The following is a 121,896-nucleotide window of genomic DNA, read 5'->3' as shown; positions in this document are numbered from 1 at the left end:
AATACAAAGGCGGACCCTTTGTCCTGAAAGTTTGTGGACACCAGTGAATGGTCTCTGCATCCCAAAATATTTGATTTGATTGTGAATCAATGGGGTCTTCCCGATCTGGATCTCTTTGCCACGGCAGACAACTCCAAGGTGCCGAGGTTCATTTCATGCCTGCCTAACCCCCAGGCAGAAGCAATAGATGCTCTCTCGAGTCTGTGAGAACCTGGCTTCCCCCCCCCCCCAGCCTCTTATCTCGAAGTTCCTTTTGAGACTTCTGATGGAAGTCACAACAGTGATATCAGTCCTACCGTACTGGCCGAAACGTCCATGGTTTCCTGTAGGGGTGACTCTCAGTGTTCGCTCACCAATAAAAATCCCACTCATACCTTTTCTTCTGTGTCAGGATCAACAGACACATCCAAATCCTCACAAATTGAATCTTCACATATGGTTATTGAAATGCAGAGGTTCCAGGCCCTAGCATGTTCTTCGGAGGTTATTTCAACTCTACTCAAAGCCAGAAAACCCTCTATAATTAATATGTATGACAAGGTTTGGAACAAGTTTAAAGCCTTTTCAGCTAGCAGAAACTTCAATCCATATCTGCCCTCCACTTGTCAGATTTTTAGACAACAGACAAGATTCGCTTGTGGTCCAATTCTTCAAAGGCGTTGAGAAGCTATGTCCACCCATCAAAAGAGCCTTTCCCACCTGGGATCTGTCTGTAGTTCTAGAGGCTTTATCCAGCCAACCCTTTTCTCCATCTGAATCAGCCTCTTTGAGGAATCTGACTCTAAAAATGGCCTTTCTAATAGCAGTATCTGAGTGACAGAACTTCAAGCCCTAGGGGCGGAAGGGGACCACATTACTTTCTACCCAGACAGAGTGGAACTCAGAACACTGCGTGGATTCATTCCAAAGGTCTCTTCATTTTGCAATCTTTCAGAACCATGGGCATTTGCCAACCTTTTCAGACCCGGAATCGGGTACCCTCCATGAGCTCAACATTGCCAGTGTGTTAAGGTGTTATCATCAGTCTACAGCACCTTTCACGGATTCGTCTAATCTATTTGTCATCCCTTGGGGAAAAAACAAGGATAAGGAGGCTTTCATCAAGAACTATTGCTTCATGGATAGTCAAGTTAATTCATAAGGCGTACAGGGCCGGGGTTTGGAACCCCCCACCTCAATTAGGGTGCATTTGACCAGGTCTGTCTCTGCTTCATGGGCAGCCTGGGCAAATGTATCCATCAAGACCATCTGCAGAGCAGCTACGTGGTCATCCCAACACACATTTATGAGGCACTACAGAGTGAACCCAGGGGCTCTCTCATCTCTGGAGTTCGACAGACAAGCTATCAGGGCGGCCGTTGCCTGTTCAAAATTATAATCTTCCTACCTTTTGAATAAAACTTTTTTCTAAGCATGATCCCACCCATTTTATCTAGCTATTTATCACAGGTATGCTGCCATGGAGGCACCAGAAAAACAGAAAATTGTACCATACTTACCATAATTTTCCTTTCCTGGAGCCTATCCATGGCAGCATACAATCCCGCCCTCGATATTCTATATTACAGAGAATGCTGGGGGTACCTTAATCCTTTCTTTTTATATATTCACTGGTCCTGAGGGAGGAGTCTAAGGCAGAGCTTATCACAGGTATGCTGCCATGGATAGGCACCAGTAAAGGAAAATTACGGTAAGTATGGTACAATTTTCTGGGGTTTTTTTCACTTTGGATAAAGTAAGGGAGAGTTATAACCCCTGTTATTTTGTTTTGCTATCTGTGTCCCATAGGGGAGATTTCCCTTCACTTCCTATCCCATAGTGAAAACAGGAAGTGAAAAGTTAGGGAATCCCAGTGCGTTACCAGAACTAGTGCCCCTATTGGAAGATTTACCTTCTATTGTTCTGGTGTCAGCCCAAAATTTGGGATTTTGTTTTACTTTAAAGCCTAATGCACATTGCTAGTTTTTTCCTTTTTCGTTCAACCCAGCGGGCTGATAGAAAAAAAAACAAATTGATAGCTCAGGAGGAGCTGCTGTACTAACTATCTAATGTTAGTACATCAATCTCCCCCCCCCCCCCGTTGTGCTATCGTGTTCTGACAGGGGGGGTAGCAGACCTTTTTCGGTCATGCCCCTTTGATAGAAGCCGGCTGGCTTTTGTTGGACCCGCTGCCATACACATGGGCCAAATGTCAGCCAGTTTCTATTGAAGTGGCTGATGCCGCCTTACATTCAGCCTGTGTTTACTAGGCTTAACTTTCAATGATAATGGTAAACAGGACAAATAGAGAGAGATTCTCACTAATGGGGTACAGACATCAATAAAAACTGACAGGTGTTCTAATCCCTCTCCGCTCTATCCAAAACTACAAAAAAAAACATTTTGCCTTTAGTGACACTTTAAGCACTGAGCCACATTACAATGTAAGGTCTAATGAAAATAATTTAAAAAACTGATCATGTGAAAGCAGTGATATTCAATACGTTTTATTTATACATGATTTATTATTATAATAACATTAGGACACAGTACAATATAAGGCAAAGTTACTGGCCACAGATAACAGTATTCAGATTATATTTAAGAATAGAACAGTGCAATTATTTAAGGAGTCTGATTGCATATAGTGGCAATGGTATCTTTGAATGCTATCAAATACCCAGGTAGTACAAAGCAAAAAGAAGGGAGGGTGTACCACTGAGCTGGACCATAATGAGTTACAATGTTATGTTTTAGACAAGTGGGTAAGGCAGAAATAGAGAGGAGGAAAATTACTGTGGTAGGAAAAGGTAGCATTTAAAGGGTATGGGTTGGGGGCAATTCTAATGCTGGACTAGAGTATGAGGAGAGGATTAAAGAGGAGTAAAGAGGAAGGGAGGAGACCAATGAGTGTTAGAGAATTGAAGAGTAATAAGGGAAGGATAGGCCAGACATAGGGTAGCTGGGAAACCCACCTGAGGCAGGAGAAAAGGTAAAGAGATGGGAATATAGAAGAGCTAAAAAGTGGTGGTAGTGGGGAGTAAGCAAGTGTATGTATGCCCACATCATCTAATTTTCAGAAAAATATAGCTGATAATTATATGAAATCATAATATGAGAGAAAATATAGGGAAAATGTGTGTAGCCTGGAAGAATACTTGTGACATTCATCCTCCAAATGTTTTACAAATAGAGCCCTAAGCATTGGTCAGAAAAGGAACCACGCATCTTCCAGCCACATAAACAGCCTTGATGTTCCTGTCATCACCTGGAAAAAACAAACTTGGATGATGATACTTGTTAATGAAAAGCTTAAGAGAGATCATACCCCTTTCTCATATATATATTAGCAGATTAAGATTGGATGCTGCACAAGTGTAGCTTTGCCACAATAAGCTTGCGTAACATTCTTTCCTTCCACCACCTTTTTTGAGTCATCTCAAGCAGCCCCAAGAAATACCCAAGACTTCCAGGCATGTAGAAACACCTGATACTCCCTTGTGATTCTCATAAATCAGCACTCTGAATGACCGACCAATTCCAGTCTTAAACCTTTCTAAGTTTTTACTTTTTCTGGATGTGGAGATCTACACAGGAGTATCTGGGTTTGTGGCAGCAGGGGATCATATGGAAGATGTATACAGCACCTGCTATCAACTTAACCTCTTACTTTACCTACTGAGGGTAAAGTACTAAATTCACTTTAAACTGCCTCCAACCTTCTTCTGTGCTGTACAGTTTCAGTACTTCTATATAGGGTACTTGAGATTAGCTTTACTTCCTATTAATTTAACATTTAAGAATAAATGATTGCATTTTCAGTAAGTATTAATTTTGTGCTATGAAAACTAAGATGCTGATTTATCATGGAAAGCAGATATTGCTATCCGCTCTCACTTTTACACCACAGCATTGTGGACCATTCATAAAAAGCAGGCCACATTCTGAAATGGAGTTCTATCTGCCTACTGCAGCAAAGAGAAAGGGACCTCTGGAATTGGAGGACAGTCGGTCATGTGACTTTAACTGGTTTGGTGATCAGGATCCTCTCCCGGGAACCCTATTCACAACCCTATTCATTTCTGTTGCTCTCCGATGCTTTGGACTCCCAAATCCAATCGGACAATGCACATTTGTAAAGCTCATTGCTGTACTTTATAAATGTGTGTAGCTCTTTTGTTTCATTTGTTTTTTTTTAATGCAGTATGACCATATCTGTATTGTTTAAATGTATCTGTAAGTTCAAAAAATATTCCAAGTTTTGGCTGGATGCAAGTGGCCTAGCAGGAATTTTATATTACTCAGGTTATTCAGTTTTAAGAACTCTACCTTAATTCCCTGCCATCATTTTGAAGGCGTCTTAATCTGGGTACACACTATGAGGAGTTCACTGTACCAACTATGCAATGATCTACCTGCTGAGGATTTGTGTTCTGGGGGACTGCCCGCCCCACCACAACACACTGGTCAGCGCTCGCAGCCATTGGCTGTGAACGCTGACTGAATGCTGATCAGCAGATTTTTTTCCGGCATGCCTGTTCTACAGAAGATGGATGTTTGGGTGGCTTCTGTCGGACAGGCTGCTGTACACACGATTCAAATGTTGGCCGGTTTCTGTTGAACCACCCGTGTGTGTACTAGGCAATACTTTCTCTGCTCAGCTACTTTCTCAGCCAATATTTATTCACTAAATTTACATTACAACGTAAGTAACAATATAGGTGAGACAATGGCTTGGTTGTACGATTGATGCAGAAGTTACGAGATGCTGGCACTGAATTCCATGAGAAATATAAGTTACAGGGATGTTGAATTTATATCGCCCGACGCCCAGGACGTCTAGTTCCGGGCGCCGGGCAGGTAATTTTTTTCCCCACCTTTAGCCCTGCTGCAGGCAAGCAGCAGGGCTCACCTGTCAGGTGGAAGCATTCGGTTTGCTTCCACAGAGTGCCAGCGTCCGCCCCCTTTGTGTGAACCTGCCCCTGCCCACTGTCTCCCGGGCTCCGCTTGCCCATCTGCGGGCCCAGGACTGGATCACCAGTGTGGGCTAGAAGGCAGGGAAGAGAGCGGACACGTCCATTCCCCTCCCCTTCTTGTCCTGGCCCAGAAGTGACGTTATGATGTCACGTCCGGGTCCCCATTGAAAGATTTCCTGGCCATCAAGGCTGGGAAAAAATGTAATGCAGTGCGATGTGAACTGTATTATATTCAGGAGAGACATGCACGGTCTTTTAGACCTTAGATGTCTCAGTAAAGAGAATCTGTCACCAAAAGTCATCACATAGGGGACTTTGTCCCCTATGTGATGAGAAAAAAAAAATTTTTATTGTAAAAAAATAAAAGTTACACCGAAGTACATAACATCCCCCCCCCCCCAAAAGATAGAGGCCACCCCCACATATACGCACCTACAAATGTAAATACACACACTGTACACACTGAGGGGGGGCAAATAAGCGGAGCTTCCACTTTTGAGTGGAACTCTACTTTAAGTCGCCATAAAGCCTCTTTTGTGTTTAAAAGCCCCAGATATTCCTAACATCAAATACAGTTTTGGTTAAAAAAAAAATTTTTTTATCTGGACAAGTACCGGTAGATTGTCATGAGAGCAAGTAGATTGAGGCACCAATTTAGTCCCTGGACAAGTAGTTTTTAAAAAAAAATTCCACACCCCTGTAAGATGCAAGCGATTTAACCCATCCCAAACTGTCCAAGAAAACAAAAAAGAAAAAGTCCCATGGCATGATTAAAGAGTAAGCTGACCTAATAAACCACTATATTTGTCTTAACACAGAAATTTTAAGTGCTTTATTTTTCCTGACAGCTGATGGACCAAGTTGTGTCTTGCTGCCCCCTAGCCATTTTAATATGAACCATGATCTTCTCCATGGCTGGCTGTGTAAAACAACTTGGCTTGGCCACACATCCTATGCTGTTGGTGGACATAATCTAGGGTTATATACTCTGGCTATCCCCTCCAATAAAACCTCTGCCTACTTATTGGTGCAGTGCTGTTGTAATACATGCCCACAGATCAGCAATTTTTGGAATTGTGATACTGAATTGCACAATGTGACAGTAACTTTGAGAATGTAATTAAATCAGTAAAAAAAACTTCAAAGTCCAACTCTGGGATAAATTAAAAGTCCCCTTGGAGGTATAAAACAAAGTTCTGGTTGCAAAATGAATTTCCAATCCAGGGTCCTCAGGGGACTGTCCTATAATCTTTGCTTATTTAAGGTAGCACAGAGTTCAGCTTTACCTATTAATGAGACATTTACTAGAAAACTGTGTTGTAAAATCAGTTAGGACTTTTATCAATGTGAGTACATTTGTTCTACCATTGATTTAGTGAAAAAGAGATTGAGTTATGAGCAGTCTGGAAATAGTTGTAGCTGAGGAAATTAATCCTATCTGTGACTGCTGTAACCTGCTGACTTGCATCTCCTCTGAACCCTGACATTTGACACCCTGACTGTAATAGAGAGAGACAATCAGAACAGCCATTAAAGGAGCCAATGACAGGGACTTTCTCAAGCAGGAGGTGCAGCAGCAAAGCATTGTGGAATATGCAGTCTTGAACAGAAACGGCCTGATAGGCTTATATGAGGAATGGAACTACAGAGACCAGCATGCTTAGTGAGAGCACAGTGAAGGACTCCATCTTGTTTTCCCTGAGGGGAGGCAGTCTGCATGTAGCAGGGAGGCAGTCTGCATGTGGCAAAGAAGTTCTTAGGGTCCATTCACTGCATGTTTAGTTATCTGCATCAGTCAGGGGAACATCCATACTGAGAGGTGGGCCTACAGTACAGTTCCTACACCGACAGTGTGGAGCACTCATCGTGAGGTGACCAGAGGAGCCTGTCGTTTCCAGGACGATCGTTTGGGCCTTAGTCACAGGATCTGGTGAGGGGGATTTTGCCCACTGGCAGATGACAGGAACACTGCACACAGACAGAGACATTACACTTTGCCCATACTCACCAGGCACTGGGTTGTGTAGATGGCCCTGCTAAACAGACACAGTATTTGCTATGCTACAGTGAGGAACAGAAGTATTTGAACACCCTGCGATTTTGTAAGTTCTCCCACTTAGAAATCATGGAGGGGTCTGAAATTCACATTGTAGATGCATTCCCACTCTCAGATACAGAATTTAAAAAAAAAATCAGGAAATCACATTGTATGATTTTTAAAGAATTTATTTGTTTTGCACTGCTGAACATAAATATTTGAACACCTGAGAAAATCAGTGTTAATATTTGGTACAGAAGCCTTTGTTTGCAATTACAGAGGTCAAACGTTTCCTGTAGTTCTTGACCAGGTTTGCACACTGCAACAGGGATTTTGGCCCACTCCTCCACACAGATCTCCTCTAGATCTGTCAGGTTTCGGGGCTGTCGCTGAGCAACACGGAGTTTCAGCTCCCTCCAAAGATGTTCTATTGGATTTAGGTCTGGAGACTGGCTAGGCCACTACAGAACCTTGATATGCTTTTTACGGAGCCACTCCTTGGTTATCCTGGCTGTGTGCTTCAGGTCGTTGTCATGTTGGAAGACCCAGCCATGACCCATCTTCAATGCTCTGACTGAGGGAAGGGGGTTGTTGCTCAAAATCTTACAATAAATGGCCCCATTTATCCTCTCCTTAATACAGTGGAGTCGTCCTGTCCCCTTCGCAGCAAAGCACCCCCAAAGCATGATGTTACCACCCCCATGCTTCACAGTAGGGATGGTGTTCTTGGGATGCAACTCATCCTTCTTTTTCCTCCAAACACGACGAGTGAAGTTTAGACCAAAAAGTTCTACTTTGGTCTCATCTGACCGCATGACTTTCTCCCATGCCTCCTCTGGATCATCCAGATGGTCATTGGCAAACTTCAGATGGGCCTGGACATGTGATGACTTGAGCATGGGAACCTTCCGTGCAATGCATGATTTGAAACCATGACGGCATAGTGTTCTACCGACAGTGACCTTTGAAACTGTGGTCCCAGCTCTCTTCATGTCATTGACCAGCTCCTCCCTTGTAGTTCTGGGCTGATTCCTCACCTTTCTTATCATCAGTGATACCCCACGAGGTGAGATCTTGCATGGAGCCCCAGTCCGAGGGAGACTGACAGTCGTCTTTAGCCTCTTCCATTTTCTAACAATTGCTCCAACAGTTGATCTATTTTCACCAAGCTGCTTGGCAATTGCCCCATAGCCCTGTCCAGCCTTGTGGAGGTTTTAAATTCTGTCTCTCAGAGTGGGAATGCACCTTCAATGTGAATTTCAGACCCCTCCGTGATTTCTAAGTGGGAGAACTTACAAAATCGCAGGGTGTTCAAATACTTTTGTTCCTCACTGTATATAAATACTGCCACGGGATTACAATTATACTTTACCATAGGAGTTTAAGTGCACCAACGAAAGTGGCTAGCTGAAGATCCCAAGATTCATCCTGTTACCAAGAGACTGAAGTTACTGGTGCCATACGGGGACGCGCATGCGTATTCAGGCCTCTATATATATATATATATATATATATATATATATATATATATATATATACACAGTGAAGGAAATAAGTATTTGATCCCCTGCTGATTTTGAATGTTTGCCCACTCACAAACAACTGATCAGTATAAAAATCGAATGGTAGGTGTATTGTAACACTGAGAGACAAAATAGCAACACAAAATTAAAAAGAAATGCATGTCTAACAAATTATGCATTGATTTGCATGTTCATGAGGGAAATAAGTATTTGATCCCCTTCACAAAACATGTCTTAGTACTTGGTGACAAATCCCTTGTTGGCAGTCAAAGAGGTCAGACATTTCCTGTAGTTGGCCACCAGGTTTGCACACAGGAGGGATTTTGGCCCACTCCTCCTAGCAGATCCTGTCCAAGTCATTAAGGTTTGGTGGCTGACTTTTGGCAACTCGAACTTTCAGCTCCCTCCACAGACTTTCAATCGGATTAAGGTCTGGAGACTGGCTAGGCCAGAACAGCAACAAAAAATTCAAAAGAAATGCATGTCTAAGAAATTATGCACTGATTTGCATGTTCATGAGGGAAATAAGTTTTTGATCCCCTATCATTCAGCAGGATTTCTGGCTCCCAAGTGTCTTTCATACAGGTAACAAGCTGAGATCAGAAGCAGTCTCTTAAAGGGAGTGCTGCTAATCTCATTCTGTTACCTGTATAAAAGACACCTGTCCACAGGAACAATCAAACAATCAGATTCCAAACTCTCCACCATGGTAAAGACCAAAGAGCTGTCCAAGGATGTCAGGGACAAGATTGTAGACCTACACAAGGCTGGAATGGGCTACCAAACTATCGCCAAGCAGCTTGGTGAGAAGGTGACAACAGTTGGTGCAATAATTCGCAAATGGAAGAAACACAAAACAATTGTCAGTCTCCCTAGCTCTGGTGCGCCATGCAAGATCTCACCTCGTGGAGTGTCAATGATCATGAGAACAGAGAGGAATCATCCCAGAACTACACGTGAAGATCTTGTCAATGATCTTCAGGCAGCTGGGACCACAGTCACCAAGAAAACAATTGGTAACAGACTACACTGACAAGGATTGAAATCCTTCAGTGCCCGCAAGGTCCCTCTGCTCAAGAAAACACATGTCCAGGCCCGTCTGAAGTTTGCGACTGAACATCTGAATGATGCAGAGGACTGGTTGAAAGTGTTGTGGTCAGATGAGACCAACATCGAGCTCTTTGGCATCAAGTCAACTTGCTGTGTTTGGAGGAGGAGGAATGCTGCCTATGACCCCAAAAACACCATCCCAACTGTCAAACATGGTGGTGGAAACATTCTGCTTTGGGGGTGTTTTTCTGCTAAGGTGACAGGACAACTGCACCGCATCAAAGAGATGATGGATGGGGCAATGTACTGTCAAATCTTGGGTGAGAACCTTCTTCCCTCAGCCAGGGCATTGAAAATGGGTCGTGGATGGGTATTCCAGCATGACAATGACCCAAAACACACGGCCAAGGCAACAAAGGAGTGGCTCAAGAAGAAGAAAATTAAGGTCCTGGAGTGGCCAAGCCAGGCTCCAGACCTTAATCCGACTGAAAATCTGTGGAGGGAGCTGAAAGTTCGAGTTGCCAAATGTCAGCCACCAAACCTTAATGACTTGGAGAGGATCTACCAAGAGGAGTGGGCCAAAATCCCTCCTGAGATGTGTGCAAACCTGTAGCCAACTACAGGAAACGTCTGACTTCTGTGATTGCCACCAAGGGATTTGCCACCAAGTACTAAGTCATGTTTTGTGAAGGGGATCAAATACTTATTTCCCTCATGAACATGCAAATCAGTGCACAATTTGTTAGACATTCATTTCTTTTGAATTTTTTGTTGCTATTCTCTCTCCCATTCAATTTTTATACTGATCATTTGTTTGTGAGTGGGCAAACATTCAAAATCAGCAGGGGATCAAATACTTTTTTCCTTCGCTGTACATAGTGTGTGAGGGAATAGCTTTACCTTGGAAAGTAGCTATTAAGCATCAGTTGGGTACAGTGTCTGCCTATTGGGCTTGTGGTGTCAGGGGTTAGAAGGAAGAAGTCTGACACAACAGAGAGTCATTCTTCTGCTCTCCTCCTGCTTGGACATCATAGAGCCGAATTTATGTAAAGGGCTTTAGACCCACTTTGAGGTTGCCATTTAAGTGTTTGCCTCTGCTCTTGGGGTTATTCACGGTTGGAATCCCCTGAAAGCAGCCTGAGTGTAAAAGTGAGCTATATTGCTTTCGGTCACAGTATTTGTTGTTCTCTTGATTCACCTAACGTATACCTGTTGTTAATGTTTATTGCTTTCCATAGAGGTCTTACAGTAAAGCTGATCTCTGTGTTTTATTATAAAGTGTGTGCTTTTCATTGGTCCTTTCACTTACACTATTGCCAGGTGTGTCAGCTGGGGCTGAGACAGTTCTTGGGGTTGAGAGGCAGAGTGGCGGAGTGTACAAACTTAAGCAGCCCCTGCGGGGGTATCGCTTCATAGTATAGCTTTTTTATATTACTATTCTGCTTTAGTCTTTTTTTCTTTAAACACAAAGCATCTAATGTTGCTAAGACACCATATTTGCAAAAAAAACCTGAGCCATAAATAATACAGTTATTTAAATGATGCATACAATTATCTAGCATTGCAATACATACCTAGATAGAGGAATCTCTGGATCATTTCCTTAAAAAAAAAGAAATAAATTAACTAGAAAGTGTATTTGTATTCTTTAAATATATTAATTCAAGGCAAACAGCTGATATATTGTTGAAAAGCATGCAAGAGAACAGCCAGAATAACCTGCCTGAAGATTTGTATTTTTTTTCAGCTAGTCTTGTTGATCTAATAAGATACCTACCCACCTATGGCCAACTAGTGCTAGGGCTACATTGAGGAACACATTCTTCGCTAATGAGAGTTATAACTACCCGTTGGCAGTAGCTTAATTTGCAACACACAGACATTCATGTGCTGCTAAGAATATAAGTAGTAGCTAAATATCAGTACAAAGAGATAATCATCAATGTATTCCTAGCTTTAGAGCTGTGGAACTCTTGCTGCAGTGCATACAGGCTCCTTATGAGCCCCACTTAAAAGGTATAATAATATATGCTTTTGCCAATATGTATGCAGAATCAACAGCCAACTGGATACTCAGAACACTATATAGAAAAGCACAATGTCAGATAATATGAGGCAATGTTTCCCCACAGTAATCTTTAAAGTCCACAAAAAAAGTCATTCCAGACTTCCAAGCACATAAGAAGAGCAATTAGCTTCCAGGTAATTGGTGACAATATACTTAACCAGTTAAGGGCCTTGGATGTATCTCATATGTCCTGACTTTGAAAGGGACAAAACAACCAGACTACCCCCTCCCTGTGATTTCCAGACTCTCCCAATCCCCCCAGGAGCCTAGAACCATACTAAGCTATGTAAGGGTGGTTAGGGGAGGGACATTGAGGAACATCCATTCTTCAATGTCCTCTGCAGAGTGTAAACCCAGATGTGCTCATCTCAGAGTACTTCTGGGTTTAGAGCAGTCACAATTTAAGCTGCAAAGCAGGTAAACAGTGGATCAAGTACAGTCTGTGTTTTATTGGCTCAAGAAGAGGGCAAAAATGACATCAAGGGTCAAACAGACCTCTCCATAAACAGTACCTGTCACCTGCCAAGTGCTATGACATAGGGAGTTTATTAGAGCAGTAAAGGTAAGTGAAAAAAAGTATTAATTTGATTAAAAAAATGAAAATAAAAAAATTAAAAAGCACTTCTGTCTTCTACTGCACACACAGTCAAACACTCATATACATGAACAATATTGGGTATGGTTGCATGCCAGAGTGAGAGAAATAATGCAACATGCTCTGTGATTGGAAAAGATGTGGGTGATTGTTACAATCTTCCTCCTCCAATCACAGATGTCTATACATTAATTGAAAAGAATGCATGGCTTTTTATGAATGAACAAGGTGCCAAGCAAAAGACCCTCAGTGATCAGTATACTGAGTGTACTGCAACGGGAACTAGAAATCTCAGCATCAGATTATTATTATTATTATACAGTATTTATAAAGCGCCAATAGTTCGCTCAGCGCTGTACATTACAAAGGGGGACAGAACATGTGACAGAACAATAACAATACAATGCAAAACATGAGGGGATTGAGGGCCCTGCTCTTTCGAGCTTACAATCTAGGGGGGAGGAAATGGTGGCACAGGAGGAGATAGCTGTGGGGGATGGAGTGGTAGGAAGAGTGGAGGAGGTCGGCAAGTTAGCAGGGGGTGGGGTAGGCTTCCCTAAAGAGATGGGTTTTCAGGGTGCGCCTAAAGGAGAGGAGAGTAGGTGATAATCTGATGGGTTGGGGCAGGGAGTTCCAGAGGATGGGTGACACCCTGGAGAAGTCCTGGAGGCGGGCATGGGAGGAGGAGACCAGGGAACTAGAGAGAAGGAGGTCTTGTGAGGAGCGGAGTGTGCGTGCTGGGTGGTACTTGGATATTAGGTCAGTGATGTAGTTCGGGGCAGTGTGGTGGACGGCTTTGTATGTCAGTGTTAGGATTTTGAATTTGATCCATTGCGCAATCGGAAGCCAGTGGAGGGATTGGCAGAGGGGGGTGGCGGAGATGGAACGGTTGGAAAGGTGAATGAGTCTGGCTGCCGTATTCAGGATCGACTGAAGCGGGGATACCCAGCGGCGAGTCAGGCCAGTAAGGAGGGAGTTGCAGTAATTGAGTCGTGATATGATGAGGGAGTGGATGAGCTGTTTAGTGGTTTCTGGGGTTAGGAACGTGCGGATTTTGGCGATGTTGCGGAGGTGGAGTCTGCACGAGCTTGTTAAAGATTGGACTTGGGGCTGGAAGGATAGGTTGGAGTCCAGAATGACACCAAGTACTCTGGCCTGCGGGGTGGGTTTGATGGTGGCGTTGTTGGACATGATCGAGAAGTCAATGGGGGGTGGTGTGCGGGCTGGGGGGAACACAAGAAACTCGGTCTTGGAGAGGTTCAGTTTAAGGAAGTGGAGCGACATCCAGTCAGATATGTCGCTCAGTAGGTGTGTGATTTGGGCAGAGACTGAGGGGGTGAGGTGGGGGGTTGAGAGATAGATTTGTGTGTCGTCGGCATATAGGTGGTAGTTGAAGCCGTGAGAGTGTATGAGTTGGCCAAGGGAGGAGGTGTAGATAGAGAAGAGAAGGGGCCTGAGGACAGAGCCTTGAGGGACCCCAACAGAGAGGGGGAGTGAGGGGGAGGTGGTAGCATTATAGGTAACGCTGAAAGAGCATTGTGACAGGTAGGATGAGAGCCAGGAGAGAGCAGAATCTCTGAGGCCGAGGGAGTGTAGTTTTTTGAGGAGGAGGGGGTGGTCGACTGTGTCGAAGGCCGCAGAGAGGTCAAGGAGTAGGAGCACTGAATAGTGGCCATTAGCTTTGGCGTTTAACAGGTCATTGGAGAGTTTGAGTAAGGCAGTTTCGGTGGAGTGTAGGGGACGGAAGCCGGACTGTAGGGGGTCGAGGAGGTTGTTGTCATTGAGGTGAGAGCATAGGCAGGTGTAGACTAGGCGCTCGAGGAGTTTGGATGTAAATGGGAGCAGGGAAATGGGTCTGAGGTTGTTTGGGTCATTGGGGTCCAGGGAGGGCTTTTTAAGTATGGGGGTGATGTGTGCATGTTTCAGAGGGGAGGGGAAAGTGCCGGAGGAGAGGGAGAAATTAAAGATGTGGGTGAGGGAGCGTAGGATGGAGGGGGAGGGAGGTCGTAGGAGTTGTGAGGGGATAGGGTCGAGGGGGCAGGTGGTGAAATGGGCATCAGAGAGGATCTTGGAGACTTCCTCAATGGTAGTAAGATCAAAGGTGTGAAGTGTTGGGGGGGCTTCAGTATGAGGAATGAAAGGTGGGGTGGAAGTGGAGGTCAGAGCAGTGTGTGGGGCTGTGGGAGAGGGGTGATGAGGGGGTAGCTGAGTGAGGGGGAACAGGGTTGGAGGGAGTTTGAGCAGCGACGAAGTCCCTGCGGGTTATGTCGAGGGAGAGGGGGGATGAGGGGGTAGCTGTGTGAGAGGGGACAGGTTGAGAGGGCGTGTGAGTTGCGGCAATGTCCTTGCGAATTCAGTGCTGACAGGAGGCTGCAGCCTGAGTAAAAGTAAGATATATAACAAACGTTGCAGCAGCCAGAGATGGGGCACACATCATTACAGCTAACTTATTTGTACTGTGCAAATGCCAAAATAAATTTTTGCCCATATTTCATCTTTAATGTAAACAAGGTTGAAAATATACTGTAAGTCATTTCTTTCCTAAAAACATTACAAACAAATCCAATCTTGGTCAAATATTCTGAAATATGACTTTTGGTGAAAAATACCTCTACAGGGATATCAGAAAATACTTCAAAGGGACTCTCTATAGCTTCAGAGTCAATTAGCAATGCATCAAATTCCTTGCCAACTTCAAAGTTTCCAGTTATGTGGTCAATACTCAAAGCTGTGAAAAAATCAAGAAGATAACCTACTGTCACAAAAATCAAAATTATACAAATGTAATAGAGTTTTATAGAGTCTTAAGTCACATTAGCTCACTGCCTATTTGAAATGAAACCTCTGGATTAACTTCATCATAACAGTAGCATATCTTCTGTTAATGTTCTTAAATACTGGCTGCCAAAGTTGTGGACTGAGATGCATTTGTGTCTTTTGGTATATATTGCTCTGTCCTAAGTAAGGAGGTCAGAAAAAGTGTTCCATGTAGTAAAATATTCACACAGCCATACCACAGTTCACTGCCAAAACCAAAACTCAGCAAATTGGATTGGAATGGACACTGGATCTGAAAAGTTTTGATTCATGCTATTGTAGTCTTGTGCCATAAACATGGTTTTTAGGCTGCTTTTTTGGGCCATAGGTGACAATCAGCAGCTGAGGAACCTTGGATGAAAACTTGATGTGCAGTGGATAATATAGTGCCAAAAGAATAGATCACTCAAATGATCAGGTTTGGTAAAACCGTTCCTTATACGATAACCAATGCATTTTGGTGGATACACAAGTTACCCTTCTTTAGGGTTTTGGAGTGGCAACTGTCTAATGTTATTGTTGTCGTGAGTACCAGATAGGAAGTGCCAGCATAAAAAACCTTTTAATGGACTATATGGGGTGCATAGTGTGTCGTAGGAGCTTACCAGATGGGGACTTCAATACTGCCCATACACATTAACAGCAGCATTTATCTTTCCTTCAAATCTTTTTTTTATCTCCTGTATGTATATATTCAGCTTACTGAGAAAGAAAAAAACAAATCCTATATTCTTAAAAATAATTTATAGTCCCAGAGCTGCTTGGGTCATCAACAGTTTTCTGTATAAAACTGGTTGTACCTGTTCAGAATGTGTATGACAGCCCCGCAAATTGCCATTTATGTTAATTTTCTCACATGATGCTGTAATAATGCTGTTTAGATAGATATGTTTCTTTCTGCATAATTTGGCTGGATATGACTGTTATTTAAAATATTTTGATTTGTTGACAGTGGATCCCATTTAAATAAGTAAACCAAAAGTATGCGCATGTGCACATGGAGTATCATTTTTCATGGTAGTGTGAGATGTCTGTCTTTTAAGCTGAACACTGACCTTCACTTCCACCAAGAGTGGCAAGTCGGAATGCCTCTTTAATATTTAAAACATGATTAGCTGCCATTTCCATTATGCTATTTTTGCCATTTGAGTTGATCCAATTTGTGTCCATCTTCCCTTTCTGGAATGTGTCTATCGCATTGTTTTCCTTCTGTCCCTTTTGCCTCTCCATGAAAAGAATTTTGGAAGTTTCTATTGCTTTTCGGATGGCATCAAGCAGGGATATAGCATATCCTCCAGCAACATCTGTTAGAATACAAATTGTGGAATCATATTACATTTTGAAACAATGATTTTATGTTCCTTTACTTGTCATTCAGTTTCAGAGAGCTTACACAAGGGTGTGGACATTTTTGAAAAAAATACTTGTCCAGGACTAAATTGGGGCCCCAATCTACTTGTCCATCATGACAATCTACTTGTCCAGATTAAAAAAAAAAAAAATTAACCAAAATCGTATTTAAATCGGAGGTGATTTTAGGAAGGTCTGGGGCTTTTAAAAACAAAAGAGGCTTTGTGGAGACTTAAACGTATAATATTTTTAACATTGTGCTGTTTATCTCCTCCTCCCCTCCCGGCCTGTCTCCAGCACTGCACCCGGGGAATGGCAGGGAGCAGAGAGACCTTGCAATGTAATGAGCACCGATTGGCTGCTCTTCAGGAATGGGTTGGTCAGGGCTTATACTTTATCCCTTTCACTGCCAGAGCTGTTTTTGCGTTTTCGCTGCCAGAGCCGTTTTTGCGTTTTTTTGCACATGTTTAAAAAATAATTTTAGGCCTGAAGATTACATAAAACCCCCAAACATTATATATTTTCTCAAAGCAGAGACCCTAGAGCAGTGGTCGGCAAGCCGCGGCTCGCGAGCCACATGCGGCTCTTTACACGCTTTAATGCGGCTCTTGTGTGCCGGGCGCCCGCTCCCCCTCCCTCCTCTCGGGCGGCAGGGACTCTGCAGCGTGATCCAAAAAAAAAACAGCCAGGGCAGCGTGCTCAAATGCAATGATTGGCCAGTCTCGCTGCCACTCACATCCTGATAGCCAGTGATTGGCTGTCAGGATGTGTGTAGGCGGGGCAGCGTGACGAACGTGAGAGGAGCTAGGCTCCTCTCACAGTCCGCCCTGAAGACCGGAACGGCGCGGGAACGCGGCGAGAGGAACGCGCGGAGCAAAGGTAAGTGAATTGACACAGGGGGGACTTGGCTTACTACTTGCTACTTACTTACTACTACTATATAAGGGATGAATTAATATGGGGGATGAATTACTATGGGGGATGAATTACTATAGGGGGGATGAATTACTATAGGGGGGATGAATTACTATATGGGGGATGAATTACTATATGGGGGTGAATTACTATATGGGGGATGAATTACTATATGGGGGATGAATTACTATAAAAACTTATTGAAACTAAAAACAGTGTACCATCCTATGTATTTTCAGTTTTAAAAATGTGGCTCTCAAAATAAATTTCAATCGTGGTTTTCGCGAGATTTGGCTCAGTTGAAAAAAAAGGTTGCCCACCACTGCCCTAGAGAGTAAAAGAGTTGTAATTCCAATATTTTATGTCTCATGATATTACCGCAAAATTTTAGTAAAAAATACAAGTAAGCTAATTTTAGGGCACAAATAAGCAATAAATTGCCTTATTTTTTGTAAAATATAAAAGATGAGCTTGCAGTGAGTAAATAGATATCCAAATGTCAAATCTTAAATTTGTGTGTGCTCATGAAATGGCGATGAACTTCAGTACCCTATATTTTCTATAGGTTGACATTTTTCAAGCTCCCTATAGGTCACCAGTTTAGAGTTACGGAGGAGATCTGGTGCTAGAATTATTGCTCTCATTCTGGCATTCGCGGTGATGTGTATCGCAATCGACGTTTTTATATGTGAGGGTGGGGGCCTCAATATTTTTTTGTGGGGGAATGGTATGTGCTTGGGTGTAACATTCATTTTTTACAGTTAAAAAAAAAATTTTCTTTTTCATCACATAGGGGACAAAATCCCCTATTTGTTGATTTTTGGTGACAGGTTCTCTTTGAGACATGCATGTCTCCCCTCTGCTTCACTGGTGATTGCTTTTTCCTGGGGATTGCACTACAATCTTTCAACGGGGACCCAGAAGTGACATCATAACGTCACTTCTGAGTCAGCACTCCCCTCTAGCCGATGTTGAGACAGGCCAGCAGATGGGCAAGTGGAGCCCAGGAGACCTCACACCAGGAGAGAGGGTGGCACTGTGTGGAAGCAATCGGCAGCAGTGCTGCCGCCCAAATGCTTCCACCTGACAGGTGAGCCCTGCTGCTTGCCCACAGCAGGGCTAAAGGTAGAAATAAACTATCTACCTGGGGCCTGGAACTACATGTCCCGGGTGTCGGGTGATAGGAATCCAACATCCCTGTTACATAGAAGGTTTTTTTAAATATTAGGTGGAAGTCTAGCCAAACTCTTAAGTTATTGAAAGAGAGGAAACATTCAAGCTTTTGTCTGGTATTTCCCAAAGTTTATGTCACAGCAAAATAAAACATATTATCTCCTAGATTGTAAGCTCGAAAGAGCAGGGCCCTCAGTCCCCTCATGTTTTGCATTGTATTGGTATTGTTCTGTCACATGTTCTGTCCCCCTTTGTAATGTACAGCGCTGAGTGAACTATTGGGGCTTTATAAATACTGTATAATAATAATAATAATAATAATAATAATAATAATATTCAATACATCTCTACAATAAATGCACATTTCCCCATACATTGTTTCTTGTTGGTAGTATTGGTAGTATGATAAAATGCCTGTTGATCTGCCAGAAATCTAGTGAGCGTCTAATTTCTTGTTGATTGACAACACTGCCTGTTGCCCTGAAATCCCAAGCACTGTTGTCAACTAGACTACAAAACTCTTCCCTCTTATGTTATAGAGATGAAGAGAGGGGCAGAATTTCTGTAGTCCAACAGAGGAAAATTCAGAGTAGCAGAGGTGACTCGTCAGTTCAAATAGGAAATAAGGAGCTCACTGGATTTTTTCCAGATTTGCAGATATTTTTATAGTTGCAGTGTTTTTAAAGGGGTGAAATATGTAGAAACAGGCATGTAGTGCAGAGATTTAAAGATTGGGTGGTGAATAACAAGGTCATGAAAAAATCATTCTTGCACCATTCTTTTTGACATAAAAATGGAGCAGATGCCGATTAATATAAAAGGGGTGCAAGCGATTAGTTCTGTGCTCTGCTATGTCTGTGACAGGCAGCACAGAGAACAGGAGAGCTGGAGCTGCATGCCCTGATCTCTCTGCCATCCCTGCCCAGCTCATAGTGGGAGGGAGGAGGAGGGTTGTTAGCCCTGCAGGCTCTGCTTGTGTAGTGTGATCAGTGCATGGATAGAGTGTCAGGGCAGGGGCCGAGGAACGGACAGGCAGGCCTAACAATGTAACGCACTGGCTGACGACAACCACTACCCACAGACCGAAGTCCCTCAGGGCGCGGAGTCTAAGTCCCAGGCTGCCCTTCACCAGGGCCCCTGATTGTGGGGATGGACTTGACGCAGCCAGGAACCAGGTCGCGGCCCCCGAGACACCTCAGCTGCGGTAATGGCCGCCGCCAATGGCGTGTAGCTGGTGGAAGAGACAAAAGAGTAGTCAGACAAGCCGGGTCAACAACAACAGGACAAAACAGTACAGGACAGCAGACGAGAATCACAGGTCACGAGCCGGGTTCAGCAACAGAGGGTCAGATCAAGGGAGAATGCAAAGAATAGTCAAGTCACAAGCCGAATCAGATACCAGGAGAGTCACGAGAGTCAGAACAGAGTAATAGCAACACAAAGACACAAGACACAAGTGCAAAGAGCATGTGCGGACCACAGGCTTATATGTCATCAGCCACACCCCTCTGGGGGATGGACCACAGAGACCTGAAGGCATAAAAGGATTCCCATCATGCACAGCAGAATCCAAGATGGACGCCAGCACATGGAGTAACATAACCTCAGGGAAAAGGTAGGACCTTGACACAGAGAGAGGGATGTGAGCTGTTTATTGATAGCTCACATCTCATAAGACCAAGTCACACCTGGGGAATCTGTGGCAGTTTTCTCAGACAGAATATGTTTTAGGGGTAGACTTGTGCTAGTTTCTATTTCACTATGTCATAGAAACTGACATGCGTGGTGTAGATAAACCTACAACAGGTCTATCTGCTTAGTTCATGTGGAACATGCCACTTCTGGCTGCTTCAAAGTTGTGTTTTTTGCCTTTGGAACGGCTTACTGCCTTTACTGTATTGTTTTTTCTTCCTAGGGATGCAGAGAGTAATAAACACTCAAAATAGGTTCAAACCATTCCGTGCTCTATCTAAATCTGCCAAAAAAAAAAAAAAAAAGTTTGGTTGAAATTCAACTTTAAAAGGATTATATGACCAAGAAAACAGTTGGAATATGCAGCAATTCAACAAAGTTACGCATTTTCTCTGATTTGGCATGAGATTGGATTATTGTTCCAATATATTACAATATTCTCTGGGGTGCCACTATATTGAGAAACTGATATCCAGTGACAGAACGATGTCAAGGGTCCCCAGTTGTATAAAGCTTTCGGCTATGTTGAAAATGTATAAAATGCTATGGAAACCAACTAATCCTTGCTTGTTTTCAGTCTCCTCTACAACACTATGAGCTTGTGTCAATCAGTTGAACTGCAGTACTCATGTGCTAACAAAGTACATGCTAATAGGAGGAGAGAACAGAGTACCAGGTGGTTTTTCAGTCTGCTGCTTCTCCTTCACTGTCCAGCCACAAGCTGGGGGAGGGACATTCCCTTTAAGTATTACTAATGCAGGCCATAGATGGGGAGAAAAACGGCAGATTTTCGGCCGATTAACGAACTATCGGTCGGTCTAAAAAACTTACCTGACCACCAATTATTACGAAAATCGGCCGATTAATGAGTAACCTATAACGGGAAATGATGTCATTTTGTGGCCTTTGGGATCCTTTTTCGGAAAACGATCGTTCGTTTTTGACCATCAATGAGGATAAAGTCGGGCGTTTTTCGAAAATTTTCCAACATCACCGATAATCTGAAAGTCCAAAATACACGAAAAACGGCCGACAAAATCGTCCACTAACGATAAGATAATCGGCCGGTTTTATTTTCGGATGAAAAATCGGCCGTTTTTCTCCCCATCTATGGCCTGCATTAAAGTGATTCTAAAGGCTTATTTTTTTTAAGAAAAAATAACAAACATGTCTATATTTACCTGCTGTGTGCAGTGGTTTTGCACAGAGCAGCCCGGATCCTCCTCTTCTAGGGTCTCCCACAGGCTCCCCTGGCCCCTCCCTCCTGTTGGGTGCCCCCACAGCATGCAGATTTCTCTGGGGGCACCTGCTTCTCTGTGTGTCAATTCTCAGCCAATGAGAAGAGGGAATCCTGGGATAGCTGAGACTCCAGAGCACATCACTGGATCAAGAGGGGGCTTAGGTGAGTATTAGGGGGGGCTGCTGCACAGAGAAGGTTTTTACCTTCATACATAGAATACATGAAGGTAAAAACCTTGAGCCTTTACAACCACTTTAAATGAGGTAGAGTAAAATCAGCTCTCCTTCTCTGCTAGATGGAGTTGTGCTGATGGCAAAACTGTTTAAACGCAAGACTAGACTAACAGATATACAAAGCCTTTGACAGGTAAAACAGCTCTCACAGACGTATTTCATCTGTGTATTTAGTTGTTTGCCTGGACATATTTAGCTTTTATCTTGGTATGTTATCCTACTCACTTAATTAAAAAAAATCATAAAAAATGTTTTGCTTACCAGTCCCAAGTCCCAGTTTAACCTTATGCTTTAAAATGTTTTGGACATCAAGATGGCCACTGCAAAGGCTAAACAAAACAAGATGCACAAATGAATGTAATTTATACATAATAATTAACAATGAAAATTTTCTACAGAGGCCATACATTAACCTAACCCATGTTCTTGACAAAGTGTTTATTAATAAATCCAATAACAATTTTACAATATAGCATATAAAGTGAACTTTTTGATTAGTTTTGGGGTGTGGAGGGATTAGAAGTTCTGGCAGTTTTATATTGCCATTGCTCTGTCGAAGAAATTCTCTTCACCCCATGTCTCAGTGGCAGTGGTCACTAAGACATCATTCTAACATACTGCAGTATATAGATTTTTTTATACAGAAGGGAAAGGTTAGATCATTTTATTCATGGTTCCAATTCCTGTCTGCTTTCCTCCCTGTTTTTGTGCCAATTGCAGAGATCCTAAAGTGAGAAAAAAATATCCCCAACAGAGACCCAGGCAGCAGCAAAAACACGATAGAAGTGCCAACCTTTCCATTCTCTGTCCAAAACTAATGTCGTTTTACTGGGGAACTTTCAAGAGAAGGCTATTCAAATGTAGCATATTAAAAAAAACTGAATATAAGGTTATGTTCACTAAAAAACACGTTAGGATGATTTATAGAAACACAGCTACAGCCAAATGAAGTTATATACACTTTTCCAAGCTCATCTTTTGTAAAATTTGAACTTGGCCCCACCCACCTCTCAAGTCTCCCTATTAGCCCTTGAGGCTTCCCATCATTAGGCCAATCAATAAGAGGCTTGTTTTTCCACTTGGAGGCAGACTGGCCAAACAGAAGTTAGTTGGCCACAGAGACAACAGAGAGCTACAAGGAGTCTTGCATAGTCAGTATACCCTTTGGGAGAGCCCAGCATGGCGGCATGTATAGCAAAGATGACAGCTTTTAGAAGGGCCGGGAAAATAAAAGTATATGTGCTACAAACATGATTTATTAGGAAAAGTGATCTTAATGCCAGAACAATAAAAGTATATGTGCTACAAATATGGTTTATATGGAAAAATGTTCTTAATATATTCATTTTGTATTTGTATACTTCTAATACATATTGTGATATTCACTTACGAAATGTTTGAATTTGGGCAATGTGATATTGCAGCCCCTTTTTCTCTGAAAACAAGTAGCTCTTCATTGGAGAGGTAGCAGCCATGTGCCATTACTGTCTGAAAGCATACAAGCAAACACATGAACGCAAAGGTTTGGACAGCCCCATATGGTGGTTGGCAGTCTTAGCACAATCTGACTGCCTAGGGTGGGACAAACTTGCAAACTCTGCTTTAGAATTACAGAAAGGTGAACTGGCAGAAGGAAGGAGCTATAGAAAGATATCTTTGGTGTAGGATTATCTACAAAGGAACAGTAGCGATCAGATAAGGCTTTCAAACCTGTCTGGTTTATCGTAACCCCTACAGAATTAACTGCCTGTGCTACCTGCACATAAAATGGCTATTTGATGCAGCCACAGCTTTATTTCTGCATAGCTAGGTCTTAGTCTGGGGAGGCAGGGCTGTCAGTGTTTGCTCATGAACATCCATACCTTATGTTTCTGATCATCAGTGACACATTTCTATATATGAAAATGTATTCAAGATGGCTGCCCTATCTGCACTGTATACTTAAAGTTCATTCACTCTAAATCCATACAGCTGGAACTGAAAAGCTAATAGGGTAGGAAAGTGGTTACCCTACCCTAACAATCCCTAAAACCCTAGTTGTTTCTTTTAGATCTTTCAACCCAGCATGGGCAAACTATCTTTACATTGCCGCTGTAAAGACTTAGTATATACCCTCAGCCTTAGATAGATAGATAGATAGAGAGAGTTTTTTTCTGGCTGAATGTGCCAGAATGGTGTTCCGGTACCTCTGCCAGTCCAGAGACAAAGAGGGAGTGACTATTGTTTATCAGGGTGGCCGTGCTGATGCAGCTCACTTACTTCTGGCTGCAGCCTGAGAGAGCAGAGTCTGCACTCTGCCTCTCCCTGCAGAGTGTAAGCTGGTTTTGGTGCCATTCACAATTCAGCTGTGAGGAAGAGCTGCGGAGCATGTGGGAACCGGTAAGCCTGGCCTGACTGCTTAGTGCTGTGGACTGGAGACAAGACATTTTTGGTAAGTTGTTTGACACTGTTGCAGGGTGGGGCTGTCTGTTAATGCTGCTTGGATGTGGGCCTGTGTATGACTGTCTCTTTTCTGGATTGGGATGTCTCTTTGCTGGATTGGGGATGTCTCTTTGCTGGATTGGGGAGGTCTTTTTGAATATATGGGGATGAGTCTTTGCTGAATATTTTGAGATGTCTCTATTGGTTATGGATGGACTTTTGATCAAAGTCTGCTTCTGATCTGCTGCACTTTGTTTGAACTAAACTTTTTTCCTAAATAATGCTTGTTTTACCTACTCAGCTTGGATATTAGTTTTTATCTCCTGTCTGACTCCTGCCTTGAACTCCTGTCAAAATCTCCTAACATACTTATCTCTGCCTGCCCTGACCTCTGTTAACTCATTATTATTATTATTATACAGTATTTATAAAGCGCCAATACTTTGCTCAGCGCTGTACATTACAAAGGGGGACAGAGCATGTGACAGAACAATAACAATACAATGCAAAACATGAGGGGATTGAGGGCCCTGCTCTTTCGAGCTTACAATCTAGGAGGGAGGGGATGGTGGCACAGGAGGAGAAAGCTGTGGGGGACGGAGTGGTAGAAAGAGTGGAGGAGGTCGGCAAGTTAGCAGGGGGTGGGGTAGGCTTCCCTGAAGAGGTGGGTTTTCAGGGTGCTTTGGTAATCTACTTGGTGCTAAATGATTAATGCCAGAAAGGAAACTCTTGGGGCTGCAGACTGGGAGTTAATTTGCAGTCAAACCAAACCTCACCAAAATGGGCTTTGGTGAAGATTAGACACTTATAGAGCCTTTGCTTTGCCTGAGAACCTTTCACTTTACTATAGTTATGTAGCACTACCCCCAAGGATCCGCTAGAAGATGCTCAGGGTTCTTTTTCGCAACAGTTGCCCCACAACCAGGAACACAGTCACTCTTTGGCTCATTGAACAGTCCATGGGTATTCTTTTTGGTGTTTTTATTGTTTAGCTAACTTGGATCGGGTTAGGGAATTGAGTGGGATACTCCAAAACTATGTACAAATAGGAGGACACTTTTTCTTCTGTAGAACTATGAGCCAAAACCTTGATGGACTAAGTGTTGTTGCAGCAACTTGAGGAGATTATTGATCCTTTTTGGACAGTCCAAGCAAACTCCTTTCACTATGGATTAAATCCAGGACTCTGGACACTGTCCCATTTACACACATCTAACTCTGTAACACCAAGGGGGGGTGGCAACAGCACACAGTCTCTATGACCTCTCACAACTGTCTGTACTCACAAATGTCTTCAAACGATTGACTGTCTCCTTCCACCGTCTTCCAGACACTTTGTTTCTGTGATACCAGACTAGATCCACAGACGAGAGGCCCCTCGGTCAGCTCCGTCAACTTCCAGCAAAACCTAGTCCCTTAACTCGCCCAGCTGGGATTTCGATGATTGGGAAACACATGGCAGGTTGCCTAGGAGGCAATCATCCCCCCCGCCCCCAGGCTGTGATCTCCTCCTCAGGACAAGACAATTCTGTTCCAGGTCTATTTATACAGTTTTGCAGCAGCCATCTGTGCACTCTACAACAGAGATTGGCTGAGACAGTATAAATATTCATGCTGCTTATTTGCCTTACTTCACACAATTGCGTGGTAACACAAATTACTAATCTCGCCAATCACATGGCAGCAACTCAATGCATTTAGGCATCTAGACATGGTGAAAACGACTTGCTGATGTTCAAACCGTGCATCAGAATGGGGAAGAGAGGGGCATTAAGTGCCTTTGGATATGGCATGGTTGTTGGTGCCAAATGGGCTGGTCTGAATATTTCAAAAACTGATGATCTACTGGGATTTTGCACAACAATCTATAGGATTTACAGAGAATGGTCTGAAGCAGAGAAAATATCCAGTTAGTGGCAGTTGTGTGGACGAAAATGCCTTGTTGATGTCAGAGGTCAGAGGAGAATGGGCAGACTGGTTCAAGGTGATAGAAAGGCAACAGTAACTCAAATAACCACTCATTACAACCAAGATATGCATGCAGAATACCATTTCTGAATTAAGGCAGTTCTGAAGGCAAAAGGGGATCCAACCCAGTACTAGAAAGGTGTACTCTATAAAGTGGCTGGTGAGTGTATGTACCAGAACTATCCAGAGGGTTCTGGATTTTAGAAGGAGCAATCAAACCTGCAGCCTGCGAAACACAGAACAGACCTGAACAATCACAAACTGCCATACCGATTACAGTGAGCCAAACTATACTTACCTAACAACAAGATTGCAGCTCCACTAGATACAGTGAGGCAAAACTAAATTTACCTAATCCTAGCACCTGTCTAGAAGAGTGCTACACTTACACAGAGCATCCACAGAATACATTTTAAACAGTGACCCTGTTTGACCTTTTAGTGAGCACCTCCTCTGCAATTACAAAAAATAAATAAATAATCAGACTTCTCTGTGATTGCAGCAACACTGAAAATATGATCCCTATTTGCACCCTCAAGAAAATTTGTGGTGTGTAGGCTTTTAGGGGTTAAAACATGTGGTGAGGTTGTGACATATCACGTCCTTATCACCTTTCAAATGCCCCCTGAAAAGCAATATACCATGGATTGCTCTTCAGAGAGAAATTCATGTGTAAATGGGCTTGTGCCCCTTTAAAAACTGCAAATGCAGAAAAATACCTGACGATCTGCCAGAAATCCTGTGTGCTCCTAACTTCCTGTTTGTGCTGCAGTGCTTCTGCTTCGCTAAAATCTGAAAGCAAAACTGCACTATGTTTGAGCACCACAAACCAAAAATTCTACTTAATTCATTTCTAATATTCAAAGCAGACTCACCCCTCCATCCATGTCTCCATATTTTATTTGTCTGAGAAATCACTTTTAAAAGCACCCCCTAGAATGTGGCCATCTTGAGTAGGGGCAGATGATTTATGTAGCATTTACTTCCTGGAATACAATTTCTCTTAGCTCAGCCGTACAGGCAAGAGGGTGTACTTAGCTGAGAAAACCCTTCTTCCCCTCTTGAAGTCTCCTGGAATGTACTGTATAACATAACTTGCCTAGGCATGGAAACCAGGAAGTAACTGAAGAAATATATATATATTGTGGGAACTTGCTTCAAAGTGGTAGAGCTTTTAAATGCACACAGCTACTTGCTTTCTTTAAAGGGCCTTTTTGCCCACTTTTATTTAAACGAAAGTTCAAAACAGAAGTTTTCCCACACAGGGGTATCCACCAAACAAAACAATGATTCAGCCTCCTGGCTTACACTCAGCTTGATGTCTGTCTCCTGCAGACTTCTTCAAGAATTATGGCCACTAGCACACCGCTGGCCTCTAGCACACAGCTAGTCTCTAGCAGCCCCTTGCTGCTTTTGGCTTCCACCTCTCCTAGGTGAAGCCCACCTGACTTCCAGGCAGTGACCTCCTGTCTTCCAAGTGGAGCCCTCCTGACTCCTATCTGCCGGGGTGGAGCCCTGCTGACCCCTAGCTGCCAGGGTGGAGCCCAGAACCCTGGTCCTGACTCTCTCTAAAGGCCTGCACACACCTGTGCAATCAGTCTCCTGGCCATTCCCAAAACCTGGTCCCAGGATTGGAGATTTCATCCCTCCCAGATCTCTTTGAAATCTCCAGGCTCCAGATCCCAAAACAGACTTTACGAACAAAGGAGGAAAGTGAAAAGCCACTTTCCTCCATATCAAACCTTTACCCTGGAGCCCCTCAACCTGCCTTGTTGAGAATCCAGGGTGACAGATTGCCACACTGTCACAATATATATATATATATATATATATATATATATATATATAAAACGTTTTAAACAAGTGAAAATAATATACATTTATATCTATTTACGAATGCTAGCAGCATAAGGATTAAAAACAGTCAATGTTGAGACAGTGAGGTTTTGCTTTAAGCTCTGTTTTTAGCCTTGGTCAGTTATTCACTCCTGGACTACAAAACACCTCCTTCTCCCTTCATCTCTATAAGGGGAGGGGATGTTGTGCAGTCCTGCAGGGATTTGTACTTGTATTGCAGAGATGTAATGAATATGTGTTTTGTTTTCTATTAATTAAAGTGAATACAGTGTATCTTTAGGTGAGTGACGGCATATACGTACAATTCTAGCTTTAAAGTAATGCTGGACCAACTACTCAACTCACTTTGTCTGTTAGAAGCTTATTTCTGTTATATACATCAGTGTAGTTCTTGTAGCCTGGAAATCGGTTTAACACCTCTTCAATCTCTGCAATAGACTCACTGATATGGCTCTGAAAGGGAAAAAGGGAATAATGTAAAAGTATATACTGATAATGATGCTATAACTACATTTTATTTAAAACAACTCCTAAGAAAGTATACCAAACTGACATATTCATAACTGATATAAAATATCAGTTGCAGTAGAGGTTATTATATACAGTATGTGTGGTAGCTTGAAAGACTTTCTGTTTTTTGCTGATCATACTAATTCCATCAAATACCAGAGGCAAATGACATTGTGACAATAATTATATATTAAACAATAATAATATTGAAGTTCTTTGAGCCATATCAGTCATAGAGCACCGCTATAATTATGATGAAAAAAAAAGAGTACAGTGTCCTAAAAAATAATATTCATCTAGAATTTATAGGCGCAAGACAGATTTGTCTTGTGACTAATGCAACCACTGTATTGTTTTCTTTTTCTTTCCAGCTCTATTAATTATTATAATTAATAATAAAATATTAGACAAAAAAATTTGAAAAATTGCTTTTTAACATTTGTCTTTTTTTTTTTTTAAACAGTCAGCATGCGAAGCCCCGGGCCCTTTTATTGCTCTCTCCATCAAATATTCAGCCATGATCACATAATAATAAAAGCCTATTGTTTCCAGAGATCACTTGATCTAGGTGAAATTTACACACAGACTGCATTCAGTACATGACTTATCCCACATCCGACAAATCAGTATATTGACTCAGAGAGAGACAGCACTGTCTGAAAAGGAACTCTCTCCCCTGTGCTATATCTTTAGCTAACCCATGATGCTTTGTGAATCATTTGTCATTCATGCAACTTTTCTTTGCAAAACAAAAATATCTAAAACATAAAACTATCCAAAATAAATTAATAATAAGACTAAAACAATATTTACATTTTTAAATGACCTAAATACAAGGTCTTTTTTCTTCTGATTTTTTTTTGTAATACATACCTGTATATGCAGCTGGTGCTCCTCAGCTAATGTGCCAAGTTCATTCAGCAACTTTTCACTGCAGGTTACTGCGAACCTGGGAGTTACAATGGGTTTTACTCTGTCATACTGAGAAAGTCATCAATATCACAATGATTAGATGATTATACATGTAACAATGACAGTCTGCATAGAAAGAAATCTGAAAGGAAGACAATGAAGCAAGTATACCTAATTCTTCACTTAAGAAGTATCAAACAATCTACAACTCACTAATGCTGAAAATAAAAGCATATGAAACCAAAAAAATCACCCGTAAAGTGTATTTGACTATGTATAAACATTATGAAAAAAAAATATTTCCAAATGTAGACACTGTCAAATATTTGCAGAACAACACGCTAGGCAATTTATCCACTGAGCTGTTCTCTGTAATCAATCTATTTTTGGAAGACTGTACGTAATAAATGTAAATCTACTTTGCTGTATATACTCTCTTTTAAAGTGTTTTTCCTCATTAAAGTATTAGAGCACACTAACATTTCAACAGTAAAAAAAAAATGATGTTTGTACTTACATTAAAATCTTTTTCTGCCGCCTACAGGAGGTTGGAATACTGGCAAACATAAAAATGTTTAAGCCAGATCCTGTAAATACCACCTCTAACCATCATGCCTCAGCTTTGGGAGCAATACTGAGAGGCAGAACCTGTGTCCCTCAATAGACTTCAAGAAAATAATTTTACAATACAAACATCTTGTTTTCTTTATCATCCATTAAGGGACATAATACTTAATTTATTCTGAAGTGAGACTTCCAAAATCAGTCCAATTGAGGGGTAGGTAGCAGCCATGGAGAGGTCCAACAGATGTGGAGACCATTCACAACAGAGTATCTGAAGGAATTAACACCTGAATCAAGGCTACATAAAAAAGAGCCATGCCATGCAAAAACAGGGAATCTGGCATGACCAAAGGGAGGGCACCCAGGATCAACCTATTGATCTAGATCAGGCCAGAGAATTACCACTAAGGGGAAACTGATACCTGAGGAATGATGCACCCCAAACAGCAAAAATCATAGGACCAACCAACCATCTACCAAAAAAACGTGGAAACATGCTACCTGAACAGGAGAAAACTAATCTAACAGCTAATGCATACCATATCCATGTCCAAAAAGAAAGGGCAGCCGGTCAACAGCAGAAGTCTTAAGCTTGGCATTCATAATGCTTGACTTTACGGAGAAGAGGTTTGGACAGACATAGCATTTCTTAAAGAAAGAACAGCTGGTCAACAGCAGAAGGCTTAAACTTATCGCTTCTAACCCTGGATTTCAGGGAAAGAAACTGATCCCACATCCCCCCACCACCACGGCTACTCATCCCATCCTCCCACAACTGCCACTGCTGCCACTCATCCCATCCCCTCACCGCTGCCACTGATTCCATTCCCTCCAACCACTACTCCCACAGGGCTGCCTGGACAATGACAACATGGTTGGAGTTATGTTAATAGTAAACTCAACCCACATCCCTGAGACTGCCACGCCCTCCTGTTCCTGAGCCAGTCAATAGGAGGAGGAAAGAGGACCTGTCATAGGGAAGGGGATTAGAGACTAGTAACCCCACCCCCCATTACTGAGCCAGCTCCGTCCTCCTGTACCTGAGCCTTACACTGGCCAGTGGGAGGGAGAAAGAGGACCTGTCATAAGGGAAGGGGATCCAGAGAAGGCTAAACTACAAGTCCCAGAGAAGGAGGGGAAGGGGCAGAGGAGCCCATAATAGGCAACAAAGTTTCAATTGCACCCAACCACCTACTATCACTGACCTCTGAGGGCCCATAATATTCTGTATATGACAATAGAGTATTATATGTGACCAGGGGTATAACTACAGGGGTCACTACAGCCCAAAGCTCCAAGGGGGCTATGCCTTGCCTCTTTACACCTGGACAGGAAGAGCATCAGGGGTGAAATATACAGGAAAAAATCCCTTCCATTTTCCTCCTGTAGCCACTGAAAGCCATCTTCTCTTCCTATCCCTTCTTCAGGCATTTAGCAGCTGCAGGAGGAAAATGGAGGGGAATTATTCCTCTACATGCTGTCCCCGCCACACCTCCTATCCAGGTCCTGCTGACTCAGGCCCCAGGATCAGGGGGGCCCTTCATGATTTCCTGCACTGGGGCCATGAAGGTTCTAGATACGACTCTGGCTACCAATACTAGATATCTGGCAATTTGCATCTAGACAAGGTTTGCAGATAATTGGACTTTCAGCATGGCTTAAACTGCAGGAATCCAGGAAACTGACTCTCCTCAGGAAAGGTCTCCTGAACCAGTGTGAACCAAAGTGCACTATGCACTTGAGCAGACATCAGCCCCATGTGAGACACAAGCTTAGATCACAGCTAAAGAGTAGGACTACAGACATTTGTTCCAAATGCTCCATTAAACCCTAGAGATGGAGGTATCCACAGTATAACTTAATGTGAATCACAGGTGTTCCTACAGTGAGGAGAGACCACTGTACAATAAATTCCCTCACAAAGAGGAAAAGCTCTGCCCAGGGGCGGACTGACAACTCATGGGGCCCCCGGGCAATAGGGGATCATGGGGCCCCTGTGTCCTTGCCCAAACTCAAAAAAGCCTATGAAAAAGGTACCAGGGACATCTCATGGGGCCCCCTACTGACCCCGGGCCCTCGGGCAGGGCCCGTGTTTCCAAATGGTCAGTTCGCCCCTGGCTCTGCCACATTCTCAGCAGGTACCCACTATCGTACAAGGTGTTTTATGTGCACATAGAGAAATGTTTTAAACAGTGGGTGTAATGGGGCAGTCTTTGCAGCTGTAGATGCTCCAAAATGAAAAACTGTACCAACAAGAGCAGACTGATCCTCTAAATGTAGGGTAGTTTGTGTTATGGCAACTAAAGAAGGCACCCCTTGTAAATCTGAATCATCTGCAGATGGCACAAAAACAACCTTTGTAGGAGTATATTATGAGGACTCCTTACCACAGTTAAATCTGCAGTGCCAGGAAATTCAGAAGCTGCACAACAATAGTGACTGTGAGGTAGCTCTCACTGTTTCAGCCCAACTGGCCTTAATCACTAAGCGAGTCTTCAGATACAGGATAACAGTTGAGGCTGTGCCGCGATTCTGGACTCAGATAGCGCTCCGTGGCTAATTACACATTACAATAAGGTCTGAAAAGCACCACACTCCAGAGCCCAGTGCCCTGAGATCACATTGCAGGCTAGCCTTCCAATCCAGCAGGGTTTGAGTACAGACTCCAAAGCTGTTGTTTAGGATATGCCAAAATCCAGATGGTTGCTATGTAGAGACCAACTAGAACAGTGATATGGAAGTCTCGATTGTAGTAATACAGGGGTGCAATAATACAGGGGCTGGCTTCAACTTTTTTTTTGTTTCCCAGTGTCCCAAACTGTATACAGCAGTATAACCCAACTGTTTCAGAATTACCATGTCCATCAATGGACGATAATGGGCCCACCATGGGAATTAATTTAATTTTAATAAAAATTAAAATGTCATTGTCTAAACGTGACTCTTAAAAATAAAAAATCAACAAAATAAATATTTATATATATGTTTAAATCTTATACTCACTTTTTTCATTTTCATGACTTCAACAAATCTAGAAAACAATATACAAAATACACTTTGATCTATAGTTGTAAAATGTATTTTCAAACCAAAGGTAATCGGTAAATGTGGCTATTACTTATCAAAACTAAGATCCTAATACAGTCCATATTAAGGAACATATTATAGATATACAGTATAAATGTATTTGAAAGAATTAGGATTTATGTAGACGAGGGTGCGCATGCCCACTCAACAAAGCCCAAAGGATAGAGCCTAGATAGAACTACAGTATATTAGGACTTTATTACATAAATTCATTATTATATGTGCTGTTATTTACTTATAGGGAGAGGTAAAAAGGAAGAGGGTCCCCAAAAGCCTACACTCAATCTGAGAATAATTCTCACAAAAGAGTCATGGCAACCATATCATAAATTAAATAAGGTATAATTAAATGTCAAAATAACATTTCTTACCTATGTTTCCTATCTATATCTGGATACATCTCCAGGGGTGCAATCATCCCCAAAAAAACATGAATCAGTCATCCAGTCCTGTTGCTGCTCATTAAACCTCTGTGTGTGCCATTCAAAAACAAAAGGAGGTAACCATTGGGTACGCAAACCTACTCCCCAGCAAAACCATGTGTACCCAAACATTTTAAAAATAAAGTAGTGCACGAAAAAGAAGAAAATACCCTACGTTTTGGTGGGGAGTAGGTTTGCACACCCCATGATTACCCCCTTTAGTTTTTGAGTGGCACATACAGAGGTTTATTGAGCAGCAACAGGACTGGGATGGCAGAATAATGTTTTTTGGGGTGGTGATTTATTACTCCCACTAAACGCTATACCTGAATGTGAACATTGTATTTACAGTGTGCCCTAGCACTTCCACATCTGGAGATGTATCCAGATATATATGGGAACCATGAGTGTGAAGTGTTATTTTGACAATTAATGTATACTGTAGCTACAAGTGTCCAGTGGGAGTTTACTTCCACTTTAACGGCAGTTCAAAAAAACTGGCTTTGCTGTCTGGCAGAGCTTTATAGATCTCAGGAATGAACACATAAAAATACAAAACCTTTTGCAGGTATATCAGTTTCCACACATAATTCATCTGAATATTTATCTGCTTTCAACTTAACACAAAAACCCTTTACAGCAGTATTAAACCAAATGCCAACATTTATTTTATTGCAGCTTATCAATTCTTAGATGTGATGGCTGCATTAGGTTTCTTTTCTTTTTTCTTTCATTTATTTTCACCTGCTGATCCAGCCAGTAGGTCTGTTTTTTTAACAGAACAAGCTGCCTTGCAGATATAAACCAATCTAGCAGCACCCAAACTACCTATACCAATTACTACCACACCCTAAAAGAAAAGTCAATCACTTTCACCCTTGAAAGTAAACGTAAAAAATATATAACCTTTTCTCAAACAATTAACCTATATCAATAACCAATCATGAGTGTCCAAAATGTCCTCAATCACAATATATTCAAAAAATATAGATTCAGTCTCCATCTAATAAAGTTTTTCTTCCTCCAAAATAAATGTATGTCTTTACTTTATTCCCCGTGATATATCCAGATTTTCTTGTACCTAGACACGTAATAAGGTCCGGCAAAGTCTCGGATTATACCAGATGATGTACAGATTCCCATGTGACCAATGATCCTACTCTGCTCTGCCTACGCAAATGCTACTGTGGACACAATGCTAGCATAGGGGAAAAGACACAATGGGGGAGAGCTACCAGGTTCAGGTCTGGCTACTGACCCAACAATACAACAAACAAGAGATACCTGTGCTCCTTTTTTTTTGCCTTGCAGATATATCAGTTAGAAGGTTGAGACACATCATTTATCACTGGCAGGGGTGCTTACAATGGTCAGCTTTTATTTATGTATGTAACATTTGTATGTGTAACATCCATCTAACATTACTCGACTCCCAGGCTAACAATGCCGTCATCCAAAGGAGTTTCTGTTGCTCTTTCATCCAGAGTGGTGTCTCACTAATAGAGGAGGTGTGTTACTGGCCAGATCACCAGGTGGAAAAAGTGGAAAAAAGTATTGAAAAAGAAAACAAATGCAGCCACCACATATAATGATTGGTAAACTGCAATATGTTACATTTTTGGTTTTTGGTATAATACCACTTTAAAGTGCAATGGTTTAGACTGGTTTTGGTGTGTAATATACCTAAATTACCTTTTGGTTTCCCTTATAGACTCTTCAGTGGTTTCTTTATATTTGGGGTATGTGTTATTGCTATCCATGCAAACTTTCCCAATAAATGCTCTCTGACCATATTGACCTATAAAACAAAACCATATTGTGTTACCTATACATGAGGCACTATTTTTCTTTGTCAGAAATATATATATTCATACAGGAAACTCAATAATATTGTCAGTAATTTTGTTAGAAAGGACTTTTGTGTTGTTTACTAAATCAATAGATATAGGTCTGTGTAGTATGCATTTGTGTAGGTTTGTTAGGTGTAAGGGGTTTGAAGGCAATAACTGTGATTCAGACTGTTTGAAAATAAATGAATGCAATTACAATAACTGACAAATTATTTATACACTTGGCACTGTGAGCATGACATTATGTTTTACACACAGTCATGTCCAGAGGCGGACTGACCATTTGGAAACTCGGGCACTGCCCGAGGGCCCGGGGTCAGTAGGGGGCCCCATGAGATGCCCCTGGTACCTTTTTCATAGGCTTTTTTGAGTTTGGGCAAGGACACAGGGGTCCCATGATCCCCTATTGCCCGGGGGCCCCATAAGTTGTCAGTCCGCCCCTGGTCATGTCCCACAGATCCAGCATCACTAACCTAAGCACATAGTATATCATGAATTGGATGGACTGGTGTCTTTATTCAACCTTACCAGCTATGCAACTAATCTGTGTAATCATATATTGTCTTAGAATTTGTTGTGGCCTAGTTCTCTTTTCTGCTTTATCAAAATATACTGTAGCTGCATGTCAGTTAGGTGAGTCTAGCAAACTACAAAAAAAACAATCCAATATCCAAATCCAGAAAAAAAGTGATTGGCTTGACCTATACTTTAACCACTTTACCGCCACAAGATTTTACCCCCTTCATGGCCAGTGCATTTTTGCTATTCAGTACTGCGCTACTTTAACTGGCGATTGCACAGTCATGCGACACTATACGCAAAGTAAATTTATATAATTTTTTCACACAAATAGAGCTTTCTTTGGTGGTATTTGATCACCACTTGGTTGTTTATTTTTTCCAATATAAAAAAAAAATATTCTGCTTTCTTTTATAAAACATATCCAATAAAAAAAATAAAAAAATCTAATTTCTTCATAAATTTAGGGCAAAATGTATTCTGCTACATGTCTTTTGTAAAAATAAAAACCCAATAAGTGTATATTAACTGGTTTGTGTGAAAGTTCTAGCTTCTACAAACTTTGGTATAGATACTGGAATGGAATTTAAGCAGCTATGACACTATACTGGTAATGATGGTGACCAGCAAATTATAGTGGGACTGTGATAGTGTGGCAGACAATCTGGCACTAGCTGACTCTGGCTATGAGGTACACTAACTGACTAACTGACACTGACATCAATAGTAGCACTAATACAGTGATCAGAGCTAATACTGTATACTGTCATAGTACGAATGTCACTGGCTGGGAAGGGGTTAACATCTAGGGTTAACTGTGTACCTAACAATGTGTATTGTGTGTAATATGTGCTGCTTTACTGTGTTTTTTCCTCTCTGCTTTGCAGGGAGAAGAAACAGGCAGAGCACTGTTCACAGCACACAGAGTTCTACACCGTGTTCCAAATTATTATGCAAATTCTATTTAAGTGTCACAAAGATTAAATATTTAGTTTTTCAGTTTAACTCATGGATGGCATTGTGTCTCAGGGCTCTTTTGATCACTGAAAACAATCTCGGACACCTGTGATAATTAGATTGGCCGGTGAGCCCAATTTAAGGAAAAACTACTGAAGGACGGTGTTCCACATTATTAAGCAGAGCACCATTTTCAAGCAATATGGGGAAGAAAAAGGATCTTTCTGCTGCCGAAAAGAGTGAAATAGTTCAATTCCTTTGGACGAGGTATGAAAACATTATATATTTCATGAAAACTTAAGGGTGATCATCGCACAATTAAGAGATTTGTGGCTGATTCAGAGCACAGACGGGTTCGTGCAGATAAAGGTACATTGAAGAAGATTCCTTCCAGATCCATGCATCGGATCAAGAGAGCAGCTGCTAAAATACCATTACATAGCAGCAAACAGATATTTGAAGCTGCTAGTGCCTCTGGAGTCCCACGGACATCAAGGTGTAGAGTCCTCCAGAGTCTTGCAACTGTGCATAAACCTTCTATTCGGCCACCAATAACCAATGCTCACAAGCAGAAACGGCTGCATTGGGCAGAAAAATCCATGAAGACTAATTTTCAAACAGTCCTGTTCACTGATGAGTGCCGAGCAACCCTGGATGGTCCAGATGGATAGAGTAGTGGATGGTTGGTGGATGGCCACCCTGTTCCAACAAGACTGCGACGTCAGCAAGGCGGTGGTGGAGTCATGTTTTGGGCCGGAATCATGGGAACAGAGCTGGTCAGCCTCTTTAGGGGCCCCGAAGGTGTAAAGATGACCTCTGCAAAGTATGTGGAGTTTATGACTGACCACTTTCTTCCCTGGTACAGAAGGAAGAACTATGCTTTCCGTAATAAAATCATCTTCATGCATGACAATGCACCATCTCATGCTGCAAAGAATACCTCTGCATCAATGGCTGTTATGGGGATAAAAGGAGAGAAAGTCATGGTGTGGCCTCCATCCTCCCCTGACCTCAATCCTATTGAGAACCTTTAGAGCATCCTCAAGCAAAAGATCTATGAGGGTGGGAGGAAGTTTACATCCAAACAGCAACTCTGGGAGGCTATTCTGACATCTTGCAAACAAATTCAAGCAGAAACTGTCCAAAAACTCACAAGTTCAATGGATGCAAGACTTGTGAAGCTGCTATCAAACAAGGGGTCCTATGTTAAAATGTAACGTGACCTGTTAAAATTTTTACAAAGTTAAAATGTTGTTAAAAGTTTGATTGAAATAGCTTTTGAGTTCAGTAAATATGCTGCAAACACAACAAATGACAATTTTCAGTTCTTTACAACCTATAAAGTGTTTTGAAACTTACTGTGCGTAATAATTTGGAACAGTGCATTGTAAGTGTTTTATGTTTAAAGAAAATCCTGTTATCATTAGGAGGTTTGTTCAATAGAATTTGAATTGTACTCTTAATAGTTGATAACATGAGAATTATGCTGACTGTTATGACATCAATTATTTAGGTAAATGAGAAAAATATCATTTGCATAATAATTTGGAACACGGTGTATGTTTTTGTAAACACAGAACTATGTGTGTGATTGGCCACAGCCAATCAGCTGACTTCAGCCAAAATCATTGGCTGAAATCAGCTGCCAAACTTGTGCTGTGTCCAATCACAAGTCAGCAGGGGGTGCAAGCATACACTCCTCGAACCTGAAGAAAGCCTGGAGCTGCTGCCCGCTCACAACTGCTGTGGGTGGGCAGCAAGTGGTAAATGAAGTCATGAAACAACATACATTATATTGGGACGCCTGCCCAAAAATATTGGGACGCCTGCCTTTACACGCACATGAACTTTAATGGCATCCCAGTCTTAGTCTGTAGGGTTTAATATTGAGTTGGCCCACCCTTTGCAGCTATAACAGCTTCAACTCTTCTGGGAAAGATGTCCACAAGGTTTAGGAGTGTGTCTATGGGAATGTTTGACCATTCTTCCAGAAGCACATTTGTGAAGTCAGGCACTGATGTTGGACGAGTAGGCCTGGCTTGCAGTCTCATCATCCCTAATTCATCCCAAAGGTGTTCTATCAGGTTTAGGTCAGGACTCAGGCCAGTCAAGTTCCTCCACCCCAAACTTGCTTATCCATGTCTTTATGGACCTTGCTGTGTGCACTGGTGCATAGTCATGTTGGAACAGGAAGGGATCAACCCCAAACTGTTCCCACAAAGTTAGGAGTATGAAATTGTCCAAAATGTCTTGGTATGCTGATGACTTAAGAGTACCCTTCACTGGAACTAAGGAGCCAAGCCCAACCCCTGAAAAACAACCCCACACCATAATCCCCCCTCCACCAAACTTTTCACTTGGCACAATGCAGTCAGACAAGTACCGTTCTCCTGGCACCCGCTAAACCCAGACGTTCACCAGATTGCCAGACAGAGAACCATGATTTGTCACTCCAGAGAACACGTCTCCACTGCTCTAGAGTCCAGTGATGGAATGCTTTACACCACTGCAACCGACACTTTGCATTTCACTTGGTGATGTAAGGCTTGGATGCAGCTGCTTGGCCATGGAAACCCATTCCATGAAGCTCTCTACGCACTGTCATTGTGCTAATCTGATGGCCACATGAAGTTTGGAGGTCTTTAGCTATTGACTCTGCAGACAGTTATGACTTCAGCGCACTGTGTGCTTCAGCATGCGCTAACTCCGCTCTGTCATTTTACATGGCCTACCACTTCATGGCTGAGTCGCTGTTGTTACCAGTTGCTTCCACTTTGTTATATTACCACTAACATTTAACTATGGAATATTTAGTAGCAAGGAAATGTCAGGGATGGACTTATTGCACAGGTGGCAACCTATCACAGTACCACGCTTGAATTCACTGAGCTCCTGAGAGCGACCCATTCTTTCACAAATATTTGTAGAAGCAGTCTGCATGCCTAGGTGCTTGATTTTATACATCTGTGGCCATGGAGGTGATTGAAACACCTGAATTCAATGATTTGGAGGGGTGTCGCAATTCTTTTGGCAATATAGTGTAGAACTGCATCTGACCACATGAAGCAGATTAGGAGCATAGACCCTTAAGGTGATATTTTATAAAACCAAAATTGCACTTCAAAACAGCAATGTTTGACCTGTGAAAATTTTAAATCATGGATTGGAAACCCCCAACATGTGTCAGGGATGGCAGTGAACACCTTTTCTGCCAGCATGCTATGTCAGGATTTTCCCCACATGCAGAGTATGTGATGAGAAATAGCTTCCAGTGCACTGGTCCTCAATCCACCTCTTCCAACCATCCTAGGTGCTAATATGTGGCATCACATACAAGTACCTGGTTTGGATGCAAGAGATAGACGCTAAAACAGATAGTTGTGTCTCACTGCTGCTACGCTGTGAAGCTCTGCATATGGGGGGAATCGCACCCTGTCTTAAATACTAGTGACCTTTGCACTCTGCTCTACAAAGTACTGTACTGACCCCTGCACTCTGCATTATTTACCCCTGACCCTTGCATTCTGCCCTACAAATTGCCTGCCTTTCATGCTACTGTACCCTGAACTCTGCATTGCATAGTACAGATCCCTAAACTCTGCCCTATAAACTACTAGCCCATACAATCTTTTTACGTACTATTTTCCACTGTACTCTACATTACATACTACTAAATACTGTACTCTGCCCTACATAGTACTAACTCCTTTTCATGCTACTGACCTCTGCATTCTGTATTACAAACCACTGATCCATGAACTCTACATTATATACTACAGACACCTAAACTCTGTGCTACAAACTACTGACCCCTGCCCTCTGTTTTCCATACTATTGACTCCTGCAGTCCACCCTACATACTACTGGCCCTGTACTCTGCTGTAAATACTACTGATCCCTGTATTCTGCCCTACATACTACTAACCCCTGTACTCTGCCCTACATAAGACTAACCCCTGTACTCTGCCCTACATACTACTAACCCCTGTACTCGCCCTACACACTACTAACTCTTGTACTCTGTCTATATAGTAGTAATCCCTGAATTCTGCATTACATACTACTGATTCCTAAACTCTTTGGTACAAACTACTGAGCCCTGCACTCTACCTTACATTCAACTGACACCTGCACTTTGCCCTTCATACTGCTGACCTCTGCACTCTGTCCCACATACTACTAACTCCTACACTGTGCCCTTCATACTGCTGACCTCTGCACTCTGTCCCACATACAACCGACCACTGCACTGTGCCCTATAAACTAATCATCTCATCTGGACATTTTGTTTTATATATCTAGCATTCTCAATTTCTAACAAACATTTTTAAAAACACTATTCTCAAAAGGTTGACATAAGAACCATTAACAGTGCAGCACAATAAAATATGATACCAATAACTTATAGCAGCAAAATATGTATCAAAGTCCACATATTAAACAAACCACCAACATAAGTGGATAGATCAAGATGTGTTATATAAGTGACAAATTGTTCACTCCGGTGCTGATAAAGTGATTGCTCCCGTCACCAATTGCAATTGTGGCTGCTCACCTTAAAGTGTTACTAAACCCACAACAGTAAAATCAGTGTGTATATGCAGTAAAGCATGTTTGTTATACTCACTGTGGAACCTAAGGGGTTAATCCTCTGCATTGTGTAAAAATGATGTTTGATCCTGACTTCTCTGATCCTGCCCTTCTTCCAGTGCCCCCCTCTTATCTCCTGACAAGACATATCATGTGGAGACACTCTGCACATGCTCAGTTTGGTGTGTATTGCTAGAGAGGTGTTTTTTTTCTTGGGAGGGTGTGTGTGATCAGTACAGGGCCAATCACCACTGTCCAGACAGATGCCAGGGGTTCTGCATCCTCCTAGAAAACTCCTCCTACACGCTTTAACCAGTGCTCTGCTGAACACTGGTAGAAGTCTGCTTTAACTTGTGATGAGAAAAGGTATTTAGAAGTTTCTATTTACTAAAATAATTGCATTTCCATGTAGTGTATACTGTGGGAGACCAGATATAGTGAATGCAGGGTCCTGGGTTTAGTAACACTTTAAGGATATGACTCCTGAACTAACAGGATGGTAATATGTTGGGACAGTCACTTGTAGGCAACTCCAATGGTCCAGGCAAGTAGAGTCTCAGGATGTATCAAAAAGAATAAAATTGCACTTACAAAACTGGCACTTCAATCCAAGTGCATAGATCAGATAGCATGTACGAAACAGCAAGATAGCCGTGATGTCAGCGAGCATGACTCCTCCTCCTGTACGCCTTACATCCTGGGCGGGACTCTGTCAGCGGGGATGGAGCCACATTATACACCCGCATACACATATATCAGTGCCATTGCCATAGAGACAGAGACGCCAGGAAAAAAAAGGATCGAAACGGCCTTACCTCTTAAAAATATACAGATATATCTAGTAGCAAATCTGCACTCAGTGAAGATATATCTCAAATAATTCCATAAAAAAATAGCTACTTATTATGCCTAAATTTTGGTAAAAACCATAAGTGGCTCACCGTGACCCCAGAGAATGAAAAACAAAACATGCACATTTGGGGACACAAGAAAAAACAAATATAAAAATGTGTAAACATAAAAAACACCCGCAGCTATCTTTCAAAAAAGAATAAATATATAAAATATTAACGATCAGAAATAAAAATTTAAATTGAAGTCAACATTTAAGCCGGTGGGAGTAATAACTTTCGTCTCGTTAATCCAATAGGATACTCTTCATCTTAATTGTCCACCAATGTCTGTTGACCTTCTCAATAGCATAAAACTTTAGAAGGTTGCCTACTCCTGTTCTTAAGTTTGAGTCTGTTTGGAAGCCTTCCCAGGCATATAACATAGTGGACTAATTACCAGAGCCACATCAAACAAAAAACAACCATATAGAGATTTAAACTGATTATCACAGTGTTATTAAATAAACAGAACATTTAACCACTTCCAGTCCGGAGACTTTTACCCCCTTCCTGTCCAGGCCAATTTTCAGCTTTCAGCGCTATCACACTTTGAACGACAATTGCGCGGTCATGCAACACTGTACCCATATGAATTTTTTACCATTTTTTTGAGACAGATAAAACTTTATTTTGGTGGTATTTATTCACCGCTGGGATGTTTATTTTTTTTGCTATGTAAATGAAAATGTCCAAAAATTTTGAAAAAAAGTGTTTTTCTTATAAAATTTTGCAAATAAATAATATTTCATCATAAATCTTGGCCAAAATTTATTCCGTTATCTTTTTAGTAAAAATAAGCCAAAAATTATAATTATAATTTTTAAACTTTTTTTTTTTTTTATATTATTATTTATTTTATTATTTATTTATTTTTTACATACTGTCACCCTAGCAGTACAGTGTCACCATGGTGACACTGTACTACTTGTGGGGGGTGCTAAAGATTTTTTTTTTTTTTTTTTTTTTTTTTTTTTTACACTGATTGATTTTACACCCATATAGGATGTAAAAGCAATCATTTCTCTTTCACTGTGTCTGCATTCTTGCAGCCATTGAGAACTACAAAGTGAGCTGTGATTGGTCACAGCTTGTCACATGGTACAAGGCTGTTGTGAATAGCCTTGTACCATGTGACCTCTGTGATCATTCACAGATTTCACACGTAGTAAGCAATGATGTCCGAAGTGACATCTTGCTTATTACTTTGCATGTGATCACTGATTGGCCAATCAGTGATCACATGATCGGGACCTCGTACAGAGGTCTGGTCCAACGATTGGTGTTTCACTGTGTCCAGAGGACACAGCGGGCACTGGATCGCTGTGCTGCGCGCTCCCGGGGAGCGCGCACAAGCAGGGTGCAGGGAGGCCGTTTATAAACGGCCACCCGACCCTGCAGTGCCACCGTTTATATACAACGGCCGGTTGGGAAGTGGTTAAATACTGTATGTACCTATTGCTTTTTAATAGGATTTATAGTGTGTAAGTTCTTACTAGCAATGTCAGCCAATACAATAGAAGCATCAGTGTGAATTGTTGCAAAGTAGCAAGCTGTTGTTGTGCCATTCTTAAGTGTTCTTTTCTGAAAGAAAAGAAAAGAAAATTTTAAAACAATGAACACCAGACCCATGAAAGGAACTACATTTGAATGAAGACTAAAACAAATCATCATTCGTTCAACCTCACATGTGTGGCACCCTGTATGGAAGCAATTATCATTCTTTGACAATTTTTATTTATTTCAGGTACTTATATAGCACTGTTAATTTATGCAGCGCTTTACATATATATATTGTAGATTCACATCAGTCCCTAACCCTCAAGGGGTGTACAATCTAAGGTCCCTTAACTCACATTCATACATACATATAGTAGGGACAATTTAGACAGGATCCAATTCACCTACCAGCATGTCTTTGGAGGGTGGGAGGAAACTGGAGTACCTGGAGGAAACCCACACAGGCACAGGTAGAACATGCAAACTCCAGGCAGGTGGTGCCATGGTTGGGATTCAAACCAACAAGCCTAGTACTGCCAAGCAGAAGTGCTAACCACTAAGCCACTGTGCCACTAGCAATGATTGATGTGCATAAGGGTTTATATCATCCAGCGTTCCACCACCCTCGGCAATAATCACATATAGTATGTCCCCTCTAGTGTATTCTATGGCTGGGCCAAGTGTAAGTGTGCCTATTTAAAAGGATACCATAATCATTGCCACCCCTGATTAGGCTGGGTGTAAAAACTTCCATTAGGCCGCATGCATACCTGTTTGATGCGACACGTCACTTTTGTTACCTCGTTTTTTGGTGCATTTGTTCTGCCATTGGCTCATGCTGCTATCAATCAAATGGTGTGAAGAGGGATCAAGGAGCGGGCCAAGCCACATTGTGTGTGTCAATGGACACAGGCAGGACTGCTTGGGAGCAAGCGGCTTAAGGGGACACAGAGAGAAGTGCAGGAGCCTGGAGCCTGTGCACCATTGCACAGAGCAGGTAAGTATAACATGTTTGGTATTTTAATTTAAAAAATGCCAGCTTTACAATCAATTTAAAGATGTAAGAACTGTGCCATCTTCAGTCTAGGTATGTATTTCAACCAGGTAATAATTCTAATTTGAAAGAACTACTAAAGCAAGTGCAAAACATGTAACTTTCATGAAAGGGACATGTATATCAGACACAAAACAGTTATGCCATTACAATTTCTTTCACATTTTCAAATGCCCCCCCCCCCACACAAACCCATATCAAAATCATTATTATTAACATTGTTCATGTGTGTTCCATTACAGGATACGCAAGCATTTCATCATTGCAACTACCCTAATAAACCTTGGACCTTAGGCTTTTTCTGGCATTGCTGCAGTAAAAGCTTCTTTCTGGCAACTCAACCATGCAGCTCATTTTTGTATTGTTGTATTGGGCTCCATACAAACAACTACATCGTCTTTCTGTATTTCTTTTGAGGTAACCTGTGGATTTTTCTTTGTATTTTGAACAATTCTCCTGGCAGTTGTGGCTGCAATCTTTCTTGGTCTACCTGACCTTGGCTTGATATCTAGAGAACGCCGAATTTTCCACTTCTTAAGTGATTCAACAGTACTGACTGGTGTTCTCAAGGCTTTGGATATCTTGTTAGATTCATTTCCATCTTTATAAAGTTTCATTACCCTGTTACGCGCATCTTTTGATAGTTCTTTTCTGCTCCCCATGGCTCAGTATCTAGCCTGCTCAGTGTATCCATGTGAGTGCTAACAAACTCATTGACTATACACAGACACTAATTGCAATGTAAAAAGCCACAGATGTGAGAAATTAACCTTTAACCGTTTCAATACTGCAATTTTACACCTTCCTGCCCAGGCCATTTTTCAGGTTTCAGCGCTCTCACACTTTGAATGACAATTGCGCGGTCATACAACATTGTACCCAAACTAAAATTTTATCATTTTCTTCACACAACTAGAGCTTTCTTTTGGTGGTATTTAATCACCACTGGGGTTTTTATTTTTTGCTAAATTAACAAAAAAAGACCAAACATTTTGAAAAAAAACCCCACATTTTTCTTAGTTTCTGTTATAAAAGTTTACAAATAAATAATTGTTCTTCATAAATTTAGGCCGAGATGTATTCTGCTACATGTCTTTGGTGAAAATAACCCAAATTAGGATGTATTTTTTAGTTTTTAGGAAAGTTATAGAGTTCACAAACTATGGTATAGATCTGAAAATTGATCAATCCTGAAGTACTGACGGCCAATCTAACTTCTTGAGGTCTAAGAATGTCAGAATAGTACAGATATCCCCAAATGACCCCTTTTTGCAGAGTAGACAGTCCGACGTACTTCATAAGAGGCATGGCGAGTTTTTTGAAGTTGTATTTTTTTGTCATAATTTTTCGGAAAATGAAAAAATGAAAAAAATTATTTTCACTATTTTTTTTTTTACATACTGTCACCAGTGCAGTACAGCGTCATCATATAACTGGCATGGCGGTGAACAGGGACACTGACTGGTGACAGTATGAAAAAAAAAAATATATATATTTTTTTTAATTTTTTTTATATTTAATTTTTTATTACATTTTTTTTATTTTTTTCATATTTTACTATGACCAAAATAGTACAATGTTACCATAGTAACATTGTACTACTTTGGGGAAGTGATCAGTATTTTTTTTTTTTTTTTTTTACACAATTTGCTTATAGCAAAGAATTACTTTGCTATAAGCAAGCATTTACCTGAATGAAATCGATTCATTCAGCTTTTTTTTTTTTTTCGTGTGCTTAGCTGTGATTTGGTCACAGCTAATCACATGACATGTGCATGTGATTAGCTGTGACCATTCACAGCTAGGCACTAGTATACAATGGATGGCATCATGAATGAAGCCATCCATTGTATACAACTGTCATGTGACCTGCTGTGATTGGTCACAGCAGGTCACATGGTACCAGCAACGGGAGCCGGTACTCGGATCTGTCATCGGCCGTGTCCGAGGTGCACGGCTGATGACAGATCGCACTGCTGTGCCGCTCTGCACTAGCGCAAATGGCGCATGTGCGGGAGCACGCCAAATGGCGTGTACCCGGAACGGAGAGACACTTCTGAAGCCGCCAAACGGCCATTGGCCGGGCGGCTAATGGTTAATTGACATTTAATTTGTGTGTGTCACCTTGTATGTCTATAGCAAGGCCAAACATTTCAGGGTAAGTAAACTTTTGATCAGGGCCATTTGGGTGAGTTCTGTTATCATTATGATTTAAAAAAGAGCCAAACAACTATGTGATCATAAATGGCTTCATATGATCACTATCCTTAAATAAAGAGTTTTGTGGCATGATCAGTCATATTTTCAATATCAATGCCAAAATTTCATGATTTCTGCCAGGGTATGAAAACAGAGTAAGCTCAACTGTATACTACTTTGCTGTACATGTACAGAAAACTTATGAAACCTTACAACAACTGAGTTGTACACGTTACTAGCAGTCTCCAAGTTTGCATATGTATCTTCAATTGGGAATGTAGTATGCTTCAACCATTCCAAAAGTGGTCTTTCCATTCCTGTTCCAATGAATGAGTACTGGGGTGCGTGGATGTGGGTATCAACCATTCCAGGCATGAAGAATTCACTATAGTAAAAAAAAAATCTATATTTTAATAAACAAAACACAGATTCCGTTTAGATGCCTACACTCTATGGACTTTACAAAAAGATAATGCAAATTATTCCTTACACAAAAAATGCAAAAAATCATTTTACCCACTTTTCCTTTTCAAGTTTGAGTTCTTAACAATTTATAAATTAATAGCTGGGTGCAATAATTTGTGTCTTTTGCATTTGCCTGGAGATCAGCTTTAAATGTATTCATTGCAGGATAAATACCTAAATTTGGCCTGGGAACATCTTCTTGTAATCCAAAGCTCTGGATAGAAAGTAAGCATTGCAGTTGTTTTTTAATGTTTAACTTTCAATGGACTATATTATTATTATTATATTTAGTTTTGGTGATCCATTTAACTCTTATTCAAGTTCTAAGGGAAGCCCAAAAAAACCTACCTGAACTTGCACTATTGGATGTTGTTGTCACCAAACCCATATAAACCTGTGGAATCTGACAAAGGTCCAGACACACAGAAATACATTATGCAATAAGCAGGTAGTGTGACCCCAGATAACAAGTTCTCAGGTTTTCACTAATAACTGGCAGCACCAATATTTACTGATGTTTACAATTCATCTAAACGATTGTTTACAATTCACCTTAAAGTGATAATGAACCCTTAGGCCCCATTCACACTATGGTGTTTTGAATCCTGGGCAGAATCGCTGTGATTCTGCCCACAATTTCATAATGCTTTGCTAAAATAACAAATCTCACAACAGCATGTTCATTCATTTTAGCCTCAATTTTATTAGCACTTTCAACAGCCGGTTTAACACTGAATATGCTTCAACAAAATGATGACCATCTGCACACAGACACTTACTCCCTGTTGCATGAATGTGAATGAAATGGGTGAAAGATGGCTTTAGCTGCTGTTCTCCACCTGTAGAGAAAATATTTAGCCAAACACTCACTACATTCTATCAGATGCAGTCACTGTTCAGCAACTTCACTGCATTCAATAGCCAGCAGTGGAGATTCCTCCAGCCACACTAAGACCCTGGGTGCGACTTGGCATGCGATTTGCATGCCACGTGACTTGCAAATCGCATGCCAAGTCGCACCCTATTGTCCACAATTACAGCGGTCATATAGGTGCGGTTCCGACTTGGTCAGAGCCGCACCAATTTCTAAAATAGTACATGCACTACTTTTGGTGCGATTTGCATAGACATCTGTGTCAGATGTCTTGCAAATCGCACCTGAAATCGGCATGTCCCCCGACTTTCAAATCGTGCGACTTCACTGTAGGTCACACAAATTCAAAGTTGGGCTTAATGTGACCGGAGTGTAAAAGAAAATAAAGTCGTGTACAGCAGCCGTAAGGCACAGTTCACACTAGTGCCATTTTGCGGGCTGCGGAATGGCAGCTTATTAATTTCAATGGGCTGCCGAGCCTTGAAAAACATAGGAAAAAGGTCTCACATTTTGTGTGTGGGTGGATGCAGCTGCAGGATGAAGTGGCTTTCACCCGCACTAGTGTGACCAGTGCTTATAACTTTTTCACCAACAGCATATTCTAGCAGTATTTTAAACAAAGATAATCAACACAAGGGATGGAGTTCAAACAAAGGGACATTAATATTCAGGTGGCTAAGGCAGGATGATGTCTCAGTTTGGTCCTCTTTCTAGTGGACACAAGCTATCAATGTCATCAGAGCATTCACAGAAAAGCAGGACTGGGCTTGCATTGAAAGCATTAAATAAGTAATTAGCAATAAAAGCTAATTCAATTCAATTCAATACATGGAACATACTTCTTGCCAAGTACTTCAATCGTGCTTTCATCAAATCCCCACTTCTGAGCCAATCGTGATTGTTCCCGAACCTCCTGAAAGAACAGGATCTTGAAAAAATTGAGACGAGTATAAGAAGGCTGTATTTTCCCTCAAAATGAGTTATAATGCATGCTCTAATACACATTTAACTTCTTATATGTTACCCGCTGATTCTTACAAAGAAATGCAGTAATCCAGTTCATGTTTTAGTATACAGTCATGACTTCATGGAGCCAAATTTCACAACATTTTTTTAGTAGCACATTAAGTTCTAAACAAAACATCTGTTCTGCTAATCCTATCCTCATACTGTAGCCCCATTGACTTTTGCTGTATCCTGCACCTTAGCCTAATTCTTTTTCTATCCACCCCCTACTTATACTTTCTAACCTTCTTTCTTTCTCTCTGCAAAACAGTGTCCACTTCATTAAGATACAGAATGTCCCTGCCAAAGGCAGCCAAGACAGGCCAGTTCTTCAAGAACCCAAACTACTCAGCCACTGAGGAAAGAATGGGATCCCTCTGCCTGTCTAGTTTAACTACTTGCCCTCTGGAAGATTTGCATATACATTACTATTAATATACAGGATTTATATAGCGCCAACAGTTTGCTCAGCGTTTTACAATATAACTGGAGACAATACAGCAACAATACAGTTCAATACAAGAGGGTTAGGAGGGCCCTGCTCCTTGGAGCTTACAATCTAAGAGGGAGGGGCTAGTGGTACAAAAGTTAATAACTGTGGGGGATGGACTGGTAGGAGGAATAGAAGATTCCATTATTAACTGAGGGCAGGATAGGCTTCCATGAAGAGATAGGTTTTCAGAGATCGCCTAAAAGTAAGCTGAGTAGGCGATAGTCTGATAAACTTGGGTAGAAAGTTCTAGAGGATGGAGGATGCTCTGGAGAAGTCCTGGAGATGAGCATGGGAGGAGGAGACAAGGGAGCTAGAGAGCAGGAGGTCATGCGAGGAGCGGAAAGTATGGTTTGGGTGATATTTGGAGACAAGATTGGTGATGTAATTTGGGGCACAGTTATAAATGGCTTTATATGTTATTGTTAATGTTTTAAATTTTATTCGTTGGGCAATGGGAAGCCAGTGGAGGGATTGGCAGAGAGGGATGGCAGATACGGAACGGTTAGTAAGGTGGATGAGTCTGGCAGCAGCATTCAAGATAGACTGAAGAGGGGATAGCCTGAAATTAGTTAGCCAATGAGGAGGGAGTTACAACAGTCAAGGCGAGATATAACAAGGGAGTGTATAAGTTGCTTAGTGGTTTCCGAGGTTAGGAACGGTCATATCTTGGAGATGTTGCAAAGGTGAAGTCTACAAGATTTGGACAGCGATTGGATTTGGGGCTGAAAGGACAGATGGGAGTCCAGGATTATACCTAGTACCCTGGCATGAGGGGAGGGACTGATGGTTGTATTATTGATCTTGATGGAGAAATCAAGAGAGGGGCACGGGCTGAAGGGAATACTAAGAGCTCAGTTTTGGAAAGATTGAGTTTGAGGAAGTGGAGTGACATCCATGCCGATATGTCACTTATACTGATGCTGTATTTATTTGAAATGTATATACTTTATTTTTTATATAAAATATTTATTTGTATATAGCCCCTTCCAAGTTTGTCCCCGTTTTTTTTGTATATGGGATGCCCTTGCTCCTGGGCTCAGGAGCTATTTTTTAAATTTTTCAGCCAATGAGGACATAACTGTTTTCTAGTAGGGGGTGGATGTAACACCCTCTAGGGTAAATTTTTTCTTTTTTACAGTTGAGGCTTGATAGAAGCCTGGGAGTGAGTCAGCAAGGTTATTTCAGGTTCATGCTGGATGGCTCTACAGGTCAATTTTCTGATACCTCCCCCTGCTCTAGAAATTTCTAGAAGCCAGTAGGCTGGGGTGAGGAGGGGCTGATCAACATACGTAGGGAAATATGGCCAATCTCCAGGCAGGAGTCCTGGCATAGTGGCTAGGTCAGCCCTTAATTACGTCAGAGCCTGGTCAGCAGGGGAGTCGGGTGGAAGATTTAGTGAGGAAGTGCTGCTGGTGTAGAGCCTGGAAGGGTCCCCAGAGTAGGAGGGTCTACCTACAGGCTGGGAACTGGAAAGAGGGACCTCCACTGTTCCACAGTCTACAGGGAAGGACGGCCTGTCAGCAGGAGAAGAAGCCAGCCCAATGTAAGGCCTGAAAGCATCTTCACCTTTACAGCTACAGGAACAGGACAGTGTGAGTACCTCTACACCCCCTGGACCTACAAGGGAGAGGGTGGTGAGGTGCAAACTAGTTCTCCCTGGGACTGAATTATTTGTGTGTCACAGAATGCCTTGCCCTTGGATACTCTTATGATAGCCAGATGGATGAGGAGATTTTCATCTGGGGTCTGAGGAGGTTCATTGAAGGGGACTTAGTGCTCCTAGCAAAGACTATGTGTTGATTTCTTCAAAAGACAAGAGTCACTCCTGAAGGCATAGAGAGTCCAGGATTTATTCTTTTGTGCTTTTTGCTGAATTCTTGCCTTTATGTACATAAGAAGCTGTCCTCCAAGTTGTTCAGCTCCATTGGGCCCTTCCATATACCCATAGACCCTACCCAAGTTGTTAACCCCTAATAAAACAACAAAAACTATGCTCATGGATTGTTTACTTACTTTGGATGCAAGTGTGGAAAATATGTGTTGCCTGGCTGTACAGAGCTTAGGGGGATCTCAACAGGGTAACACTATATTTAATCACGGAGTGCTCTACTTGTGGCACTTTAAAGAGACCCATGTTTTGCCTATGTAGAAAAAACAACAGGGTCACTTAAATTTCCCCTCTCCAGAAGCTTAAATTGATCTTTCCTTCACTCCATCCACACCACCTCATTTTGACAATGGACATGAAGAAAAATACTTGGAATTCTAGTTATGGGGGAGCAGGTGACTGCCTTTCTTTCTCCCACATAACAATCTTGTGCCTGGTGATTGGCCCAGCACTATCACATGTAGGCACGGAGAGAGCGGTCATTCTGCATCAAAAATGCATGGACAGTGTTTAACAAAGATCCCAATGGCCCTAGTTGACACCAGTGCAGTGAGTTCCAGTGCAGTCAACAAAAGTAGAACATGTTGCATTTTTTTTTGTATTGAAACCTAGAAATCTAAAACATGGCAAAATGCATCAAAAACACACTAGAACACACCTCAATTGAGATGAAATAAGAAAAGAAGGGAAAAAGTGCACCGGAACGCATAAAAAATGCACATGCAGAAACTAATCCGAAACAAAGAAATTGTGGTGTTGGCCCTTAAGACAGAAAACTGCTAAAAATTATATTTAGCATTTGTATTTTCAGACAATAGGCAACCTGGAGAACACTTTTATCTAGGTAAATACAACTTTATTAATTTAGGCATTTTGTTTAACACAATAAAACAATCATTGCAAAAATCAGTGCTCAATCTTCATTTCTTCATTTTGGCTTTCTTTGATCCTGTGCCAGGTGCAGCATGACAGGATATATCACGTCAGTCTTTGTGGTTGTGATTTACATTTCCCTCTTAGTCACTATCATACTTTATGCTTGCACACTTTGAAGCACAAGTAACAACCTTCAGCAGTTCCCGACTTCACTTTCAGTTCAAGAGAGACTTCATCCTGCTCTGCTACCAGAATTGTGAATGAACAATCAAGCAAACTTTTAAACAGGAAAAATGGAGAAAAATAAACAAAATCAGATATATACAGTTAAATGTGTATTAGGCCCCATTCACACTTGGAGATTTGGAATCAGTGCTACTCTACCGGCAATTCCAAATCGTGATAAAACAGGCAACACATGTTTGTGTGACATATTTATTAATGGCACACCAAATGCAATGCGATTTTACCATTATTGTCTTGCACCAGAATTGCACCAAAATCATGGCAAAACACGCTTTTAAAAATCGCACAAAGCCCATTGCCCAAAAAGGAGCAGAGACTTCTTTTGGGTGACAAATGAGCACAGGGAAGCCCTGAAATGGAAGGGGCTGCCCTATGCGTGACACGAAGAAATGCAATTTCTTTATAAATTTAGACCGAAATGTATTCTGCTACAGGTCTTTGGTAAAAAAAAGTCCCAATAAGTGTATATTAATATGTTTGTTTGAAAGTTATAGCATCTAAAAATTATGATATGTATACTGGAATTTTTATTTATTTATTTATTTTATATTAGTAATGGAGGTGACCAGAGACTTTGTGCAAACTGCCACTGACATCACCAGTAACATTAATCCAGTGATCAGTGCTAATACTAAACACTATCACTGTGCTAATGACACTGGTTGGAAAGGGGTTAACGTCTATGGGCAATGAAAGGGTTAAATGTGTGTCTAACAATGTTTACCTTTTGTAAAGTGTGCTGATTTTACTGAGCTATGTTCCTGTTTTTACTCCGTTTGGTGCTGTGGTCTGTTGGGAGCCCTGTGTTGTTTACCAACACAGGGCTCTCTTCTGTCATTCACTCAGCCAATCAGCAGGCCCTGTCCATAAATTATTGGCCAGGACCTGCTGTTTGGCTTGTGCTGTAGTGAATGACAGCATAGACGGAAAGGGAGGAACATGTGCCCCCTACCCGGAAATGCCAGATCATGTACATGTACTGTATGTGATCTGGAACAGAAGAGTCACTGGCCTGCATTATATCTGCATGAGCTGGTCGGAAAGTAGTTAATACACCAACAGTGGTTAGTATTTAATTAGTAAATTGGGCTGTAATTAATGTCAAGATGAAAGGGATGTTTACAGTAACATGTATACTTGCTCTTGCTATAGTACATGACTCAGGTAGGGCTTCATTCCTGAAAGAAAGTTGGGAATGACAAAAAAACAAACACATTTAGGCACGTTTACACGCAGTTTTTTTTCAGCCTCTAAACGCTTCTCTTTCAATATGCCTGTAATTGCCTATGTGTGCATGGCCACATTGGCTAACATAGAGGTGCATTTAGATGCTAAAAAAAAGTCAAACGTCGGTAAAAGCAGTGGTTTTTTTTACGTCCTTTGTGTTTATTAAACAATATCAGTATAAAAAAAATGAAGAAATGAAATAGAGCCTTAACAGCACTCCCAAATTCAAACTTAAAGTTGGTCACCTGGATCAACTCCTTTTCTGTAGCTCAGTAGGTACACATCACAAAACTGCAAAACACATCACGTGAACCCTACCTTCTCTAACATCCATTAAACCTAAATATTTTTTGTGACTGCATTTACCAACCTTTCAGGCAAGTGGAACATTTTTAATGAGGTACAATCTTGCACCATTAAGGACCAACCTATGCTGTGGCATTAAAATTCTCAGTTCCAGCACCCTTATCCTTTTTAACCCCACTACTTAAAGAAAATGCTCATATTCCTAATATGTATATGGTGTATTCATATTAAAAGTACCTTCCTCTCTTTGTATTGCTTCCTTTGTGTGATCCTGCCAGTCCCCCTGCTTTCCTGTTTCAAACTCACCAGGCATAGAAGTACATCTAGCCTGGCATGGTAGGTTTTCTGGCTGTGCTGAAAGAACTGCCTAGCTGTCCGCCAACGATCAAACCTGTGCTGACATGATCCCCCACCCTGCACAGATATTCACTAGGAAGATCAGTGAGCTGCTGTTTCTCCACACACCTCTCTAAGCCCCTTATGCAGCTGAAGATAGAGATTATGTGATCACTTAATAAGAAAAAAAGAAAATTAGGTATTTATAATACACAAACAGTCCTCTTTCTGCTAGACACAACAGTTGATATAAATGGCATATCTTTCCTCCTCTCCCACAAGTATTATAGCAGAACACAGCCTTTCCTAATCTACTAAAGAACATTAGATTGAACAGTTAAGTACGTACTTAACGTGTTTAACATAATGCTGGAGAGGTGGAACTGAAGGTATTTTGATATATCCTAGGAAAGACTGGTATCAAATTTACTGTTTTCTTTGTAATCTATCCTTTATGGGACCTGTTCTAACACATCTAAACAATTATTTTGGCATACATTAAAACCAGTTTTGGACCAGTGGAAACTTTGCATTTCAAATATGGAAGTATTAATTCAGTATTAACTTTCTTATTAGTTATAAATGCCATAGAGCATATGCATTAGGTATGCTTTATAGATACAAAAAGTATTTATAGTAGTATGGTTCATCAATAGTGGTTTCATCTGTCTATATATTTTACAAGTCAAAAAGAAGTACTTGTTATAAAGAGAATAACTTAATTGAGAGGCTTCCACTCTCTTGTTTTACTGTAACTAGTACAGCTAGACATACAGAAGTCTTCATCTGCTTTTTGGTGGATTGGACTTTCTGTGCTTTGCTTAACCGCTTTAGCTCTGCCCTATAGCAGAATTACCGCTACAGGGCGGGCTCCTTGTGCAAAATCACGTATATATACAGTATATATATATATATATATATATACGTGATTTGCGCTCCTGCCGACCCGGCGGTGCCGTGATTCAGTGCTCGACTGATTACTCAACAGATTCAGGCCAGTCATGTTCGGCCTGGATCTCCTGATTGACCCCTGCCCTATCACAGATCTTCCTGTACCTGTGATTACATTTACACAGGTACAGGAAATGATGCAATATTCTCTCCCTGGGCACAGAGAGAGAAGAAAGCAGATCCATGTGGGTAAAAGCACTACACACACATACACAGTAAAAGCACTAACAGGTCACATTTAATCACCTGATCGCCCACCAGTGAACCTCTTCACTGCCCTGTCACCAGTGTCATTAGAACAGTGTACAGATTTTTTTTTACTGATCACTGTATTAGTGTCCCAGGCGACTTCAGATAGCATTAGCGTTAGTTAGCATCCCTCCCAGATAGCGTAAGATTACCCGCCACTACATCAGTCATCACATTTAACCCTTTGATTGCCAGGAACATGCTCACATACACAATAAACCTCCATTGCTAGTATAGTGTCTGAACGGATCAATATTATTGATCAGATCAGAACTATACCAGTGTTTACAATAGTATAGTGTCCCCAAAAATGCAGCATTAGCATGATCAGCACCTGCAGTTAGCCCCACGCTTACCCCCCCCCTTCTCCCCCAGCAAGAGCAGTGTCAGTAGATCACTGTCACTCGATACATTGCACACAAAACCACAGTGTTAGCAGAATCAGTCCTAATCTCTGCTAGCACTTGCAGGTAAATTTTTTTTGTAGTGGTTCAAGCAGTCCCTGACAGCCAGGTGCTCTTCTTCCCATGAGTTGCACTAGGTACCTATAAATTTAGTGGCCAAAATATTCAACGAAACGTATTCTAGTGAGGAGGCCTACAGGATTCTGAGCATGTCAGATGAGAGTGGAGGGGAAGCCTCACTGACAGAATCAGGCTCAGAATACGAGCCTTTAGACAGCAGCAGCAGCATCCTGACAGATAGCTCAGACGATGGAGTAGAGGTCCCTGCTAAGGTCAGGCATACCTGACCCCGTTCCCAGGTTGCTGAGGTGGTACGATGATTCTCATATAAAGCAGAGTGCCAGTACTAGTGCTGCTCACTCTCTTGATGAACTGGTGAGCACCAGCGGCCTAGTACGTCCTGGTCTTATACATACCAGCACTGCAGTATCACGTGGTGACATGGCAAGTCCTAGAAGTGCAGTACAAGCTGATGTGGTGTCTAGCACAAGTAGTAACTCGCAGCCACCAAGAATTTGAGCACAGGCCCGTACAGCCCCTAGTGTCCCTCCAGATGTGCTTGCAAATCCTGATTGGCAGCCCACAAATTCTGCAGCACCTGTACTTTCCCCATTCACTGCCCAACCCGAAATTCAAGTTGAAACAGCAAATTTGACTACTCCCCTTGATTTTTTGGAGCTGTTTTTCCATGGAAGATCTGTATGCATTGATTGTGGAGCAAAGCAATTTGTGTGCACAACAATTTATTGCTGCCCTCCCAGATTCAAACTTTGCCAGACCATTTGCATGGAAACCTATTGTGGTTTCCGAATTTAACATTTTTTTGGGTCTAACCCTCAAGAAGGGCATTACTAAAAAAAATGAATTGCGGTTGTATTGGTCCACAGACCCGATTCATCATATGCACATGTTCTCTGCTGCCATGGCCAGGCATACGTATGAGAATATAATGCGATTTATGCATTTCAATGACAATACACTCTGTCGTTCTCGGGGTGACCCTGAATTTGACCGGCTTCACAAAATTCGGCCCCTCGTAAATCATCTTAACCACAAATTTGCAGATGTGTATACTCCCCAACAACACATCTGTGTTGATGAGTCCCTCATTAGTTTTCCTGGCCTCCTTGCATTCAAACAATTTCTCCCCAGCAAGTGTGCCAGATATGGGGTCAAAATGTATAAGACCTGTGAGAGGGCAACAGGCTATACATGTAATTTTCGGATTTACGAAGGAAAAGATAGTCACGTGGAACCTCCCGAATGCTCAGACAACATGGGGCGCAGTGGCAAGATAGTTTAGGATTTGGTGGCACCCTATTTTCATATAGGGTACCACTTATACATGGACAATTTTTATTCAACGTGCCACTATTTAGACATTTGTACAATCTTAGAATTGGCGCATGTGGCACCGTGCTACCTAATCGCAGAGTTCCTCCAATGGCTTGTAAATATTCCTCGTAGAAAGGGGGAAAAAGCCTGCTTGAAAAATGATGAATTGCTCGCAGTGAAGTGGAAGGACAAATGGGATGTTTTCGCTCTGTCTTCTATTCACGCAGCACGACCATCCAAATTTCCACGGCAGCTTATGTTGTGGAAAAGCATCTTTGTGTCCATGACTATAACCTTAACATGGGAGGGGTGGACTTCAACAACCAGATTATGAAGCTGTACTTAGTTTCTATAAAAGCCAGATGCTGGTACAAAAAATGTGTCTGTTTATTTATTTCAATTAGCTCTATATAACACTTTTGTGCTTTACAAAGCAACTGGACGAAGTGGATCCTTCCTAAAATTCCAAGAAGAGATCATCATGGCTCTTTTGTATCCAGAAGGTGCTATGGCCCAAGCCCCCAACACAGATGCAGTGAGCTGGCTGCATGAGAGGCATTTTCCTGATGCCATTCCTTCTACCCCAACCCAAAAGGCACCCCAAAAGAGATGCTGTGTCTCTAGCAGACACGGAATTGGTGTGTCCATCCTGTCCTGGCCAACCTGGTCTCTGCTTTAAGGACTACTTCAGTCGCTACCATACCATATACCATACTTTTTTATTGTTACGGTTTTATTGTTAACCGTTGATGTTTTCTTTGCAGGAATGCCATTCAGCTGCAGCACCCATTTGCTTATTCTTACAGCAACAGGGGGGTCTTGCTCTCAGAATATACGTAAGTGTGTGCAGCGCTGTTGGATGAGATTTTTCATCTGCAGTTAAAAAAGAGCATATATGCCCAAGCATGGGGGCCTGGGGTGGCAAGTGGGTGGATGGCCCCTACGCATCGGCATATATTTAAAAAAAAATTGGGGGCAGAGATTTCTTCATCCACATCAATCAATGTGACTAGAAGTGGCTGGATGTAGGGCATTATATTCTAATGGTGGGCATACCACACACTTTTTCTGGCAGAGATGTCTTCTCTTTTTTCATTCAGAACACGGGCTGCATAAAAGAAAAAGAACATAGCATATATATCCAACAAGGACCAGCGACATCATTCTGGTATTGCTAAAAATGTCACAAACAAGTGCAAGGTAAAAATCAATTAGAGCAGCTGACATAAAAGGCAAACCTCTCAAACGTCCTAATCAATATAACAATAGAATATGCAGCGCTAAGGTATAATAAAAGTAAATAAAATAAAATATATCTCCAGGCTCCAAGGACATGACATCCATCCAGCAGGGGGGAAAAACTCTTCCTGAAGACGCCTTCTTGGGTGAAATGTATGGCGGAGTGTTATTACATCACTTCCGGATCCGGGAATAGCTAAGTGAAAGCGAGGCTTGAAGTGCAAAGCGGCCATCTTTAATAAAATATATGCCTGAAACACTGATGCTGGTTTACAAGCATCTGTACAACTGAAACCTGCAGAGGAGCAAGGCTGTGAGAATGAAGTACCTTCTCAGCCAGCTGATTTATGATACAGAACTTCAGAGATAACCCATGAAATTGTGCCATTTGTAAGAGCCCCCCCTCAAGGTTAATTCCTAATATTTACTGCACCTACTGTATGTGAGTTTTTCCCCCCTGCTGGATGGATGTCATGTCCTAGGAGCCTGGAGATGTATGCTGAGTGTTGCCTGACATGCTGAAGTTTGCCAGATGACCCCCAGAGTCCTGCTGTCAAGATCCAGATGACTAGGAGTGGTTTGAATTACTCAAATGCGCAATATATTGCGCTTTCTGGTTAGTGCAATATACATCCATTTTAATATCACAGGAATCATGGATTTGCACCTTAAGGCAGTCGCTGTTTGGACTCAATTATAATTTACTTCATCGCCTTGAGCACTTTATATGTCATATTGGGACGGTATAGCCACTTGATTGTGTCATTTGGTGCTCTGTAGCATCTCACATTGTTGGCTATTATCATATTTATTATTGGTTTTTATATACTTTTATTATACCTTAGCGCTGCATATTGTATTGTTATATCATTCTGGTATTGTTTTTTTATGCCGGCGATTGACTTTCATGTAAAAGCAATCCTAGTGGCTAATTATCTGCAGGATTTCTTTTACAAGCAGTGCTGCTGATCACAACTTTCCGTGTCATCGGGGAAACCTGTGAATGCAGTCGGTGTTTCTGCCCGCTGACCATAGAGCTGATTGGAAACCGGAATAGTGCCAATCATCTCTATAGTCTAAGACAGCATTTCTCAACCGTGGTGCCACCTGAGGTCCTCAGACGTGCCATGGCATCGTTCTTGAAAAAGCTGTTAGACTCGACTGAACTCCCGCTCTGCCCGAATATTACAAGAGCAAGTGCTCGGTCGGTGCAGTGCAAAGCAGTGGCAGGGGGAGGCAGCTTTCTGAATCCTGAGCTCCTCACCTCCCCTTACAGGACAGTACTTGGCCAGCACCGCCCACATCTGTGTGGATTTCAATAGAAGAACAGCCTGACCCGAGGCTCTGGTAAGTGGAAAGCAGGGTGCAGAGGGGATCAGAAGGGAGGGTGGAGGTTAGCTTGTAGTGTTTAGCAGGGAGAGTGGTGTACATAGGAGTGCTAACAGGAGTTTTCATGGTGTGGAGGTGAGCAGAGTGGGTAATGTGGAAGTGAGCAGAGAGGGGGTTTTGGAGTGTGGAGGTGAGCAGAGAGGCGGTTTGGGGTGTGGAGGTGAGCAGAGACGGGGGTGTGGAGGTGAGCAAAGAGGGGTTTGGGGTGTGGGGGTGAGCAGAGAGGGGGTTTTGGGGTGTGGGGGAGAACAGAGAGGTGTTTGGGGTGTGGAGGTGAGCAGAGAGGGGGTGTGGAGGTGAGCAGAGAGGGGTTTAGGGTGTGTGGCTGAGTGCATGTGATTTTGTGTGCATTTCCTGACGTGCAGTAGTGTGAACCAACCCTTAACTAGGGTGCCTTGAGAATAAAAATAATTTTCAAGGTCGCCCTGACTGGAAAAAGGTATGAGCATTTCATCACTTCAGTTTCGCAGGATATGAACAGCACCATTTTTAAATTGGGAAAGTATCTGATCACACTGATCTTGGTGAGATCAGATGATGTAAGGGCAGAGGAGATGAGATATCTAGAAACTAATAGATACCAGATTTCTCAGAAAAGTTATTTCTTAGCAAAAAATACAGATTTTTTGTCATGTGAACAAGAAGTGTCAGAAAAGGCTTGGTCTTCAGGAGGTTTGAAGAGTGAGTAATGCGTGGCATAAACTTCTGATTCTGGGCATAAAATGCCCCCCCCCAAAAAAAGAATTACCCCTTTTTGGAAAGTAGACACCCCAAACTATTTGCTTAGAGGCATGTTGGGTCAATAGAAGAATTTATTGTTTTATCACAAGTTTTTGGAAAATGGCAAAAAAAACAACTTTTTTTTACATAAAGTTGTCACTTAAATGATTTATTGCTCACATCTGCCATGGGTATATGTGGAATTACTCCCCAAAATAAATTCTGCTACTTTTCCTGAGTATGGGGATACCACATGTGAGAGACTTTTTGGCAGTCTAGCTAAGTACAGGACCCCAAAATTCAACATGCACCTTCAGATTTTTAAAGGGCTTTATTTCCTCATTATACTCTCTGACTACCTATCATAGTTTCGGAGGCCCTGAAATGCTAGAATAGTAAGAAACCCCCCCAAATGACCCCTTTTTGGAAAGCAGACACTCCAAGGAATCTGATAAGAAACATGGTAAGTATTTTGCAGATCTCGTTTGTTGCCACGAGTTTTTGCAGTAGGAAGAAAGAAAATGAAAAAATATTTTTTCTTTTTTTAATATTCAAAACCTTGCGAGAAAAATTAGATCTGCAAAATGCTCACCATGCCTCTTTTTAAATTCCTTGGGGTGTCTACTTTCCAAAAAGGGGTCATTTTGGGGGGTTTGGTGCTATTCTGGCATTTCAGCGCCTCCAAAACTGTGATACGTAGTGAGGAAGTGAAATGAGGAATTTATGCACCATCAGGCTTTTAAAGGGGTCATTGGATTTTGGGCTCCTGTATATGGCTAGGCTACCAAAACGTCTCACACATGTGGTATCCCCCATACTAAGGATGAGTAGCAGATTATATTTTGGGCTGTAATTCCAAACATACCCATGGCATGTGTGAGCAATATACCATTTAAATGACAACTTTGTGTAAAAAATAAATAAATAAATTTTTTTGTCATTTTCCAAAAACTTGTGGAAAAAAATTTTTTTCCATGGACTCAACATGTCTCTCAATAGATTAGGGTGTCTACTTTCTGAAAAAGGGGTCATTTGGGGGTGCTTGTACTGCCCTGGCATTTTAGCACCTCAAGAAATGTGATGAGCAGTCAGAAAGTAAAAGCTGTGTAAATTCCAGTATCCATACCATAGTTTGTAGACTATATAACTTTCACACAAACCAATTAATATGCAGTTATTGGGATTTTTTTTACCAAAGACATGTAGCAGAATACATTTTGGCCTAAATTTTTGACAAAATTTGAGTTTGTTTGTTTTTTTATAACAGAATTTAGAAAATATCGGGGTTTTTTAATAGCGCAAAAAATAACAACCCCAGAGGTGGTCAAATACCACTTATTTACATTTATTAGGATTTTTTTTTATCAAAGACATATAGCAAAATACATTTTGGCCTAATATTATGGTGAAATTTGAATTTATGGGATATTTTTTAAGACATAAATGAGAAAATATTGTTTTTTTTCAAACTTTTTTTGTTTACAGTACAAAAAATAAAAAACCCAGATGTGATCAATTACCACCAAAAAAAATCTCTATTTGTATAAAAAAAAGGACATAAATTTAGTTGGAGTACAGCATTGCATGACCGCTCCATTACCAGTTGAAATAGTGCAGCGCTGGAATACAAAAATTGGCTTGGTCAGGAAGAGGGGGAGGGGTAAACTCTCTGGCGGGCAAGTAATTAAAGTGTATACAAACCTAAACAATGAACATCTCTTATTGGCCCCCTTTTGGTCTCTAAATGTACCATCAGAAGTGTTTTGTTATACCTATTCAATAAGTGCAAAAAAGTCTTGTTGATATTGCAAGAAATTCAGTGAGCTGCTCTTTGCCTTTGCCTGATTGCAATTGTTTGCAGGAAAACTCAGAACTGAACTGAATAATAATGCAGCCATTCTAATCAAATCCAGGCTCAACTTAAAGTGGAGCTCCACCCAAAAGGGGAAGTTCCACTTTAATGCATTATCCCCCGCTCCCCATTAAGGATTGGTGCCTTTGGGGAGCGGGTACCCGAATTTGACAGGTACACGCTCCCACTTCAGCTGCGATTGCCTAAGACGATCGGAAGCGGAAGTTGTCCTGCCCCTCCCTCCCTGTAGTCTTCTGGGACATGTGACATGTCCTAGAAGACTACGGAACCATTCACAAAGCGCAGCACTACTCGTGCATGCGCAGTGGGCACCCGGCTGTGAAGCCACAAGCTGTCACAGCCGGGTGCCCACAGTGAAGATGCCGGCGCCGGGGAGAGAAGACGACTGGTTAAACCAGCCATGGTGTGGACACCGCAGGACCGAGGGACAGGTAAGTGGCTGTAGTTTAAAAGTCAGCAGCTACAGTTTTTGTAGCTGCCGACTTTTATTTATTTTTAAATCAGCTGTAACTCCGCTTAAGTACCCCACCAGGTAGAATCAGGATTTTTAGGTGAAACTGTGAGAACAGAAATTTGGGAGCTGTCATTACTGACTTATTTTGAAAGGTGTAGTTTGTCTTAATTCTGATTTTACCTATTGGTAACTGACCCAAAACAAGCATGGAGGACAAGGGGTTCAGACATCGGTCAAGTACCCACTAGATAGTGAAGCCAGAACAGGATAAATGTCCCAAGCATTGCCCACATTTGCCCCTAATGCTCCCTCTCCCACTCTAGAGCAGATCACAGCATTCTTTTGTTTGGTTATCTTGTTCCTGTACCAAGACACAACTTTTATTACTACCTGTAACATCATTGCCAGACTAGTAAAATTCTTGAAGGAAGCTCAGTTCCTATTGACTTAGGCATGCCCCCAGAACTGTAGCTCCCAAGAGTCATTTGCCAACACATAAAGTGTGAGCAGGTTATTGAGAGCCAAGACAGCAACATTGATTTGCTTGGAAAGAAATCATTGCACTGTATGTACATTGAGTGAGATGGACAGAGAGGGGGCTAGGTGGAGTTTTGTAGTCTGGCAGTCAAGGCTGACAACACTGGTCATAGTTTCTGATCAGTAAAAGTCCTGTGTTGTCAGCCCATAAAAAAAGTTTTAGTTTTCCAGGTTTGTGAAAGATTAAAGGTATTTTCTATACTTTATTTTTCTGTGTTACAGAACTTTCAAAGGGATAGGTCATTGGGAAATGTCCATGTATTGCAGAGATGTGCTGAAATTTTGCTCTGGCATACACTTTTCGCAATAGTTGGCATTCAGACTAGAGTCACACTCAAATGTGAGCAAACTCATGCACATAGTCATAAGGCATGTGTCTCACAAAGCCTTGGAAATCACATGCATACTATATTAGCAAAAACAAGGGCATGATAATATATATTGTTTATTTAGCTAGAATATATAACATGTATTGACTTTTTCTCACAGGGTATGTGTGTTTGTTCTCCCACTGGGTACACAAGCTCAAGCTCAATGTTCCATAGACTTTGCTTTATCTGCTACCTGCACTATTCAAATGAATGGTAGCCCAACATTTTTAAGCATTCAAAACTAAATTATAATACCTATTCAGTGTTTTCGCTTTGTAGGTACTGTACTTATAGGGTGTGAATAACACGTATTAATGATTTTGATGTACTGTACATGAAGCACCGCTCAAAGCCAGAGACAAGGGATCTTCTCGCTGGTGCTCAGAGAAAGGCGTCTGTGCAGCAATCCAGAAGTGTGAGCTCAAAGAGAGAGAAGATGCTGCTCAACCGACCTGAATTACGGCGTTGGCCAGAGTGACTGCCGAGGCCAACACCGTAATTCAAGCCCAGTTTAAGCGCGTCTTCGTATTAATGATTGAGTTATGAAAGATATATCTAACTGCAGAAGATACTACCTTCACATTAAATAAACCACTGTACCCAAAGTTCATATTTTTAGTGAACCAGTTTATGTAGAGAAATGTTTAAATATTGTTCATGGATATTTTATGTAAACTTAAAAATACTAAGGAGGCAAAGGGTAAAGTCATATTTTGCCACAGACAGCTGTTTTTAAGTGTTTCTCATGGAGGAACTCTACTTCCTGTCATTTCATTCCTTACATTCACCTTCAAAGGAAGCTCAAATCATCTAACTGCTTTGGATACTTATGCATAAGAGCTTATTTATGAAGTATCCAAAAAGACAATTTAATTTTGCATCGAGCAACCTCTCTATGAATCACTGTTTCATTTTATTTTAGTGCAGAAATGCACTAAAAATGAAAGTGTGAGAATGAATGAAGATTTAAAAAAAAAACCCTGAAGCAAAGTCCAATATGTCCATTTTTCTTCCTGGCCATATAAAATAGTTGATCATATCACATCTGAAGATTTCTGTTAAAGTGGAAACTAAATGTGCAGCACGTTCCCTCAGCATTTGTCATAAAAATATACTGAGATATTATGGAAGACTTACCCTCTAGCCTCCACACCTACTCTGGTTTGACCCCCCCACCCCAACATGCTATCTGCTGTCCTTCACTTATATAATTTTCTGACCTTCTTCTAGTCTGGCACCTTTTTTTTTTGGCCTGGGTAGCCACTAAAGATGTAATTCTCACCATGGTTACACTTTCCTAGATTTAATGTTAGCACAGTTGTCAGGAGTGTACACTGCACTGTGCATGTGCCACAAGCAGTGTACAATTAAGAAAAAAATGCTAGTTTGGAGGGAAAGAAGGATTTTACCATCAGTCTCGCATTGAAAATGAGCACTATAAAGGCCCTTTCACCTTCTGGGATAATCAGAGGGCATTGGAGATCACCAGTTACTGAGGGAACAAGGACCTGTACCTGGGGGTGAAAATGTGGACTGTTTTTGGATGAGGCGCTTTTAATATAGCTAGGCCACATAATTAGCATGTATAGCATAGCATAGTATATTGATATTTTTGTTGTTTGGACAGGAACCATCAACAAACTTTTAGAATTTTTGAAAATTTGAGAAACTGTAATTTTAATTTAAACTTTACAAATTATAGTTCTCTGAGAGTTTCCTTTTTTTGAGACCCATTAGCAGACATGTGGGTCTAAGACACAACTTTAGCACTTCGTATGTCAGTTTTGTAGCCTTAGGTTGGCCATATGGGAATTTTCGAAATTTTCTAATAAAGTGAATTTGACGGGTCCATTTTAAAAAGTGAGAGACAATAGATTTACCTTTTAAAATCCTCCCATCTACCTGGATGAAATTTAGAACTACAGTATAAACTGTTCCTTTAAGATAAGAATTTTGGACAATATGTATGTTACTAGAATATTTTATGACCTCTTTGGAAAATACTCTATGGAGAATATGTATGCAACTAGGTCACTGACATATTTTCTCAATATTGGTAATGTTATTAATTTCATTTTGGGGTGGATGGTTTCTATGCTCCCTTAACTGTTCCAGGTTGTTTGGTGGTGAGATGTTGGGACATGAAGCACAGCTGCTCTTGAAGATTTATATGTTCAGAAGAGCTGTAAAGAACCAAGTTCATATATATGAAAGTTGTATACTCATTATGTTTAAGAAAAAAGATGTGATTGAAATTAATACGTGAAAAATGTAAATTGAAGATGAGCTTGCCAACGGTGGCCCTAATGAACAGATACCCAATGGGCAGAGATGCCAACCGCCAGACCCAACCACTGTAAATTGTGGTGCATCGTTTGTTTGTTCTTCTAGGTGCTGTTCATGGAAAAGGAATTAAGTGGTACTTCTGTCAATTAAATTATTGTCATTTTCTCTTCCTCCATTGGTGGTCCCCAAGGTAGGAGGTTCCAGCATGCCTGAGCTGTGGAATCATAGATTGGCTGTGTATGAACAGTAAGGCTGCCTTCATATTGGCAAGATGCTGGACACCATTCCTTTGGCAGTGGTCACCATGTTTGGTGGGGGTTGTTTAAGGGAGATGATTACTGCCCCCCTATATCTGCATGAGGGCTGTGTTTTCCCTTGTTTGTGGAGACCAAAGTAGCTGTATACCATTAGTGTTCTTGTAAATAACCAATGATCTCACCAAAGACATATCTTTTTTTCTCTAATTTTAAATATAGCTTTCTTTTCCATTATAACACAGATTCTCTAAATATATTTCAAGTGTGTTTCCTATTTTTTGCCTTTTGGCTTCCTTCTGCTTCCCTTTGAGAAATAAACATTCACCGGCCACTTTATTAGGTACACCTGTTCAATTTCTTGGTAACACAAATTGCTAATCAGCCAATCACATGACAGCAACTCAGTGCATTTAGGCATCTAGACGTGGTGAAGATGACTTGCATCAAAATGAGGAAGAATGGGGATATATGTGACTGAACGTGGCATGGTTGTTAGTGCCAGACGGGCTGGTCTGAGTATTTAAAAGACTGCTGATCTACTGGGATTTTCATGCAGAACCATCTCTAGGGTTTACAGAGAATGGTCCGAAAAAGAGAAAGTATCCAGTGAGCCGCAGTTGTGTGAACGAAAATGTCTTGTTGATGTCAGAGGTCAGAGGAGAATGGGCAGACTGATTTAAGATGATAGAAAGGCAACAGTAACTCAAATAACCACTCAGTACAAACATGGTATGCAGAATACCATCTCTGGACGCACAACTTATCAAACCTTGAAGCAGATGGGCTACAGCAACAGAAGACCACCTCAAGTGATACTCCTGTCAGCTAAGAACAGGAAATGGAGGCTACAATTCGCACAGGCTCACCAAAATTGGACAATAGAAGATTGGAAAAACATTGCCTGTTCTGATGAGTCTCGATTTCAACTGTGACATTCAGATGGTAGGGTCAGAATTTGGCATACAATTACATCAAAGCATGGATCCATCCTTCCTTGTATCAACGGTTCAGGTTGGTGGTATAATGGTGTGGGGGATATTTTCTTGCCACACTTTAGGCCCCTTAGTACCAATTGAGCATCGTTTAAACTCCACAGCCTACCTGAGTATTGTTGCTGACCATGTCCATCCCTTTATGACTACAGTGTACCCATCTTCTGATGGCTATGGCCAACAGGATAATGCACCATGTCACAAAGCTCAGATCATCTCAAACTGGTTTCTTGAACATGACAATGATCTCACTGTACTCCAATGGCTTCCACAGTCACCAGATCTCAATCCAATATTGCACCTTTGGGATGTGGTGGAAAGGGAGATTTGCATCTTGGATTTGCAGCTGACAAATTTGCAGCAACAGCGTGATGCTATCATGTCAATATGGACCAAAATCTCTGAGGAATGTTTCCAACACCTTGTTGAATCTATGCCATGAATAACTAAGGCAGTTCTGAAGGTGGAAGGAGGTCCAAACCCGGTACTAGGTGTACCTAATAAAGTGGCAGGAGAATGAATAACCAAAGCCACCAGAAGGTTAAGGTAAGGGCCAATATAGAAGTGTACCTGGAAATCATAATGAAGGTATATATTGGAATCTAGGTGAATGTACTGTATTTTTATTGATTAAACTGTCATTTTACAGTGTTCCAGCATGCACTGGTTTACTATCAATAATAAACTGATGGTTGACATTCAGGGGAGCTCTGATAACAGTAGTCTACTGTGAGGATATTTTGCAGGTATTTATAAGATTATAAATTAACATATAAGGCTATTTTAGATAAATATAGCTCACCCCACCTGATGGTTGGAGAGGATTTTAACTTGGCACATTCTACATTAAACAGAGGTCGAACTGTAAGTACTGCTGATGCCTCCCCAAGACTCTTCAGTGCTCACTTATATCCTAAATATCTCAGTTAATTGATTCCTGGAGGGCCCATAATGATGGCTCTCAGGAATACACATACTATTCTCTTTCGCATGATGGCTACTCTTGCCTAGATTATCTCTATTGTTCCCCAATCCTCTTGCTAGCTCTTCCTTTGCATACAGTCATATTTGCCAATGGTTGGACCATCATATAGTATCTTTCCATACTTCTTATGTAGGTCTTCCCCAGAGACAGCATCCTGGCGCATAAATGATTCCATTCTCACTGATCCTGAAATTCTAAATCAATTGTATGACCACTTGGAAGATTATTTCCATACTAATAATATGCAGGATATCTTCCTAGCCTCCCTTTGGGCGGCCCATAAGGCTGTCGTGCAGGTAAACTTCATGGAGACTGCTGCTACCAGAAAGAAACAAAAAATGGAGGAGACTCACACAAGACCTGGATAAAGGATACCACCTACATAGTCAATCCCACTCTCTCAATATTTTAAACATTAATAGCAAGAAGATTGCACTAGATACTATTCTCTCTGAACTAAATGAAATATCATTGCAATGGCCAAAAGCTGTCTTTCTTCTCTACAGTAATTCAGCTTCTGCTATGTTTACAAGGAAACTCCACCAATTCCTTAGGCTACCACATGTATATAAGAATTCAGGAACAGGTTGTTACTAACCCAAAAGAGGTCCTACAAATCTTTTCAAACTATTACCAAGCTCTCCTCTCTCACCCTTCAGCCTAGCCTTGTTTCAACTCCCTGCACTGGTTAGAAAACTTTCCTCTCCCAAAACTAACATAAAAAGAACTATGCTCCCTGAATGCTCCTTGTTCAGCGAAGGAAATATCAGCCATAATAGCATCCTTAAAAATATCTAAAGCCCCAGGACCGGACAAAAGATGATAAAAGATCATCATTTTCCTGAAGACATGCTTCTAGTGAACATGTCTTGCATACCCAAACCCAATACTGACCATACTCTCCCCCAAAATTACTGCCCTATCTCAGTTATGAGATGATTTAACAATTTTTGGTCATTTATTGGCGAACTGCCTGGCCAAAGTTATCACCTCTCTGATCTTTCCAGAGCAAATGTGCTCTAGACAGATAATTGATAATATCCGTCTGGCCACCAATATTATCCAAGATGCAGATCTCTTTTTCTGGCGAGTTATGCTACTGAGCCTAGGTATACATAAAGCTTTCGACAATGTTCATGGTCCAATATGGAAATCATTTTTCTTCGTGTGATGGCTCCTTCCCATATCTGGGTATTCACTTAGCCCCCTCCTTGCACTTGATGCATCAAGCAAATTACCCTCTTGTATTCTCCTGCATTAAGCAATAGTTACAATATGTTCTACATACCATATCTTATTTCTTGGCAGGGTACAGGTAGTGAAGATGTCCATCCTTCCTAAACTGCTATTCTACTTTAGAGCTCTCCCTCTTTATGTCTCCCAATAAACAATTGAGGCGATACAGGCACAGGGGTGTATTTACCACAAGGCAAACAAGGCATTTGCCTAGGGTGGCATTTTTCAGGTGGGGCAGCACTGCCTCTCAGAAAAGGGGATGACACACATGGCATGGGGACCTGGTGGGTTCCAAGAGAGGCTGCTAGTTTCATGATGGTGTATGCACAGCCCAACTCTCTTTCCCAGGGATGTCTGGAGCTGTTAAGATGAGTGTCTCTCTCTCTCACCATGGAGGATGGTGGCTGGTGTATGGGGGGCAGTTGTAGTGGAAGGCTCTCTCGGGTGGGAGGCAGGGGTGTTGTTAGTCAATGTCAGGCTCTCTCTGAGGGGGGCGCCGATTTTTGTGTTGCCTAGGGCAGCACAAAACCTAAATACACCACTGTACAGGCAGAGGTTAATAAATTCATTTGGAATGATAAGAAGCCACGTTTGGGCAAACTGCTTAGGTACAGGGCTCAATCACAGGGTGGCTTAGGCTTACCTAACTGTTTGAAATATTATTAAGCAGCAACTGGCTCAATGGCCAGCCCTATCTCTTCAAATACACTGGCTCCGATTTCAAAGAAGCTCTGTTGTGCTATTCTATCTTCCTGGTCTCTTATGGTCACTATCTATCCATCCTAAAGATCTCAACCCCCTGAATATGGTTGTTAGTCATTCTCTCCACTTATGGTCCCTTTATAAAGATAAATTTGGTTTAATATCTTTTCCCTCTCGTTTAGCTACTTATCTAGGAGACCCATTGTTCCCACCCACCTTTACATTCACATTTAACTAGTGACATTAGATTAATTTACCGCATTCTCCATACAACAACATTATGACCTCCCTTATTCAGAATTCTTTAAACACCTACAAATTAGTCACTTTTACCACAAACTATCCCTTAGGTACTGGGAACTAGGGTTCAGTATTTGAGCAGATGTGTACTTTTACATCTAATATAATATATAAGCTACACAATGAATACAGTCTCCCAGCCAAATCCTCTGCAGTGCTACACTGGGAAGCTGAAACTGGTCAAGATTTGCAGCTGAGGACTGGTTAGAGATATTTTCTATTATGCACAGGTGTGCTCGCTCCATTCCTATAAGGGAAACTGTGGTTAAACTACACACCAAATGGTGTTAAACCCCTGCTTTATTACATAAAATACGTCCTCTAGTCTCAGAAGCATGTTTCAGGGGCTGTCCCAATAGGGGGACATATCTCCATATATTTTGAAGCTGCAAAGCTCTAAAAACCCCTTTGGCAAAGAGCTCTTGCTACAGTGGCTTAGAGCAGTGGTGTACCTTTGACCCTCACCCACTCAATGTGCCTGCTCTTTGCTGATCTACCGGAGTCGCCCCCCTCCCCCCCCTGTCAGAAATTGGCACACACATTGTTTAGTGCCATCCATTGGGCTATTCTCCTTCAGTACCCTGGTACAAGGTCATACAATGTATGGAGGCGATCAAGTTGATGGAAAGGATTCACCATACCACCATGGACTATGCACATTTGCCATTGTAAATGGTCGTCATGGTCCACTTATTGATAGTTAACTCATATTATAATAATGATTAGCTGACTAGCTGTACTTTGCACCAAACCTCTGTATCTACTGTATAGATCTAGTATGATTCTTATTTCACTGTAAGAATATAATGCTTTATGGTATGTTACACTGTTCCTTATTGTTTTTTGCTGTGAAAGGCTTTGCAGCCTTTTGTATGTACCTTTATATTATTCTCAATAAAAATCATTTGTAATAAAAAAAAAAAACATATGAGGAAAGCATTCAGTATTGATAGTTAATCAAGACAAGAGTTAAGAATTGTAATAATACCTCATCTCTACAATAAAGACATTTATTAGACAAACCTACAGATGCAGGAATTATATTAAAAACTGCATATACACTATATTGCGAAAAGTATTAGGATGCCTGCCTTTACACGCACATGAACTTTAATGGCATCCTAGTCTTAGTCCGTAGGGTTCAGTATTGAGTTGGCCCACCCTTTGAAGCTATAACAGCTTCAACTCTTCTGGGAAGGCTGTCCACAAGGCTTAGGAGTGTGTCTATGGGAATGTTTGACCATTCTTCCAGAAGCACATTTGTAAGGTCAGGCCAGTGAAGTTCCTCCATCCTAAACTTGCTCATCCATGTTTTTATGAACCTTGCTCTGTGCACAGGTGTGTAGTCATGTTGGAACAGGAAGGGTCCATCCCCAAACTGTTCCCACAAAGTTGGGAGCATGTAATTGTCCAAAATATCTTGGCATGCTGACACCTTAAGAGTTCCCTTCACTGGAATTAAAGGGTCAAGCCCAACCCCCGAAATACAACTCCACACCATAATCTCCCCCCCACCAAACTGTACACTTGGCACAATGCAGTCAGGCAAGTACCAGTCTTATGGCAACCGCCAAACCCAGACATGTCCATCGGATTGCTAGACAGACAAGGCATGATTCGTCACTACAGAGAACATGTCTCCACTGCTCTAGAGTTCAGTGGTGGCATGCATCACACCACTGTATCTGACGCTTTGCATTGCACTTGGTGATGTAAGGCTTGGATGCGGCTGCTCAGCCATGGAAACCCATTCCATGAAGCTCTCTACACACTGTTGTGCTAATCTGAAGACCGCACAAAGTCTTTAGCTATTGACTCTGCAGACAGTTGGTGACTTCTGCGCACTGTGCGCTTCAGCATGCGTTGACCCTGCCCTGGCATTTTACGTGGCCTACCACTTCATGCCTGAGTTGCTGTTGTTCTTAGTTTCTTCCACTTTGTTATAATACCACTAACAGTTGGAATATTTAGTAGCAATAAAATTTAATGGATAGACTTATTACACAGGTGGCAACCTATCACAGTACCACACTTAAATTCACTGAGCTCCTGAGAGCGACCCATTCTTTCACAAATGTTTGTAGGAGCAGTCTGCATGCCTAGGTGTTTGATTTTGTACACCTGTGGCCATGGGGGTGATTGGAACACCGGAATCCAATGATTTGGAGGGGTGTCCCAATAATTTTCTCAATATAGTGTACATCTGGATAGATCTGTCTATAAATAATGTACAGTATATATAGGTTATAGGACATATTTATAAAAAATGCTTTCTAACTTTCTCTCCTTTTTTTTTCTTCTCAGTAGTGTATAGTATCTTGCACTAGAATTTCAGGGAAGAACTAAATTAGATGAATAAGACAATCATTTATTGTAAGTACATTAAATATTGTATATTTTTAGATGGTAGATGTTGAACCATGAGATAATGAAAATATTTTTACCCCACATAAATATCATTAGAGAATGTGGATACACATGTGCACTGATTGAGGGCTTATATGGCTTATCCCAGTAAGCTCATCTCTCCTTGTTGGGGACATGTAGCCAGCATCTGTTTGCCTATGATTCTGTGGAAAATAGTGGGTAGTATATAAATGTAGGCATTGTTGATTTATTTTTTTGTTGAGGTGCAATTTATACCTTTATAAAGGTATAATGTTTTTTCTAATAACTGTTTTAATTCAGTATACAAATGTCCTTTCTCTGATCAACTGAAGAGACAAAATTTGTTAATTGCATTCAGAAGAAGGAAAGGTACCGCACTGTCTAAGAAACCACCCAGGTGATCAAGATATTAAGAACTGCTTCAGCCTGGCTCCATCCAGGCCAAACCCGCTGATGAGTTTTGCCCGGTCCACAGGGGCTTAGTCATAAAGGTCCTCTATGGCCAAGCCCTGTGGATGGGTTGAAATGCATAAGGGGGCATGGCCTGGATGGAGCCAGGCTGAAGTAGTTCTTATCATCGTGATCATCTGGGCGTTTCTTAGACAGTGCAGTGCTTTTCTTCCTTTACTGAATGCCTTTTGCAGCAAGAGCAATCAGTGCACTAATTTGCTTATGGTTGCATTGAGAAAATGACTACGCCTCTTTCCACAAATGGAAACTACCTTAGGATTGACTGAAACATTAATTGTATAAAAGCTGCCATACATGGATTGAAATTCTGCCGGTTCAGCAAGGACTGGGTAAAATACATATACAGTTGTGTCCAAAATTATTCAACCCCCAATGCTGTAAAGGGGTTTAGGGACTATAGTGTACATTTGGAATTGTATTCAGAATCAAATCCTACAAGGACGTTGTAACTACCCAAATGCAACTAAAATGACATCAATTGTTTATGTAATACAGTAGTAAATGGTTCTTATGTGGTTTCTTCATTGCCACAATTATTCAACCCCTTAAAGACTACCACTCTGAAGAACAGAGGTTCATACAGGTGCTTTCCATCAGGTATTGAAAACACCTGTGGATGTCACCGAGCAGCAATCAAGCATAATAAGCACCAATTAGGCAGCTTTAAAATGACTGTGATACTCAGCTCCTTCTAGACATTTACTGGTGTGGTTACAAACATGGTGAAGGCAAGAGAATGGTCCAGGAAGACAAGAGAAGAGGTGATTTCTCTTCACAGGAAGGGCAATGGCTATAAGAAGATTGCAAAGATGTTAAACATACCAAGAGACACCTTAGGAAGCATCATTCGCAAATTCAAGGCAAAGGGCACTGTTGAAACGCTACCTGGTCGTGGCAGAAAGAAGATGCTGACTTCGACTGCTGTGCGCTACCTGAAGCGTAGAGTGGAGAGAAGTCCCCGTGTGACTGCTGAGGAACTGAGAAAAGATTTGTCAGATGTGGGTACAGAAGTTTCAGCCCAGACAATAAGACGCACACTGCGTAATGAAGGCCTCCGTGCCAGAACTCCCAGGCGTACCCCCTTGCTGTCTCCAAAGAATAAGAAGAGTCGACTGCAGTATGCCAAAAGCCATGTGGACAAACCACAAAAGTTGTGGGATAGTGTTCTGTGGACTGATGAAACAAAATTAGAACTGTTTGGGCCCATGGATCAACGCTATGTTTGGAGGAGGAAGAACAAGGCCTATGATGAAAAGAACACCTTGCCTACTGTGAAGCATGGTGGAGGGTCAATCATGCTTTGGGGCTGTTTTGCTTCTGCAGGTACAGGGAAGCTTCAGCGTGTGCAAGGTACCATGAATTCTCTTCAGTACCAGGAGATATTGGATGGAAACGTGATGCAGTCCGTCACACACCTGAGGCTTGGGAGACGTTGGACCTTTCAACAGGACAATGATCCCAAGCATACCTCCAAGTCCACTAGAGCATGGTTGCAGAGGAAAGGCTGGAACATTTTGGAGTGGCCATCGCAGTCACCAGACTTAAATCCGATTGAGAACCTCTGGTGGGACTTAAAGAAAGCAGTTGCAGTGCGCAAGCCTAAGAATGTGACTGAACTGGAGGCCTTTGCCCATGAAGAATGGGCGAAGATACCCGTAGATCGCTGCAAGACACTTGTGTCAAGCTATGCTTCACGTTTAAAAGCTGTTATAACTGTAAAAGGATGCTGTACTAAGTACTAAGATTGAATGTCACTTGGGGGTTGAATAAAACTGATAATGCTGTGAGCACAGAAAAGACATTTGTGGTTATTTCATTATAACTGTTATGTTATATTTGTCTGACCTACAAGTGCCTCTTTAATGTAAATGTAAGCAAGATGACTGAATGATCAAAAGCAATGTCAAACTGGCCAAAACACTCAATTTCAGTGGGGGTTGAATAATTTTGGACACAACTGTATGCACAAGCTGATTGTACAGAAGTTGATCTACCAATTGACTTCTGTACATCCAGCCTTTTGGAAAATTTCTGCATGATCAGCTATAGACAACAACACTGATCAGTGTATTTTGATGGCAAGGAAGTCTCCCCACAGAGAAGAGGATTATCCCATCTACCTCGAATGTGTAGATGGGGGAATCAGGCCATTGACTAATGTATGGGCTGCCTAAAGGAGTTGGTAATAAAATGGGAGATTATACTCAGGGAAGGAATTGTGTTTTTTTTGGTGTTGTGTATTTGGTATTATGTATTTGTTAAAACAAAAATTGTGTATCATATTTCACATAATTTAACAAATGTTGTAAATAAGAAACTAAAAATGTAGCTGCTGAAGTCTGTATGTATTTATATATCATCCTAAAAGTCCCATGGGGGAGGGGAGACACTGCATTAACCACTTGACCTATTAAAGATTTTACCCCATTCATGACCAGAGCATTTTTTTGCTATTCAGCACTGAGCTACTTTAACTGGGAATTGTTCGGTCATGCAACACTGTACCCAAATAAAATGTATAATTTTTTTTCACACAAATAGAACTTTCTTTTGGTGGTTTTTGACCACCATTGGGTTTTTTTATTTCTTATTATGTAAACGAAAAAAAAGACACTGTTTGGAGGAAAATATTTTTTTTATTTTCCATTATAAAACATATCCAATAAAATAACAAAAAAATTAAATTTCTTCATAAATTTAGGCCAAAATGTATTCTGTTACATGTCTTTGGTAAAAAGAAATCCCAATAAGTGTATAACAATTGGTTTGTGCGAAAGCTATAGCAAGTACAAACAATGGTGTACATACTGGAATTAATGCAACTATGATGCTATACCAGTAATGGCGGTAGTCAGTTACGTATAGTGGGACTGTGACAGTATGGGGGCAAGTTGGCATAGGTGATGCTGATTAGGAGTTACACCTACTCACTAACTGACACTGACATCAATAGCGATACTAATATAGTGATCAGTGCTAACTATACACTGTACTAATGACACTGGCTGGGAAGGGGTAAACATCAAGGAGCAATCAAAGGGTTAATTGTGTGCCTAACAAGTGTAATGTGTGTAATATATGCTGCTTTTACTTACAGATCTGGCAGTTTTTTCTCCCTGCTTTGCAGGAAGAAGAAACAGTCAGATCGCCAATCTGTGTACAGAGACCTGTGTGTTTATAAGCACAGGGCTCTGTGCTGTAATTGGCTACAGCCGATCAGCAGGTCTCAGCTATAAATCAGGTCTGGGACCTGCTGAAAAAATGCCACTGTAGCCAGTGCGAGTGGGGGTTAGCATTGGGCATGCGCATGTGTGCCCCTAACCCTGGACAGGCTGGATGATATACATGTATGTGATCCAGCATGCCCGTGTCACCTGTCCGCAATAAATGTACTGTGGGTGGACAGCAATAGTTAAACTGTTACACCAGCTCGGACTTTATTTTTAAAGTAGTTCCACTTAAACAGCAGATAAATAAGTTTTAGATTTTGCAACATGTCTGAATTTATATATCAGTATCAGTGCCGATACTGAGTATCTCCATTTGTACTCATACTTGTGAAAATAGTCCCAATACCTTAACCAATACTTTGTGGTGCCACTTGCGTTAATGGAGGCAAATTGCACTGCAAAGATTAACATGCGATTTGAACAGAAATATGATTCCTGTCCAAATCGAATGCGGTTTCCCCACTGCTCCTGTGTGAACCCAGGCTTGTCATAGCCCAAGTTCACACAGGAGCGGTGTGGGAAATCTCCCTGCAGGCATCCCATGCTGAATCTCAGTGGTAGGAGAGGAGAGAAAGCGATGGGAATTTGAAATCCCCACCACTGTCTTTCCTCTCCTTGCAAAAATGACAGTTGATCATCAGTTGACATCTGATTGGTCAACACCACTGGAGTGCTCCCTTACAAAGAGCTGCAAGATCCTGTGACCAGATCGGAACAGGTTTAAACAGTAACTCCACTTTTGAGTTGAAAAAAAGAATCCCATCTGGGTGACCAATGCTGATATTTTAATAGACTTTATGGCAGATTCCTACATGTTTTTGCCTGAAGAAAAGCTGCTTGTTCATTAATGTCTTTTGGATACTGATTCTGAATTGGAGTGAGTTTTCACTATTGATCAGCTGATGCACTTGCAAGGCTCTAATAACGAAAGTTATATTTACAACTTCCATACCTTTAGAAGTAATTAACTCTTTAGGAACATCTCACCAAGAATGAAATTTTTGTTGCAGAAGTTGCCTAAAATCTGACTTGTATCTTAGGGCAGGCTTCCGGGAAAATCAGTGAGCCAATCACATGTAGCACTACCCCTGTAAGGGCTGCTAAATTTGTTTTGGGTCCCCCTATGTTCTGCACGGCCAGGCAACATGCATTTTCCACACTTGTACCTTGAGAATCAGTAAACAGTCCTTGCGCTATTTTTTAGTTGATTTTATTAAGGGGTTAACAACTTGGATGGGGTATTATGGAATACCCAAGGAACTGTAGAACTTGAGGACGAACGTCTTAGTAACTATGTACAAAAATGTGGACTAGCAGGAACAAAAAACATTTAAAAAAATACGTCCCTTTTTCTTGGTGGTGTACCTCCTCAATCACCGAATGAATCTTTCTTCTCACCCAGCTGTGCTAAGGGTATCCCTGAGTTAAGTAGTCCCAAGTGAAGACTAGTTGGGTATTACAACTGACCGCCCTCTCTCCTTATCAGGCCCAGGGGGTGTAGGAGTACTCACACTGTCCTCGCTTGCTAGCGTAATGGGTTGGTGGCTGCCTTCAGGCATTATGCTGGGCTGGCTCCTTCCCTGCTAACAGGTTGTCCTCCCCAGGAGATGTTGAGGCAGCAGAGATCCTCTTGTCCAGCAACCAGTCTGTAGGTAGGCTCCACTCCCTGGGGCACCCTACTAGGCTTCACACTCCAGCCTTACTCTCAGTCCATTTTCCACCCCACTCCTCTGCTAGCATGGCTCTCTTATATGTATGGGCTAGTCTACCACACTACCAGGGCCTCTTAGCTTGGGATTGGTCAAACTCCCATGAATATGCAGATTGACGTCTCCACCCTTCTGCATGCATACTGGCTTCTGGAAGCTTCCATGGACCTCCAGAACCAAAAGGAAGCAACAGAGTCATCCAGCCTGACCTCACACTGAACCCACAGTAATTCAGGCTCACTCACTTGCAAGAGGCAAAAAAAATTTACCTTTACACTATCACCACCTGGTGGAAGCTACACACACAAGCAGGAAATCACATTTGCTGTGTACAGAAGGCCTCCAGGTCACCATATTGCACTGAACTTTACAGAACTTGCATTGCATTGCATTTTACGGCTGCAGATGGAAAAGGAAAGGTAATTTTTAATAACATCCATTACAATATGGCTTGTGTAGTATTTGAATATGCTTTTTTTTTTTGCTATTTTTTCCCCACAAAAGAGGAGTACACTTCTTTTTTATCTTAAATGTTAATTTCTTAATATATTAAACAGAATCTTAGACTAGGTATATCTTGATTATATATAATATATAAAGAGACGTAAATATTAATATATTAAACTGAATCTTATACATATGCTGCACTGAGCAAGATTACAATTCTGCAACATTTGGCAACATTTTAGCCAGTCCCAGCATTGGCTGATTTCCCTATGTTACAGAAGCCTGGAGTCATACTGACAAGATCTAGACTTGTCCCATGCAACTTGCTGTCATGGAGAGGTGGTTGTTAGTGGAACGGGAGGGGGTGCCATTCTCCTAGGTGGCATTTAGACTAAAAATCACGTAAAGTGATACTAAAAATACAATGTTTACTTGCCATTAACCCTTCTATTTATGTATAAAGATCATACCACTGTATTTCATTTAAAATAAATAAAATCATCTGAGTACCTTTTTCATTCATTGCTGTTCAGAGGTCACATGATGTTTTCCAGGTCTTTCCTGACCTCAGAGAAAGACCTGAGGAAGGAGTTTCTAGTATTCTGCTGATGTTTGCTCTATAGCAGCATTGGACATCTGGACTTTGAATCCGTGTCTGCACAGCACTGACTGGTGCTGTGCAGCTCACATGATTTAAAAGCAAAACAGCTTTCAGAATAGAAAATCAAATAAATTATAGCAAAAAGTGTTTTAAAGCTTATTACAAATCTGTATTTCAAAACAAATATTTATTATTTGTTTGCAATAACATGTTGATTGAGTTTAAATTGATTGACAATAGCTTTCACGTTGTTCACACTGTAAAGAGCTTCTGCCAATCACAGGCTGTGTCATGTCCCTCTAGCCTGTGTCTATGGCATCTATGTGCTGTCACTAGCAGGGAGACGGTGCCTTTATCAATCAACATCTTATATCCTTCCCCCATAGTGTTTAGTAATACAAGGACATGGTGGAGGAAGGAAGGAGAAGATTGTCATTTACTACTGTGTATACACCCACATGTGTGACTCTATAGTCACATGGGCTGCACAGATAAGAAATAGGAGGAAATTATTATCTTAGAATGGAACAGAAACTGGAACATGCTCAGTAGATGTGGCAACAGCTGGTCTACACAATCCTGGGCTGCAATGGGGACACAGACAAGGAAGGAGGGACAGTGAACAGCAGGACCAACCAGGTTTTTATACAATCAGTTTATAATGATTTGGGTTTAATGACACTTTACGTTTTAACATAAAGTAATAAGTCACAATGGAAATAAGTCAGTAATTTCTAAATTATGTCCAATTGTAGCTGCTGTGACAACACGTAAAACTGTCTAGTAGTTACAATTTAGGATTTAAGTCTTGTTGCTCCATCAATTTGTGTGGTACAGATGGTAAATAAACCAAGATGACACTCATCAAGGACTTGTTCTACCAATCTTGCAATCCGGAGAAGGCTATGGGAGTTGAGGATCAATTAAATAAAACTGTTTTTTGTGGCCCCCAGAACTAAACTAGTATTTAACTTTTACATTGAGCATTTTTGTTCATCCTGGAGTTCAGCTTTAATGCAGAAAAAAACAGTTTTTCCAACCAGAAATCTAGTTTGCTTGTAAGTTCCTGTTTGAGCTGACGACACAATGGGGTTGATTTACTTGCTTGGTGAATAAAGTGAATCTCGTCTGACATTTATCATCCAATCATGTGCAAGAAAAATTACTGTTTCTTTTTGTTTGTGAACAGTGAAGAGCCTATTTGCCTTTAGTAAATCAACCCCATTATAACTATAGATAAGAGGGGCATTCAAGTCAAACTGGGACTTTTGAGTTTATATAGTAAAAGAACTAATTTCAAGGAGTGGAAACTGCATTTATTCTTCAACATATTACCCTGCTACATTTATTTATTTTATTTATTTATTTATCGAGTTTATATAGCGCCAAAGGGTTTGCTCAGCGCTGTACAATAGAGGGGGGACGATACATGAAACAGTACAGTAACATCAAACAGCACACAAGGGGTAAGAGGGTCCTACTCTTTCGAGCTTACAATCTAGGAGGGAGGGGGTAGAGGTACAGGAGGAAATGGCTGTGGGGGATGGAGTGGTAGGAGGAGGGAAGGGCAGCGGCTGTTAGGTGAGGGTGGGGTAGGCTTCCCTGAAGAGGTGGGTTTTCAGGGAGCGCCTGAAGGTGAGGAGGGAAGGTGACAGTCTGATGGATTGGGGTAGTGAGTTCCAGAGGATGGGGGAGGACCTGGAGAAGTCTTGCAGTCGTGCGTGGGAGGAGGAGACCAGGGAGCAAGATAGAAGGAGGTCCTGTGAAGAGCGAAGGGTACGGGTAGGGTGGTACTTGGGAATCAGGTCGGTGAGGTAGTTAGGGGCAGTGTTGTGAATGGCTTTATAGGTCAGAGTGAGCAGTTTGAATTTAATGCGTTGGGCAATGGGGAGCCAGTGGAGGGAGAGGCAGAGGGGGGTGGCAGAGGTGGAGCGGCTGGTGAGGTGGATGAGTCTGGCAGCTGAGTTCAGGATGGTCTGAAGCGGGGAGAGTTTGCACTGGGGTAGGCCGATGAGGAGGGAGTTGCAGTAGTCAAGGCGTGAGATAATCAGGGAGTGAACGAGTAGTTTAGTGGTGTCTGGGGTAAGGAAGGAGCGTATTTTGGCGATGTTGCGAAGGTGGAGCCTGCATGTATTTGTGAGTGATTTGACATGAGGTTGGAAGGAAAGGTTTGAGTCCAGAATGACGCCAAGGACCTTGGCTTGCTGGGCGGGATTGATGGTGGTGTTGTTGGTAGTGATGGAAAGGTTGGGGGGGGGGGAACGGGAAGGGGGAAAGACGAGAAGCTCGGTTTTGGAGAGGTTGAGTTTGAGGAAATGGAGCGACATCCAGTCAGAGATGTCGTTTAGGAGGTGAGTGATGCGGGCGGAGAATGTGGGGGTGAGGTGAGGGGTGGATAGGTAGATTTGAGTATCATCAGCATAGAGGTGGTAGTTGAAGCCGTGGGAGTGTATGAGTTTGCCAAGGGAGGAGGTGTAGATGGAGAAGAGAAGGGGTCCAAGGACAGAGCCCTGGGGGACCCCAACAGAGAGGGGGAGGGAAGAGGAGGTGGCGCCGTTGTAGGAAACGCTGAAGGAGCGTTGGGATAGATAGGACGAGAACCAAGAGAGAGCGGTGTCTCTGTAATTTATATTTATAAATACATTTATACACTTATCCCAGCATTTAACTAATGACTGGAAAGCTTCAGCAGAGAAAGATTTGTCAGTACTCTGGAACTATCCTAGGACAGTCTGCTTCACTTCACCATCAGTACTGAAATTCTGACCTCCGAGGAATACTTTTAGTAGTCCAAACAGGTGGAAATCAGTCGGAGCAAGGTCTGGGCTGTAAGGGGGAATGTGGCAATACCTCCCAGCCGAGTTGCTGTAATGTGCGGTGAGCAGTATGAGCTCGTGTGTTGTCCTGGAGAAATAGAACGCCCTTAGTGATCAAACCAGGCCTTCTTTTCCATAGACGCGTATGCACATCAATCAGAACACGACAGAAATATTCACTATTGATAGTGGCACAACGGGATAGAAAATCCTGGGAACCACCATGGCCGAGATTGTCACTGACAAACAATGTCTGATATTTATGTTCACTTCCAAGAGAATCATTATTTGAATCATACTGTAGCATTCATAGCCATTACCGATATGACCGATATGACCATCACTTCCAATAATAGGACCTTGTAGAGATTAAACTCTGAATGAATACTTGATAGCACCAGAACAAAACTTGTTATTATCAGGCAGAAATTTTGTAAAAGGATTGTGAAAAATTGTGCCTGGAGCTAGAAATGTAATAATCCATGACCGGTAACACAGTGGTGTATTTAGGTTTTGTGCTGCACTAGGCAACACAAAAACTGTGCGCCCCTTCCCTCTTCCCCAGTGATAGAGATGTAGCATGGTGACAGTAGCAACTAGGGTGTAAAGGGTGGTGATAATGAAGAAGGGGTGTATACAGTGTATTACAGGGGGTGATGGAGGAGCCATAGCTGTACGATGGGTGTGATGGGTGTAAGCAGGAATTGTGATGATGGGTGGTGAGAGGTGCAGGAGGGTTTATGCGATTGGTGTATGCAGAGTATAGTAGCGTGTGTCGCAATCGCACGCCCCAGAGACTGACAAAGTCTGCCATTTTGTTAAGAGTAGCCATGTTATTCCCTCATTCTCCTTCCCCCTCCCTTCCTGAGAGGCACAGTGACAGATGTGTGTGTGTACTGGTTATGGATCACTGGCCGGCCAAGGGATCTCTAGCTAGGTGCCGAGCCGTTCTGTGAAAGCTGTATCCTTTCTCACCTAGGAAGAGATAGGACCAGCTTTCCCAAGAGAGCTGGAGTCTCACTGGCCAAAGTACCTGTGTAATTTCACGCATCGTGAAAAGATAGCGGAGCTTTCCCCAGAAGTTGAAAGGGACTCTGAGCTAATAAACCTAGCTCAGCGTAGGTGACAGAATTAGATGAACACTTCTCAAATCCATTTTTTCCCTATGTCTCATATCTTGGAATATGAGAGACCTACATAAAAGCCGGACATCTCATCGGATGGACGATGAGCAGGCGAACAGTTTGTTGGGTCACTCGCCTTATCTCGGGTGCACGGGAAGGCAGAAAAATAGATCTCACGAACCGTGTAGCATACAATTTCATAATTCATATCTAAATAATCCCCAGGCTTGTCTGCATAATAATATACCTGCGGGTGGACTGTCGCTTGTGCAGATGGGAAGTTATGTACCAGAATATGAATTATGAAAGATGTTGGCTCCAGTCTAGGGTTCCGCCTGACAATCCCTTCCTAAACAGGGGATTGGTCTTTTACTTCAGAACCACCATCTGCTGGGAAACTTTAAAGCAGGCTGTCAAGCCTAAGAGTAGTGAGTTGAAGCATTCTCCCATTTTTCCATCGTAACACAGGGAGATCAAAGCACCCATCTGCTCTAAAACTTGGATCTGCTAACCCAAGGCTTAATGGCAAGTAACTTAACCCTTTAACTTCTCCCTGTTATCTCTTTGCTGTGCTGTGTTGTTTTCTGTACATGTATATTTTATTTATATATATATATATATATATATATATATATATACATACATATACATATATCTTAGTTACATCTTCTCTGTAAATATTTTTATTGCACCTGTTTGACCCTTTTAGTAATAAATCTCTCTTTCTGAAAGTGTTGAACTGTTTCTATACCTCTTAATTGCAATTTACGAATCCCTGCCTTTAAAGAGACGCTACTGTTTGTTTTAACCCTCTGTATAACAGGCCTGTATTATGACCAGGTTATGCAGTCGATTATATCAACCATCATAGTGTTATAGCTGAACGCCGAGTTTCCTCTTTCTCTGATTAAAAAGGAGGTGGTGGCAGTGTGAAGGGTTTAATTGCGTAATTAACCTGACCCAGTAACAATCGATTCAGGCTGCTGAATCGATTGGTATCCATTAGCTGGAAAATCGTTGTGCAGGGTGCAGCTGGGTGTGGCATTGTTAGGCACGTCACATCGCGGTTTTAGGTCGGCTAGCTCTTCGGTCACGAATTTTGGTGAGAAGGTCTAGGGTCTGATGCCGCGATCGTGACAGGGTGGGATCTATGAGATGTGCTGGCAGAGTATGTTGGGGTGTGATGGGTGTAATGGGGAGTGTTGGGTGATGTCAGGTCTCTGCAGGGAGTGGATGGGTGTATGCAGGGTATGGTGGTATGTAAATTCCCTCTGACTCGCAGACTGAACCCACCAGAGTGATCTCTCTCTCCCCCACAGAGACTCTGCCCCCATATACACTGATTTCCCCCCCCCTTACAGACTGCCCTCATATACACTGTTCTCCCCCCCATAGACTGCCCCCGTATACACTGATCCCCCCCAACAGACTGCCCCCATATACACTGGTCCCCCCTCCCCCAACAGACTACCCCCATATACACTGATCCCCCCCACAGACTGCCCCCATATACACCGATCCCCCCCCCCCAAAAGACTGCCCCCATATACACTGATTCCCCACCAAAACAGACTGCCCCCCTATGAACTGATTCCCCCCCAACAGACTGCCCTCATATACACTGATTCCCCCCCCCAACAGACTGCCCTCATATACACTGATCCCCCCCATAGACTGACCCCATATACTCTGACCCCCTCTCCCAACAGACTGCCCCCACATACACTGACCCCCCCAACAGACTGCCCCCATTTACACTGATGCCCCCCCACCAGACTGCCCACATATACACTGATCCCACCCAACAGACTGCCCCATACACATTGATCCCTCCCCACAGACTGCCCTCATAAACACTGATTCCCCCCCCCCTTACAGACTGCCCTCATATACACTGATCCCCCCACAGACTGACCCCATATACACTATATACACTGATTCCCTCCCTCCCCCTGACCCCATATACAATGACACACACACACATACACACCTGTGGACCTACCACCACTCCAGCAGTCACGCCATATCTGCAGGACTGTACCCCGGATGTCCTTCTTCCTCCTTCTTCTCCTGAACACTTGGAAAGCTCACCACACTGACACACCGAGCCCAACATGTCCCCATCCTCGCCTCAGCTGCCGACCTCCCACCCCCTTGGGACTGTACCCCAGATGTCCTTTTTCTTCCTCCTTCTTCTCCTCGGCGGCGGCCAGGCACACTGACGCGCCGAGCCCAACATGTCCCCAATCTTCACGTGTGTCCCTTCTTCCAGGGGGCGACGCCACCCCCGGAAAAATGCCGCCCTAGGCAAACGCCTTGTTTGCCTCGCGGTAAATATGTCCCTGCGGTAACAGATTATAAGGAAAACCACAATTCCAAACTTACAAAAAGTAAATAATTTAAGAAAAGCAATTAGAAATACTTTACAGAAATCATGCTGATAGAATCATGAAGAGTCTTGGTGATAGAATGATGGTGGAATGACAGTTTTGAGTATTGGCAAATATTCCGCTATCTATCGTTCTGCAGGAAATTTATGCCCAATTGACCATCTGGAGTGACATTCCAATTTTTGTAAATGCACTAAAACATACTGAGATAACAGCATATCTGTTGTGTTTTAACAAAAGATGGAGATAAGTGAAAGCATATTTATAATTAGTTACAGAGTCAGCCAAGCATGACTGTTTATCATCTGCAGAGTTCATATACACATGTAGCACCCTCCTAGTTAGCTAGGGGGAGCTAGATAATTTTGTTTTAGTTAGAGGCTGAATAGCAGGATCAGGGCTGAGAGGCTCTGTAGATCAACTCTTTGAAATCTCCCCCTGATCTAGAAATGTGGAGAAGTCTCTAGAACTCAGTGGGCAGGGGTGAGTAGCAGCTGGTCTGCACCCTCAAGGGATCCTGGCCAATCCCCAAGCAGGAGGCTTGGCATGGGGTCAGGACAGCCCTTAAGAGTAACCAAACCTGCTCATCAGTAAGAGAGTTTGGGTGGAAAATGGAGTGAGCAGGATAGAGTGTGGAGCCTGGGAGGGGACCTAGGAGAGGGGCCTACATACAGGTAGAGGAGCTGGAAGGGAGGATCTCTCAGCCTCATCTTCCCCTGGGAGAGGACAACCTGGGAATCAGGGAAGGAGCCAGCCCAGCGTAAGGCCTAAAGACAGCCACCAACCCACAAGCTTGCAGGAGAGACTGAGTGAGTAACCCCACAGCCCCTGGAAACCTGACTAGCCCCCATCTGGGACTGCTTTCATCTAAAGTGGTAGCTTCAGGGTCCCCTTGCCCAGGAATTCAATGCTTGGGAGGTAGATTGGGAGTTACCAAGAATTTTAGCCAAATTTGGGACCTTAGAAGTGGAGGAACAGGAAGACTGGTCCCCTGAGGATTCTGAGGAGGAATGGGATTGGGGAGATACCACTGAGGACTTTGAATTGCTGACAAGGCCGTCAGGAAGATTATACACACTCTGCTGGGCCTCCCCACCTCCTCAGTCAAAGCCTGGATTTGCTACACCCTGGTCTAGGAAAAGAGCCAGGAATTCTGAACTAAACCAGCTGATTTGCAGGGCCCCAAACCGCTGCATCTATCCAGGAATAGGGAACAAGGATAAACTACCCAGATTCTCCAGATTGCAGAGAGCTGTATAGACGTGAGTGGCCCTGGAATGGGAATGGGACTACCCCTATGTTTCTCAAGATGTGATGGCCATAACTCCAGACATCAGTTGGAGGACGACCTCACCTGGGACTATCTCCATATCCCCAAACCCTTAAGGATACCCAATCTTACAAAATCCCGGAGCCGCTTCCAGGACATTAAACAAGAATAAAGCAGAGGCCGGGCTCTATCCTGATGTGCCCAGATATGCTGGTCTAGGGTCTTACAAAGAGCCTGCCTAGCCTTACCATTTTTCTTGTGATTGGTAGGGGCTAATTCTAAGGTTCTATTTAAAAGGACTTTTCTTTTTGGAAAAAAGGGATGTTCTTAAAGTACCTAGCTAGCCAGTTAGAGCTAGAAAGGTGATATGCTCTTTTATTTTTGTCTTCACTGTCCTGCAGGTACCTCAAGATGGCTGTTGGTTCAGCATCAAGAAGATTTGTTACTCTCATGAAGGATTTCCCTCAAGGGGAGGTGCTCCATGATATAGTAATGTATATTTGTACGTACAGTATGTTATGAACTGTTCCTTCTTTCCTGCTATTGGTCAGTCAAACATAGTCAGGATATGAATATGTTGTTACTGTAAATATGTACATTAATCATATTTCTATTGTTCTATGGTATATTTATTTGTACATATTTTATTTCCCTTCCCAGTTTTTGTTCCTTTCTTTTTTCCACATAGGATGCCCCGTTCCTGAGCTCAGGAACCATTTTTTGTTGTTCCCCCAGAGGAGCTGGAAAGGAGGGTCTCTTAGCCTCATCGTCCCCTGAGAGAGAGGACAGCCTGGGAAGCAGGGAAGGAGCCAGTCCAGCATAAAGCCTGAAGGCAGCCACCAACCCACAAGCTTGCAAGAGAGTCTGAGTGAGTAACCCCACACCCCCTGGCCCTGATAAAGGGAAAGGGCATTCGGGTGGGAAACATGACTAGCCCCCATTTGGGACTGCTTTAATCTAAAGTGGCAGCTTTTCTGTCCTCTTGCCCAGGGATTCCCTCAGGCAGCTGGATAAAGACGAGATTTCATCTGGGGTCTGAGGTGGTACACAAGGAGAGGTCAGATAGCTCTCCAAGAAGAGAAAACCCTTCTCTACCCTACCCTACCCTACTTGTACATAGCTCCAGGAAGTTGTCCTCAGTTTCACAGTCCTTGGGCTTCCCATGTATCCCTCATCATCATCATGCAAGTTCAAATCCCCTAGTAAAATCCCAAAAAAACAAGTTCAAGGACTGTTTACTGTTTCTGAAGTGCAAGGTTGGAAGGAAATGCATGTTGCTTGGCTGTGCGGGACCCAGATCTCTAGTGACTCCTAAGGGTGTAGTGCTACACACATATAGCCAGTTAGACCTCTAACTGTCAATTACTACCCTTGTTTTCAAACATAGGCAAGATTCTTGTATAACTGGATGAGGACTTTCTTTCTCTGCAGGGAAAGAACGACCTTATACCTCGAAAGAAGAGGTGGATGCAAAGACACCAACCTTTATATATCTTTATGTAGGAGCATGAACTCCTGGCTTCTTTGTTTTACTATCCTATGTCTTCCAGAGCTCACCAAGTGCTGTACATCCTTCCTGGCAATAAACACAGCATTGTCCTATTACAAATGGAGCATATCTATATTACTGGCAACACAGGTGTGGCTGAGTGTGTGCTGAATTCTGGAAGTCAACCAATGTAGGGTTTAGAAATCAGCTCCTGCAGTGTGTGTGCTGTTATTGAAAAGCAGAGAAACTTGGTACTGTGAGGGATCAAAGACCAAACCAGTGCTGGATATAATGCAGTGAGTCAAAAGAGGTGAAGGGAACGGTAGTTAAGTCTACTTTAGACATGAGGTGTCACCCCCCCGCGCACACACAAATGCACACAAACACACGCACACAGACACCTACCTACATTTGCTGGGCAACAGGCTCCTTCCTAGGCCTTCTTTAGTCAGCCTGTCTGGAATAACATCTATACATGGGATAACATATGTGTCTCAATGATACTTCATGATTTATACCACACAGTTTTCAAGTTTTTCAAAGAACATGGGACAGTATGAATTCTTTTCAACACTGTATAATTCCATGACTTTATTCCATCGTATCCCATAACTGGATATTTTCTCAACCTGCATCTTTTTTTTATGCTTACCATGTATCGAAAACCAATTAACATACCATGACATGTGCCTAGTCATACCGGCTGCATTTTTCAATTAGTCAATATGCATAAATATCATGTTATTTGTCCATGGTCATGATTTATATGTTTAATTATAGTTTCATATGAATCCTTTCAGCGCTGCACATTATCTCATACCAGTCTAAAGTAAATACAACTGAAATTTATACATGTTGCAATCCGGATTGCTTATTTTTCACTGTTTTTAAATATGTGTTCAGTGATTGTATGTGTCACCATCTACGGATATCACCTTTCTTTCCCAACATGGGATTAGTAAAAATATGTGATTTTACATATGAGCTACATTGCCTGGGTGATTATTACCTACTTTGGTAGTTTGCATTCTACACCTACAACTATTTTTTGCTATTTAAATTGTTTTGGTTAGCACCCACACCACTATAAGGTGAGTTCTTTGAGCTCACTACTAGGCTACCCCGCCTATATATTTTCTGTGGTAAATTTACATTTTTTATCCTTCCTAGGTGGCCCTGTGAGTAATCTGGCACTGGTATAAGCTATGCAATGCTCCTGCCAAATCACAAATAGAATTTAGGTCAGCATACTAAAGATTACTGTATATACTGCTATCAAGTTAAAAGGGCAGATTTACATAATTCTATTAAACAAATATAAGATGATAATGTCTCTAGGATTAATTACTCATTATTCAGACTTTTATTTTTAGCTAAATTATTTGCGATGTTTATTTTTTTCTAACGTGGAACCTTTTTCAAGTGATTTAACCACTTGCCCTCTGGAAGATTTACCCCCCTTCATGACCAGGCCATTTTTGCTGTTCGGCACTGCGCTATTTCAACTAGTAATTGCGTGGTTGTGCAATGCTGTACCCAAATGAAATTTATGTCCTTTTTTTCACACAAATAGAGCTTTCTTTTGGTGGTATTTGATCACCTCTGTGGTTTTTACTTTTTGCGCTATAAACAAAAGAAGACTGAAAATATTGAAAAAAAAAGATATTTTTCACTTTTGGTTATAAAAAATATCCAATAAACTCAAAATTAGTCATAAATTTAGGCCAAAATGTATTCTGCTACATGTCTTTGGTAAAAAAAATCCCAATATGTGTAAATTAATAGGTTTATGTGAAAGTTATAGTGTCTACAAACTATGGTATATACAGTATATTTGAATTTACACAGCTTTTACTTTCTGACTGCCTATTAGATTTCTTGAGGTGCTAAAATGCCAGGGCAGTACAACCCCCCCCCCCCCCCAAATGACCCCCTTTTTGGAAAGTAGACACCCCAAGGATTTTGCAGAGAGGCATGTTGGGTCCATGGAGCATTTTATTTTTTGCCATAAATGTTTCGAAAATGACAATTTTTTTTTACACAGAGTTGTCACTTTAATGATATATTGCTTATGCATGCCATGGGTATATATGGTGAATGACACCCCAAAGCACATTCTTCTACTTCTCCCGAGTATGGGGACACCGCATGTGAGCAACTTTTTGACAGCCTAGCAGGCCTACGGGCCTCCAAAATCCAATGACCACTTCCAGGCTTTTAAAGGGCATATTTCCTCATATCACTTCCCCACTACCTATCACAGTTTCGGAGGCTCTAAAATGCCAGGATAGTGCAAACACCCCCCCAAAATGACCCCTTTTTTGGAAAGTAGACACCACAAGAAATTTTATAAGAGGCATGCTGAGTATTTTACAGATATCATTTTTGTCACAGGGTTTTGAAAAAGAAAAGAAAAAATACATTTTTGTTTTCTTTCTTCATTCTATCCTAACATTTCAGGGCCAACATTAGAAGATTATGCCACACATTACACACTCTTGAAGACCAAGCCTTTTCTGACACTTTTTGTTCACATGAAAAAACTTTTTTGTGCTAGAAAATTACTTTGAACCCCCAAACATTATATATTTTTTTAAAGCAGAGCCCCTAGAGAATAAAACAATGGGTGTTGAAGTTTTTTATGTCACACAGTATTTGCGCAGCGATTTTTCAAACGCAAATCTTTTGGGAAAAATATACTTTTTAGAATTTTAATGCACAAAAGCACAATATATTGCCCAATTATTTGATAACATATAAAAGATGATGTTACATTAGTAAGACCTCATCTGGAATATGCAGTTCAGTTTTGGGCACCAATTCACAAAAAGGTTAGATAGGGGAATATTTGCCTATGCTCAAAACTGTCATTCCACCATCATTTTATCACCAAGACTCTTCATGATTCTATTAGCATGATTGCTGTAAAGTATTTCTAATTGCTTTTCTTAAATTATTATATTTTTGTAAGTTTGGAATTGTGGTTTTCCTTATAATCTGTTACCGCAGGGACATATTTACCGCGAGGCAAACAAGGCATTTGCCTAGGGCGGCATTTTTCCGGGGGTGGTGTCGCCCCCTGGAAGAAGGGACACACGTGAAGATTGGGGACATGTTGGGCTCGGCGTGTCAGTGTGGTGAGCCTTCCCAGTGTTCCGGCCCCCACCCAGGAGAAGGAGGAAGAAGGACAAAAAAAATATTTACGGCAGAAGCGCTGCTAAAAAGACGTATCCGGAAGAGCCCTGCTGTGATCCAGTCATCACCCACCGTATCCAGAGAGGGAAGCTCCTATAAGCAGGCACCTGTACCCACCCAACCCTTAAAGGGACCTCCAAATTTAATAGCGCTGTTAAAATGATGAAATACTCATAGTTTCCGGTCTCTTAGACCATAGAGATGATTAGAGCCATTCTGGTCTCTGACCAGATCTATGGTCAGCCAGCAGAACTGCCGGCTGCATTCTTGGATTCCCCTGTGGGACAGGAGAGCACAAGAAAACTGTGGAAGGCGGTAGGAGGGGGGGGATGTCCCTTCCTACTGCTTGTAAAAATGATTCAGCAGCTAATCGGCCACTAGGATTGCTTTTACATGAAAGTTGACTGCCAGCTAAAAAGAAATTATACCAGGATGATGCCTGTAGCTACATGCATCATCTCGGTATAACCACTCAAAGTCCAGTGACCTACCAGTACATTGCTGGTCCATGTTGGGCATACTGTATATCAAACAGCAGAAAACATGGGCTGATGATGAATCAGGTTTGTAGACCAATATGACCGCAATTCATTCTTTCTTGTAATGGCCATGTTGAGAGTTAGGCCTAAAAAAGTTTTAAATTCAGAAACTGTGATAGGTTTCCATGTGAATTGTCTGGCAAAAGCTGAATTTGGGTGGGCGGCAACGTATTCTTGTGTGTATAAATTGCCTTGGCCCACAGCCAATTGGTACAAATATACCGTGCAAAACAGTGGAGGGGCTAATCGCTAGTGCTAGCAGCGAACGGGGCTGATCCTGATAACACTGCGTTTTTGGGGACACTATACAAAACAGGCAATAGTATAGTTCTGTTCATGATCATTACAGTATATTGATCCATACAAACACTATACTAGTAATGGCGGTGATCAGCGACCTATAGCATGAGTGTGATAGTGTGCGGGCAATCTAACGCTAGCTGACCCTGACTGGGAGGGGCACTTACTGACCTTGATGCCATCTGATGTTGCTAGTGGCAGTAATAGAGTGATCAATGAAAAATTCTATATACTGACACTGTACTAATGGCACTTGCTGGGTGACAGGGTGATCAAAGGGTTAATAGTGGCGATCAAAGTGTTAAATGTGCTAATCTAACACGTGTGTAAAAGGTAGTGCTTTTACTCGGTGCAAAGTTCTCTCTTCTCTCCGTGGACCGACGGGGGATGTGGGGGGCAGTGGAGGGTGCAGGCGCATTCCCACCCAGAAATAGAAAGCAACGTAAGATTACCTTGCATTGCCCAGAGCTGCTGTTCGCTCGGGTAAGAGGTCGGCAAGTAGTTAAAAAAAAACCCCTTTAAACTTTTTTTTTTTAATATTCTCAATACGATATTTTTTATTTTTTTTAACAATTTTTTTTAAATACTTTTATCAGAATAGTACAATGTTACCATAGTAACATTGTACTACTGTGGGGGGAGGGGGTAATCAGGGATTTTTTTTTTATACTTTGCCTCATTCATAAACTGTCATGAAGGAGTTAAGTTTTTCACTGCTCCAGATAGTGATCTATGATTGGCTGGAGCTGGTCACATGGTACAGGGTGCTATGCTTGGCCCCATGTATCATGTGACAGCTGGGGGCCAATCACAGCTTACTAAAAAAAGAGAAGCAGAGCTGTTATGAATCAGATTGATTCATAACAGCTTTGCTAACATTGTGATCATGTGATTGCATAGCGATCAATGATCAATGGGTCCCGTTCACCGGGATCCTCATTCCGCTGTGTCTGACTTTCACAGCAGTCGCGGGTGGGGAGTACAGCTAGAGCGACATACCCATACATCGCTTAGCCTATAGATGCCACCAGTCAGCAGTACATTGCGGGCGGGTAGGAAGCTGTTAAAGGGATGCTGTCAGATTATATAAAGCATAGCTCCTGACTGTCCCTGATTTTAAGGGACTGTCCCTGATTTGGAACAAAGTCCCTCTGTCCTTCTTGGTGTTTTGAATGCTTGTAAGTCCAGAGTAGGTATTTGGGGCCTTATAGACCCCAGATACCTACATAAAGAGTACCTGTCACGTGCCTATTGCTGTCTCACGTGATGTTTACATTCCTTGTAACAGCAACAAAAGTAATAAAAAAAAGTAAAGCAACAGTGTAAAAAAAAAAAAGTAATAAAAAAAAAAAAGTTAAAGTGTTCCCGCGTCTCCATGCTCGCGCGCAGGCAAATGCACACGTCAGTCCCACACATGTTAGGTGTCGCCGCAGACGTCGATTTGGGGGTAGTAATTCTAGCACTAGACCTCCTCTGTAAATCTAAAGTGGTAACCTGTAAAGGCTTTTTATGCGTCGACTATGGATAGCAAAATCTACGTCGTTTGTCGCTGTAGCATGGGCGTGTGCAATTTTACAGCATGACATGTTTGGTATCTATTTACTCGCTGTAACATCATATTTTATATTATACAAAAAATTTGTTATGTATTGTGTTTTTTGGTATTAAACTTTAAAAAAACAGTGTATTCTTTTCCAAAAAATTGCGTTTGAATAACCACTGCACAAAAACCGTGTGACACCTCTGTTTTAAAAAAAATATATATATATATATATAATGTTTGAGGGTTCTAACTAATTTTTTAACAAAAAAATATAGATTTTTACATGTAAACAAAAATGTCAGAAAAAGGCATGAAGGTCAAGTGGATATTGTAATTTTTATTTTAAGACACACACTGTCCATACATTACATTCTTAAATCTGCTGCATCATTTCTTATGAACTTATTATGTAGTGCAGCATTAGATATCACCCAATTACTTAATTGTAATTTTGGCAATCTGCAGATGTGAGCATAAAATTGCTGCATCACAGCTGCAGGTAATGAATAGTTAAAAAAAAGAGAAAAATAATAATATCACAAGATAAATGCAATTGATAGGAAGACCACTACAGGATGCTAAACTAGCCAGAGACATTAGAAGGTAATTGGATATGCATGTTTGTTCCAAGCACCCAATTCTTTTTTTATCAGTTAGCTACATAAACATACATAATTGGATCTTCAGGGAGTTTGTTTTTTTGTGTGGTCATGCTGTGGTAGCAGCAGTAATCACACCAGACACCTCTGGCACCAGATAGCCTTCAGAAAAGACAATACAGAAAGCTTCCTTGCAGGGTCTGAGTGTGTTGAAGAGGATCACCACTCAATCTGAATAAAATTGGCAGGATTGGGCATCAGTCATTTAATTGGACTCATTTATAAATAAGTTTAGAATAGTAATTCAAAAAGAGTGAAAAGAAAACTTCCTGTTCATTTACTTCATCTGCAATGACTGGATAAATAAAGACACTTCATTTTTTTTGTGAAAATTCTCAGCTTGGTGAACATTTTCAATTTTGTAAAGCAGTGGTTGTAAACCTCAGACATGAAATATGAACAAAGCATATTCCTCTATAGTGTGTATTTGTCTCAATCCAGAGTACTAAGGTCATTTCTCTCTGCTGCCTCTGCTATCTGAATGAGTCTCTTCTGACAAGCTTTCCTGGCACCAAGAGAAAAAAAGTGGCAGGGGAAGGAGCTCCAGCACACAGCCTGTGATTGATAGCCTCAGTTTTGTTTCAGTGTGCTGTATGAAGTGTGGGGGGGGGTGTATCCCTTTCCTCCAATCAGTACCTTCATCTCCCTGCCCAGTGCCTTCTGAAAGCTCAGACAAGCTGTATAACTTCAGAATTTTGAACTGAGGTAAGAAAGAGAAGACTAAAGATAAACCAATATAACTTATGTAGGAGGGTTTGTCTAATCTCTGTGTATCACCTGAGGCCAGTCACTTTACTAGGTATATGTATGGGTTTACAACCACTTTAAAGAGGTATTAAAGTATAACTAAAGGCAAAGCATTGTTTAGTTTTGTAGTTTTGGAGAAAGTGGAGATGGATTAAACACCTGTTATGCTTGTATTGCTGTCTGTGCCCTTATTAGGTAGATTCAGCACCTCTGTTTGTCCAGTTTACCATTATCATTGAAAGTGAAAGTAAAACAAAATCCCAAATTTTGGGCTGTCCCCAGAAATGTAAGAGGGGAAATCTTCCAATAGGGACATTGGTTCTGGTGACCTGGGGGTCACAGATGGCAAAAAATTTTTTGACAAGGGTTATAACCCTCCTTTACTATATACAGAAGGAAAAACAATTTGCCAAACCAAAAATGTGATATACTGCAGCTTACCAAGCATTAGATGGGGTGCCTGTATTTGTTTACTGGTTAGACTTTTTCCCTCTGCTTTCACCTGGTGACCTGGCCAATAACACACCTCCTGTATTAGAGTGCCTCCACTCTGGAAGAAGGAGCACAAAGGCAACCTTGGACAGCAGCATTGTTAATCTGGGAGTGTTAGATGTACTAGTAGTTTTATCAGTGGTGTATTTTGGTTTTGTGCTGCCCTAGGCAAGACTAAAATTGCGCCCCCCCATCTAAATTTGTCCCACCCCTTCCTGTTTAGGGCCCATTTGTAAATTTCCAAAGCCAAAATAAAGCATTTCTGGGTTTACCCAATATTATTTTGTCGAATCCTCCTTTAAGAGGGGTGTGGCAGGTGGTGTCTCCTACATCTACATACTTTTGCTAATAGGTGTCCCTAGTTCTCATCTTAGAAAGTTGGGGGTATGATTATGACGGGTAGGAGTGAACTTCTGGACATACTGTATCTAGTGGTCTGGAAGACTAAACAGGAAGGAGCATGATGACAGATGAAGGCACAAAAGGAACAGGTATATAAGCACAGTGCAGATACAAAGAGGCGTAAGTAAGGAGCCAAGGTTAAAAAAAAAACCCAGAAAGATTAAATGATGCCAGCTGATATTAAATGGCTGTCTCTGGGGTGCAGAGACCAGGAGCGTCAGACCTTAGCAAGATCCATTAAAGTTTCAAATGGATGTTTGTGCAGAACCTTACATATTGGCTGGCTTAGCTGGACTACTGTGGACAGAATGATTGGAACAGAGCCTTAAGCCAGTGCAACAGAATACATACACGTAAAAGGAATTAGAAACCAAAGTCAATAAAAACAGACAAAACATAATTAGAAGCCAAAACCAATACACATCAGACCAGGGTAAACAGGGCAGCCAGAGACAGGCCAGTTCAAATTGATGTACCAGTACTGGCTGGTCAGGTTGGAGCCCCTAAATATCCGCAAACACAGAGTACATGAGACACAGGTGACACAGGGCAAAAACACAGTCTGACTGGTGAGTAGAGAGAAAACACACAAATCTTGTTACAGTCCTGCTTTCCCAATGCCAAAACATGGTTATGATCTTTCCAATAAATGGCCAAGTCTTAGTGACTCTATCAGTTTTATGGTATACAGCAGGGGTCTCCAAACTTTCTGAACAAAAGGCCAGTTTACTGTCCTTCAGACTTTAGGGGGCTGAACTGGGGCCATTGGGAATAGACAATGCCCCGTCTTTGGTGTCAGTGAGAGGAATAGCACTTAAACTTTGGTGTCAGTGGGAAAAATTGTGACCCATTGTTTGCATTAAGTGGAAGGAACTGGGCCCCATCATTAGTGTAACTGAGAGGAACTGTGCCCCTTAGTTGGTGTTTGTGAGGGGAATTATACCTCATTGTTGGTATCAGTGGATGAAATAGTGCCCCAAGGGCTGGATAAAAGCAAGCAGTTTGGAGACCTCTGGTATAGAACTAGAATTAACTGCTAAATATATATTTCTATTTGCCTATATAGACCTGAATGTTCTATACTAAATAAAAATTAAAACCATGCCTTAATGAAGATATGTCTGTCTATCAATCTGAATGCTGTATTATCCACAATGTATGAAAAGCTAAAATGTATCTTTTTTTACTTTTACACAAAAACGGATTGACATACAGTATATTTAAAGCCACCTAAAATATTTCCTGCATGGTATTTTATCATATCTTTGGCTTGTCACCAGACATAATCATAGATACTACTATCTACTTCTACTGTGGGCAATTATTTACTTTTAAATAAAATGATTACTGATACATACTATCTCACCTCAAATTTCCCAACAAACATATGCATGATCCATAGAAACCAAATTCTGGTCCATCCAGAATGCAAAAACCATATAAGCAGATGATGGCATACAGGTGTGCAAAATGTGTTTTTTAATCGGGTCCTCAATTGTAAAGTACAGTTTGATTACATAAGGAGTACTTATGATATATCAACAATTCAGCATAATCTAGATCCTTAGTTAAACCTCATCTAGAATAATGGGCTTGATTTCTGAAACTTGGGGCGTGCAAAATCTGGTGCAGCTCTGCACAAAAACCAATCAGCTTCCAGTTTTTTTGTCAAAGCCTAATTTTACAAGCTGAAGTTAGAAGCTGATTGGTTACCATGCACAGCTGCACCAGATTTTGCACTTTTTTTGTTTTTTTGTTTTAGTAAATCAGCCCAACTGTGTCCAGCAGAATGGAGACCTCACTTACAAATCTAAATTGGTACCTTCGTATGTACTTTTTTGAGGAAAGAAGGAAAGGGGGAGGGGGCATGACTGAAACCTTTAAATACATCAAGGGTGAGAACAAGGTTCAGGAGGGCAGTATCTTTAATATTAAGCTAAGATCAAGAACATGATGATAGGACATCAAACTAGCAGGAGAAAGTTCCAAACCAGCCTTAGAAATTATTAGTTTACTGAAAGAGAAATTGATGCTTGCAAGAAACTTCCAGTAGCGAGTAAGCAAACAGTCATTTTAACATGCTCAAACAAACATCAGACTCCGATTCATTATGCTCAATCCGCAGATCCGATCCATCCTGCGGGGATCGTCAGCTTGCTTTACAACTTACCTTTTCATGGAGCGGGTCTGGTGTCACCCCGTATAGGTTGCATGCCGACTATCCCCTTAGGATGGATCGGATCTGCAGATTGGGGAGCATAATGGATCGGGCCCCGATCCATTATGCTCAATCCGCATATCCAATCCATTCTGTAGGGATCGTCGGCTTGCTTTATAACTTACCTTTTCGTGGAGCGAGTCCGGTGTCACCCTGTGCGGTAGGTGTCACACGGTGCAGCGTGCACCCCGCACACCTGCCTAGGGACACCACTGGCAGGTGGTTATCTCTTTTCTATTAAATGGCCCATAAATGCACCTAAATTATAGGCACAATATTCTTTACCACAAAGTACTAAGTGCATGGCAGCCCATTCATTTAATTAGGCTGCTGTGCCTGCATTTGATGCAGAAAAAAAAGGTTCCTGCACCATCAAGAATGAATGACAGCCCTGTGCATTTTTAAACAGCAGCGTGTTTTGGCTGCTAGTGGTTGCGGGAACAGGTGCGATTCCCACAACCACCTGCAATAGTGTGAACCAGGCCTAAGTAAACATTGGAACTCACTTTTAGGCTAGGTTCACACTACAACATTGTACAGACAGGGGTATGGACATTTTTTTAAAAACTACTTGTTCAGGGACTAAATCGGTGCCCCAATCTACTTGTCCCTCATGACAATCTACTTGTCCTGATAAAAAAATTTTTTTTAACCAAAACCATATTTACATTTGATATGCTGTTAGTAATGTCTGGGGCTTTTAAAAACAAAAGGGGCTTTACGGCAATTTAAACATTTAATATTTTTATCATTGCGCTGTTTATCTCCCTCCCACGCCTGTCTCCAGACCCGCACCTGGGGACTAGCAGGGAGGGGGAAGACCTTGCAGTGTAATGAGCACCGATTGGCTGCTCGTCAGGGAAGGGGAGTGTCCGGCTTATCCTTTATCCCTTTCGCTGCCAGAGCTGTTTTTGCGATTTTTGCACACTTTTAAAAAATTATTTAAAGCTTGAAGATTGCACAAAACTCCAAAACATTATTTATTTTCTGAAAGAAGACACCCTAGAGAATAAAATAGCTGTAGTGCCAATTAGCGATATTATCACAGAAGTATAGGAAATGCAAAATTTCAGTAGAAAATACATTTAAGCTAATTTTAGGACACAAAAAGCAATAAATTATCCAATTTGTTTGTAAAATTTAAAAGATGAGGTTGCTACGAGTAAATAGATATCCAACATGTCAAAATTTTTTTTTCACTTAACATTTTTTTTTTTAATCACATAGGGGACAAAAAGTGATGATTTGTGGTTCTCTTTTTGGAGACCTGCAGGGTCTAAAAGACCCTGCATGTCTCCCCTGAATGTAATGCAGTGCACATCGCACCACATTACATTCTTTCCTGGCCTCGATGACTGGGAATCTGTCAATGGGGATCCGGAAGTGACGTCACATCACGTCCGGGTCAGGTCAAGAAGGGGAGGAGAGCAGATGTGTCCGCTCTCCTCCTTCCCCTATACCGGCATCCCGGCATACTGCCGGCACCCACAGAACCAGTCCCGGGCCTGCAGATGGGCAAGCGGAGGCCAGGACATATAACGGGCGAGGGGGGGGTGGAGGCTGGCGCTGTGGGCTGCCGCCCGAATGCTTCCACCTGACAGCTGCTTTCCCACAGCAGGGCTAAATGTAAATAAAAACTACCTGCCCGGCGCCTGGAACTACATGTCCCGGGCGTCGGGCGATATAAAATGAACATCCCTGACAGGAAATCCGTGATCCATGCGTATTTCCTACAACACATTCAAAATGCACTGCAGATGCAATCTGCAGAAGGTGTTAACGGAACCCCATACTCTGCATTTGTCTGCATTGGATCGCATTGTACAAAAATACCATGACTGCAGTTGCAGTATGTTTCCAAAAGTAGTGTATGCACTACCTTTGGTGTGATGCAGTGCATTTGAATAAGTTTAAATCGCACTGCACTGAATCACATGTGAATTGCATAGGAATGCGCAGCCCATTCATAGTGTGAATTGGGGCTTAATGAGTATATGGCAGCAATGTAAAATTTAGAATAGATTAAAACAATTTACAAACACTTGCTTCACTCGCAATATGATACTATATATCAAGTTCCATATACTTTTACCAATATAATACAGCTTACACTTCTAAAATAAGCTACTCATGGACTTACCAGATATAGAAAGGGAAACCAATAATGATACTAATGTGGATATTAGTGTAAATCCACTTATATACAGAAATCATTGTTTATTAATATAGAACACATAAAAAAGAAATAAATGGTGGAAAAAGTGGAGGGGGCTATAGGAAGAAACAAGTATATAGAGTTTTTTAATTAAGTTATTTACAAAAAAAAAACTAAAATAAATTATCCCACTCAGGGGCAGACTGACAACTCATGGGGCCCCCGGGCAATAGGGGATCATGGGGCCCCTGTGTCCTTGCCCAAAGCCTATGAAAAAGGTACCAGGGGCATCTCATGGGGCCCCCTACTGACCCCGGGCAATGCCCGAGCTTCCAAATGGTCAGTCCACCCCTGATCCCACTGATTCCCAAACCCTTAAACTTTCACAATTGGTAAAATCACACCTACATTCTCTTTGCAAAAAAAAGCTCCACTCCTTGTTTAATTTTTTGAATCCTATCCAAGACAAAGGGGCCCATTAGTAGTACCCTTGTGCCTGGACCAGCCTTTCTCAACCTTTTTACCCCAGAGGAGCCCTTAAAATAAATTGTAGGTCCCAGGGAACCCCTGCAAAAACCAATTTATCAGGAGAAATGGTAAGAATGCCCCTTACATTGTTGGTCAATGAGGAGAATGCTGCACCTCTTACAGAGGTGGTCACAATGCTACCCTTACTGTTGGCTAAAAGGATCACTGACCTTGATTCTACATGGCACTGGACATGGAACTATGCAGGCACCATTGGATATGGGGTCAATTAGCCATAGCTCAAGGAACTCCTGGTCTGGACAGTACATGTTGTGCCACAGCAGACATAATTCCAAGATCCCACATCAAATATCTTTTAGCATTTTTGTCTTTCCTACATAATATATTCACATAACAGGAGACAGACCTCACCATGAGTTTCACAGTTTAAAATGTGTTTACTTTTTCTTGTGTATCCTATAGATGTAATTATTTGTTAATATATTTGCAAAAACTGAGTTTTTTTAAACTGAAAAAACCCTTTGTATTTACATGACTTCTTCATAGAACTGTTATATTCACTTGATACAAGTTTGTTCTTTGTTGATTTTGCCCTTCTGTATACGCTATTTGTTCATCAAACCCAAGCCTGTCTAATGTTTTTTCACAATATTACATATCCTGGTGTTGATTACAATTTGTTGTCATAAGTCTCAGTTTTCCATCCCTGTTCCCTTCATTTTTCAGCTGTTATTTGCTTTTTAGACTTTGCTCTTTGGAAGGCTTTATACAATACTCTTTTCTTAATGCCACGTCGTCATTTTAACCTGTCTTGTAATTCCTTTGCATCCATATCAAAATCATCCTCATGTGTACAGTTCTTGAGTAAGTTAACATATTGTCCATAGGGTATATTTAACTTAATATTATGCTTTCATAGCTACAGGCTTAAAATAATATCATACAATATTTAAAGTACAAGAATATAGATAAATAAGTATAGCATGCATAAGGTAATTACTACAACATTTTTTAAAAAGCAAAATAAAATATTCATCCCTAAAAATTTACCATAGCATGTCATGTCATAACATATTTTTTCAAGAATAATATTAAATAATCTGTAATCAAACAGACTTACTTTCCCTGAGTTGTTAGTGCCCAGTATGTAGTTTTCTAATATCTCCATGGCACATGCGTGGGTTGAATGGATAAAAGTACCCTTAAAGACATGTTGCACTGTATCCATAGCAGCCCAGAAGCAGCAGCAGGTGTCTGTATGGGATGGGTCCAGGCTTTGCAGCACACACAGCAGTCTAATACCTCCTGATAGCCTTGCTGTATCAGCACTCCTATAAGGAGGAGGCTGAGCTCACTGCTCTGCACCAATGACAACTCCACATCCAAGCACTGTGCACTCTAAATTCCTTTTTATTTTCTAAGCTATTAGAATCTTCCTCTTTATATGTCATGCATGCTGTTCAGTACAAAACTGCCAATTAAAGGTCTGCTGCATACACATCAGATGCCAGCATGCTTTCTCCCCACAGTGTTAAGTTTTTGAGTATACAGGAAAGATGTCTTGGCTGCCTTACTTGTGTACAGTCAGTTAATCCATAAAGCCTTATGTCATGTCATTTCATTACAATGGGACAGTAGGTGTGTACTGTACAGACTTTTTATATATACATATACCCTCTATGACCAAAGATTAGATTTTTTTGAGAGGCTCTCTTTCATCTGAGTAGTAGACTAGGTAAATGTGCAGTACTGATTTTATGTTCTATAATTATTTTATGTGATGGGATTCCTAAAGCAGAGCTGCAGTCTCCTGTGTAAAGAAAAAAAAGTCAGCAGCTACACAAATTGTAGCTGCTGACTTTTATAAAACATTAAATAAAACAGTCATATGGTCTGCAATTGTTTGTCTAACTATGCTCTTCTCAATCCCAAACAAAAAAAAGTTGCCCCCTGCTGGCTCTAACACTGATCTTTGATCGCTCAGTTCTCGGGTCTGGTCTGAGCACTGAATGGTCACTGTCAGTGCTCTGCCACTCACCTGTCCCTCGATCCAGTGGTGTGCTCACCACAGCCAGGTTCACCGGCTGTCCTCTGTCCCCAGCACTGGCATCTTAAGTGTGGACTGAGAGGAGGGAGAAGAAATATAGAAAAGTGATGGCAGAAAAAGACCGAGTGGTCCATCAAGTCTGGACGTTTTTTTTTGGGGGGGGGTATTTTTTTTTTTTTTTTTGGAGGGGGTATTGTTAACTTTTTTGTCTAGGTATAGATCTATACATAGAAACATAGAAGAGTGATGGCAGAAAATGACCGAGTGGTTGATCGAGTCTGCCCGTTTTTTTTTTTTTTTTGTTTTTAATTATTTTTATTTAGTTTTTGTTGTTTTGTTTTGTTTTGTTTTATGTTTTTTTTTTGGTAATTTTTTTGTCTGAGCTATGCTTGTCCCACGTATGTTTGAAGCAATTTACTATTGACTGGCTCACTACCTCTGCTGGTAGTTTTTCCAAGCATCAACTACTCTTTCAGTAAAATAGTACTTTTTGAAATTAGTTTTGAACTTTCCTCCAGTTAGTTTATTGTCATGTGCTCGTGTTCTTGATTTTGGTTTCGTGTTGAAATTACTGCCCTCCTGAACCTTATTCACCCCCTTTATGTATTTAAAGGTTGCAGTCCCCTTTCCCTTCTTTCCTCCAGACTGTACATGTTAAGTTCCTGAAGTCACTCTTGATATGTTTTATTCCCCAGACCTTTCACCATTTTTGTTACCCGTCTCTGGACTCTTTCTCTTTTCTCAATATCTTTTTGTACGTGAGGTCTTCAGAACTGGACACAGTATTCTAAATGAGGTCTAATCCTTAATGGGGAGTAGGGTCCTTAAAGCAGAACTTCTCCTTCTGGGTGGTAGCTGGTAATGCTTGTGGTAGCAAGGTATCATTAAATAAAACAGTCATATAGGCTGCAATTGTTTGTCTAACTATGCTCCCCTTTTATCCCAAACAAAAAAAAAGTTGCCCTCTGCTGGCTCTAACACTGATTTTTGATCGCTCAGTTTTCGGGTCTGCTCTGAGCACTGAGTGGTCACTGTCAGTGCTCTGCCCCTCCAGCACTCACTGGAGCGCTGGACTGTGGAAGGGGTGGGGAGTGGGGGTGGCTCAGTGGTGTGCTCAGAGACTGGGGCAGCTGCCAATCAGGCATATGGGCAGATCTCAACATTGTCGGGATGCTTGCAGAGCCTGGGCCACCTCTGTGATGTCTGGCTGAATCTGGGACACAAGAGTGCATGACTAAGTGCACTCCTATGATCCACAGGAGAAGTACTGCCAAAAGAACTTTGGCCATACTTCTCCTTTAACTGTGTTGAGGTGTAGTCAGTTCAGCTGCCTTTAAAGAAAATAAATTTCTGTCCATCCGGGATCTGATTAAAAACTCTAAATGCAACTAAATGTGCCTAAATACAGCTAAATCTGCTTTAAAGCGAGAACATATAAATGCAGGAAAAAGTGATGGAAAAGTTGCTTATACTTCAAGAAGAAAAGCTAAGCATAGGAATGCCAATGTGAATGAGGCTTTTAGTCTTGAGAATGTAACTAGCAAATTGCCCAGGAAATTGTAACACCACTAAGGTTATGGCAAGGGCTCAAAAAATGAAAAACAAATTAAGCTTCCTGCTAAAATGCTATGATATACAGAATCTCCATTTGACCCTTGCACACAATTCCCAAACCAAGAAGTTTTTTTCTGATTTTAAACAGTGGTTGAAGATGTAGAAATCTTTCCTTACTGTACTTATTTTCATACTAGCAGAATTCTCCATGTAACTACAGCATAGTGCCATACATGCTTTCAAAGTGGTTAAATAGATGGTACAGGTTATCTTTTATATGTAGCCAGGTGCTTGGCGAAAAATGGAGAGTGAGAGAAACACTGGCTGCAGCTGCTCTCTGAAGCTGCTGCCTTGCAGTGCTGAACTGGTTAACAGCTATTTCATCAAGAGGAGGGAGCTGCTGAACAAGAAAGTTCAATAGACAAAATTAGGCAGCAATACACTTTGGGAACTCTAGTCCAGAGAAAGATTATGCTGTGGAAATCAAACACTTTTGAACTACATCCCCCAGGTAGGGGATTGAGCTGCATTTTTCCAAGCTGTACAGGATACAGGGGCAGACTGATCATTTGGAAACTCGGGCTCTGCCCAAGGGCCTGGGGTCAGTAGGGGGCCCCATGAGATGCCCCTGGTACCTTTTTCATAGGCTTTTTTGGGTTTGGACAAGGACACAGGGGCCCCATGATCCCCTATTGCCCGGGGGCCCCATGAGTTGTCAGTCCGCCCCTGGCAGGATATAACGTCCTCTTGCCATGAGGGAGACTGCAGAGTGCACATAACTGTCCAGTGTTCACCATCACTGCTCTTCTGGAAGCCTGAGTGGGATCTGGAGTGCTGAGTTGGGGGGTGCCAACAGCCACCTAGGAGCAGAGCAATTAGTGAACTAATCACTTTGTGGGACACGATAATGCGATAATGAGCTGCAATATCTCTGGGATTGGTGAGCTGTTGCTGCTGTAAGGATTTACTATTTTTAGGAACTGACCATACAGCCATCTAGTAACCTTATTTTCTGCCTGTAGGTGTGACTGGGACTGTACTCATGTGCACCAATGGTACAAATGGGCCCCAGCGCTAGCCGGCAGAATAGTTAGGACTAAGGACTGCCCTTTACAGCCACTCCACAGAGACTTTTACCTATTACACATGCCAAAAGGTACCTTATAGGGAACACTGCACCATATCCTAGTCATTCTCATACAGTGTACTCTAGATTAGTTATAGTATTATTATTCACACTGCAGTTAATGTTTATATCTACTGTTTATTGTTGATTTTGCTGATTTATGTGTTTATTGAAGTCTAGTGGTACAGAACTCTATTCTAAGTTACTGTGGCATAGTGATTATACTGTCTAGCTGACTATGTCTGAACTTACCTTTTGTGTGCTAATTTATGCTCAAACCACCATGTACACTAACCTGTACCAAGACATTGAGTTAATTTACCACTAAACAGTCTTGTTTCTATTTCCTGGTACTAATTCATAGCCGGATTAAAGGTATCTATACGTGTGTCATTATAAATGCTTGCAGTAACTTTCATTCAATCAGGTGTGTCAGAGGAACTAAGGTTGTGCTTGGAGTCGAGTGGCAGAACAGAGAACCCAAATTACCAAGCAGCTTCTTCAGGGGTAGAGCTGCATATATGATACCAGCAGTGACCAGATCTGATTATGATAAAGCAGAACTTTACATTTTTAAAAAAAATCTATCTCCCTCCCCAACCTTGCGCCTTAAAAAAACAAAAAAAGAAGACAAACGTTTTTCCCAAAAATCTTCTGGTCAGTCCAGCGACATCACAGGTCCTTCTTTATGTCCTCTGGTGGGGTAAAGGAGGGATTTCTTAGCACCCTCCAGTGCAGAAATCCTCTAAGCCTAGGCTGCGTGATGCTGCTCCATGGGTGGGTCCATGACCCAAGGGAAGTGAGTTGAATGACACTGGCTGTCATTCAGCCTTGAAGACTGTATAGCATAGAAAAGTTATTACTGCAGGTGACAGCTCAAGACTGAATGTGAATACTGAAATATTTTTTTTGTGTATCTAGCCCCTGGATTTAAGTTTTTTAGATTTTACATTGCGGCCATATATGCAGGTAATAATATCACTATAAGAAATATAAATTTACTATAAATAGAAATGTACTAGTATCATCAAAGTACAAATGTGACCCTTGTATACCATTATTAATTGGGAAACCAGTACAAGTGTAAAACCATGTTGTTGGCTGGATGTGCAAGGTTATCTCGTTGTGTTACATGAAGGCGAAGGTCAAAGAGCAAATGGGAACATAACGATGCAATATTTGTTATGCAATATTTGCAAATGGCATGACAGGTTGAAGCATAGCTTGTGACATTCACCTATAGTACAATATGCGGCTCAAACAGTTCCAAATGCAGGGTCAAGTAATTTGTTTTGCTTTTGGGACATTTCTTCCAAGTGGCTTTTTCTCATGTGTAGCATATTATTTTATACAGCAAGTGATGCAAGTTGGGGAGATATATGATGTTTGGCAAATATTTTGAGGATGGGAGTCTTTCAGTCTGCTACAAGATCCCCTTGTCCACAGCTGATCTGACTCAGAAAGGAAGTCTATGAAGATCTAAAGTGAAGAATGAAGTTTAGCATATAAAAAAAGAAGCTAATGCTATCAGTACTTTCTAATAAACAATGCAATGGATAAAGCACAAGGAACAGTAACCTATAACAAATCTTATCAGAATTCTTTTTAATGAAGCCAGACAAGTAAAAGATCTGATTGGCCACCGTAAGTACAACTATTTTTAATGAGTGCTTTTATCATGACACTGCTGTACTGGATATGCCCTTACATTCAGTATATTTTTGGATAACAGAAAACAGATTTACTGTAACTATGGTCAAAATGCTGTGTCACACATTTCACAGAGCCTGCCTTCTGAACTACAGAGGTGCTGAGAGGAGGAGTTTCAGGATCAGGACATGGAGTCAGTACAGTAATCACTGCTTGCAGACTGCAAGGTACCATGGGATATGCATAGGAAAAGCTGCAAATAGCATAGGAAAAGCTGCAAATTATGCAGGGAATCCAGAAAGTTGTGAAAGAGATGACAGCAGACAGGCAGCACTTGCAATATAAAAAGGATTTATTATTGAAAGCAGGCATGGTATTAAACCCAAAACCAACATTTTTTCTCTTTCAATATATTTTTATTTTCAATTTTTAATAACATACAAACACCTCCCTGAAATGCACAGGAGGATTAGAGGAAAACAAAAAAAGTGCAATATTTTTGTCAATAAAGACATATAGGCACATTCCAGTGTGACCAACATAAGTAATGGTACAGTAGCAACATTCTGACAGTACACAAAGGCCCATCATGGGATTATATGTCAACAATAAACACAATAATTAAAGATAATATAGAATGAGAGAAGGGAAAAGAAAATAGAAAAGTAGGAATAAGACGAGAGAGGGAATTGGAAAAGAAAAAAATGTATATAGCATCCTACCAAATCTTAGGTGTGGTGGCTGCATTCGTTTTTGTTTTTAGACTTTTTAGCGACAAGTAAGTTTGTTATTTTTTAGCTTCCTTTACCAGACCAAACTGTTCAACAAAAATGGCAGTTACAGTGTTCAGACAAACCATTTACCACTGACAGAGGTGCTTTCAATGGCAAGCTTTTATTCATTTATGTAAAAACTTTACACCAAAGGGAAAACAAGAAACTGCTGTATGTGCTTGAAAATTGTTATTAGGAGTTCAGCTTTATTTCGAAAGCCAAGTCCATCTAAATCTGCTGTTCCATCTAACACAACCCTCTCTCCATACTGACAATGCTGCTGTCCAGGGGAGTCTTTATCACTTCTCCATCCAGAGTAGAGACACTTTAAGACAGAAGTCATCATGATTCATACAGGGCTTTGCCTACCAAGGCGTGAGTGGCACAGGCCCAATTTTGATGGTGCATGATACCTGCCAATCTGGAGGGACTAAATGGCAAAAGCCCATAGTTCGCTTTCCATACATCTGAAAGAACTCTTACCTGAAAGGTGCCCCTTACATTCTTTGCAATGTCTGGCTACCAGAATTATGACAATCATGGCTTAGGAATATAGGCGGGGCAGCCATCAGAAATGTTTTGGCCCCTTACACAGCTTTAGGCCTGGGCCCCCATGGCCTGACCACCAACATTCTGAAGGGCCCGCCCACTCCTGTATACCCATGGCTTTCCCACATCTGTATACACATATCACCCCTACACCTGTTTGCACTCAGGCTTCCCCACGCCTGTATGCCCTCAGCCCCCTTCACACCTGTACGCACTCAAACCTCCCCCACACCTGTATGCACTCAGCCCCCCCCACCTGTATACACTCAACCATCCCCATACACACTTGTATGCACTCAGCCCCCCCAAACACATGCCTCTACACACTCAGTCTCCCCCCCCCATACCTCTACACATTTAGCCACCCCCCCACACAGATACCTGTATACACACAGCAACCCCCACACACACACACACCTGTACACAATCACCACCCCCCCACACACACCTGTACACAATCACTCCCCACCCTATACACACTCCCCCCCCCCCCTCCATGCACACACACACTACATACACACATCTGTGAACTCACACAGCTACACAGCTCCAGCCCCCCGGGTACACAAACAGCCCCCTTTCATCACTTGCACACACAACACCTACTTGTAACTGAGCTGCAACCATTCACCATTCATTACGCATAACACAGTACAAGCAGCAGACACATGAGGAGTGCAGGAAGTAGCCAGAGGTGGCAGTATTGAGCCTAATGTGTGAGCTCAGTAACACAGAGCTGCAGCAGCTGCCAACCTCTCCTCTGTAGTGCACCAAACGACTTGCCTGTACCCGCTCCTGCCTTCTGCTGGCCCTGAGAGCGACCGGGCCCCTCAGGACGCTTGCGCTCCCTACATTTGTTCTCCAAAAGAAAAACAAACTAAACCAGCGCTCCAATCTTCATGCAAACCAAGGAATTGTCGAATGCCAACCGAAGAGGTGCTGCCCTTCTGAGATTGGGAAATCTGACCACTAATGAATAAAAACAAACAAGGGCGCACTCTCATCGTGCATTACCGTGGTATAACACGTAATTTATTAAATAGAAAGGATGTATACTCACAAACCAACGTGATAATGGGCAGTAAAGGTGATCCACAAAAACAGTCACAATGCAACTGTGTCTAATGATGCGGATAAGTTGACGCGTTTCAGGTGTTAAACCCCCTTCCTCAGAGCTCAGGAAGGGGGTTTAACTCCCGAAACGCGTTTTGTGAGTATACATCCTTTCTATTTAATAAATTACGTGTTATACCACGGTAATGCACGATGAGAGTGCGCCCTTGTTTGTTTTTATTCCCTACATTTGTTAGCTATCCCCCCCCCCTTGATGGTGGCCCTGAATATAAATAAATGGCTTTGCAACAAACTGTCAGTAAGAAATACAAGGAGGTAACAGCACATAGTTTTCCTGCTTGCTGCACCAGAACTTGTCTCAGTAACAATCATTCCCTGATAACCAGGGATACTGATCAAGTCTAAAGAAGAACTCCACATTAAGAATAAGTGTATTGCAGCCAAGTAAAGGGGTGCTGCTTGGCCCTACGAGGTGAGGAGGAAAGGAAAGGAACGCCAGCCTGAGGGAGGGAGTCCTGCAGGTGGGGGTATGGGCAGGGCATACCTAGTGGTAGGCTGACATGGAGCTGTCAGGAAATATTTATTTTCTCCTGTCATTATGCCAGATTTTGAGAGGCTTTTTTTGTGTATCTACAAACTCCCAATCACTCCAAACAAATACAATGTACATGCATATCACAATGGTCTAATTCCTTGTTAGAACATTTGTCATATATGTAGTGGGGATACTTTATTTCAATATATTTTTGCAATATCTTCCCACTGACAAATTCACATTGACATCATTGATCATTTTAGCTATCTATAAGGAGGTAATTTTTCCCAGTGACCACAAGTGTAAGGTGAATTCTCCCCACTGGCCATCACACTAGTGTATCATGAGTTGTAAAATATAGTAATTTTTAGCGGGGGTTTCTTAAGACTGGAAAGTTATTTCAAAGGTTCCTCTGTGTTGAAAAGGTTGAGAAAGGCTGCTTGTATGTGTAACTAAAGACAAAACTTTATTTTCCATTTTGGATAGAGTAATGGAGGGTTATAACCCCTGTAAGTGTTTTTTATTTTTTGCCATCTGTGTCCCCATGGGAAGATGTCCCTGGGGACATCCCAAAATTAGGGATTTTATTTTCACTTTCAATGATAATGGTAAACAGGACAAATAGAGAGGGTGAATTGAATGGGGGCACAGACAACAATAAAAAAAACTGATAGGTGTTCTAATCCACCTCCACTCTATCCAAAACTAAAAAAAAAATTCTTTAGTAAATCAACCCCAGTGATTTCCATTTTTAGGTTTCTATGCATTACTGTTGAGAAAACTGAACCAAAAAGACAGAGACTGCTCTTTAGTTATATTTTTACATTCCCTTAATGCCACATGCCCGGACCACTGCTTAATTACTGCATATATTTAATTATTTATTTGCTTCTGTGAATTGAGTTTAACGCCTTTTCATGTGTTATTTACCAAGCGTTTTGCAGTAAATACCGCAAAATGGTATCGTGAATTCACAGTTTCAAGATTGCATGCAGTATTTAGGGAAAATGTGGACACCGAAATACGAGAGATGCTTTTGTGAATGGAGCCAAGAGTCCCATGCAAGTTTCCATTAGACCAAGGATGCCAATTTAAAAAGGTCAGGAGAAGCATTTTATTTGATATACTGGTGTTCCAGGATGTGTGTTTTTTTTCAAGTTTGTGTAGCAACCACCCTGGTTACCAGACCTCAGCAACTAGGCTGCATGTGAATGCAAGCATTCTGGTGCCTTCTTTTAGAGTGTGAGCTGTATATTTTATTCACTTGAAATGAAGGATCCGCCATTTTTATATGCAATTGTGGCCAGTCTATACCAGGACTTTGAGATTTTAAGTTTAATAAACTAGAGGATTCATATTCATACTTGAAAAACACTGGACCCTTAATGCATTAAATACATTAATACTTTTATTGACGTCTCATTAACCAAATGACACTGTAGAGAGAGACAATCAGAGAGAGATATAGAAATATGACCAATGTGTAACTACAAGTTCCAGCATGCAGAAAAGACTGCAACACCCCACCGCATGCATCAAAAGATTGCAGCTACAAAGACTGTAGCACTCCATCTGTCATGCTCTACATTTGACAGTAGCATTGTTTTGTGTTTAGCAGAAATAAGGATTGAATAGGGCCCTGAATTATTGAAATAGGGCCTAAACTGACCCTGCATGGACTGTATCGGCTCAAATGAAATAATCACAATACTAATGGCACTTTCAATGGCAAAATAATCAGGATTGAAGCAAAACAGCTCACAAACCCGTCACAATACATCAAAACAAAGAAAGAAATAGTATAAGGAATTATGGTAAACAATTATAATGTTTATTGAAAAGTTGCAAAAGAAATAATAATAAAAATCTTTGATAACCATCTAAATACTAAACTACAATCACCATTTATGTCAGAGAAAGACTGAAATCATGCCTATAACGTAAACATACATTTGAAATTCTGTTGTACGCCATGGGGTTAATTTACTAAAGGCAAATAGGCTGTTCACTTTCCAAGGGACATTGCACTTCACTTAGCAAAGAATATCCAAATGATTTTTGATGATTTTTGCTTTCCCATTATTGGATGATGGACATCAGCAGAGCTTAACCTCACTAAGCTCGGAGGAAAATTCCATTGGTGAAGATTGTAGCACCACCCCCGAAAGAGCCGCTTGGTAAATTTGGGTTCTCTGTTCTGTGCCTTGACTTCAAGAACAGCCTTGGCCCCTCTGACACACCTGGTTGACTAAAAATCAATGCAAGCAGGGATAAATACACAAGTGTAAAATACCTTTAACCTGGCTGTGGGTTGCTGTCAGTAAATAGACACTTGCCCCCTCAGTCTATTGATACGGGTTAGAATAAATGGTAAATTTAACATAAATGAGCACACAGTTGATAGATTATAATACAGTTTGCTAGATAATGTATTAACTATATTAAATTGCCAAAAATCAGATTTTATACCCCAAACTAGAATCAGGAGGGTATTTTCGTAAATCAGCAATAAACAATATTAGTAAACATTAAATACAGTATAAATGATGATAACACTACACTACGTTAGACTGGCTGGCTGGGATGCAGTGTCTTTTAAGAGGTACCTCTTTAACAAAAAAAAAACAAGGCCTCAGGGAAGCAACTGTTTTTAGTCCTGGCTCTTCAGCCAGCGAAATATTGGGGCCTGTTGGCGTGTGTTAAGGCAGTCAATAAAGTCTGCAGGCAGTATTAGGGGTGTTGGGTAGCTGGTAGGTAGTTCCTAATGGCTCAGTTTCTAATAAGTTGTAACAAGTAGCAGCTACAAGCTCCCTCCCCAGACCCAGTGACACAGCAGCAGTGGTCTCTCCAATCTGATATCCGCTCACTCTAGGTTGCCTGTGGCAACTCTGGTTGGCAGCTTCATTCTTCCACTAAATCTAGTCACACTCTGTAGCCTCTGGTTGTCCCTCATGTGGCAGTGGGCTTCCACTAACAAAGGTTTTTTCTCTCTTAAATGGAGCTCCTCAATGTCAAGGTCCTACCTTTTCCCAGAGGTTATGTTACTCCATGTGCTGGCATCCATCTTGGATTTCTGCTGAGCATGGTGGGAATCTTTTATGCCTTCAGGTCTCTGAGGTCCATCCCCCAGAGAGGTGTGGCTGATTACATATAAGCCTGTGGTCCGCACATGCTCTTTGCACTTGTGTCTTGTGTCTTGTGTCTTTGTGTTGCTATTACTCTGTTCTGACTCTCGTGACTCTCCTGGAATCTGACTTGGCTTGTGACTCGACTATTCTTTGTGTTCTCCTTTGATCTGACCCTCTGTTGCTGAACCCGGCTCGTGACCTGTGATTCTCGTCTGCTGTCCTGTACTGTTTTGTCCCGTTGTTGTCGACCCGGCCTGCCTGACTACTCTATTGTCTTTTCCACCAGCTACACGCCATTGGCGGCGGCCATTACCGCAACTGAGGTGTCTCGGGGGCCGTGACCTGGTTCCTGGCTGCGTCAAGTCCATCCCCACCATCAGGGGCCCTGGTGAAGGGCAGCCTGGGACTTAGACTCCGCGCCCTGAGGGACTTCGGTCTGTGGGTGGTGGTTGTCATCAGCCAGTGCGTTATATTGTTATTAGGCCTGCCTGTCTGTTCCTCAGCTCCTGCCCTGACACTCAACATGGTCCTGTCACATCACTCTCCTGTCACTCTCTGCCCGAGTAGCACTGACTGAGGAGAAAACTTTTTCCAGAAACATCCGGTTCCCTCCTCCTTACTGCTGATTGGTCCAGGAGAGAGGGGGAGGAGAGTCCACACACCCAGTCCTCTCTTGTAGTTAAACTCTTGGCTGCTGTGAGTTACACAGACAACCTGCAGCTTACCCCTGCCTTGTCAGGGCTGGCAGTTTACACAGTAAGAGAGCAGGAAGATGAGCTGGGGGGGAGGGACGGAGGAGGATTGGCTACCGGCTACAAGTGTCTATTTGCTGCTGGTAAATCAACTTTTTATATCAATGTAGGGTGACTCCATGCCCCTACAAATGGACGAAAGTGTATAGAACTAAAATGGTGATCGTCTCTTACAGCAATCAGGTCAACATTCTTTGCAAGGTAAATATTCAGATATTTCCACCCTGGCATTTGCTTAGTAATCTACTATAGCAGTCCACCCTTTGTCACGTAATGCCTATCGTGCCAAGTGGAACATAACCAAATGCAAACATGAATTACAGAGGTAGTAAGCCAGTACACTGTAATGAAGGCATATTAACAGTCCTGACCCAGTTAGGAAAGTCGGAGTGGAGTTCTGTAGCATCTGTGATTCATTCCTACTGCCAGGAGGCATAATGAGCAGTCACATCACCAAGCATGATCCATGCTAGAATGCAGATGATGGGAGTATTGTGTCAGTAAGCCATCAACATGTTTTGTCTTCCAAATGCAGACTATCTCAAAGTGTGGCTATCAGGATCACATGCTTCCTAAAGACCAAGCAGTATCCCACTTTTCACTACCCTCACTTAAAGGGTCATGTGATAATCCCCTTCCAAAATAATAATACATGTCATATGCACATCTAAAAAACCAATTGTGTACAAGTGGAGGCTCTCATTGGCATTTCAGACCCATCAATGGTTAAGATTCCAACCTGATTCTAATATCTCCATTGACCAAACAAGCAAAAAAAATTAGGAAAACAGAAATTGTTCCAATTTAATAATATAATTTAACTAGTTAAAAAATAAATCCCTCCTCATATTATTACTCAAGTCCTAAGAAATACAGAGGATGCTTAGGATGACATTTACTGTACTACAATGAACATCAAACACTTGCATACATAACTGCAATGTCATTAAAAAATTTAATAATTACAAACCTGTAAAAATGTTGCTCATTTTTGTACATGCAAAACCAACCTGACTGTATCTTATTACATTAACATGTTACACAAAAAGACTAAAAAACTAAGCTATTGTGAGTGTTTGTAGACATAACTTTACCTGAGCCACTCCATACTTACTAAGTTGCCCACCACTGATGTTGTGTATGTGAAGCACCAGCTATGAGAGAAACTTTGCTGAAATTTGGTCAGCTTTGGAATCCTTGGAAAAACAACATCATCTAAAGTGTGCCTAGACAGATTTCAGTACATTTTGTTTTCACTCCCTATAAAAGTTTGATTCATCAAAATTAGCATATATTTATTATACACTATATTGCCAAAAGTATTAAGACACCCCTCCAAATCATTGTATATAGGTGTTCCAATAACCTCCATGGCCACAGATGTATAAAATCAAGCACCTAGGCATGCAGACTACTTCTACAAACGTTTGTGAAAGAATGGGTCTCTCTCAGGAGCTCAGTAAATTCAAGAGTGGTACCATGATAGGTTGCCACCTTGCTACTAAATATTCTACAGTCAACTGTTAGTGGTATTATAACAAAGTGGAAGCAACTGGGAAGAAAAAAACTCAGCCACGAAGTGGTAGGCCACATAAAATGACAGAGTGGAGTCAGCGCAAGCTGAATGCACAGTGCGCAGAAGTCACCAACTGTCTGCAAAGTCAATAGCTCAGGTCCTCCAAACTTGTGTGGCCTTCAGATTAGCACAACAGTGCGTAGAGAGCTTCATGGAATGGGTCTCCATGGCCAGGCAGCTGTATCTAAGCCTTACATCACCAAGTGCAATGCAAAGCGTCGGATGCAGTGGTGTAAAGCACACTGCCACTGGACTCTAGAGCAGTGGAGATGTGTTCTCTAGAGTGACTAATCATGCTTCTGGCAATCTGATGGACATGTCTGGGTTTGATGGTTGCCAGGTGAATGGTACTTGCCTGACTGCATTGTGCCAAGTGCAAAGTTTGGTGGAGAAGGGATTATGGTGTGGGGTTGTTTTTCAGGTGTTGGGCCTGACCTCTTAGCTCCAGTTAAAGGACGTCACCATATCAAGACATTTTTGACAATTTCATCCTCTCTGCTTTGTGAGAGCAGTTTGGGGATGGCCCCTTCCTGTTCCAATGTGACTGCACACCAGTGCACAAAGCAAGGCCCATAAAGACATGGATGAGTGAGTTTGGGTGGAGGAACTTGACTGGCTTGCACAGCGTCCTGACCTCAACCCAATAGAACACCTTTGGGATAAATTAGAATGGATACTGAGAGTCAGGCCTTCTCGTCCGACATCAGTGCCTGACCTCACAAATGCAGTTCTGGAAGAATGGTCAAACATTGCCAAGACACTCTCCTAAACCTTGTGGACAGCCTTCCCAGAAGAATTGAAGCTGTTATAGCTGCAAAGGGTGGGCCAACTCAATATTGAATCCTATGGACTAAGACTGGGATGCCATTAAAGGTCATGTGCATGTAAAGGCAGGCGTACCAATACTTTTGGCAATATAGTGTATCTCGTCCCCTGACAATGTTCGGATTGTGATGAAATGCATAGGGCTTCTACCGTTGATATCATCACATCTGCCAGCAGCAGTCTGATCTTTCTTTCACATTGTGAGTGCTATTCTTTCAATAAATATATGCAGTTTTACAAAATACTACACTATGTGGCTCGACCTTTGTCTTTCCTCCATGGTATGTTTGAATTCCCTTACTGAGTACCCCTGAGGTTGTCGAATGATCCATGCTGAGTGCGGACTGTGGTATACCTATACCGTATGCACTGCTGATCTATTAGAAACTAGATATCCTATGCATCCAGTAAGAAGTTTGGGAACACATTAGTTCATTTAACAGTTTGATCTAAATTTTGGAAATGTTTCACAGGCATTAGGATATTATTTTTTGAGATTCTGATTGTTTATTGAGCTAAAGGGAAAGCGCACCTATATTTTGTATAAGTTTTGGCTTTACACTTTATCAACTAAAATTGTTTTCAGTAAATGGCCTGTTAATCATACAGTGTACCAGAAATAGAAAAGTAAGTGATTCTGCACATGCATCAGTAATTGTCACGTTAAGCAGTTAAATGAAACCTTTCACAATATACATACAGGGACTGCCATTGTGGACCTCCTACTGAAAATGTTTTTGCCCGGCTGATTCTTTGGCTTCCATACTTTCTAAATCACAGACCTTGAACAAGCGTGCAGACAAGAAAGTGAGAGAAAATTAGAAGTGTTTCTCTATGTATTTATCCTCGGTTAGTGAGCCAAAGTAGTGAGCAACGGGGTCAGGGTCAGTCAGTTGCTATTTGCAGAATTGAAAATGACCATTGGTTCAGAATAGGTTTTTATTTAAAAAAAAAAAAATGTTATATGGAGTTCAGCAGTGTGCCAATCAGAGTATTTGCTGGCAGATCTGTCCTGTGATTATTTAACTAGTGATCTTTGGTCACTAGTATATAGCTGTTTTTAAAGGTTTACTAAAAAACTAAGTAGCTTGAAACCTTCATAGTGACCTTGTCATGTGCATTTGTGGCACATGTTCAGTCCATCAATCAAACGAATTAGTTAAAGTGCCTGTAAACCCCCAAAAAATGCACTTCTCCTATTTGCTCTTTCGCTGTTAAATATACCATTGGAATTGTTTTTTTTACATCTGTTTGACAACTGGAAAAAATAATAACTGTTTATCTTGCCAGAAATCTTGTGAGCTGATAAATGTGTCTGCCTTCTGCATTCTGCCTGTTCTGCACTCTTATCAGTTAGACATTTTTCCCACTCATTCTCAGTACTACAAAACACCTCCCTATGTCATGTTGTGTCACTATTTGTCCTAAAGTGATTGCAAAACTTTCATTTTTAATTAAACTAATAAGCATGTCATACTTACCTACTCTGTGCAATGGTTTTGCACAGAGCAGCCTCAATCCTCTTCTTCTGCTGTCCTCTACTAGTGTTCTTCCTCTTTGGCGAGGAAGTCATGCAGGTGCAGGCTGGTGGAGAGGCCAGGTTCCGGAAAGAAATAGAGGGGGGGGGGGGGGCTGGGGGAATCCTGTGGCACAGAATGTTTTTTTTTTTTAAGGCTTTAGATCCACACTAAGCCAGCTATACGTGGATAAAAATTTGGTGAGCTCAGCAGGAACTGGACAAATATCAATCCATGTATGGGTTAGCTGATTGTACACAAGTCAATTTATCAATCAACTTGTGTACAACCAGGCTGTTGGGTATGAAGAGCTACCCCCTTAGGAGGCTGCTGGATTTGAATTGGGCCCCCCTATGCTCTACATGGCCAGGCAACACTTTGCCCACTGGAGTCAGTAAACAGTTCTTGAGCTTGATTTTGTTATTTTATTGAGAGTTAACAACTTGGATAGGGTCTAGGAGTATATGAGATGCCCGAGGAGCTGTGGAATTTGAGGACAACTCCTTAGCAACAATGCACAAAGATTTGGATTAGCAACAGTCTTTCCTTGAAGAGCACCAAAGCCTCTTAGGTATATCTCCTCAGACCCCAGATGATGTATCCTCTTCACCCAGCTGCCTGAGGGTATCCCTGGGCAAGGGGGCCCAAGAGCTATTAGTTTAGAACAGTCCCAGATGAGAAGCTAGTTGGGTCTTGCACACAACTGCCCTCTTCCCTTATCTTGCCCTCTCCTGTTAGCTTGGTGGATTGGTGGCTGCCTACAGGCTTTACAGTGGGCTGGCTCCTTCCCTGCTATACAGCCTGTCCTCCCCAGGAGACATTGAGGCAGTGAAAATCCTCTTCTCCAGTGACCTGCCTGTAGGTAGGCTTCCCTTCCTGGGGCCCCCTCCCAGGCTCCACACTCCAGCCTTCCTCAATCCATCTTCCATTCAACACTGCACACCTCCGCCCAGGTTCTACAATATTTGAGAGTTGCCCTGGTCACCATGCCCAGCCTCCGGCCAGGGGATTGGTCAAGGTCCCTCAAACATGCAGATCTGGGCCTCCCCCCCCCCACCCCTCTTCCAGAAATCTCTCAGGTTTCTGGAAAGGTGGGAGGGCTCCAGAAGCCCAGACCTGTTAGAACCTCCTAGCCTGTTCTGAAGCAACCTCACTCTCCAGGCTGACTCATCCCCATGCTGCTACTCAGCCTCTATCTAACAAAAACTACCTAACTAGCCTGGAGGGCATTACAGGTATTTTCCGAGTGATCAGTGCTACCAGTTGTAGGCGGCAACACTGAGCATTGTATTCTGCTAGCAGGGAAGGCTTCCCAGTGGCAGAATACAATAGCAGAGCGGGAAGGATTCCCCGATCCACATCGAATTTGTGGATGGGGGAATTGGCCCATTTTTTTTTCATTCAACTTGCTGGTTGAACAAAAAAAATGATGTATGGGCTGCTTTAGGGTGACAACACTGCATCCTCAAAGATATAGTACAGTGAGTGAATGTTGTCACAAGAAGTGTATTCATGACTGGGTCACAAGGCTAAGGTAAAGTAAAAAGGCAGCAATAAAGAAAACTAATTCAGACACCACTCATAAGCACTGGTAAGCTGCAAAATGTTTTATTTTTGTTATTGGGTTTAGTAGCACTTTAAGCAGCTTAGTTAACTGAATTTATTAAGAATGATTGGTTTGGTTTTACCCTCTTACATGTTCTTATACTTCATACATTTTCCAACATGAATTTGATTTTAGCTTATGCTACACATTTTGTGTAAGTTAAAGAGTAATTCAACTTTTGTTGAAAAAAAAAACATTGCAGGGATTTTAACAAACTTTGTTGCAGATTCCTACCTTTTGTTTTTCTGAAGAAATAGCTGTTTGGTTATGTTCATGGGCAGAGTGAATCTGTATGGGAGTGATTTTAAAATGATCAATCAGCTGCTGCACCTGCAGGGCTCTAATGAGGAAAGTGGCAGGGTCTGCATTTGTTTGGACATGATTTGCCTTTGAGGTACCTCACCATAAATTTAATTTTTGTTGCAGGGGTTACCCAAAATCTGACTTGTATCCTAGTGCAGACTTCTGGGAAAATCAGTAAGCCAATTACATTAGCAGGAAATTACATTTCTGGGGTCATTCTGTATACCATATGTGTATAGAATGCCTCTAGTCTGCCATATTGAATTGCATTTTACAGACGATTACACTGCTGCAGATTGAAGAGGAAAGGTCATTTTTGTTAACATTCAGTTGCAATGACTTATGTCACAATTGTATATTGTATATTCTCTTTTATTTGCTATTTTTTTTCTTAGGAAAGAGAAGTTAACCTTTAAGCCCTGGTTCACACTGATGCGAATCGTCATGCGATTTGACTGTTAAAATCGCGATAGATTGCACACAATGATCAGCAAAGGAACCGGTCTAATCGGTGCATCTCTGACTTCGCTGAAGTTGCACTGATTAGAAAATTATTCCTGCACTACTTCTGCTGATTTGGGGTGCGACTTGCTTAGAAATTTGTGCATGAACTAGCACAGATGTCTATCCAATTGCACCGCCATCCAACTTTGAAATCACGTAACTTCAAGTGAAGTCACACAATTTTAATGTCAGATCCAGTGTGAACTAGGTCTAAAACCACTACATTATACATCAGCTGTCTCCTCCCTGTGATCATCATATTAAGAAATGACCAAACCTTGGCTGCATTGGCAAAAAATCGTCACTTGTAAAAAAAATCTTTTGAAAGATTGAAGAGAAAATATGTTGATCTGAACCATGGTAACCTTTATATGTGTGTTTTTCCTGCATTGTGTACAGTATTTTTGTCCTTGTAACTATTACAGACTGAAGGGAAAAAGGTCACATTCCTTGATGTCAAGATCATGCAAAACCAAAAGTTTTTACAGGTGGCAGCCATATTTAATTTTCTGACTTTTCACTTTCTGATGGTTTTTCTTTTTAGTTTGGTTAAGTGCACCAGATAGCACCCAAACACCACACAACCTCAAATTCCATCTGTTTCACTAATACATGTTGGCTTTGTCGTGGACAAAGTGACAGAGACTTTTTAAAGAAGCAAAACTGTCAGGATTAAAGTGTTGCAAGCTTGATGTTCT

General features: G+C 41.7%; 1 protein-coding gene across 2 annotated transcripts; it reads right to left on the bottom strand.

Annotated features, from left to right (window-relative positions):
* Positions 1-2,470: 2,470 nt before the first annotated feature.
* On the bottom strand, positions 2,471-103,027 carry GDA (guanine deaminase). 2 transcript variants are annotated; one of them, XM_089691068.1, is made up of 14 exons: positions 102,800-103,027; positions 49,128-49,216; positions 47,163-47,334; positions 43,693-43,780; positions 35,083-35,188; positions 32,885-32,912; positions 29,279-29,386; positions 28,241-28,348; positions 23,040-23,137; positions 21,911-21,978; positions 16,102-16,350; positions 14,839-14,957; positions 11,141-11,168; positions 2,471-3,247 (listed from the first exon to the last, which is right to left on the bottom strand). In XM_089691068.1, exons 1-14 carry the CDS (start codon positions 102,905-102,907, stop codon positions 3,177-3,179), a joined length of 1,440 nt encoding a protein of 479 aa, XP_089547194.1. In that variant the 5' UTR covers positions 102,908-103,027; the 3' UTR covers positions 2,471-3,176. The 2 variants fall into 2 exon arrangements, with proteins under 2 accessions (XP_089547194.1, XP_089547195.1); XM_089691069.1 differs by lacking the exon at positions 49,128-49,216 and having other exon boundaries at positions 102,800-103,013.
* Positions 103,028-121,896: the final 18,869 nt, after the last annotated feature.

This window comes from Staurois parvus, unplaced genomic scaffold (assembly GCF_062004578.1).
Source record: "Staurois parvus isolate SC_StPar_1 unplaced genomic scaffold, SC_StPar_1.0 ptg000549l, whole genome shotgun sequence".
Taxonomy (NCBI): Eukaryota; Metazoa; Chordata; class Amphibia; order Anura; family Ranidae; genus Staurois; species Staurois parvus.
The sequence above is the reverse complement of the archived record's forward strand: the minus strand, read 5'-3'. Positions and strand labels throughout refer to the sequence as shown.

Bases quoted from the DNA above. Each gene is read 5' to 3' on its own strand.
- GDA (XM_089691068.1), bottom strand. From the start codon at position 102,907: ATGGATACAGTGCAACATGTCTTTAAGGGTACTTTTATCCATTCAACC. The intron at 29,387-32,884 runs GTGAGTATAAGA...TGACTTTCTCAG, and splicing joins AAGTCATGAAAATGAAAAAA to TATGACAGAGTAAAACCCAT. The intron at 14,958-16,101 runs GTCAGTGTTCAG...ATTTTTTCACAG, and splicing joins CACTCTTGGTGGAAGTGAAG to CTTTGAGTATTGACCACATA.